At 53.1% G+C, this 102,156-nt stretch overlaps 5 protein-coding genes across 14 annotated transcripts; 3 read left to right on the plus strand and 2 right to left on the minus strand.

Annotated features, from left to right (window-relative positions):
• The first annotated feature begins 700 nt into the window (after positions 1 to 700).
• Positions 701 to 15,530, plus strand: PLXNB3 (plexin B3). Of its 5 annotated transcripts, none has more exons than XM_065915174.1 (36): positions 701 to 811; positions 1,928 to 2,041; positions 3,497 to 4,540; positions 5,181 to 5,360; positions 5,815 to 5,943; positions 6,024 to 6,124; positions 6,585 to 6,714; positions 6,841 to 6,997; positions 7,088 to 7,196; positions 7,276 to 7,390; positions 7,473 to 7,598; positions 7,671 to 7,787; positions 8,053 to 8,146; positions 8,231 to 8,400; positions 8,561 to 8,712; positions 8,946 to 9,051; positions 9,617 to 9,747; positions 9,925 to 10,101; positions 10,208 to 10,400; positions 10,501 to 10,743; positions 10,835 to 10,996; positions 11,084 to 11,235; positions 11,379 to 11,479; positions 11,566 to 11,789; positions 11,937 to 12,115; positions 12,288 to 12,354; positions 12,605 to 12,932; positions 13,041 to 13,144; positions 13,233 to 13,329; positions 13,577 to 13,755; positions 13,893 to 14,053; positions 14,279 to 14,426; positions 14,562 to 14,626; positions 14,696 to 14,771; positions 14,849 to 14,923; positions 15,179 to 15,530. In XM_065915174.1, the coding sequence occupies exons 2-36, from the start codon at positions 2,015 to 2,017 to the stop codon at positions 15,281 to 15,283; spliced, it is 5,724 nt and encodes a 1,907-aa protein (XP_065771246.1). In that variant the 5' UTR covers positions 701 to 811; positions 1,928 to 2,014; the 3' UTR covers positions 15,284 to 15,530. The 5 variants fall into 5 exon arrangements, with proteins under 5 accessions (XP_065771246.1, XP_065771247.1, XP_065771244.1 ...); XM_065915175.1 differs by having other exon boundaries at positions 745 to 811; positions 1,945 to 2,041; XM_065915172.1 differs by lacking the exon at positions 701 to 811 and having other exon boundaries at positions 1,698 to 2,041.
• Positions 15,531 to 16,403: 873 nt separating this feature from the next.
• SRPK3 (SRSF protein kinase 3) lies at positions 16,404 to 21,623 on the plus strand. The gene is made up of 15 exons (XM_065915106.1): positions 16,404 to 17,084; positions 17,156 to 17,286; positions 17,421 to 17,529; positions 17,671 to 17,758; positions 18,044 to 18,131; positions 18,686 to 18,792; positions 18,879 to 19,044; positions 19,147 to 19,172; positions 19,653 to 19,782; positions 19,866 to 20,105; positions 20,193 to 20,293; positions 20,644 to 20,751; positions 20,827 to 20,896; positions 20,979 to 21,071; positions 21,184 to 21,623. Exons 1-15 carry the CDS (start codon positions 16,960 to 16,962, stop codon positions 21,366 to 21,368), a joined length of 1,767 nt encoding a protein of 588 aa, XP_065771178.1. The 5' UTR covers positions 16,404 to 16,959; the 3' UTR covers positions 21,369 to 21,623.
• Positions 21,624 to 21,668: 45 nt separating this feature from the next.
• IDH3G (isocitrate dehydrogenase (NAD(+)) 3 non-catalytic subunit gamma) lies at positions 21,669 to 30,213 on the minus strand. 2 transcript variants are annotated; one of them, XM_065915331.1, is made up of 13 exons: positions 30,057 to 30,213; positions 26,619 to 26,657; positions 26,286 to 26,297; positions 25,913 to 26,010; positions 25,503 to 25,615; positions 24,502 to 24,562; positions 24,287 to 24,419; positions 24,028 to 24,161; positions 23,741 to 23,843; positions 23,503 to 23,649; positions 22,286 to 22,380; positions 22,149 to 22,209; positions 21,669 to 21,874 (listed from the first exon to the last, which is right to left on the minus strand). In XM_065915331.1, the coding sequence occupies exons 1-13, from the start codon at positions 30,135 to 30,137 to the stop codon at positions 21,773 to 21,775; spliced, it is 1,179 nt and encodes a 392-aa protein (XP_065771403.1). In that variant the 5' UTR covers positions 30,138 to 30,213; the 3' UTR covers positions 21,669 to 21,772. The 2 variants fall into 2 exon arrangements, with proteins under 2 accessions (XP_065771403.1, XP_065771404.1); XM_065915332.1 differs by lacking the exon at positions 26,286 to 26,297.
• Positions 30,214 to 30,403: 190 nt separating this feature from the next.
• On the plus strand, positions 30,404 to 34,242 carry SSR4 (signal sequence receptor subunit 4). Of its 3 annotated transcripts, none has more exons than XM_065915333.1 (6): positions 30,404 to 30,560; positions 32,373 to 32,491; positions 33,238 to 33,312; positions 33,478 to 33,567; positions 33,834 to 33,899; positions 34,081 to 34,242. In XM_065915333.1, exons 1-6 carry the CDS (start codon positions 30,494 to 30,496, stop codon positions 34,183 to 34,185), a joined length of 522 nt encoding a protein of 173 aa, XP_065771405.1. In that variant the 5' UTR covers positions 30,404 to 30,493; the 3' UTR covers positions 34,186 to 34,242. The 3 variants fall into 3 exon arrangements, with proteins under 3 accessions (XP_065771405.1, XP_065771407.1, XP_065771406.1); XM_065915334.1 differs by having other exon boundaries at positions 30,411 to 30,560; positions 32,376 to 32,491; XM_065915335.1 differs by lacking the exon at positions 33,834 to 33,899.
• A 3,471-nt stretch (positions 34,243 to 37,713) lies between these two features.
• PDZD4 (PDZ domain containing 4) lies at positions 37,714 to 63,732 on the minus strand. Of its 3 annotated transcripts, none has more exons than XM_065915329.1 (8): positions 63,673 to 63,732; positions 42,341 to 42,576; positions 41,314 to 41,404; positions 40,798 to 40,896; positions 40,344 to 40,406; positions 39,815 to 39,916; positions 39,515 to 39,625; positions 37,714 to 39,323 (listed from the first exon to the last, which is right to left on the minus strand). In XM_065915329.1, exons 1-8 carry the CDS (start codon positions 63,730 to 63,732, stop codon positions 37,758 to 37,760), a joined length of 2,328 nt encoding a protein of 775 aa, XP_065771401.1. In that variant the 3' UTR covers positions 37,714 to 37,757. The 3 variants fall into 3 exon arrangements, with proteins under 3 accessions (XP_065771401.1, XP_065771400.1, XP_065771402.1); XM_065915328.1 differs by having other exon boundaries at positions 42,323 to 42,576; XM_065915330.1 differs by lacking the exons at positions 41,314 to 41,404; positions 42,341 to 42,576.
• Between the last annotated feature and the right edge of the window lie 38,424 nt (positions 63,733 to 102,156).

Here is a 102,156-nt window from a genome sequence, read left to right on the forward strand (position 1 = left end):
ACATTAAATAAGCAGGGTGACAATATACAGCCTTGACGTACTCCTTTCCCAATTTGGAACCAGTCCGTTGTTCCATGTCCGGTTCTAACTGTTGCTTCTTGACCTGCATACAGATTTCTCAGGAGGCAGGTCAGGTGGTCTGGTATTCCCATCTTTTGAAGAATTTTCCAGTTTGTTGTGATTCACACAGTCAAAGGCTTTCATGTAGTCAATGCAGGAGAAGTAGATGTTTCTCTGGAATTCCCTTGCTCTCTCTGTGATCCAACAAATGTTGGCAATTTGATCCTCTGCCTTTTCTAAACCCAGTTTGTACATCTAGAGCACTCCTAGATGCTGAGCACCCCTAGACTTGAGTCCCCCTCCTTGGTGACCCACAGTGCTGTCCACAGATGAGCTGGGGTCTCATTTGCTGGTAGGTAGTTATGCCTCTTAGATCCGGGAGTGTCTTGAGACAGACAGCAGTGGGCTTTGTCTCTGAATGGTGCCAGTGCCGGGGTTGTGTCTGGCACTCAGTAGGCACTTCATGGCAGGCTATGGACTGCGTGCCTGCCAGTCCCGCCATGGGAGGTCACCATCTCCTCTGGTCAAGTGAGCAGCCGGCCCCTTTGCCATGCCCACTGAAGCCAGCAGAGGGCAGCAGTGCCCTGCCCTGAGGCGTCAGGCAAAGGGGCGGGAGCGGAGGGGCTGGACTGCCCAGGCCGGGCCACTGGGATGAGACGGGTTGGGCGCGATTGCATTGTGGGGAGGGAGGCCGGGACTCATTCCTGGCACTGCCAGCTTATCCTCGGCCCCGGCCAGGAGCCCCGCCCAGGTAGGCAGGAGCCAGGGCTGGCCAGGCACAGGGTTCAGGGGCCTCTGGGTCAAGGGTGGGGGAGTGGAGGGGATGGATCTCCTCACCCTGGCAAGCGGGGTGGCCCAGAAGCTGGGTAGTAAGACTCCCATTGTGGCCCCAAATGGGACAGCTGGCGCCTCTGGCCAGGGGGCAGGGCACGGGAGGCAGGGAAGCAGCCCGCCTCGCTACCCACCCCCACAGCCACCCAACCGGCCCAGCCAGGTGGCTGCCAGCCTTGCCACTGCCACTGGACCCTGGAGCTTGCTGCGGTTGCACACTATGGGCAAGAGGGGGACCCTGACCAGATCCTGCCCCACAGTCAGGGCCTGAGCGCTGTCAGCTCGGCGTGCAGACAGGGCCATGTGAGCCTGGCATGGGAAGCCGGCCGCCTGCTGGTAATCTCATCCCCACCCGAGGCTGAAGGCTGGCTGCCCATCTGCTCCTGTGCATCCTCTTGGCCACAGGCCCCTCCGCTGGCACCAGATTGTACCTGGCACGACTTTGCCAGTCCCTGGGGGTGGGGAGTTTGGAGTGTAGGGGGAGGTCTCCTGGCAGGGGGTGCTGCCTTGGCCGGCCTCTCCCCTGCCTCCGGCCTGGACAAAGGCAGTCATTGAGGGCCAAGGCTCGCCTCCAGCCAGGCGCCAAGGCTCCGGAGGGTGAGGCTGCCCATGCAGGGGCTGACCCTCGGGGGTGGGGGGTGCTCTGTGACCTCCTCCAGACCCTTCACAGGGATCCCTGGGGGCACACGGGGAGGAGCCTGGTGGCTGGCACCGGGTGGGCATCGGAGAACTGGCTGTGTGGGTCTCATTTTTTTCTGGCTGAAGGCAACTCTGCCCTCTTTGTCCCAAGATCCCCAGGGGGTGTCTCCTTGCGGGTGGGAAGTGACAGGGAGCCCCCGGGTCAGGGCAGCCTGGATGTGGGACTAGGAACACCAGAGACTGGGTCCCTGGCCTGGGCCTCCAGACAGAAGGGACATTGTTGGGGCAGAGACAAAGCTGCCAGCTGTGGGGGAGCCCGCCTGCCAGGCCCTGGCCCCCTCCTCCTGCGGGGTGAATGTGAATGGGGCCAAGCCTCGACTGTCTCCCTCCCACTCAGGACAATGCCCCTTACAGCCGTCCTGTGCCCGTCACCACTGCCCCAGAGCAGCTGAACCCAGGAGGTGTGTGCCACGCCGCCTGGGAGATGCCTCTGCTGCTGCCGTCCACCAGGGTAAGTGCCTGAATCCCCTGAGCACAGAGAAGCCTGGAGCCCGGGGATCCCCTGCCCTGTACCTCCAGCTGCAAGCCCTCTAGCCTCAGACCCACCCCAGACATGGCCACTGATACTGGGCTCCAGAGGAAATGGCCCAGTCCCCGAGGCAGGCCTGACCTTCCTGTCTGTGCCCCCAAGATAAGGGCCCAGGGACCTTCCTTTGGGGCTCTCCCGGCAGCTGGCATGCCCATGGGGGCTGGAGCTGCTGGCTATGGGATGCCCACAGGTGCCCTCCTGGCTGGCGCCTGCCCGCACCCCCAGCGGTGTGGGACCCTCGGTCAACAACTCAGGATCTGCTTTCTGCCCGTCTCTGGGGCTCTACCCCCGGGTTCAGGAGGAGGGAGGCTCGAGAGGTCATGTGCCCAGGTGCTTGTGATGAGTGTCCCTCACCTTGTCACCTGGGCACTGCACAAGGCGGCTAATTGCCCCTGGCCGGGAGGTGAGCTGGAAGGCGCAACAGGGACCCCACTCGGAGCCTTCTGCTTCAGGCTCAACCTTGGGCCCCTACAGGGCCGGGGCAGGGTGGGGGGTTGTGGTGGTTTCCCTCTGGTCTGGGCCCCAAATGACTGCAGGCCGGGGGGTGGGGATGCCTGACTCCTAGCTCGAACTTTCTTTCAAGCGCTCCTCTCACTCCCCTGGGCCCACTCTCTGCCTGTCTTCTCTATGCCCTGTCTTTTTTTAAGTTTTTATTTAATTATTTGACTGCACTGGGTCTTAGTTGTGGCATGTGGGATCAAGTTCCCTGACCAGGGATCAAACCCAGGGCCCCTACATTGGGAGCATGGAGTCTTAGCCACCAGACCACCAGGGAAGTCCCTGCCCTGTCTTTTCTCATACCCCATCCCCATAAACACTCTCCATACTGGACCCTGGTGGACCCCTGGCTGCCGGAGCCATGAGTCAAAGGACTGGCCTCCCCTGATCCCTGCACTCTGGGTGGTCTCTCGGTCCCTTGCACCTCCCCTTCCTCGGCACTGAGCACCCCCAGCTCAGTCTGGGCCACTCCTCTCCATCCCCCAAGCCCTCTGTTGTCTGCCTTGGCCCTGGCCACTGGCCCTTGCTGTCTGCAGGGCCTTTCAGGGGTCTCTCCTCTCTCTGTGACTCAGTCCTTCTGCGGGTATTCTCGTAGCCTTGTATGATCTGCATATACAGTGGAATATGAAGAAAGTTCTCCCTTTGCACACGCACGGGCACCCCACCGTCATCCCCTGGGGACTCTCCATCCCTCTTTCGGTCCCCCAGTTGCTCGGACTTTTTCTCTCTCCTCTGCCTTTGCTTCTGTCTGCCCCAGCTTTCTGCTTCTGTCTCTCCGCCCTTCTCTCCCTCACTTTCTGTCTGTCTGTCCCTCTTGCTCCCGGGCGCTCGGTTCCCACGGCCACCCTGACTTGCGCCCTCCTGCCCGGCCTCCCCCAGGGCCCAGAGATGGCACCCTGGTGTCTGCTGGGTGCCCGCCTGCTGCTCGTGATGCCGCTGCTGTGCCCGCCACCCGCCCTAACCAGGGCGCACCGCTTCTCGGTGCCCAACACCACCCTCCACCACTTGGCGCTGGCACCGGGCCAGGGGGCGCTCTACGTGGGTGCAGTGAATCGCCTCTTCCAACTTAGCCCCGAGCTGCAGCTGGAGTCAGTGGCCGTTACGGGTCCCGTCCTCGACAGCCCCGACTGCGTGCCCTTCCGGGACCCGGCCGAGTGCCCGCAGGCCCAGCTCATGGACAACACCAATCAGCTGCTGCTGGTCAGTGGGCGGGCCCGGGAGCTGGTGGCCTGCGGGCAGGTGCGGCAGGGCGTGTGCGAGAAGCGCCGGCTGGAGAACGTGGCAGAACTCCTCTACCGGGCCGAGGACCCGGGCGACGGGCAGTTCGTGGCCGCCAACACCCTGGGGGTGCCCACAGTTGGCCTGGTGGTGTCTGGACCTGACCAGGACCTCCTGCTGGTGGCCCGGGGCCTGGCGGGCAAGCTGTCAGCAGGGGTGCCACCCCTGACAGTGCGCCAGCTGGCCGGGCCACAGCCCTTCTCCAGCGAGGGCCTGGGCCGCCTGGTGGTGGGTGACCTCTCCGACTACAACAACAGCTATGTGGCGGCCCTCTCCGACGCCCAGTCGGCCTACTTTGTCTTTCGGCGCCGTGGGGACCGGGCACAGGCTGAGTATCGCTCGTACGTCGCCCGGGTCTGCCTGAAGGACGCCAACCTCTACTCCTATGTGGAGGTGCCCCTCAGCTGCCGGGGCCATGGGCTTGTCCAGGCTGCCACCCTTGCCCCAGGTGCCTTACTGGGCGCCTTTGCCGCCAGCCTGAGGGGAGTGCAGGCGGCCCTGTGTGCCTTTCCCCTGGCCGAGCTGGATGCCAGCATGGAGCGGGCCCGGCGCCTGTGCTACACGGCGGGCGGCCGGGGCCCCAGCGGCGCCGAGGAAGCCACCGTGGAATATGGTGTCACGTCGCACTGTGTCACCCTGCCGCCTGTGAGTGACTGGGCCCAGGCCTCACACCTGCCCTGTCCGCTGAGACTATGCCTGCTGGCAGCTGGCAACCTTATCTTATCCCAGCCGGCCTCCCTGGCCCTGGCCCTCTGTGGACCTGAAGCATCTCCCAGCCCAGAGCCGCGGCTGTCACAAGTCGTCCTGGCCAAGGGCAAAGTGAAGTCGCTCAGTCATGTCCGACTCTTTGCAACCCCATGGACTGTAGCCCACCAGGCTCCTCCATCCATGGGATTTTTCCAGGCAAGAATACTGGAATGGATAGCCATTTGCTTCTCCAGGGAATCTTCCCGACCCAGGGATCAACCCAGGTCTCCCACATTGTAGGCAGACGCTTTCACTGTCTGAGCCACCAGACTGTCTGAGCCATCCAGCCACTGTCTGGCCAAAGGTGGCTGGATGCTTTCCCCATCACCAGTGACCTCTGCTTTAGAGGATGACATGGAGGGCCAGCTTAGGCTAAGTCTCCTGGCTCTTCATCTCTCCCTCTTAGGTGCAACCTTGCACACGTCCTACCAGCTGCCTTGCCCTCCTCCACAGACTGCAGACCTGGGCCCAGGGAAGGCACCTCCGGCCTCCCTCTTCTGGGCACTAATTCCTCCCACCTTTGTCCTCACCTCTGCAGGACTCCCCGGAGTCATACCCCTGTGGTGATGAACACACGCCCAGCCCCATTGCAGGCCTCCAGCCCGTGGAGGCAGGGCCTCTGCTGCAGCTTGAACACTCCATCAGTGCTGTTGCGGCCCTCCAGGCAGATGGACACACAATAGCCTTCCTGGGGGATGTCCGAGGTCAGTTGCACAAGGTAAGGGCCTGAGGAAGGCAAGGCGGCCCTTGGCCAGACTCCCGATGCCCCACCTCTATGCTGCCAGGCTGGGCCTGGCCTCAGTGGCCCGACTGGATGCCCTCCTGCCCTGGGATAGCTCACAGAAGCATCCATCTCCTTCCACCTCTTGATGTGTAGCTTAGGGATGTCCCACAGGCAGCCACAGCCAATAACAGGGTACTCTTGCCTCTTTGTGGTCTGTGTGTCTCCCTTAGCTGGGTAAGGCTCAATCGAGAAGGCTACTTGGGCACGCTGGATGCCCAGGGGCCTGCCCCACCCTCCATGGCCTGACTCAGCTGTCCTATCTGGGGGGGAATGGGAGCTGACTCTGTGGGCCAGGAGGTTCCCCTGGAACCCCAACTGTGACAGCACCTGCCCCAAATGGTCGGTCTGTGGCCTTCTTGAGAGCAGGCCTTGTCCCCGACTCCCCCAGGTCTTTCTCAATGGCACCCAAGGCCAGGTGTACCACTCACAGCAAGTGGGGACCCCGGGCTCGGCCATCAGCCCCGACCTGCTCGTGGACAGCAGCGGCACCCACCTCTACGTGCTGACGTCCCAGCAGGTGAGGGCTGTCCCAGGGGCCCAGGCACATGAGGCCTGAGGCCCTGCACCTACCACTTCTGCCCTCTGCCTCCTGTCCAGGTGGCCCGGGTACCTGTGGCAGCCTGCCCACAGCTTCCGGACTGCAGCAGCTGCCTCCAGGCCCAGGACCCTCTGTGCGGCTGGTGCGTCCTGCAGGGCAGGTGAGTCGGGGCACTGCACCTGCAGTGCTTCTAGGTGGGCCAGGAGGTGAGTCCACCTCCCCCAGCCTGGTTGGTGTCCCTTTGCCAACACTGCCCCAGGCTGGGCAGGGCCTCTGTTGGCCTCTCTCGGGTGCCCCCTGGCCCACTCCAGCTCCCCTCCACCTGGCAGCCCCAGGAATCAATCCCTGATGGCGCCCCTCACTCAAGTCCATGTGCAAGTCTCCACCGCAGCAGCAGGCCTCGACTGATAGTCAAAGCCAAAGGCCATGCATCAGCCCCCAGGCCCTGCAGGGTCAACCCCTTCCTGTCTGAGCGGAGTCAACCCCTTCCTGTCTGAGCGGAGTCCCTTTCCCTGCCCCCCACTTGCTGTGCTCTGCCTGGACCACATCATGCCCCTTACTGCCCGTCACCCAGGGAGCCTGAGTCTCATGCAGGGACCCATTGGGCCCCTGCCCCGCAGGTGTACCCGCAAGAGCCAATGCAGGCGGGCAACCCAGCCCAACCAGTGGCTGTGGACGTACGAGAACAGCCTCTGTCTGCATATCCAGAGTGTGCTACCGGCCCACCACCCCCGCCAGGAGCAGGGCCAGGTGAGCCCCATTTTCCTTCTCTCATTCTGCCTCTGCCCACACCCTCCCTGCATGGACCCCTCTGCCTCAGCCCCGTGGCCCCCTCCAAAGGCCCCCACCTGCTGGGCTTCCTTTCACGTGCCCCAGGTCACCTTATTGGTACCCCGGCTGCCCACCCTGGCTGTGGATGAATACTTCCATTGCGCCTTTGGCAACTATGACAGCTTGGCTCATGTGGAAGGGCCCCAGTTGGCCTGCATCACCCCTCCCCAGGACCAGCTGCCACTGAACCCTCCAGGCACAGGTGAGGGGCCCCTGGGGCGAGGGGCAAGGGCGGGAACTGGAAGGGGCAGGAGCCACCTAACCTGCCCTGCCAATGCCATCCCCCTCCCAGACCACATCACCTTGCCCTTGGTCCTGATGTTCGAGGACGTGCCCGTGGCTGCCACCAACTTCTCCTTCTACGACTGTGGCGCAGTCGCAGCCCTGGAGGCAGCTGCCCCGTGAGTGCCCAGCCTGGCTGCGGGGTAGGGGTGGGGACCGCAGATAGTGCCTCGTCTCAGCAGCACCCTGCCCTCCCAGGTGCCATGCTTGTGTGGGCAGCCTCTGGCGCTGCCACTGGTGCCCCCAGAGCAGCCACTGTGTGTATGGAGAACACTGTCCAGAGGGTGAGAGGACCATCTACAGCACCCAAGAGGTGGGTGGATCTACCCTGCCCCACGCCCCCCTGCCCCCAGGCCCCTTGCCTTCCGAAGCGCTAAGCGGTCTCCTCCGGCCAGGCGGACGTCCAGGTGCGTGGCCCGCGGGCTTGTCCTCAGGTCGAGGGCCTGGTGGGCCCCCTCCTGGTGCCGGTGGGCTGGGAGAGCCGTTTGGCCCTCCGCGTGCAGAATCTTCAGCATTTCCAGGTGAGCATTCTGGCAGGTGGGGGCTGGGGGCAGCTAATGGCATTCAGGCTGCTGACGGCGTACACCCCCCAGGGCTTGCCTGCCTCCTACCACTGCTGGCTGGAGCTGCCCGGACAACTGCAGAGGCTGCCAGCGTCCCTGGAGGAGGTGGCTGGGGACTCAGGCCTCATTCATTGCCAGGCCCAGCAGGTGGGCAGGTGCCCGACCCCCACCAGTCTCATTTGCCGCTGGACATCTCCTGCTGCCTGGGCTTGTCCTGGGCCCTTGGGGGCTCGCTCGCCCCCTTTAGCCCACTGTCACTCACAAGGCCTGCTCTGGGCAGGCCATGGCTGGGAGATATGCCCTGCACGCGGGGGAGGGATCATCTATGCCGGGAAGAGCTTCCCGGAGGAGGCGGCGGGGGTCTTGAGAGGTTCTGAGTTGCGTCAGGCCTGACCCTTCCTTCCACCCACAGTTCCAGCCCTCCATGGTTCAGCGGGAGCTCCCAGTGCCCATCTACGTCACCCGGGGCGAGGGCCAGCGGCTGGACAATGCCCACACTCTTCATGGTCAGCTCGGGGGCAGTGGGGCGGGCAGGGCAGGATGTGCAGCTGGCGGGGGTGCCTCACCATGCTGCCTAAACCCCCCCCCAGTGACCCTGTACGACTGTGCCGTGGGCCACCCCGACTGCAGCCACTGCCAGGCAGCCAACAGGAGTCTGGGCTGCCTGTGGTGCAGCCATGGCCAGCCTGCCTGTCGCTATGGACCACTGTGCCCACCTAGAGCCGTGGAGATCCTGTGTCCCACACCCAGGATCGAGACTGTGAGCCCCTGAACCTGCACCCACCGCCCCCTCACGACCTAGCCACCCGCCTCCTCCCCTCAACCCCTAGCCCCCACTTTCTTGGCCCTAGCAGCCCTGCCCACTCCACCTTAGTGGGTGTGGGTCGAGGGCATTCCCTCACCATCCTTCCTGGTTACAGGTTGAGCCCCTGACTGGCCCCCCTGAGGGCGGATTGGTCCTCACCATCCAGGGCTCCAACCTGGGCAGGGACTTCGCTGACGTGCAGGACGCTGTGAGCGTGGCCGGCCGGCCCTGCAGGCCTGAGCCATCTCTCTACCGCATCTCGACCCGGTGAGGCATCCTGGCAGCCAGGAGTGAAGGGGTGCTCTCCAAGGGAGGCCCGCCAGAGACTGGCCACCCAGAAAGAAGGGAGGCTTGGAACCAAGACACATGGGCCCGGGGTCAGATGTGCCAAAGGATGATAAGCCAGAGGGAGGGGCCTGGGCCCTGGGCAGCAGCTGGCAAATGCCCTATGGCTCCCTCCGGGCAAGGGCCCCTGAGCAGCCATGGGTTTCCATCACCAGGATCGTGTGTGTCACATCACCTGCCCCCAACCGCACCATGGGGCCAATCCAAGTGGCCATCAAGGGGCGGCCCCCAGGCATCTCAACGCAGTACTTCACCTACCAGGTCAGTGCCTGCCCAGGCTGTGTGCCCACACCGGGGGATCGTAGCAAGAAGGGGCAGAAGGCTAGTGACATCTGGGTGAGCACTTCCAACTTGACCCGAGGGGAGCAAAAAGAGTTGCCTCTTGTCCAGGAAGGAAGCCACATAATCTGAGGGGTCACTCTGGCCACTGAGTGTGGGGGCCGAGGTGGGAGGGTGAGAAGGGCACAGGGATGCAGGAGAGCAGAGATGCCTCCAGGCGCCAGCCTGAGCCCTCCTGTCCTGCCCAGGGCCTTTTCCGGGGCCAGGAAGCCCAGGGCGGGAGCAATGGGGGGCAGGGCCGATTCACATCGGGGGTGTTGCTTGGCACAGACAGCACCCCGATGAACTGATGAGGAGATCCCCAAGGAGGTGATGGCATCTTAGGGCTTAGAGCTGGTGCTGAGGGCAAGGTGACACAGGGAGGGGACCAGAGCCCCACCCCCTGGTGGGGCATGGCAGCGGGGCACAGGACTTTAGGGACTAGAGCCAAGGTGAGGAAATGCCAGGCCAGATGGCTATGCCTGCCTTAGCTTGCCCTGTCTCCCAGGACCCTGTCCTGCTGAGCCTGAGTCCCCAGCGGGGCCCCCAGGCAGGGGGAACCCAGCTCACCATCCACGGACAGCGCCTCCAGACAGGAGGCAACATCAGCGCCTTTGTGGGCAGCCAACCCTGCCCTATGTAAGTGGCTCCTGCTTCCAGTTGGTCGCTGCCAGCTGGGAGTGCTCCTGACGGGCCCGAGTCCCCTGGCATACAGTGGTGGGGGGGGTCTCTGCCCTTGGTGGCAAAGTGGGTCTCTGGCAGGCTGGCCAGGCCGAGGCTCGAACCCAAGGTGCCAAACTGCTCCCCACCCTGCAGCCAGGAGCCGGTGTGTCCTGAGGCCATCGTGTGCCACACCATGCCCCAGGCTATCCCAGGAGACGCGGTGGTCCGAGTGGTCTTCGGCCAGGCCCAGCGCTTGCTACTCGCCAGCCCCTTCCACTATACTGCCAACCCCCAGCTTGTGGCAGCCGAGCCCAGTGTCAGCTTCCGGGGGTGAGGACCTGGTGCACTTGGGGCAACCCGTGCACCCTGGCAGCAGGATGGGATGGCAGGACGGGGCCAGACTGCTTGGGCCGCGCTGAGTCTCATCCCGGCACAGGGGCGGGCGGTTGATCCGAGTCAGGGGCACGAGCCTGGACGTGGTACAGCAGCCCCTGCTATCCGTGTGGCTGGAGACCTTGGAGGGGGCGGCTGTGAAGCTGCAGTCCCAGGACCCAACCCCAAGGAGCGGCTGCAAGGCTCCAGCTGCGGCCCCCCAGGCTTGTATCAAGCTGGAGCGGGGCTGGCTGCAGGTGAGCCTGCAGCGGCAGGCGAGGCTGTGCCCAGCAAGGGGTCGGGGCGGGACAGGAGCCCCCAGCTCACCCCACAGGGTCTCGGCCTGCCCCTTCCCAGTGCTCCAGCGTGTGCTCCATCAACTCATCCACCCTCCTTCTCTGCCGGAGCCCCGCGGTGCCCGACATGGCGAGCCCCCGGCGGGTCTTCTTCAGCCTGGACAACGTGCATGTGGATTTTGCAAGCGCCAGTGGGGGCCAGGACTTCCTGTACCAGCCCAACCCTCGGCTGGCCCCCCTCCACCGCGAGGGGGGGCCCACTGGCCCCTACCGCCTCAAGCCAGGCCACGTGCTGGATGTGGAGGTCAGGGTTTCGGCCAGCAGTGCTCAGGGGCAGGGGGCACCTGCGGACACAGGCTGGGCAACTCCACTCAGGCCTGCGATCGGTCTCCCAGGGAGAGGGCCTCAACCTGGCCATCAGCAAGGAGGAAGTCCGCGTGCACATCGGTGATGGCGAGTGCCTGGTGAAGACACTGACGCTCACCCACCTGTACTGTGAGCCACCCCCCCGGGTCCCACAGCCCAGCAATGGCTCGGGCACCCTGCTACAGTTCGTGGTGAGGCTGGGACCGCAGGCGTGGGCGTGGGCAGCCGGAACCATCAGAGTCGAAGCTCAGGAATCCTGTGCCTCCCACCACCCCCAGGTGCAAATGGGCAATGTGCGCCTGGCACTGGGCCCAGTCCAGTACGAGGTGGAACCCGTGCTGTCTGCCTTCCCCGTGGAGGCCCAGGTGGGCCTGGGCATAAGTGCAGCCCTGCTGATCGCTGCTGTGCTCCTCCTGACCCTCATGTACAGGTGAGGATCACACACACGCCAGTGTCCAGGCCAATCCCCTCTTCACTTCTGGCAAGGGTTCCCCACAGCCTGCCATCTAGGCTTGGGGGTCCCGGCCCAGGCAGGCCAGCTGGTGTGGCTAACACCCGGTCCCCCGGCGACAGGCACAAGAGCAAGCAAGCCCTGCGGGACTACCAGAAGGTTCTGGTGCAGCTGGAGAGCCTGGAGATCGGTGTGGGTGACCAGTGCCGCAAGGAGTTCACAGGTGGGGCGGGGGAGTGGGGCGGGGCGGGGGCAGGGAGTGCGCACAGCCGCTCCCGAGCTCAGACCCTGGTGGCTCCCGGCCTGCAGACCTGATGACAGAGATGACTGACCTCAGCAGCGACCTGGAGGCCAGCGGGATCCCCTTTGTGGACTACCACACCTACGCCGAGCGGGTCCTCTTCCCCGGGCGCGGTGGTGGCACCCTGCAGCTGGCCGTCGAGGGGCTGGGCGAAGAGGGTCGCCGCGCACCCGTGCACCAGGGCCTCATGCAGCTCTCCAACCTACTCAACAGCAAGCTCTTCCTCCTGACCGTGAGGGCCACGTGGGCAGGCTGGAGGGAGGGCTTGGGGCAAGGAGGGAGGCTGGGTGGTCAGCAGGCGTGGGCCGCATGGTGGGAGGCCACGCGGGCTGCCGGGCTCCCCAGAGTGAGCACCCGTGCCCCCCCCACTCCGGCTTAGCTCATCCACACCCTGGAGGGGCAACCCAGCTTCTCACAGCGGGACCGCTGCCACGTGGCCTCGCTGCTGTCCTTGGCACTGCACAGCAAGCTCGAGTACCTGACTGAGATCATGAGGACGCTGCTCAGTGACCTGGCCTCCCATTATGTGCGCAAGAACCCCAAGCTCATGCTACGCAGGTTGGCCCTGGATGGCTCTGGGCTGGGCGGGCCCGGGGAGTCCCAGGCAGCCAGCTGAGTCCCGAGCCACTGGTAGGGCAAGTCAGCCCTGCCTGACCTCCACCACTGGCCTTGGGTGGGGGACGAGACAGTCCTGCGGCAGCCTCTCTGACCTGGGGCCCGCTCCACGCAGGACGGAGACCATGGCGGAGAAGCTGCTCACCAATTGGGTGTCCATCTGCCTGTACACCTTCCTGAGGGTGAGAGCCCCTCTCCCCTCACCCCATGCTGGGGCTGCTGCCTTGGGCCTCCCTGACCTGTGACCCGATCCCTCCCAGGGGGCCTTGGACACAAGGGCAGGGTGCCGGTAAGGGACAGGTGGTGAACCTTTGCCCTGGCCGCGTGCGAAGCTGAGCCTGCTGGTATGGGCCGCCCTCTGCCCTGGCTCCGCACAGCCGGCTGCCCCTGTGAGCTCACGCAGCCAGCCGATCTCTGGGTTGATGCTTGCAGGAGGTGGCTGGTGAACCAATGTACATGCTCCTCCGGGCCATCCAGTACCAGGTGGACAAGGGCCCCGTGGACGCAGTGACAGGCAAGGCAAAACGGACCCTGAACGACAGCCGCCTACTGCGGGAGGACGTGGAATTCCGGGCCCTGACGCTGATGGTGCTGGCTGGCCCGGGGCCAGGCGGGCCATCAAGGAGCAACGTAGCGCTGCACATCCCCACCCGGGTGCTCGACACGGACACGATCACTCAAGTCAAGGAGAAGGTGTTGGATCAGATCTACAAGGGCACCCCGTTCTCCCAGAGGCCCTCGGCGCACACCCTGGATCTCGGTGAGGGCTCGCCCCAGGCTCTCATCGCCCCTGGCAGCTCAGCTCTGCCCAGCAGGAATGGGCTGTGGGCTCACTGGCTCCCCCGGGTCCCCCCCCCGGCACCCCCAGAGTGGCGCTCGGGCCTGGCGGGTCACCTCACCCTGTCAGATGAGGACGTGACGTCGGTGACTCAGAACCGCTGGAAGAGACTCAACACCCTGCAGCACTACAAGGTGCCCGGCAGGTGGGGTTCGGGGGGGCAGGCCCCCGCCTTGGGCTTGGCAAGGGAAGGAGCCCAGCCTTTGCCCCCCTCCCCGCCAGGTCCCAGATGGTGCCACGGTGAGGCTCATCCCCCAGCTGCACAACGGAGGAGGTGTCATCTCCCAGAGCCTGGCCCCCAGCTGCCCATCAGGGGAGAGTGAGTGTGGTCCCACTGGGACCACAGGCCCCCAGGAGCTCAAGGCCACACCATCGGTCCTTCCTGGGTCTCCCAACACCTTGTCAGCGGGGAAGCCAAGACTCCCTACTGGGCCCAGGCCTGCGGGTGGATAAGGGTGACAGTGCGTCACCATCGGGGAGCTCCTGGGTGCAAGCTGGAGCTCCCTGGCTGGTGGCATGGGTGCAGGGGGGGGCCAAGGACTGAGGTCCAGATTCTGCGCCCTCAGACACCCCCATGCTGGAGGATAGCGAGGAGGGTGGGATCCGTCTGTGGCACCTGGTGAAAACCCCCGAGGAGCCGGAGGTGGCCAAGGTACGGCGGAGCAGCCTGAGGGATCGGGACCGGGAGCGAGTGCGGGCTAAGGCCATCCCGGAGATCTACCTCACGCGCCTGCTGTCCATGAAGGTGGGGCCCCCGGGGAGGCTCAGCAAGGGCATCTGGACAGACCTGGGGAGACGCTGTGGGACGATGGGGCTGGCTGCAGCTTGAAGGGCCCCCCACCCTGATCTCCCCCCAAAACTGCCCCATCCCCTGCCTTCTAGGGCACGCTGCAGAAGTTTGTGGATGACACCTTCCAAGCCATCCTCAGCGTGAACCGACCCGTGCCCATTGCCGTCAAGTACTTGTTTGACTTCCTGGATGAGCTGGCCGAGAAATACAGCATTGAGGACCCAGAGACCTTGCACATCTGGAAGACGAACAGGTGCGTCGCCTGCCGGCCCTGGGCAGATGAGTCCCAGAGAGACCAGGACACTGCCAGTGCAGCTAGGACAGGAGCCCAGGCCTAGGGGCCATCACCCCGGGTGGCCAGTCATCCCCCCGCCCCAGTGTGGCCAGCTCCCGAGGCAGTTCAGGGCCGCCGGGGTCCAGGTGGAGGAGTTGAGCTGGACCGGCCAGGCCTCACTCTGCCGCCGGCCTGTGTCTCCAGTCTGTTGCTGCGGTTCTGGGTGAACACCTTGAAGAACCCGCAGCTCATCTTTGACGTGCGGGTGTCAGACAACGTGGACGCGGTCCTCGCCGTCATCGCCCAGACCTTCATGGACTCCTGCACAGTCTCGGAGCATAAAGTGGGCCGGGTGAGAGCCGAGGAGGGCAGGCTGGGGGGGTAGCCACAGGGGCTCCGTGCTGAGCCTTGGGTTGCGCTGGCCCCCCATGGGGCATGGAGCCAGGAGGGGGCACCTCCCCACTCATGCCCACACTGCCTGGAGCAGGATTCCCCGGTGAACAAACTGCTCTACGCCCGGGAGATCCCTCGCTACAAGCAGATGGTAGAGAGGTAGGTGTTGGGCAACATGGACGAGGGACCTCTGGGGCTGCCTGCCCCTAACTCTGTGCCCTTCTGCAGATACTACTCTGATATCCGCCAGAGCCCTCCAGCGAGCTACCAGGAGATGAACTCGGCTCTTACTGAGCTCTCGGGGGTGAGGACACAGGGGAAGGGGGAAGCTGGGGGCTCAAGGTCTGGGCTGGGGCCTCACCCACCATGTGCCGCCCCCAGAATTACACCTCGGCTCCCCACTGCCTGCAAGCTCTGCAAGAACTCTACACCCACATCCGCAGGTACTACGACCAGGTGAGACCTGGGGGCGCTCTGGGGAGAGGGACATGCCTCCGGAGCCCAGAGGGAGGCCCCAGGAGTCTCCCTTGGGGGCAGGAGTGTCCAGGTCCAGTGTAGGCAGAGGAGTGGAAGGGTCCGGGGCTGGGGAAGGGGCTCAGCTTCCTCACAGAGGAAGATTCCCTAGGAAGGTCTGGCTCCCAGCCTGCTACTGAGATGGAGGCAGGTCAGAGGCCGAGGCCTCAGGCAGGGCGGCCTCCTCTGCCCTGGCAGATCATCGGTGCCCTGGAGGAAGACCCTGTGGGCCAGAAGATGCAACTAGCCTGCCGCCTGCAGCAAATCGCTGCACTGGTAGAGAACAAGGTGACCGATCTGTGAGTCAGGCAGCAGCAGGACCCGCCATCTCCACGCCTTCCCACACTTGACCCAGGATGGAGCCCTGGATGGAGCCCGTGACCCAGGCGTGGTCTGCACAAAGTGGGAGGGCCTCCCCCTCTCCCTCCTTGCCGCGCTCCTGGGGGCTTCTTTCTAATTTATAGCAATCCTTCCCCCTCCCCCACTGTATTTAAATGCTTGCTGGAGGATCACATCTGGAAATAAAACACAAACATGTCTTTTTAGAAAACACCCAGTCCCCAGCCCCACCTTCCCCATGAGTCTCCTGGATGCCCTGGCCTAGCCCCCAACCCGCAGCTAGAAGTTCTGCCACATGCTGAAAAGAGGACCCCAAGGCCTTGCTCCCTCACATGACCCCTGCAAGAAAGGTGCCCCTGCCCTCCTGCCACCATCTATACCCACCTGCACCTTCCCAACTATTTCCTGGTACAGGGATGTAGAACCAAGTGTGTCCCATCTTGGGATCACCAGTTACTACCAAGCTCCCTCTACTCCGTTCTGACTCCATTCCCTCCCAGGAGCAATCAGCGTGTTCTCTCTAAAGAGCCAAAGTGCCCATGACCCTCTGCAGAAACCCCACACCCATGCCCACAGGCTCTGGTGGGCTCCTTGATCACCTAAGCACCACCCCCGCCCCACCTCGTCTTCCACACCCACAGCCGGTCTTCAGCCAAGACCAGCCACAGAGGTCTCCAGGGTGTCCTGCTCCCTCTTTGGAGGTTCCCCTGCCCACCCTGTTTTGGGGGACCAGATTCTTCAAAACCTGGTCCCTTGGCTACCACCCCATGGTCACAGGCTTTGGAGGGCTATGTGACCCAGACCACTAGAGTCATGGGCTCCTTTGCTTCCCACTTGAGGACTCCCTGAGGGCAGGGCCAGGGTGGACACCTCCCTGTGAGTCCCACGTGGACACATGCACTTGTTGGAGCCAGGGAGGAAGGGAGAGGTGGACCCAGGGAGCCACAGGGATGCTGTGTGGCGCTGGGGTCCCACGTGGGCAGCCCCCAGGCCTGCACCTCCAGTGGGAAGACCTCACGGCCCTGACCCACACCTGGCCAGGGCCCTTCAGGGATGCCACGTGGAGGGATGAGAGGAAACTGGGCTGCTGCGTCTTGGGGCTCCAGGACCCATCGGAAAAGTGGGAACCCAACTGAGAGTGGCCAGGGAGCGAGGTATCCATGAGAATGGCTGGGGTCGCCTCTGCGCAGGCTCGCACAAGCCAGAAGCTAGAGCATGTTTGCAGTTGTGGCTGCTGCCTGAGGGCATATGAGAGGGGGCACCGTGCCCACAGGGCCCTCAGCAGGCTCTGGAGTCCCGGGACTCCAGTTTGAGGACCAGTTCACCACCACGTGGCCACTCCACAGCGCCCTCTGCCAGTCCTGGGGTGCAGGAGCTTAGCCCGGGCTCCAGGTCACCACATCCCGGTGTGGTGGTCCTAGGGTGCCAGGGAGTTCCCCAGGGAGGCAGTGGCACACCGTGTCCCCGCGGCGGCGCCCTTGGTCAGCCCTGGGATGGGGGCAGGGGGCTTGTCCTGGGGGGTCGGGCCCTCAAGGGCCGCCGTCACTGCGCCGCCCCCTCCCCGCTGCATACCTTGCCCACAGCCGAGCAGCTGGGAGGCTATTTATAAAGGCGGGTGAGATCAGCGGCCGAGGCTATAAATGCGCGGGCTGTGGCCAGGCCCCAGAGGAGCGGCCGCCCGGGACACCGGAGCTGCGGGCAGCGCAGCCAGAATGAGCGCCAGCGCAAGCGGTGGCGGCGGTGGCGACAGCGACAGCAGCAGCAGGTAAGGCTGGGCCAGGCTGCCCAGGGCCCCTGGCGGCCCGCGCGCTCACTGCCTGCCCGCCCCACCCACAGCTCGCAGGCCTCCTGCGGGCCCGAGTCCTCTGGCTCCGAACTGGCCCCTGCCGCCCCCGCGCCGCAGATGCTGCAGGGGCTGCTGGGCTCCGATGACGAGGAGCAGGAAGACCCCAAGGACTACTGCAAGGGTGAGGCCCTTGGGAGGAGGAGGAGGGGGCCCGGAGCCCGCCCACGTGGCCCAGGGGGGCCCAGCAGGGCTGCGCTGTGCCAGGGCAGGGGCAAGGCACCACCCCCAGTGGCCTTTGTGGGCTCCCTTCCCCAGGCGGCTACTACCCTGTGAAAATCGGGGACCTGTTCAATGGGCGGTACCATGTGGTGCGCAAGCTGGGCTGGGGCCACTTCTCCACCGTCTGGCTCTGCTGGGACATCCAGTGAGTGTCTTCCCTCGCCCACCCACCCCCACCCCGGGCTCCATGCCAGCTGGGATCCTGCCCCTGGGCATGCCTGCGACTATGGTGAGGGCCCATGGGTCTGCCTGGTGCCCATGGCCGACGCGGGTCTCGGTGTTGCAGGCGCAAGCGCTTCGTGGCTCTCAAAGTGGTGAAGAGCGCGGGGCATTACACGGAGACAGCTGTAGATGAGATCAAGCTCCTGAAATGTGTGAGGCACCTCCCCTACCCACTCCCAGCTCCCTGGGAGCCGCCTGGGGCCTGGCAATGTGGGTGCGAGGGCTGCCGGGCTCCGCGGGCCGGGGCGGGGTGCCCACAGGGTCAGGCTCCAGCTGGCTCGGCTGAGGGGGAGGACCCGGAGGGCGGGCCTGAGGCTTTTATTCCAGTGAGGCCTAAGAACAGTGGGACAGGGGGGCCAAAGGGGCTGCCTGCCCCGGGGGAGCAGCCGGTGAGGGGCAAGTTGAAGCCATCTGTGGCCCCTTGGGTTTTAATGCAGGTTCGAGACAGTGACCCCAGTGACCCCAAAAGAGAAACCATTGTCCAGCTCATCGATGACTTCAGGATCTCAGGGGTTAATGGAGTCCGTATCCTTTGCAGGCTGAGCAAGCAAGTGTGGCATCTCAGCAGGAGCTAGCTGGCTGGTGCCTTCTGGCTCCAGGGGCCTCAGTTTGCTGATCTGTGTGATGGATGGTTTATCCCTTCCAACGACACTAGTCTATGAAATACCCCCACCACTTCAGGGGTTTGTGTCTGGGCCTGGGGGGTGGAACAGATTATCAGGTTAGCATTGGTAACACATGGCTAGGTTGCCTGCAAGTGGGAGGAACCCTCTCTGTGTGCCTTCCCTTTCAGAGGGGCTCTTGGGCAGACCTGGGCACAGGACTGGGGTTATTTTGAGAAACCTCTGTCTACTCCTCCAGTGCCCTGTCCCTAGGAAGACCACAGAAAGTGTGGTGCCAACTGGCACACCAGAGAGTGACAGGGCCACTAAGGCACCACTGGGACGGTGGTGATACAGGACCTCCCAGACCCAGCTCTATGCTGCCTGAGCCTCGGGGCACCCCCACCCCAGCTGAGGGTGGGCAGGACCTGGGCCCCAGCTGCACGCCCAGCAGCTGCCCTTCACTCCTGGCCCCAGATGTGTGCATGGTGTTGGAGGTCCTTGGCCACCAGCTGCTCAAGTGGATCATCAAGTCCAACTACCAGGGCCTGCCCGTGCCCTGTGTGAAGAGCATCGTGAGGCAGGTGAGCTCTTCCTGAGTCCGGCAGGAAGAGCCCTGTGGCAGGCAGCCAGGGCAGGGTGGGTGGACTTCAGGACTGGCTCTCTCCAGGTGCTGCACGGCCTGGATTACCTCCACACCAAGTGCAAGATCATCCACACAGACATCAAGCCTGAGAACATTCTGCTGTGTGTGGGGGATGCCTACATCCGGCGCCTGGCCGCTGAGGCCACAGAGTGGCAACAGTCAGGGGCACCACCCCCATCCCGCTCCACAGGTACCCAGATCCTGCATGGGGCTGGGGTGGGGCCTGTGGGCCTCAGCCCCAGCCTGAGTCTCGGTTCCTCTCTCTTCCTCCCTGCTCTGTCTGCTCCACCAGTCAGCACCGCTCCCCAGGAGGTCTTGGTAAGTTGGGCTGCCTTTTTCTAGGCCTCATTTTCCCATCTGCTCAGAGCTCACTTCTCAGCCTCTGGTTTCCTCTTCTCCATAACTCTCCCCGCTGCCCAATACTCCTGCAGGGGCATTTCCAAAAGGCCAGGTGGCCTGGATGAGGGTGATACAGAGGGGGCCACAAGCCCTAAACGACCCTGAGTGGCCACTGGGGCTCACCACCACCTCCGCAGAAGGACAATGTGTTTACGGCTGGCCCCAGGGGAGGCTGGTGCCCAGCCAGAGGCTTCTTGGTTCCTCCTTGGCCTCCAGCTCTGAGTGTGAAGGGCAGGAGGGGACCCAGGAGGTGGCTGAGGTGGCAGGACCATGTCCTGGTGGCCATGGAGTCCTGAGACCCACAGACCTTGTCCCCTGTGGGGGGCCCCATGGACAGGCTTGGGTTGCTCTGCGGCTGGTTGCCAGGCACCCCCAGGCTGACCCTGGCTCTCTCGGCAGACGGGGAAGCTGTCTAAAAACAAGAGGAAGAAGATGCGGCGCAAGCGGAAACAGCAGAAGCGGCTGCTGGAGGAGCGGCTGCGTGACCTGCAGAAGCTGGAGGCCATGGAGGCCGCGGCCCAGGCCGAGGGTGAGGATGGGAGCGAGGAGCGGGCCCTCTGGCGGCAGCCATGGGGCCAGCTGCCCACTCAGCACCTCTGCCTGTCTCCCCAGACTCAGGCTCCAGACTCGAGGCGGGCAGCGGCTCCACGTCCTCTTCCGGTTGCCACCCGGGTGGCGCAGGGGCTGACCCCTCACCGGCCTCTTTGTCCCCGGCCCCCGGGGGCAACCGAAGCCTCAGCCCAGGCTCCCAGACCTCAGGCTTCTCGGGCTCCCTCTTCTCCCCTGCCTCGTGCTCCATCCTCTCAGGCTCATCCAACCAGCGGGAGACCGGCGGCCTCCTCTCCCCCAGCAGTAAGTGGGACCAGGCCAGTGGGCAGTGGGCAGGGCCAGGCCGGTGTCTGACCAGCTCAGCCACTCTCCCTTCTCTTGCTTCCCCAGCACCATTTGGTGCCTCCAACCTCCTGGTGAACCCCCTAGAGCCCCAAAATGCAGACAAGATCAAGATCAAGATCGCAGACCTGGGCAACGCCTGCTGGGTGGTATGAGCAGGCACCCTGCTATGAACGAGGCCGGTCCCCAGGGCTTGACCAGACCCCCACGCCTGCCTCAGGCTGCAGTCCCAGGGCTGAACCCAAAACAGCACCTCTCTCACCCTGTTGGCAGGACTGGGCCCACAGGCAGGGGTGGACGGCCATGGTGCAGGGGCCAGCCTCAGTCTCAGGTCACCTTGCCAGGCCCTCTTAGGACAAGGGGGGCCCCTGATGCCCAGAGCAAACCCCAGATGCTCCTGGGGTGCATGGGCCCACAGGAGGTGGGAGACGCGTGGGGAGCCACTAAGGGCAGGCCAGCCCTGGCCCCAGCCCCTCCCTTGGGCTCGCCTTGCCTCCAGCACAAGCACTTCACTGAGGACATCCAGACGCGGCAGTACCGGGCTGTGGAGGTGCTGATCGGCGCCGAGTACGGGCCCCCAGCTGATATCTGGAGCACGGCGTGCATGGTATGTCTGCTTGCAGCTGTCCCCCACCCAGGCAGACTCACCGGGGCGAACCACCTTACCCTCTTCCCTTTCCAGGCCTTTGAGCTGGCCACTGGTGACTACCTGTTCGAACCACACTCGGGAGAAGACTACAGTCGTGATGAGGGTAGGAGGTGGCAAACCCTAGGGTCCAGCCTCGGGACCTCCCGGCCGCCTGGCCGACCTCCTGGCTCCCTTTCTGTCCACAGACCACATCGCCCACATCGTGGAGCTGCTAGGAGACATCCCCCCAGCCTTTGCCCTCTCGGGCCGCTATTCCCGGGAGTTCTTCAACCGGAGAGGTGGGGCCACCTGGATGGAGAGGCGGGGTGGGAACTTGGGGGCCAGCGAGGGGTCTCAGATGACAGGCCTCCCAGGTGGAGGCTGACCTGTGGCGTGCCGGCCTGCCCCCAGGGGAGCTGCGGCACATCCACAACCTCAAGCACTGGGGTCTGTACGAGGTGCTCATGGAGAAGTATGAGTGGCCCCTGGAACAGGCCACGCAGTTCAGCGCCTTCCTGCTGCCCATGATGGAATACATCCCTGAAAAGCGGGCCAGCGCAGCCGACTGCCTGCAGCACCCTTGGCTCAATCCCTAGGCCCCGCGGGCACTTTGGGCAGCTTGGGGCAGGCCCGGCTCCCTCCCAACCCCCTGGCCCCCAGTGCCTTCAGGGAAAGTAGGACAGTTTCTGCCCACCCTGCTGAGTGGGAGCTTTCTCATACCCACCTGGGCGGGGCAGGACAGAGGGATCTGCTGGGGCCAGGCCCTTTCAGAATGTGTTCTGCCCCCCAACCCTCACAGAGGAGCCCTCTGAATGGGAAGTGTGCTGTTTCTTTTCTTAATAAAGTGTGACCTGAAACACCCGCGTCCATAGTGACAAAAGCACGCTGCCAAGGGCTGGGGAGGAAGTGGGTTTATTCTGGGTCCGCCCAGTGAGCCAGCCAGGGTGATGGAAGCGCCAAGAAGGTCTGAAGAGTGGGCCTCCACAGTCCCGGGGACAGTCTAGGCCTCCACTGCCCGGCCATTGATGACGCGGATATGGCGGATGATGTCCTGGATGGCTTCTGACGTGGTGCCCTGGCCCCCGATGTCTGGGGTGTGCATCTACAGGAGACAGGCAAGCTTGGGCACACGCTAGGATCTGGCCAATCCCTGAGCCTTGGCCTGCAGGCAGCCCAGGGCTGCCCACTACACTCTGTGGCCTGCAGGAGCTGGAAGGGTCACCAGGCGGGCCGCGGTACCAGCTAAGGCCCAAAAGGCCCAGCCAACCTGGTGTCACCCTCCTCGTGGTGGCGCTAGGTCACCATTTCCAGCCCCTTGGGCATCCTATCAGCTCAACCTGGGCGGGAGTTGGGGTTTGGGGGGGGGGGGGGCTCACATTTTCATTGTCCATGGATGCCAGGACGGCCTTGCGGATGGAGGTGGCATAGGAGTGAAGCCTGAGGAGGAAGAACAGAGTTCAGTCCTCTGGACGCAGTCTGGGGGCTGATAGCCGGGCACTGAGAAGCCACTTACTTGAGGTGGTCGAGCATCATGCAACTCGCCAGCAGCGTAGCTGTGGGGTTGGCAATGTTCTTATTGGCAATACTCTTCCCTGTGTTCCTTGTAGCCTGGAAGAGGTGATATGAAAAAGGAGGGAACTGGTGAATGTAAGAATGTCGAGGGTACCCTGCATTGGTGTGAACTGTCCAGAACAGGCAAATCCAGAGACTGAGCAGATGAGATTGGTGCCAGGGGCTGGGGGGGAGGGGACAGAGAATGCTGGCCACAATTACCAGATTTCTTGTTTTGTTTTGTTTTGTAAGTAAGAAGTGGATTTATTCAGATTCAGAGAGAAGCACACTCTACAGAGTGGGCTATCGCAGAGGGCGAGGGCCTACAAGATTTCTCTCTATGGTGATGAAAATGTTCTAGAATTAGTGAGGATGTCTGCACAATTCTGAATATTCTAGAAACCACTAAATTGCTTACTTTCAATGACTGAACTAGAAAGTGTATGAACTAGTTTTTTGCTGATCTTTGTCGACAAAGGTCCGTCTAGTCAAAGCTATGGTTTTTTCAGTAGTTATGTATGTGGACTTCCCTGGTGGCCCAGATGGTAAAAAGTCTGCCTGCAATGACGGAGACCAGGTTCAATCCCTGGGTCAGGAAGATCCCCTGGAGAAGGAAATGGCAACCCACTCTAGTGTTCTTGCCTGGAGAATCCCATGGACAGAGGAGCCTGGCAGGCTACAGTCCATGGCGTCGCAAGGAATCAGACACAACAGAGCGATTCCACTTTAACTTTCACGTATGGGTGTGAGAGTTGGACCATAAAGAAATCTGAGAGCCAAAGAATGGATGCTTTTGAACTGTGGTGTTGGAGGAGAGGAGATCCAACCAGTCCATCATAAAGGAAATCAGTCCTGAATATTCAGTGGAAGAACTGATGTTGAAGCTGAAGCTACAATACTTTGGCCACCTAATGCAAAGAACTGACTCATTTGGGAAAGACCCTGATGCTGGGCGGGATTGGGGCCGGGAGGAGAAGGGGCAACAGAGGATGACATGGTTGGATGGCATCACTGACTCGATGGACATGAGTTTGAGCAAGCTCTGGGAGTTGGTGATGGACAGGGAGGTCTAGCATGCTTGTAGTCCATGGAGTCACAAAGAGTCAGACATGACTGAGCAACTGAACTGAGCTCTAGTTCACAAAGGCCCATAGCCTTGGCATCGCTGGTGGCACTCACCGTCTCAAACACGGCATACACATGGCCATAGTTGGCCCCAGCCACAAGGCCAGGGCCCCCAACTAGCCCGGCACAGACGTTGTTGACGATGTTGCCATAGAGATTGGGCATCACCATGACATCAAACTGCTGGGGCCGGGACACCAGCTGTGAGGCAGGGAGGAGCAGTCAGGAGTTGGAGCACCAGTAGGCCCATGCACCCAGGGCAGGGGCCCATGCAGCATGGCAGCCCAACTACCTGCATGGTGGTGTTGTCCACGATCATATTCTCAAAGGTGATCTCAGGGTAGCGGGCTGCCACTTCCTTGCAGCACTGGAGGAAGAGCCCATCGCCCAGTTTCCTAGGGGAATGCAGGACACCGGCTTGGTCACAGCCACTGCCCGCCAGAGGGAAGGGATTCACCGGTGCCACAGAACCACCAGTTCCGTCTGCAGAGTGGGCAGAATCCTGTTCCGCCTCCCTCCGACATGTGCACTGAGAGCAGGCCCAGGCCCCAGCGTGGAGGGGTGGCATGGGGGACATACATGATGTTGGCCTTGTGCACGGCTGTCACTTTCTTGCGCCCGCTCTCCTGGGCCAGTTGGAAGGCGTACTCAGCAATGCGCAGGGACTTGGCCTTGGTGATGATCTTCAGGCTCTCAACCACGCCTGCCACACTCTGGGAAGGTGAGGAGGGTCCGGAGACCCATACCCTGTCAGAACCTGCCCTCTGGCATGAGGTTCCCTCCAGGCATGGCCTTCCTGACCACAGGCCTAGCCAGGTGCCCCCCATGCCCCACTCACCTCATGTTCCAGGCTGCTGTACTCGCCCTCTGTGTTCTCCCGGACGATGAGGATGTCAATGTCCCGATGCCGGGTCACCACACCTGGTAGGCTCTTACAGTGGATGACGTTGGCATAGAGGTCCAGGCTGGTGCTGCAGGCGCACCATATCAGATCAGCTGGCCGCAGCCACCGCCATCCCCACCCAGCATCCATGCTGCACCCTTGGCTCTCACCGAAGGATGTTGTTTCGCGATTTGTGGGATGGGGGCAGGTTGTGGTTTGTTTCAATGTTGCCTGCAGGACAGAAACAAGACCAGCAGGCTGGAGAGGGGCCCTGGCTCTGGCGTACTCCCACATTTGAGCTGGTGGGAGCAGGGCTTCATAGAACACCCTAGCAGACTTGCAGTCAAAACACCATGAGGGCGGATGGATGTGTGCCTCTGTGTGTTGGGTTCACTGATAGCTTCCTGGCATGTCACAGACACTCGATAAATACTGATGAAGGAAGAGATGAAAACAGCTGACAGCTAGCCAGAAGGTCTTGCTAGACCCTGGGTGAGGCTTGGCAAGGCCAGGGTCAAGCTGCAAGGGCAGCTTGGCCAGGGTTCATGCCACGCCTTGTGTCAAGGTGCCACAAGAGCTCCAGCTTGGGGGCAGGCAGGAGTTGCCTGTAAAAGACCACGGCTTCACCTTGGCTGGAACCAGGGTACCCAGAAGGCCAGCTGCCCCTGAGAGAAGGCAGTCAGAGGATGCCAAGTTGAGGGGGCCCTTTTCAGGTCCCCCCAGGGCTGCCTCAGGCACCCTATCATTGGCATGTCAGCCCTTCCAGGCGTCAGCCAGGGCCTGCATCTCTACCTTCGTCTCAGCTCGCTCACTGCTCTTATAGAGCAGAGGTGATGGGCTCAAGTGTGCAAAATGAGTGATGGAAACAGTTTAAGGAGCTGGACCCAACCAAGGAACAGTCAGCAAGGGTCAAGCTCCCAGCTGTAACTTCCACAGCTGTGCCGACTGGAGTCAAGGCCACCCATGGGGGCTTAAACCTGCATCAGTGTGACACCCGGTGTGTGAAGGAAGACCCTGAGAGCCACAGCTGACTCCAGCAGAGAGGGCGGCCCCGGGCGGGAGGTAGCCCATGCCTGGGCAGGCTCCCGCAGCAGCCAGAGACACCAAGACCACCGAAGTGCAGCACCCATGGGTGCCCAGGGACAAGGGTCAGCTCACAAGGGAGTCTCACCCTTCAGGGCCACGCGGTTCCGACGGATGGCCATGATGGCATTGCGGATGTCCTCCTCGTCGGCGGTGGAGCTCACGTGCACCTCTTCGAAGTCCACAGGCACACATGCATGCCTGAGGCAGAGCGGGATCAGGATGGTGACCCCAGGCCCCTACCACAGAGTGCGGGGGTCTCTCCTCTGCTGCTGCCCACTCTGCCCGGGCTCTGGCCAAGGAGAGACTGAGCCAGCTGACAGGGGTGCCCTGACACTCCATGATGGCATGAGCCGCTCGGCTTCCACCCTTCCCCTCACCTGGCTTAGCCTGGCAGGAGGGCAGGCACCAGAACAAGGGGCTGCCCACCACTGGCTCGCTATCCTTGTGGTGCCCAGTTCTCAGGGTCCCCCTGGCTGGGTTCAGGGGGCTCTGTACCTGAACACCGACTTGACGTGCAGCATGAGCTCTGGCCCAATGCCATCTCCCGGGATCATGGTCACCGTGTGCCGCCCACCATACTTTGCCGACGGGGGCTGGAAGGGAGGGGGAGGGAGGGCAGGCCTTCAGTTCCCTTCCTCCTTCGAGCCCTGACCCAGTGGGCCAGCCAATTGGGAGGTGCCAGCTCAGGGTACCCCAACCATATGCCCTGCCCCACCCATGGTGCAGTGCTGCTCATGGGGGGTTGCAGCACCCCCACGTCAGGAGGGCAACCACAGATGCCAGTCCCACCTACGCCTGGACCTGGGTCAACCCCAAAGCCACTAAAAGCCCCCAACCTGACAAACAGGCAGACCGGAAGGATACTCACAATTGTTTGTTGCTAGAGGTGGGGGACAGGAAGGAAGAAGACACAGATCAGTCGAGGTTAGAAGAACAAGGCAGGGCCTGGAGAACCGGGCCTTGCCCCCAGGGTTCAGGGGAGGAGGAGAGGAGAGGAGGGAAGGAGGAGAGGTGGAGATTGCGCCTCAGGGGAGACATGGAGGGGATGGAGCCAAGAGGCGTGGCGCACACACGTGCCCACATACACATCCCTCTGCACCCCAGGTGCCCACAAACCCACCCGCACGTATCTGCACACCCACGCCTCTGCACCCATGTACAGACAGACACGTGCCCGTATGCACTAGGGCAGGTTACTTACTGAGAAGCTCCTCCGGGGGGCCTCGTGGGCACCTAGAACCTGCCAGAGAGAACCCAGATGCCAGTGGTTGTTGTCAAGTTGGCCAGGGTCAGTCGAGCTCCTGGCAGGGGAGGTGGGTACCCCCACCATGCCCAGACAGGCCCTGTGGTTCTGGAGCTTCCGCTGTCCAAAGACATTTACAGAAATGTTGATACTTCCCTCCTTGCCTTTTGCTGTTTCTGAGTTTTCTCAGAAAATTTTTCCTGCTCAGAGAGGTCTGTAGAGTGAGCAGAAATTGGCACACTCAACACAGTACAAAACGGAAACCATAATAGCAAACCACAAGGGTACCATGACCATCATCCACATCCTTTTTTTCCATTAGGTCTCCTTATTACAAAAGCAGCATACGGTCAAAACATGGCGATGATCTGGATCATGGAAACCAGAGGGGAAAAGATAGCACCCAGCCCTCTGCCCAGCCAGAGATGAGCCCTACTGGCCGCATGGGGAATAGCCCTCTAGGATCAGAAGAGCAGATGCTCATCCTTAATCAAGGCCTTCATAAAGGTTTGCAAAGCTGCTTCATGGCCTGCATGGATGACAGATGTCCCCAAACCCCCACTCGCAACGGCCACATGTGGTCATGTCAGTGCTACGCCTGAGAGCTTCAGAGCAACAGCCACTTGAGTCAAATGGACAGGTGCTCAGAGGGACCCATCTGGAGTCCCCACACTTCCCTGGAGGAAGAAGCCCAGTTCCCAGCTCTTGCCACAGGGGGCTATAGGCCCACACTTTCCTCCTTGGGGGCCCCACCTGCGTGCCCCTCAATGCAAAAAAGTGGGGACCGAGCCACAGTCCCTCCTTCTCACTCAGGGATGCCCTGCCACTTGCCTGCTGGGGGAGCAGCAGAGGATGCCAGCCAATGACAGAGTCACCGTGGCCATGTTTCAAAGAGCCTTGCCTTCCTGCTAGGAGTCTAGAAAGCTCAGGCAGAGGCTAACCATCCCATCTGGGTCTTTCCAGCTGGTATTCACAAGGTACCCGCTTGCACAAAGCTCTGTAGGCACAGGAGTTAGGAAGGGGGTGATGAACAGGACAAGATGCTCCTTGGGTTTCTACTGATCCACGGAGCCCCCGGATCAGGAGCCAGATACACACTTGGGGTTTTTCTGTTTGCCTTCTAGCAACTGTCAGTATCTAGATTCATCTGTCTATAGGCTCTCGACACAAACTTGCGCATGGTGGCTTAGATTGCCCTTCCTCCAGGAAGCCTTCCCTGATGCCCTAAGGCTGCTGAGCTGCTGGTTCCCCTGGGTTACAAAGCCCTACTCGTTCCCTTCCTCCCAATCCCCATCTCCCTAGGTTACAGCTGCCTCACTCCTTCTCCAACACTTGAGCCCCACATAGTGGACGCCATGTCTGTCTGATCTCCTGCTATCACCCCAGGACCCAGGAGAATGCCTAGTTCAGAGCTGGCAAGAAATGAAACGCATTTCTTGACTGAAATGAACACATTAGAAGATGAAGAAAGATAAGGCAGGTTCTGAGGCTAGGGAGACCTCAGTCCAAAGCCTCTGTCCACTGCTCCTGGAGGCAAATAGCTTAACCTTGCTAAGCTTCTTCCCCTTACCTGAAATCCATGGAACAGAGGTGCCTACTTTATCTGACCACTGGAAGCGTTAAGCAAAAAGAGGTATGCAAGCTGTTCAGTCCCAAGCTGAGGGATGAGGGCTCCCCTTCACCTCAGCAGCCCCTCAGGCCAGTGTGCAAGGCTGGTGACAAATGAGGAGATGCTGGGCTGGCCCCTATGGCTGCCAGCTAATTCCTCCTGGGTTCCAGTTCTGAGGCCCATGAGCACAGAGCAGGTATCCTGGCCATGATTGTAAGCCACCACTCACACTGGGCCTGGATCTATTTCAGTGCAAGGACACCCCACCAGACCATGGGTCCCATGACTACCACCAGGGCTGAACCTCTCCCTCACCTGGTCCCAATGCTACATGTTCCATCCAGCTTTGGCCAAAGACCCAGAGAGCTCTCGGGAGAGCGACTTCCCTGACCTTGCTCTGGACAGACTCAGGTCCCTTCCTTCAGGGAGTTACAAAGATTCTGTGAACCTACCCATCAAAGGACCCCAGGACGAGGCAAGATGTGATACACGCATTGGTCTCCAGCTTGTTCATCAAGCAGGAAGGTGGACTGTTACCCTTGTCCTTTGATAGTACCACAGAAAGCAGTACAGAACGGTATGTGGTTCAACCAAAGGGCTCCCGTGCTGCACTTTAGTGAAGTTTCTCTCTTCAGCATGTTTCTGTTGGATCAAGTACCAATGGTGTCTGCATGTTTTCCTATAAGGTCCCACTAATTGGGACCAAAAATCCGGGCTTCATCTCTAAAGGTTCCCATACCCAAGACAACCAGTCTCAGGGCAAGGCATTGCTCAGCTAGCAGCCTTTCAGTCTCCTCATCCCTGCCCCAATATGAACACAAGCACACACACAGGGGAAGTCAGCAAAGAGACAAATGTCCCCACCAAGATCCTGCAAGTGCCTAGCGGCCAGGGACCTTTGGAAAGCCTCTCGCCAGCAAGTGGGAGAAGTCAGCACTTTAAACAGAATTTAATTAGGCAGAAATTGTGACAGGCCAGCCTTCCCAAGGGCTCAGAGGGGGGAAGCATGCCAGGAGATGTGACCGCAAGGAGTGTCAGCAAAGTCACTGAGTTCTGGAAGGTCAGAGGTGGGTGGATCCTTTGACAGGAGAGGGAACTGGAGCCCAGAGAGGTAGGTCAGACCTCTCATCCCTCCGGGCCAGTCCCGACTTGATGACGCTTTGGACTTCCCACCCACCTAGGGACTATACTATCCTCATGGAAGTGTGTCACAAGAGGAATCAGACCCTAATAAGCAAGATCCTAAACGGAGAACGACGGAAGCAAAGCCCTCGCGGCCTCCCGACCCACCGCCAGCTTCAGGAATCCTAGCTCCTTTCCATTCCCAGCGCCTGCAGGGTGGGGAAAGCCCCTGGGGCACCGAAAAGTCCGATTGGCCACCTCCACTGGGAGAGGTTCATAAGAGGGAAACCCGAGGAGGACGGGCAGCTAGGAACGGATTCCCAAGAGGGCAAGAGCAAGGCGGGCTGGACACGCGACCGCCTCACGAGAGTTCCCACAAGGACACTGGAAAGTGACACTGCCCCTCGCTCTCCGGGAGCTCCCCTGCCACCATATGCAGACTCCTGGAGCGCCAGACCAGGGTCAACTTCAGCTAACCCCTTCACTGACAGCGGAGGTGGCCAATCAACCCCGGGCCGCGCACTCTCCCCTCCCCTCGCGAGGCCCGCAGCCAATCTGGCTCCAGAACTGTCCGAGCGCGGCGGCGACCCGCCTAACCCCGCCGAGGTGCGAACACCTCTTAGCGAGCGCGGCGGCTGTCCCCATGGGCCGCTCCTCCCTCTCACCTCCCAAGGACGCCAGAGGAGGGCCGGCCTGAGCGCTGCCTTCGCAGCGCCGACCGCGGCCGTCGCCACCTTCAGCGCCATGACAGAACGTTAAGACAGCCTCAGGTTCCGACACGCAGCTGCCGCTCTCGCGAGAGCTCGGCAGAACGCGACGTCTCGGGACGGGGCGTGGTCCCGGCAGTGCGCACGCACGCGGCCGCGCCGGTTTCCCACGCCTTTTTCCGGCGCCGGAGGCGCCGCCGCCGCCATCTTTGGGGGGCAGCCGGCTGGGCGTCTGGTCTGGGGAGGAGACACGTCAGTACCGCCGGTGACGTCACAGGCCCGCCCAGCCCGCCGGCGCCCGATTGGCTGCGGCGGCCGCTGACGCGTCGCGCTTCCTCGTCTGCTCCTCGTGTTCAGGCTAACTGCTCTCTTTTTCCCTTGGCAGAGAACAGGCGATGGCGGCGCTGGCATCTCTCGGCGCTCTGGCGCTACTGCTGCTGTCCGGCCTCTCCTGCTGCTCAGGTAGCGGCCTGGCCGGAGTTCTTTTCTGGCGAGCCTCTCACCAACGACTGGTGGTGCGTCGGGGGAGGACGGGTGCTAGCAGAGCGGGGGTCTGGGCCTTCTCCCTCCGAGAGGCAGGTGGTCTCTGGTCGCGGCGGCCGAGGCTACTACGCTTTCGTGCACTACACACGTTCACCCAGCAGCTGAGCTGCTGGAAGAAACAGCCTGATCTGTGCCCCTTCTGTTCCAGTGAGGAAGACTCCCAGAGCCTTTCTGTGCGCCTGGCCCCAGCTCCAGCAGGGAAAGTGACACTCGTCCCTGCCGCCACTCCTAGAGCCTCCGGTCTTGGCCTGGGCGGGGGGGGGGGGGGGGGGGCGGTCGGGCAGGAGCGAAGCTCTGCAGCGTAGGGTGATCAGAGCGAGAAACTGGGCAGGTGGAGAGGAACCACCTGACCCGATGTGGGGTCAGGCCTCCCTAGGAATGGGGCTATGAGTGAAGCGAGGATGCAGGGACGGTCCAGGCAGAGGGGCCCAGAGTGCAGGTGAGTTAGAAAAGACCTGAAGAGGGAAAGATGAGTGTCTAAATCAGACACTTGGTTTGTGTCCCCTAAGGCCTTGTTGGATCCGTGTAGGGCTTTTCAGCAGAGTCAGATGGCTTCACATTCTTGAGAGGTTGTTAACAGTGGCCTGGCTGAGTTCTGACACCGGAGTCCAGAAGTGTGTTTAGCAGGAGGTCCTTCCAGGAGCCCACATTGGGCCTGGGGGTCTGGACTGGGTTAGGGCCACTTTGAGCACTTTCACTTTACCTGCCCTACTTCAGGCCAGCGCCCTTGATGCCTGGAGTGTTTCATCAGCCTCAGTGGCCACACCACGCGCATCCTGGTCACTGGCTCCTCAGGAACTCCCCAGGCTGTAGGCAATGATGCCTGGACAGGACAAACCTGACCATGAAACTGTGCTTTCCTCTGTCTGGAGGAAGAATGTCAAACTTGGCAAAGTGTGGAAGCATCTGGGGAATGTGGCTCCTGAGAACCACTTCCCACCGTCTTTCCCAGGCATTTTCCTCCCACTGTTTAATCCCAAGCCTCAGCCCAAGTCATGGCCCTGCCCTGACACCGTGTTAGAGCAGTTGGCGCCTGGTGGTTTCAGTGACACCTTTCCTTCCCTGTGGCCTCTAGCAGTGTGGAGATGGTGAGGGTGTGTCCTTTCTCTGAGGGCAGCAGGGGGACAAGTTGTGCTTTTGGACCCAGATCGCCCATTTCCTTTCCTCGGGAACCACTGGGGCCAGTCTTAGTTTTCTATCAACTGTCTGGGGCAGAGACCCTTCATGTGGGAAGCCCACATAGTTTTTTGTGCTTTTGTGTCTGCAGATCATGCCTTCAGTCAACTAGCTAGGGCCTTGCGGCTCTGAATTGAGGTCAGCCTGGCCCTGGGCTTTTGGGGTGTTCCAGGGTAGGCTGCATCCCTAAACCATTGCATGGCTTTTCTGTCTAGGTCCAGGCACAGTCGAGTTGTGCAGTGAAGTCATGCAGTGCACTCCCCACCCCCCAACATGCTCACCTGTTTTTTTGCCCTGACATGGAGGTTCCACCTGCACAAAGTCTTCCCATCCCCTTCTCTGCCTTTCTTAAAGGCCACCCCACTCCTCTTGACCCCTGCACTTCCGATTCGTCATTTGGATCCATCTCCCAGACTCCACCTGGCAGGGTCCAAAGGGCCTGTTGTGTCTTTAGTAGATAAGCTCTGGGAAGTGGGGTAAGGTGGTCCCTTCTGCACCACAACTCAGTGAGTGAAAACCAGGCCTTATCCCTCCCTCTCTGCCCCCTTCCCGCAGCAGAGGCCTGTGTGGAGCCCCAGATCACCCCTTCCTACTATACCACCTCAGATGCTGTAATTTCTACTGAGACTGTCTTCATCGTGGAGATCTCCTTGACTTGCAAGAACAGGGTCCAGGTGAGGCAGCAGGGCTTCAGCCAAGAGGGTGAGGGCAGAGGTGGGCAGGGAGCCTGGGGCTCCACAAGGACAGAGCAAGCATCAGGGTTTCACTGCCAGGCTGAAGGTGAGATTGGGGCACAGGCAGGCCAGATTCTAACAGGTGATTAAAGAACATCCAGCTCACCGGCCAGGTCTACTTCTCCCCCACGCAGCAGTGTAGGTAGACACTTTGCTGTGTCTGGAAAGCGTGCTCGTGGGAAGGGACAGAGTCAGGCTCAGCCCCAGGGCTCCTGTATCCCCTTCCTGGTTGCTCTTGGCCAAAACGTGTGTCTGCATGGGTGTTTGGTGATTTAAAAACTGAGCAGCCCTGGCCTGGGCCCCTGCAACCTGAAGGCCCAAAGAAAGATGGAAGTTGGATCTTCTTAGGTACCACCTTCCTTAGGCAGCTCTTTAGGCACCCCTGATCCCAGTACCCGCTTTCAGACTCAGAGAAGAAAGGAGAACACTTCAGCCATCCCGCCCCTGTTCAGCTAACAGGCTTGTTGTGGATTAGGGAGGCCAGGCCAGTGGGGGGTGTGGTCCCCAAGGATCAAGACCAACATGGAGAGACTGGCCCCCAGGATTCTCATTTGGTTCCCCTACCAGACCCAGCTCAGTCCCTGACTCTGCCTGGCAGCCTGCCTACCCCAGGCCGTGGGCACAGCGGAACCTCACAGACCGCCTGAGAGGGGAGAAGGTGACTCTCTTTTTATCCGCTCCCCCAGAACATGGCTCTCTATGCTGATGTCAGTGGAAAACAATTTCCTGTCACCCGGGGCCAGGACGTGGGACGTTACCAGGTAAGGGAGGCTGTGGTCATCACTTCCAGGGGAGGCCACCTGTTCGCAGGCATAGCCTGAAGCCCTGGGCGGCTTGGCCAGCTGAGCTGAGGTTCTTGGACTCTGTGCGCTGATAGCAACACCATGTCCATTGTATCCACCCCTTACCAAATGTACCCCACCCAGGTTTCCTGGAGCCTAGATCACAAGAGCGCCCATGCGGGCACCTATGAGGTCCGGTTCTTTGATGAGGAGTCCTACAGCCTCCTGAGGAAGGTGAGTGTCCCCAAAGCCCCCCACCGCCAGGCCTCTTGGAGAGAGGGTACTGCCCACAGCCACAGCTGTCTCCCCCCTGCGGTCCCCGTCCCCTTCTCCAACTCAGCAGGATGGGTGGGTAGGCACCTTCCTACCTGACCACCCACCCCAGCTAGCCCCATGCCTTCTTTCCTTTGCCCACCTCTCTTCTCCCACGACTCTGGGCAGGGTTCTGCCTCGACCAGCCCACCCGGCAGAGCCCCCTGACCCCAGCACCTCCCTCGTAGGCTCAGAGAAACAACGAGGACGTTTCTGTCATCCCACCCCTATTCACGGTCAGCGTTGACCATCGGGTGAGCTGGAGGAGGGGACTGGCTCGGCCCAGGGAAGGGGTGGGGCACGTGGCCAGCCTTGCCTTTGAGGGGGCACTGGGGGCTGCGCCACGGTGGCCGGCATGTCTTTGTGCCCCCTGGAGTGGCTGGCCCCCTCCCCTGTCTGTCCTTGTGGGAACGACCGTGGTCTCCTTTCTTGCAGGGTACCTGGAACGGGCCCTGGGTCTCCACCGAAGTCCTGGCCGCAGCTATCGGCTTAGTGATCTACTACCTGGCCTTTAGCGCCAAGAGCCACATCCAGGCCTGAGGGTGGTGCCTGCCCCCACCCTTGCTTCTTTCAATAAACAGCTATTGGCTATCCCGAGCACTGGAGCTGGGTCATGCACATGGGCAGCGCTGGGTGCCCAGCATCTGTCCACCCAGGCGGACAGCACAGGTCTGGAGGTCCTCCTCCTCGTGTGTGTCTGCTTCATCCCTTGGCTGTCACTACCACTCCGTTCTTAGCCCCCAGATGGCTTTTGGGACCGAATGCCCAGTGCCCGGCATCTCTCAGGGTTGCCTTCGTGGTTTTCCAGCCGTCTTCTGGAAGAGCGTGGCCTTGTCCACCTGCCCTCACCCAGCCTGCCTGGGCCCGCCTAGAGAAGGGCCTTCTGACCACCTGCCAATATGAGGGCAGGGTCCCAGGGACAGTGGTGTGGGAAGCTTGCCTGGAACTCAGGAGTTAGCAGCACATGCAGGCACAGCCCTTCTGGCCTTCGGAAGGGTTCCTGGGCTTTGGAACTCGGGGCACAAGCCACACACCAGTACTTTATGTGTTTTTCCTGGGGGGTATTGCAGGCACCCCTATGGAGCTGATGCTGTTGAATCGAGTTCTAGTAGCTCTCTGAGGGATAAAACTTGCAGGCTCTCTGCTCCAGCCAGTTAACCCCAGGATGCTCCTATCTCGTGGCATTAGGTGGGGCCCAGAGAAAGGCAGAGACAGACCCCCGAGCTTCCAAGGAGCCCACAGTCAGCCCTTTCCAGTCTGGCCTTGCACCTTGCTTCCTAGCAAACCCTTCCCCCAAGCACCTGGCAGGCATTCCTGTGCAGGCTCCATGCTCTGAGTCAATCCACAGCCCTCTTGCCCAGTTTGATTTCCCTCCTGCCACCGGTGGGTGAGGGGGGAGTGCCTAGGGTCCTTCCCCGCTGCACACATTTGCTCAGCTGTGAACTGGCTGCCTCCCGGGCATCAGTGAGAGATTGTTTTGGGATCCGCCAGCAAAGCACCTGGCGCCCATCACCTGTTACCAGAGTGAATAACAAGCCTTCACGGAGGCTGCACCAAAAGGGAGGGTAGACTCAAAACCTACCTGAGCAGGTAGGGGATCTCCTCCAGGCTCTGTCCTCGGGAGCATGGAAGGACTTGTCTGGGGACCTCCTCTGGAATCTGGGATCCTAGCTGCTCCTTGCCCCCACCCTCAGGTGGGCAGGGGGTGACTGGCAGGAATGGGGAGGTTCCAGGGCACAGCTGAGTGCCCCTAAGACCAGAAGGGGCAAGGGCACCCTGGCTGAGGGGCTTTCTGTATTCCAGACAGAGGTGCCTGCTAGCTGAGCACTGCTCCTAAAAAGGCACGGTAGAGGTTGGCCACCCTGGGGCTCTTTTAAGATGCAGGCTCCATCACCACTCTGCCCGGAGAGGGTTAGACCCAAATGTGAAGTCACTGGTCCAGGCCATTGTGATGTCACATCTGCCAGAGCCAATAAGAGCTAAGCTCTCAAATGGCCAGGGGACCCAAGGTTACAGGCCTGTCCTGGACCCCATCCCGGGAGCCCTGGGTATCTGGCACCCCACCCCAGAGCAAGAATGAGGTGCCTCTAGAGCCATCAAAGTGAGTGCCCTTGATCACCTGCTCTAGCCAGTTTTCTGTGACGTGTTGGGTCTTGGGGACCTGTGTGGAGTATCCCCTCCCGAGGACACTCATGTCCCTAGAGTTGGCATGCCTAGCCCCCAGCTCCAGAGGCCTTGGGTGTCAGCTGTTTGCCCCTTTTCACAAAGAAGCCACTGGTGTTCCATGTGCCGTGCTGGGTCTTCCCTCCCCGCTGTTCTGACAGCAGGGCACTCTGCTATGGACTCAGATTTCTTGCTCACACCAATCTTGGCAAATTAGAGAAATTCAGAGGAAGTCTCTTGTTCTTCCAAGAAAATGTTTAAATGTATCCCCACCCACTTAAGGTGCTGGCAATGTCCTGTCCTGTGTCTGTTCAAGAGACCGAGCTCAAGGGCTCGCCACACACATGGTCCCTGGAATTGCTAGACTTGGCAGAGTTCCTGGCACTGATCAGGACTGCTATGCTGAATGGACCTTCTGGGAGTTCCCACAGCCATCTGGTACTCATCAGGTCAAAAGACACTGATTTACATCTCGTGAGTGCTAGATGTTGCCTTCCAAAAGACTGCAGCCCATTGCCCCATAGGGCTCTCCCTGAACCACTTCTCTAGGACCTGACCAGAGCTAGGGCGTTGACCTCAGGCACATGCCAGCGCCAGGCCATTGCCAGTCCTGAGCTCAGTCTCTGCCCTGCTTCCTACACCTGGGTACCATCCCTGTGACCAAGCCTGACCTCGGAAATGATCTTGGCGCTCTGTCCCTCCCGGCATTCTGGAGACTGACTGTGCAGGACACTTCCCTGTTTCTCAGCTTCGCTGTGACCCACCAAGCCCCAAACCAGCCCCCAGTGCTGGAGAATGAATACCAGGAGACCAGGAGTCACCCTCAAAAGGCAGCTTGCTTTATTCTTGTGACGCCGGCAGGGGGCAGGGATGGGCAGCTTGTCTGCCTCCCATCTGAGGCCCTCTGAACTGCATAAGGATCCTGAGGCCAGCTCTTACTGATACACAGGTTCCTGAGGGGGCCCCGTCCACACTGGCAAAGTGGGGTGCAAGGGCATCTGCTCCCCAGTCCGCCCAGCTGGCAGCACCTGCCTGTCACTCAGTGCCAGGGCGCTCCCTAGCTCCGCGTGGGTCTCATCACGAGGGTCTTCTGCTGCAATTCAGGGGACTTGGTTTCTGAACCCCTCCTGCACTCAGGAGAGAAGGCAAGCTCCAGGGGTGTCTGGCACAGCCTGGGCTTCCTGTCTTGGATGGAGACTGCCCCTTCTGTCCCCACAGCCACCAGGGAAGGAGGTGACCTCCAGGGTGAGCCTGGCAAGCTACACCTATGCTCCCTGTCCCCACACCTCGGAGGGGAGGCCCTCAGCAAAGCTGCTTCCCCTTCTTGCCTTCATCTCCCCACCTTCCCTCCCACCCCCAAACTTCCCCCGCCCCGGTCCCTTCTTCCCCCCACCCCCTCCTTTCCAGCCATAACTTGGGGATACCACCTTGGTCAGGCTGCCTGAAGGAGCTGCCAGGCTCCAGAGCAGGTCCACAAAACAAAAGAAACAAACCAAAACAATTAGCAAGCACAGAAAAGGGAAAGAGCCACAAAAAATCAGGGTTGCCTCTGTCTACAAATAATGGACATTCTCTTGTGCTTAGGACAGTCTTCTTTGCCTCTCCTTTTCAGCAGACTTCCCTGTCCCCAAGTAGCCACTCTAGAGGGAAGTACATGTGTGTGTGCATACATGTGCCTGGGTTCATGTCACACACACAAACACACACACACATCCTATGGCTGAAGGGAGGCAGATACAGGTCTGTCCCCAGGCCACCTGTGGATGTGGTCGTTCTCCCTGGGGAGAAGGAAGTTGCTGATGAGGAGAGGCATCCCTTCTCTGCAGGGGCTTCTATCTGGGTAGCAAAGTCCCACGCTGACACACAGACATACGCTAGATGCTAAGGGAGGGCGGGAGACGGGGGTCTGGTCAGATCGCTGGACCCACGCCCGGGAGCACAGAGGGTGTTCACACGGTGGTGACCGACAGCAAAGGGTTGTAGACCCGCTTGCCATCGGCCGAACGCGTACCATGGGCCAGCATCTCCTGGATGGTGATCCAGTTGTCCAGGATCTTCTTGTTTCGCTTCTTCATGGTCTTGCGGTGGCTCAGGGCGATGATGTTAAGCTCAGCCTTGCTGTCTCCATTCTGCTGCTCCCGCAGGCACTCCAGCCGGCTCTGCATCATGAACTCGCGCCGCTTCCGCTGCTCCCGGGCCCGGATCAGGTGCTGCTTCCGCTCTTCCTTGCTCCAGTAGCGGCCCATCTTCATCTCGCTCACTGCATCGTCATCTGTGGTCATGCCACTGCGCTCCTCACGGATCTTCAGGGCCCGGGCTTTCAGGAGGCGGTCACGCACGGGTCGCTTGGCCACGTAGCGGGTCCCATCGCTGCGCACCTTGACCTTCCACTCCGTGCGGGGCGCTTCAGGGGCCACAGCCGCGGCCCCCCCTCCCACCCGGGGGCCAGCAGCCACACTCAAGGGGCCGGGGCCCAGGTCTTCGAGGCCGCGTGGGGCTGCCAGCTGCAGGCAGCTGTGGTAGTGCTTGCCCTCCTGACCCGGGCTGCGGTGGCGCCGTGACAGGTAGGGGCTGCCTTCAGGGCCCACGCGCTCCAGGGCCACCCCCATTTTGGGGCCGTGGCGGACCCGCTCCTCGGCCGAGTGCTGTCTCCGGCCCACGTCGGGATCCCGGGAGAGGGATCGGAACTTGGTGGGGCTCCCCGGGAGAGGAGGGGCAGCAGCCTTGGGGTGGGCGGCGCCAGGGGCTCCCGAGGGGGTCCGGTTGAGGTTGGAGTTGCCCACCGCTGCGGCCGCCCGCCGCAGGGGGCTCTCGGGCAGGGGCTCGGCCAGCAGTGGGGTGCTGCGGCAGCTCTCGCCCGTGTTGTAGGCGCTGGTGCTGTCCTTGTCCGACTTCTCAGGCAGCTCAGAGATGTCAGACAGCTCGTGCTTCTTGGGCTCACCAGCCGCCAGGTCGTACAGGCTCTCCTCCTCCAGCAGCCAGGCCTTCATGCAGCGCTCCCGCAGCTGCTGCATCTTCTGAGCCCGCAGGATGTTGCGGCACTTGAACTCCAGGTGCCGCAGCTCCTCCTCCAGCACAGCCAGCTCGTGGCCCGCGCTTTCATTGCGGTTGACGTCCAGGGCGCCGTGGCCAGCCGCGGCCTGGGGGAAGGGCAGGCCCAGCGGATTGCCATTCTCCAGGTGACACTTGATCTCCAGCAGTTCGCGGTAGCGCTCATACTCCTCGTCTGTGAGGCCTGGCACGTCACTGCTGCCCAGCCCCGCGCCCTCGGCCAGCAGGGAGTCCATGCTGAAGTGGAAGTCACGGCTCTGCAGGGCGTCCCCTTGCAGGCCGAACTTGCGCAAGGGCCCAGGCGTGTTGGCAGTGCTCAGGGGCTCGTCCCCCAGCAGGTCGTGCTCGGAGCTCTCCTCGTTGCGGGTGCTCTCGTCTGTCCGGCCCACCCCACTGTCCAGCTCCTGGCTGTTGTGCAGGCCTGGGCCCGCCTCGGGGGCCCCTTTTTCCTCTTCATGTCCAAGCTGGGGCGGCAAGAGGAGTCCTGCTCAGTGGGGGCCCCATCGGGTGGGAGGGAGGGGTGGGGGGTTCATTGCCAGGGGGTGGGGATTGCAAGAGCTTCTTTTGGGTCTGCTCCATCTCCTACAGCCCCCCACTCCCTCCTCCTTCTGCTCTCTGGCACCCCGTTCCCCGCACATCCCGCCCCCTTCCTCACCTGCTGGGCCGGGGGGGATTTCAGCTTCCTCGCCTGCAGGTCGCCCTCATTCTCAGAGCCAAAGTCATCCAGGAAGTCGTCCCGGTCACTGTCCTTCCAGCGCTTTGCCAGCTGCAGAGACAGGCCTGTGCTGTCCCTGTGGCCTCAAGGACCACCCCAGAGCCCCCCCTCCTTTCATCAGAGGCCACAGAGGGCAATGGGCCCTGGAAACACACCCCCCCGCCCCCCATCAGTGCCAGAAAGCCCGAACCCTAACCCAGGGTTGGGGGGCCCAGGACATCTGAGTGAGCACACACCCACCTGGCTCTCGGGCCGGGCCACCAGTAGGGAGATGTTGGTGTTTTCTTCCTGACTCAGGATGGCCACCGCTTCCTCCCGGTTCTGGACATCCATGCCATTTATCTGCGGCAGGCCAGGGACCATCAACGGAGACCCCAGGGCTAGCGCGGGGGCAGGCCCCAGTTGAGCTACAGGGGTCCCCCTCCCCTGGAGTTACAAAGCAAGCACCCTGGGCCAGGATGGGTTCTTGGGGTCTGGCAAGATGGAGGCAAGTGGAAGATGCTATGGACAGAGACCGCCTGGCCCACCCAAGAGCACGTGTGCTCGGAGACACACGTGGAGTGGGAGACCTGCTCATGTTGGGGGCACGGAGGGAAAGGCTGGCAAGTGGCCTGCCATGCCAGCAGATCCCATGGGTACACAGGAGCTGGGGGTGTGGTTGTGTAGCAGAGAAATGAGTCCTAGCCCTGGTTTCAGGCACAGGGGTGTGGGGGGTTGCCCGGCCTCAGGTTAGGCTCTGAGCGGGAGAGAGCCTGTCCCCCAAGCTCACCTGGATGATACGGTCTCCCTCGCGGATCCGGCCATCTTTGGCTGCAATGCTGTTGGGATTCACCTGCAAGGCACGGGCATCAATGGGGCCTCGGCCCCCTCCACTAAGGTGCCCGTTTGGTAAGAAGAGGCAGTCTCAGGGCAGCCCCACAAGTGAACAGGGGGCTGACTTTCTGAGCATGGCAGACAGGTGAGGAGAAGGACCCCTGTGATCACTGGGAAGGGCTCTTCCACTACAAGCCCAGTGCCTGTGGGGAGGACCAGCTGACTGCACACACACACGGAAGCCATGGGCTACCCTGGCCTCGCTGACCAACAGCCTCCCTGTGGTGCTAAGTGGGCTCCTTCTGGGCAGCCTTAGAACCCTGGGGTGCCCTGGTCCCTCCTGGGTGCTGCTGCACAGGGAGGCTGCATGGAGCCCTCGAGAAGACCCCTGCTTCCTCCCAGCTTCATACCTCTCCCACGTAGATGCCCAGGTCCTCCTCCTCATCTGTGCGGTAGCAGACCATCAGGCCCAGCTTGTCCCGGTGGTTGCTTTTATACAGCTCCACCTCCTGCCAAGGGGGATGAAGAAACAGATGATGAGAAGCCGTGGGGGGCGGGTACAGCCTCAGCTCAGTCCTGACCCCAGGACTGTGTCACGTCAGCCGAGCTCCCAAGGCTCTCTCTTACCATCCAAAATGGTGTGCAGGTCCCGTGGTCTCCCCTAACGCAGGAAACACCCAGGACACACACACACAGGACACACGGGACTCATGGGATAGACAAAGGCACGGGACACAGACTCAGCAACACAGACCGAGCAAGGGATCTCACGCGTGCCCTCCCTGACTCAGCCCAACTTGGCCCTTGGGCCCGAGTAAAAAGCCACACACAGGACAGGGCCATGAGATCTGGCCACCTGAGGGTGGCAGGAGCCAGGCCCCAGCTGGGCGGCCAACAGCTATCCTAGGGCTGGCCGCCCGTCTCACCTCGTACTCCAGCTCGTCCATCCGGTCTGCCTCCTGCGGGCCGCCCTCCATGAACTCCGCCGGGTCATAATACTCATGACTGATGGGGGGGCTGCCCAGGAGAAGTGGGGCATCAGGTGGCAGCCCAGCTACCTCTTCCATACCCCTCCTCCTGCACTACACGCACCCAGGCAGACTGGGAATATGTCTTGAACGAGATTGCAAGGTCGTCCGCACCAAGGACCCAGGCATGCCTAAGCTCCTCACCCTGCCCTGCACCATCCCGTCCTGACCTCCAGCTCGATGCCTCTCACCATGCCAGCCAGCAGGCGCCCCTCCCAGCTGGCACTGGACCCACTCACGCAGTGCCCCCAGGAGTTATCCAGACCCTGGAGGATGGCTGGGCAGCGGAGCAGGACCCAGTCTCCATCCAGAGGCAGCCCTCCTGGCCCCTAGGCTAAGCCTGGACACTGCCAGCCCTGGGTCTGCCTCTCTGCAGAGGATGGGACCACGGGACCACCTCCCTGCTGCCTGGGAAACTAGTGAGACAAGTCAGTGCTCACACGGTCATGAGCCATCAGGCCCGGAGGAGAGGCCCTTCTTGCAACCGGGCCAAAGAAGAAAGTCAAAGGGATGGAGGAAGTTGAAAGCAGGAACAGGAATGGAACAGACAAAGATGCAAGAAGTTTCGAGAGGTGATGCTGGCAACGGAGAAGAGAGAATGGAAGAATAGCTGAGGACCCCAACCTTCCGGCAGCAAGGTCCCAGCACGGTCCTCCCATGGCCCTGGGGGTAGATACAATGGGGAGCCTGCGTGTCAGACCCCCCGGGCCCAAAACCAGCTGGCTTCCAGCCAGAGGCTAGAAGCCCGGAGATTCCTGAGCCCTGGGTTATGACAGTCAGTTCTGGAGGCCAAGGAGCCTACTTTCTGCCATAGAAGGCACCCAGTTGGGGTTTCCCCGCCATGCCCAGAGCTGCGACAATGCCCTCTCTGGAGGCAGGGTCCGGGGCCCTCCTGAGGGCGACTCACAGCTCAGATGGGACGAACGGCTCCAGGATGACCATGGGCGGGGTGGGTGGGCGCAGCTTGCCCAGCGCCATGATATGCTCGAAGGTGATGTCCGTTTGAGTGCCACTGTCCACCAGTTGCAGGTCGTGGCAGGAGCCATCCCCCCGGAGGCGGGGACTGCGTCTCAGCACCTGGATCACCAGGGGCTCCTTGGAGGCGCGCAGGGCCTCCAGGGTCTGCTCCTGAGACAGCTTGGAGAGCTCCTTCCCGTTCACCTGTGGCAGAGACACGCCCCAGTGAGGACGCATTGGGGCCCTGCTGACCCCGGCCCCCTCCACCACCACATGGAGCCATCTGGGGATGACAGGCCACACCTCAAGGGCTGGGGAGCCTCGCCTAGAGCCCTGCTGGGCCACCCTCCTCCTCCTTTGAGCATCCGAGTTGGGAGGGAGACCTTGACTGCCTTCTGCCAACAGAAGTCAATCCACAAACGGGCTCAGATGCAAGTGCCGCGAAGAGCAAAAAGCCTCAAAGGACTGGATCTCCATCCTCAAGGCAGCCAAGGCTTGCCACAGAGAAAAGGATGCCACACACCTGAGCCCAAGAGAGGGGCTGAGGAAGTGGCCCTGATAAGACCATGGTTGTCCCAGTCTTCAATTGTGACAGTGCTTCCCCAAGCTGGGCATCTCCAGGAATGAGGGTTTTCACCAAGATGGCCAGTATAGTTGCAAAATCGTGGTTTCCAGGCTGTCAAGAACAGGCCAGTCCCTGAGTGTCGTTCCAGGAAAGCACAGAGTCCTAAGGACCCCTGGACAGCTGGTGGCTCCTCTGAGTCATGGAACCCAGATAGTCATCTTGTGGCTACCTGGGTATGGCCTTTGTAGATAGCAATTTCAGGAAACTTTTTCCTCTCTCCCCAATCTTTCCATAGTTGGGAAAGATTTTTTAATCAGGTTCGTCTAATCAGCAAATAAAGAGTTTTACTGTAGAACATTTGAAAAAGTCAGAAAATCCTAAAGAAGAAGACAGAAATCACCCACCGTCTCAGGGATGCAAAAGCTGTGACTGTTGGCATATCTCCTCCTTGGTCATTTCTCACTTTGTGACTACAGGCAGCCTATGCATGGACCATCCACTCTGTGTTGGTTTGGTCTCTACTGTCTATCACTAGTGGTTCTCAGTCAGAAAGAAGGTTGCAGAGACACCTTTTTTTTGTACATTCTGTACCTATTATCTATGTATGTCTTTGTATAATCTAGGTGGTGATGGAGAACATTTCCAGAAGTGGAATTATTGGATCAAAAAGTATCAAGGAGACAGATATTAGTTGTAGAATGTGGTCAGCACAGCCCTAGAGGATCAAGAGAGCCAAGGAGGTTGCAGTTATAAAAGGAGGAGGGAAGGGAGGTGCGCGGGAGAAAAGGACCAGCTGCTATGTACATGAGGGGGTGTGTGATGGCTGGTCTGGTTAAGGCTGGGGGCCAAGGGAATGGGCGGACTGGTCTTGAAGCCCTTAGCAGAGCCAAAAGGGTCAGGGAATGTTTGAGGCATCCATTAATGCACATCCAGTATCGACCTTTCGATGGTACAAGTGTACAACTAAATGAATTATCTTAAAAACAAAGGCCATGAATCCTCCGAACTCATGGCTTTCTAACTACTACATTTCCAGTTATCTGGCCCCTTAGGGTTCCTTCAGTCTAGTGTGTGTGGAAGGACATGCCACAGGGTGGTGGGTGGCTGCGCGTTTCTTCCCAACCCGGCAATTGGTGATGCCAGGGTGGTGGTCATGGTGGGAATATTCACAACACAGAAATCGACAAACACACCCAACCAGGGTTTTTCAGGACATTAACTGATACCCCATTGCCCTTAAGTCCAGAAGGGGACGTGTGGAGCTGCTGCGCTCAGGATTTTTGGAAGGAGGCGCGTTTCACATTTTCATAGTATGCAGTGGGACGCTCAGGTGATGCTGAGAAACACAAGGATGTATTTCTCCCTGGAAACGGTACCCAGCCGCAGTGTTGCTATGGAAACCGGGCCCAGGCAGTGGGAGGGGAGAGCTGGGTGGGCTGGGATGTCAAGAGGGGGATGGGCACACACACGCAGATCCAGGCTACCCCTGTGACAACCCTGCAGCTATCCGATCCTTGACCTATGTGGCACTGGGCAGAAGCAGAGCTCTGGGTGCAGAGGCTTAGAGCTCCGGGGCCGCTCCTGCCACAAGCTCCTGGGGCACCTTCAACCTCCTCTCCTCCTCAGCCATCCCGTTGAATCCCCAGAGCTAATAAGGGGCAGGAACAGGGCAAGACAGGTAAGATGTGAGCCCCTCCCAGGGAGGGTGAGGGCTACCGACAAGATGGCGACATTCAGGGCAAGGATCAAAGCAGTATTCTGCACTTCTCATGCTCCCTCATCCTTCAACCACGAAGAAGAGAAAGACGTGCATGCACGGGCCAAGCCACCATTCAAATGTCCCTGCTCCTGTCTGGACAGGTGTGAACGCAAAACTAGCCCATCAGAGTCCCCCGCAGGGTAAGACCACAGCCTACACTCGCTGGAGGCACGCCCCACCTCCTTGGCCGGCTGCCACTGCTCCAAACCCACACCAAACCAATTCGAAATGGACCCAAGTCCTAAATGGATCAAGCTTTAAAACTAATTAGGAGGAGTGAGAAAAGTGTTTTTATGGTGCTGACATAGAGAAGCCATTTTTTCTATTTCTTTTGGCCGGGCCTCATAACTTGCAGAATGTTAGTTCCCTGACCAGGGATCAGACCAGGGACTGAATGTGGGCCATGGCAGCGAAAGCACCCAGGCCTAACCACCAAATGGCAAGGGAATTGCCTGAAGATAAAACATGGGCAAACAAGAATGGAAAAAGGAATCGCTCTGACTGTGTTAAACTATAAGACTTCTGGATAACAAAAGACATCATAACTACAGTTAGGACAGGCATAGAACAGACACAGGATTATCCAGAGTAAAGAACTCCTATAGAACAATTCCAACAAAGGTCCATCTAGTCAAGGCTATGGTTTTTCCAGTAGTCATGACTGGATGTGAGAGTTGGACTATAAAGAAAGCTGAGCGCTAAAGAATGGATGGTTTTGAACTGTGGTGTTGAAGAAGACTCTTGAGAGTCCCTTGGACTGCAAGGAGATCCAAGCAGTCAATCCTAAAGGAAATCAGTCCTGAATATTCATTGGAAGGACTGATGTTGAAGCTGAAACTCCAATACTTTGGCCACCTGATGCGAAGAGCTGACTCATTTGTAAAGACCCTGATGCTGGGGAAGATTGAAGGCGGGAGGAGAAGGGGACGACAGAGGATGAGATGGTTGGATGGCATCACCGACTTGATGGACATGAGTTTGGGTAAACTCCAGGAGTTGGTGATGGACAGGGAGGCCTGGTGTGCTACAGTCCATGGGATCGCAGACAATCGGACACGACTGAGCGACTGAACTGAACTGAACTGAACAGAACACTGGAAAAATCCAGAACTCAGTAGGAAAGCAGGGATTCCAGGAAAAGGGACCCCGAACCCTTTTGAGGAGGGTTGAGAAGATGCCCCTTCAGGACACTGGGATGTAAATACCAGAAAGAGTGCAGGTCTGCCATTGGTAGAATGGATTCAAAAATTGAGGTATATTCATACACATGGTTTGTGGCAATACACATGCTTATGAACATCACAGATAGGAGAAAATGTACCTCGGGGTGACAAACCTGAATCCCCCTAGACAAGGGAGGGGAGGAAAGGGTCAGGGATGGAAAGAACGCTGAGGCCCACAAGGCCCACCTTGAGGTTGGATGGCAGTACACGTGCAATACTCGAGAAACAATCCAGAACACGTCCATGTGGAGGGACAGCTGCTGTTACCTATTAGGATGTGGAAGGGGTGAGACTTGGGGCACAGAGGCTTCTGGCCCAGGCAATTTGTCATGGGTGAATCCTTTAGCCTCCCCCATTTCCTCATCTGTCAGGTGGATGTCTCTTAGTGCCTGTTTTCCAGGACCAGCCAAAAAGCACACAGAGCAGAACACGGCATGACTATCCATTCACCCAGACATGCCCATCATGGTTAGCATCTCCAGCTGGTGAGGGGCAGGGAGCAGACTATATATAGTAGGGGCTGGGGATGTGTGGATGGTGGGTACCCCTGGGTTGGGGGGAGAAAGTAGGGCTTTGGTTGAGTTGGAGGGGATTTTGGGGTGGCAGCTGTGGATGGGGTGGGGATGGTCTTGGCACTCCAGCCAAGCTTTTTCATTTGCTGGGCCCCTGTGGCGCCTTCTCCCCCTCCAATGCCCTTCTTTCTTGCTTTGAGGACACCTACACTCACTTAAGGCGAAGTGCCCTGGTGTGTCCCTTCCGAGCCCCCCCACCCCAGGGAGAATGCCAAGCAGGCGGTTTCAGGGTGACTCGCATTCCATCAGGTTCTGGAGGCTACCCATGGGCCTCGCCTCCCAGCGTGGGAGGTCAAAGGCTCAGGGTGCATGTCAGCAGGCCCAAGGACTGATGGCACAACCCTGGCTCGGAGAAGTGCTCCAAGTGGCCCTCAGCACTGTTACCCGCGTCTGTCTCCCAGGCAGAGCTGGGGCACCCAGTCCTGCTTAGACCCAGAAGCGATCCCCAGTCAGGTGCATTCTGTGTGGGCCTGGGCTCAGTTTCACCCCTGAACACAAGATGGTCAACTTGCTGGAGGAATCTTTTGATAACTAGAAAGAACCTTGCTAATATTCATCATATCCTTTTATCCAGTACATTTCTTATAAATAATAGATCCTAAAATAATCAGAATTTAGATTACATGAATGATAAGGATATTCAGAACAGAGCAGCATTCATTTTTTTTGTGTGTACGAAAATAGAGCAAACATCAAATTTACCATTTTAACTATTTCAGGTGTACAACTCAGTGGCATTTCATGCCTCCGAACAGTCATGCAACCATCACGTCTATTTAATTCCAGGACATTTTCAGCCCCCAAAAGGAGATGCCCTACCCATTCTCTCCAAATTCACCACCCCCCTCCGCCCCTGGCCGGCACTCACCAATCTTTCTTTCTTTCAACTGCCTCTAGACATTTCCTAAGTGGAATCCTACAACAGGTGGTCCAGTATGTCTGGCATTTTTCCACAAAATGTTTTCTAGCTCCATCCATATGACAGCAGGCATCAGTACTTCATTTTTTTATGGGTAACATTGCAACCTATTCCAGAAAACTGCACTGAGTGGACAAATAGGTCATCCCTCAACACACGTTGGTTTGTTTCTACATTTTGGCAATTATGAATCGCACTATGGTGAACATTTGTGTCCAAGGGTTCGAGACCCTGTTTTCAAATATTTGGGGCCATATGGTCATTCTATATTTAATGTATGGAGGTACCAGCATTATTTCTAATGCCAAAAACTTTACAGTAGTCTTTAGTACAAGTGTCTGCCTCATGGAAATGTACAGCTGCCCTACCAGAGTCTTCTAACAAGCGTTTCTCAAAAAAGATATAAAATGGCACATGAATTCTGATGACTATCATGTAAAATGTATGTTTACAGAAAAAGACTGCAAAAGAATATATAGAAACATTTGTTCCAGGGAAATGAAGATCTGAGAATTTGCTTTCTTCCCAACTTTATATACCATGGCTAAATTGTTTTTTGAAAAACTGTTTATGGACTTCAAAAAGACAGCATTGCTGGACTTCAAAAAGATAGCAAGTCTCATAATAAACTATCAAGCAAAAAGGACCTGCTGGGAGAGCTCAGTGTGAGCCCAGTTTCGAGAGCTGATGGGGTGCAGGTGCAAAGGGAGATATAAGCCCACAGGAGCATCATAGTGCCACAAGTGTGCAGCTTGGAGACTGCACGGGGCTGTGAAAACTATTTGGAATGGGCACGCCTGACATATATATATTCATTTGTACCTGCATCAGTATTATTACACAATCCTTTCTTTAAAGACTGGAAGGAAATTCATGAAAATGGAAGAATGTCAGCGGTGGTTGGGGCTTTACTCATAGCTCAGCTGGTAAAGAATCTGCCTGCAAGGCAGGAGACCTGGGTTTGATCCCTGGGTTGGGAAGATCCCCTGGAGGAGGGAAAGGCAACCCACTTCAGTATTCTTGGGCTTCCCTGGTGGCTCAACTGGTAAAGAATCTGCCTGCAGTGCAGGAGACCTGGGTTTGATCCCTGGGTTGGGAAGATCCCCGGGAGAAGGGAAAGGCTACCCACTCCAGTATTCTGGCCTGGAGAATTTCACAGAGGTCACAAAGAGTGGAACACAACTGAGCGACTCTCCCAGCAGTGGTTGGTTATCTCTGAGAATTAGTATTTCTAGGTGACTTTTGTCTTTTGTTCTTTACAGCGTTTTCTCCTGTAAACATTACTTGGCTACCTAGAGAAAACAGACAATCTAGCCTGTGCCCTGCTCTGAGTTTTTTCCCAAGGCCCCAGGCTCAGGGGAAGCTTTGTGTTCCTGGCCCCTGGGCAGCCCTGGCCCGGTAGGGGGATGGGGCATGGTGTGGCCTTTGGGCTCAGGCCCCTTGGGAGCAGTGGTGATAAAGTCACATCAGACTTCACATCCAGATCTGAGCTGGGGAAGCTCGGGGGAGGCACACTCTTGACCAGGTGTCCCTGAAACAGAAGGGGCAGCTCCCAGGATCTTGGATCCCCTGAGTGGATCGCAGTGCCCACCCTTAGGGGAAGTGGCCAGGAGGGTCCCAGGCCCACCCCAGGGAACACCAGGAAGCTGGTTCTGGAAGGCTCGAGAAGGGGCTTGTCATGGGGCTGTCAATTAGTCTCAGGCCTAGGGCAGGACCGAGCAGACTCCCTCCCACCCTCCATTTCCCCCATGTGCACCCCGCCACTGGCTCTAGGGCTGCATTTGCAGAAGGGGTTTTCTGTGGGTGGCCAAGGAGTGGGCCCTGAGCTCCCCCAGCCCCGTGTCTGAGCAGAAGGCAGCAGGAGGCCCCAGGGGTGGGGGCACACTGACCCACGAGGCACCAGTCAGGGGGAGAACACAGCAGGCCCCTAGGTCTGCCTTCAGAGGGGGCCCTGCTCACCCCAACCCCTCAAAGTAAGCCAGGCCCTGGGATGGGACCCCTCCAACAACTGGAGGGCAGGTGCCTGTGGAAGCTGGGAGAGGGGCGAGGGTGGGAGGAGTAGGGGAGAGGAGACACAGTTGGCACACACCTGGCACAGGGACCAGCTCAACCCAAGCTCCAAAGGCTAAGTGGGAGGCAGTTGTGGTGGGCAGGGGAAGACCCTTCTAACAATCCAGGGTGTTGGGGAGATGAGCAAGGAAGGGGAGGACCCCGGCATCAGAGGCTGAACTGGGGCAATGAGTCTGGGTTCCTGGGTCACTGTGCACTGCCCGTGCACTGAAGGGAACCCCAGGGGGTGAGAACAAGGATTCCAGGCACAAGGCCCTGCTATGCTATCTCCACAGGGCTTCTCCAGGATTCAGAGGGATTAGAAGGAGTGAAGTAAGAGAGGGCAAGAGGCTGCAGGAACGTCAATGGAGAACAGTGGATGTGGAAAACTCTAGAGCTGTCATACAATCCAGCATAACCATGAGAATGGAAAACAGGCACCCTAACAAAAGCCTGTACACAAATGCTCATATCGGCACTATTGTTTTTTTGGATTTTTCTTTTTGGCCTTGTGGCGCAGCTTGCAGGGATCTTAGTTCCATGACTAGGGATTGAACCTGGGCCCCAGCAGTGAAAGCACTGAGTCCTAACCACTGCACTGCTAGGGAAATTCCCAGCAGCATTTTTCTAAATAGGCAGAATTTGGAAGCCTCCTCCATGTCCACCAGCAGATGAACAAGCATAATGGGGGAACATCCACCCGGCAGATCATTCCACCATATAAAGGAGCGAAGTCCTGATACATGCTAATAATACAGCATGGATGAATACAGCTTGGCAGCCCGGCCAAGTGAGAGAAGGCAGGCACAGAAGGCCACATGCTGTATGATTCCAGAATAGGCAAATCCATTGGGACAGAAAGTCGAGGAGGGCCAAGAGAGTGGGGAGAGCCTGCATAATGGTAGGAAGTTCCCTTTGGGAGTGATCACCATGTTCTGGAACTAGGTGGTAGTGACAATGACACCACATTGAAAGTACTCAAATGTCACTAATGGGAAACTTTATGACATACCTCGTTGCCCACAATAAAAAATTAAAACTGCTCCCTGAACCCACAGAGACCACAGGCACCCTCACAAAGATGTGGGCCACTGGAAAAGACACAGAGGTGGGGGAGAGGCAGGACTTGGGGAACTGGTTTTACTCAATGAAGATTGTTTTTTAAAAAATAAGTTTTTAAATTTGTTAATTTTTGGCTGTGCTGGGTCTTTGTTGCTGAGAGGGCTTTTCTCCACGTGCAGCGAGCCAAGGGCTACTCTTGAGTTGTCGTGCACAGGCTTATTGCGGTGGCTTCTCTTGGCACATGGGCTCAGTTGCTGCGCAGCATGTGTGGACCAGGGCTCAAACCATGACTCCTGCACTGGCAGATTCTTCACCACTGAGCCCCCAGGGAAGCCCCAATGCAAACCTTGATCTCTGATTTGAAGTTCCTGAGACTTGCAAATATCCCCCACTCCATCTAAATGAGTCTCCAGCCAAGCCACCAAACCAAATGTCATATGACCATTATTGTTGAATTCAAGTGGGATTGACTGTTCTTGACTTAAAATGCTGAAGTGAAGTGAAGTGAAGTCACTCAGTCGTGTCCAACTCTTTGCGAAATCATGGACTGTAGCCTACCAGGCTCCTCTGTCCTTGGGATTTTCCAAGCAAGAGTACTGGAGTGGGTGGCCATTTCCTCCTCCAGGAGATCTTCCTGACTCAAGGATCGAACCTGGGTCTCCTGCATTGTAGGCAGACACTTTACCGTCTGAGCTACAAGGGAAGTATATACATGCTGAGATGGAGGTATATCAGCCAGGGATTGAGTGTAGGGTGAGATAAGAGGCCCAAGGAGGACCCGAAGGCACCTTGACATTGAGCAGTTGCAGAGACACAGAGCTTAGTCACCCAGAGAGAAGGAAAGTGAAGAAGGGAAGCTGGGCAAGACAGTGTACCAAGCAGGGGAGGTTGGACCGGATCAGGACGCAGAAGGGCCCTCTAGATTGGTTAAAAGAAGGCAGTCAGGGAGGGGGACGCCCAGCCGGCCTGTATAGACTCAGCCTTTGGGAACTTTTGCAGAGAATGGGGTGGAAGGGGCTTGGGGGTGTGGGAGAGCCCTAGGTTTGGTTTCTACCGGGACAGACGCGTGAGAGCATTTGAATGCTTGTTGGGAAAGGTAGGTTCAGAAGACGAAAAAAATTTCAATGCCAAAAAAGAGCGAGGGACAGACCTGGAAAAGGGGGTATATGTGGGGGGGTGGGGGATCCAGGGAAACACGTGGTGGGGGGGAGGGGGCAAGAGCGAGGCAAACGGCGGCGGAGCAGCAGAAGGGACAGCGGTGTCCGGTGGGACATGGTGGGGATATGAGGGCAACGAGAGGACACAGGTGCAAGGGGTCAGAAAACAGCAACGCAGATAGCTCGGCGGCGACGCAGTCGGGATCAGGCAGGTGCCTGATCAGCAAAGCCAGAGGCAAGGCTCCAACCCCCGCCCGCGGCGAGGCAGCGGCGGCCCCGGAGGGGGCGGGGCCGATACGGCTGTGGGCGGGGTCCGGGCGCGCTCGCCCCGCCCCTCCGGGCGTGAGGCCGCAGACAAAGAGCGCGCCGCGGCGGCGACGCGAGCGAGGCTGGGCCGCCCAGCCGGTCCGGTCCCCCGCGCGCTGGCCGGGTCTCTCCCGCGCTTCGCGGCCCGATCGACGGCCCCTACCCCTCCGGTCCCCCGGCCCCGTCCCCAGCCGTGGTGAATCTCCGGCCCCGGCCTTAGGAGGCCGGGGGCTCCAGGTGGAAGGCCCTCAGCATCAGTCCCAGATGCTCTGATTTGATAATCTCTGAGCGGGGCGAGGAGGGTAGTCTGAGAAAAGAGCCCTGGACCGGATGACTCAGGGTCCCACAGGCCCTGCGGCCCCCTGGAAGGTCTGGGGAACGCCCCTTTCACCCAGGGTCAGCAGAGGAGGAGGGGTTGACGCCATAATTCGAGGGGCGCCCACAGCTGGGTTGCCTCTCCCAACCCCACTCTGCGGATTGGGAAACAGAGGCCAGGCAGAACAGAAACCAAAGTTAGCCTCTGCCCTGGCGCCCAGTCCCACCGGCTAGCTCAGCTCTGCTATCGCCAGTGTCCAAGGAACACCTTGGACGCAGCTGGGTGTCTGGCTCCGCGGGACCCAGAAAGAAGATGCCCAGAGCAGGGCAGGCTCTTTTCAGGGGCCCAGAAAGAAGTCCTCATTCATGCCTACCCATCTCTGGAGCTGGAAAACTCAACCCACAGGGCCATCTGCCCAGGGACGTCTGCATTCCCCTCACCCAGATCCAACGCACGTGCTCCCTCCTATCTCAACACACACATTCCCAAGCAAAAAGTTAGCACCAAGCTTCCCCTCCCAGGAAATCCCAACACCCTTAATGTGCTCAGGGATTGAACACCGATGCAATCATCTCTCCAATTATACTGCTAATGCCCTTATAACTTTTTTTTCCCCCAGATCCAGAACCCAATCAAGGATTACACACTTGGTTCTTAGTTCTCTGAAAGTGAAAGTGTTAGTCGCTCAGTTCAGTTCAGTCACTCAGTGTGTCTGACTCTTTGAGACCCCATGGACTGGAACACACCAGGCCTCCCTGTCCATCACCAACACTCAAACTCCTGTCCATCAAGTCGGTGATGCCATCCAACCATCTCATCCTCTGTATTTCCCTTCTCCTCCTGCCTGCAATCTTTCCCAGCATCAGGGTCTTTTCCAATGAGTCCTCACATCAGGTGGCCAAAGTATTGGAGTTTCAGTTTCAGCATCAATCCTTCCAATGAATGGTCAGGGTTGATTTTCTTTACTGGTTTGATCTCCTTGCTGTCCAGCGAACTCTCAAGAGTTTTTTCCAACACCACAGTTCAAAACCACCAATTCTTCAGTGTGCTCAGCCTTCTTTATAGCATCAGTCCTTCCAATGAATATTCAGGATTGATTTCCTTTAGGATGGACTGGTTTGATCTCCTTGCAGTTCAAGGGACTCTCAAGAGTCTTCTCCAACATCATAGTTCAAAATAGTCTCTCACTGTTTTCATTGTTTCCCCATCTATTTGCCATGAAGTGATGATATCAGATACGATGATTTTCGTTTTTTGAATGTTGAGTTTTAAGCCAGCTTTTTCACTCGCCTCTTTCACTTTCATCGAGAGCCTGCTTAGTTCCTCTTCACTTTCTGCCATAAGGGTGGTGTCATCTGCATATCTGAGGTTATTGATATTTCTCCCTGCAATCTTGATTCCAGCTTGTGCTTTATCTAGCCCAGCATTTCTCATGATGAACTCTGCATATAAGTTAAATAAGCAGGGTGACAATATACAGCCTTGTCATACTCCTTTCCCAATTTGGAAACAGTCCGTTGTTCCATGTCCAGTTCTAACTGTTCCTTCTTCACCTGTGTACAGATTTCTCAGGAGTCAGGTAAGGTGGTCTGGTACTCCCATCTCTTGAGGAATTTTCTACAGTTTGTTGTGATCCACACAGTCAAAGGTTTTAGAGTAGTCAATGAAGCAGAAGTAGATGTTTTTATGGACCTCTCTTGCTTTTTCTATGATCCAACGGATATTGGCAATTTGTTCTCTGATTCCTCTGCCTTTTCTAAATCCAGCTTGAACATGTGGAATTTCATGGTTCACACACTGTTGAAGCCTGGCTTGGAGAATTTTGAACATCACTTTGCTAATGTGTGAGACAAGTGCAATTGTGCAGTAGTTTGAACATTCTTTGACATTGCCTTTCTTTGGGATTGGAATGAACAATGGACTAGTTCTGTGGCCACTGATGAGTGTTCCAAATTTGCTGGCATGTTGAGTGCAGTGCTTTCACAGCATCATCTTTTAGGATTTGAAATAGCTCAGCTGGAGTTTCACCACCTCCATTAGCTTTGTTCTTAATGATGCTTCCTAAGGCCCACTTGACCTCTCACTCCAGAATGTCTGACTCTAGGTGAGTGATCACACCATTGTGGTTATCTGGGTCATTAAGATCTTTTTTGTATAGTTCTTCTGTGTATTCTTGCCACCTCTTCTTAATCTCTTCTGCTTCTATTAGGTCCTTCCCTCATAGCTCAGTTGGTAAAGAATCCACCTGCAAGGCAAGAGACTCCAGTTTGATGCCAGGGTCAGGAAGATCTGCTGGAGAAGGGATAGGCTACCCACTCCAGTATTCTTGGGCTTCCCTTGTGGCTCAACTGGTAAAGAATCTGCCTGCAATGCAGGAGACCTGGGTTGGGAAGATCCCCTGGAGAAGGGAAAGTCTACCCACTCCAGTATTCTGGCCTGAAGAATTCCGTGGACTATAGTCCATGGGGTCACAAAGAGTCGGACACAACTGAGCGACTTTCACTTTCCACTTTCTGTTAGGTCCATACCATGTCTGTCTTTTATCATGCCCATCTTTGCATGAAATGTTCCCTTGGTATCTCTAATTTTCATAGAGATTTCTAGTCTTTCTCATTCTATTGTTTTCCTCTATTTCTTTGCATTGATCACTGAGGAAGGCTTTCTTATCTCTCCTTGCTATTCTTTGGAACTCTGCATTCAGGTGGGTATATCTTTCCTTTTCTCCTTGGCCATTTGCTTCTCTTCTTTTCTCAGCTATTTGTAAGACCTCCTAAGACAACCATTTTGCCTTTTTGCATTTCTTTTTCTTGGGGATGGTTTTGACCACTGCCTCCTGTACGATGTTACAAACCTCTCTCCATAGTTCTTCAGGCACTCTGTCCATCAGATCTAATCCCTTTAATCTATTTGTCACTTCCACTGCTCAATTGTGTCTGACTCTTTGCCAACCCATGGACTGTAGCCCATCAAGCTCCTCTGTCCATGGGATTTCCCAAGCAAGAATACTGGAGTGGGTTGCCATGCTCTTCTCTAAGGGATCGTCCTGACCCAGGGATCAAACCCATGTCTCTTATGTCTGCTGCCCTGGCAGGTAGATTCTTTTACCACTAGTGCCACCTGGGAATTCTCTTAGGTCTCTGTGAAGTGAGTGAAGTCGCTAAGTCGAGTCCGACTCTTTGCAACCCCGTGAACTGTAGCCCACCAGGCTCCTCGATCCATGGGATTCTCCAGGCAAGAATACTGGAGTGGGTTGCCAGTTCCTTCTCCCTCTTTAGTCTCCTGTAATCTACAACAATCTATGCACTGAAAAACAACTTTCATGACACTGACCTCTTGGAAGAGTCCAGGGCACTGGCCTCATAGCAAGTCCCAGGGTCTGGATTCGCCTCCTTCCTTCCTGGTTAGATTCAGCTTAGGCTTTCTGAGGAGAGCGGCCACCCAGGGCAGGCTGTGTCCCTCTGCACACAGTGTGAGGGAGGCTGTTTGATCACTCAGTCTCTCCCTGGTAAAGCTGCCTTCTCCCTTCCTAATGCACAAGTCATCTGGGTGATACCTTGAGACCCAGGGACTCTCTTTTCCACAACAACTTTCATCTCATGGTTTGACCACCCAAGGATGCTCCCCAGCTGGATCAGTTCAACTGGATGAACTGCACGGGTGGCTGCAAAATGCCTTCATTTGTTAGAATTCTAGCATGGAAACCTCACTACATGCCAACAACATGCGACTGACCCAGTGAATGGTGTGCTCCCAGTTGAGGCTGCCTGGACAAACTATACCATCCACCCCTAAAAATCTACCCACCCTTTCTGCCCAGGGGCAGGATCGGAGAGAATGAAGCACTCAGGAAGCCTTCATCTCAACAGATCCTTTAATATGGGGGTGGTATGTGTGTCTGGGTTCCCATGTGAGCTACCTGTGGGTTATTGGTAAGGATGTGGGTGACGTGAAGAGGCTCAGTTAGCTGCACGTGGCCTGGAAGAGCAGATTATGTCCCTTGGGGGCCCCACATGGACAATCATCCCTGGAAATTGATTTGACAGATATGAGCTGAGGCCTCCTCCCTTTTATTTGTAATAAACTTACTTGCTAGGTGATACTGATGGAATTTGTGGGTTCATGGATTGATCCAAAGTCCCGCTCGAGGTCCTCACTGCTCAGAGTGTAGGCTAAGACCAGCAGCGTGGACATCCATCCCCTGGGAGCATGTGAGTAATCCCAGGCCCCACCCTGGACCTGCTGAAGCAGATTCTGCATTTTAACAAGGGCCTCAGTATAGTCGTGTTGGCCCAGAGCGCCCCCTTGAGGATCCGGGACTTGCAGGCACCTGGAAGGGATTCAGACCACAGGCAAGGGTTTCACAGGGTCTCTCCTCCCCACAAACCCTCCCCAAAGGGTAGGTGGTGCCCACCCAGGGGCAAGCTGAAATCCGACCCAGCAACCCTGAACTTCCTGCCTTTCCAGGGATGAGCAGGCCTCTCAGGCATCTCTCAAGTCCTGCCTGGAGAGAGACGGAGTGAGGGATGCCCCCACTGAAGCCACGATGGACAAACAAAGCAAACCACTTCCTGAGGTCATCCTTGGTTGTGTGCTCACAGCTTCCCAGGCACCCGTGGATGACAAAGGAAAACCTCCTTCCACCTACGTACCTCTGGGCTAACCTGGTTGGCCCAAAGGCAAAGGCCATGTCTTGCAGTAATCCAAATGATATTCTCCATAAAGACTGAAATATTCTTTTCATTCAAATGAAGCCTTCCTCAGTGATCAATGCAAATGAAAATATTCCTTTTATTTCCACTGCTCAAAGCAAGCCTGAGAAGAGACAGACTGCACTTACAAAGAGAGGCAATGCCTTGTGACACCCGAAGCCAGCTATGAACCCCAGCTTCTCAGTCTTTCTTCTTTTGGCATGGCTCCTATGTAGAAGGACTCAGTGTGCCGCCATCTTGGTATCTGTCCAGTGCCTGACTTATCTCGTATGTTTTACTTCACAACTCAGGCCCCATCTGGTTTTGTACCCCACCCTGTGGGATCTTAGTTCCTGGACCAGGGACCAAACACACTGCCTTGGAAGGGCAGCGTCTTAACTGCCAGAGGGCCAGGTAAGTCCCTCCCCCTTCTTTCCTGTTAGGAAAACCCTCACAATAATATCGGACATTTTTCTGTCACTGGACATTGTGACAGGTTCATGAGGAAGGACTTCTCCATCCACTTTCCACTCCTTAGTGTCTGATCAGATGGCCACAACTCCTCGCCCACCCAGATGAGATTTCAGGGGACCAAATGCCCTGCTGATTTCTCAACGGCAATGATGCTAGGAGGCAGGCCCTCTGTATTCCCATGTGGCACGTGTAGAAGCTGAGGAACTGAGACAGGGAGCCATTCAGTACCTCCACACATTGTATTCCCTGGCAGGGGCCCTGAAGGAGAAGGAAAGAAAGACTTACTTGGCCCTACCAGGGGCCCCAGCTGAGCTAAATGCATTCACATGCTTTTGGTAAGGGTAGTGCTTTTGGTAAGTGTATGTGTTGATCAGTTGCTAAGTCGTGTCCGACTCTTTCGACCCTATGGACTGCAGCCTGCCAGGCTTGTCTGTCCTCCACTATCTCCTGGAGTTGGCTCAAACTCATGTTAAATTGAGTCAGTGATGCCATCCAGCCATCTCATCCCCTGCCACCCCCTTCTCCTTTTGCCTTCTTGCTTTTAAAGCTTTACCGGAGTATAATTGCCATATGATCAGCTGCACGTATTTAGAGCATACAGTTTGAAAAGTTTTGATACCAGGGGTATGTGCACATCTGTAAAGCCATCACCACAATCAACAGAGAGACCATTTCCATCATCCCGGAAAGGGTCCTCCCACCCCTTCCACCATCCCTGCAAATACTGATCTGCATGTTCCCCACCTGCTTTTTTTTTTTTTTTTTTTTTTTGAGGCCGGCTTGTAGCATTTCAGTTCCCTGACCAGGGACTGAACCTGGGCCACTGCAGTCAAAGCTCCAAATCCTAACCAAACTAGGCCTTCCCTACTGGCTGCAATGCAGGAGACCCAGGTTCAGTCCCTGGGTCAGGAAGATCCCCTGGAGAAGGAGATGGCAACCCACTCCCAGTATTCTTACCTGGAGGATCCCATGGACAGAGGACCTTGCGGGGCTACAGTCCATGGGGTCTCAAAGAATAAGACACAACTGAGTGACTTAACACTTTCCCTTTCAGGCCACCAGGACCCCCACACACACTACCAGTATCTGCTTTCTGTCACTATAGTTTGCCTTTCTAGAATTTTTTATCAATGACTCAGATAGATCCAGGACAAGGGGTCGTGGTGTCAGACAGAGAGAATGACACAGGCCCAACAAACAGGGACACCAGGAATGGCTCTCGAAGGCGCTTTGGTGTCTCAGTGTACGATGACCAGACTATCGCCCTTTCTACCCTTTGTGACCTAGCCTCTTCTCTTCCTAACAACCTGCATAACCTGGCCCCCCCACTAAGGGTCATTTCCAGATTTTCCAAGCTCTCCTTGTGCCCCCCAGGCTCCTAGCACCCACACTTGGTTAAATATCATTGGAGGACAAGACTGGGACAACAGAAATGGAACTGGGGTTCTGACAGGCTGCACTTCTGACATGTCTGTGATAGACTACATCAGAAGAACCCAGGGCCAAAAAAAACACAGGATCATCTCAATGGCCACAGAAAAACCATTCAACAAAATCTAACAACCCTGCATGATAAAAACTCTCAAACTAGGAATAGAAGGGAATTTCCTCCACCTGATAAAGAGCATCTATGACAAACCCACAGCTAACTTCATACTCACAGGACAAAGGCTGGAAGCCTCCTTACTTAAATCAGGAACAAGGCAAGGATGTCCACTGACTACTTCCATTCAACATTACACTGGAGGTGCTAGCCAGAGCAAGTAGGCAAGTAAAAGAAAGGCAAGAGATGGGACTTCCTTGGCCGTCCAGTGGTTAAGACTCATCCAGTGGTTAAGACTTGGTGCTTCCACTCCACAGGGTAGGGGTTTGATCCCTAGTTGATCCAGGAACCACAAGGCTCCAGCAAAAAAAGAAATGAAAGGCATCCAGATTGGAAAGGAAAGAAAACTATCTCTACTTATATATAGGAAATCCTGAGGAATCCACTCAAAACAACTATTCCAGCTAATAAATGGGTTTAATAAAGTTGCAAGATACATGACCAATACAAAAAACTGAATTGTATTTCTATACAGTGGCAACAAGAAAAATGAAAAGGAAATTAAGAAAACAACTCTTACAATAACATCATAAAGAATAAAGTGCTCAGGAATACATTTAACGAAAGTACAAAACATTGGCAAAAGTAATTGAAGACCCGGGGACTTTCCCCCATGGTCCAGTGGTTTGGACTCTGCTTTCACTGACAAGGGCCCAGGTTCAATCCCTAGTCAGGGAAGTAAGATTTCACAAGTGGGATAAAAAGACATCCCATGTTCATGGGTAATACTCCCCCAAATTCAATGTAATATTCAATACAATTTCAATATCTATTCAATGCAATATTCAATATGAATTCAACTCAATTCTCACAAAATCACAGCTGGCTTTTCAGAAACTGACAAACTGATTCAAAAATTCATATGGAAATGCAGGTGACCCGGAACAGACACAACAATCTTGAAGAGTACAAAGTTGGAAGACCCACACTTCAAAATTTATTTACAAAGCTCTAGTAAAAGCTACGGTGAAGGCATAAAGATAGACATTTCTCCAGAAAAGATAAGCAAATAGTCAATAGTACAGGAAGGATACTCATCAGGAAATGCATTTGGAAAACACAATGAGACAGATACCACCTCAAACAATAGGTTGGCTGTAATCTAAAACGTGTGTTTTAGAGAGGCTGTGAAGAAATTAGGATCCTCTTACACTGCTGGTGGGAATGTAAAATGTAAAATGATGTAGGCTTTGTGGAAAAGAGTTTGGGCAGCTCTCAAAATGCTAACCAAAATTACCATATGATCCAGCAAATCCATTTCTGGGTATTTACCTGAAAGAATTGCAAGCAGGGACTCAAACAGGTATTTGTACACTCATGTGCACAGGCTGATTGTTCACACTAGCCAAAAGGTGGCAATAAATCAAATGTCCATCACCGGATGATGACAAATATTATGTGGTATATAGCCACACAATGGAATATTATTCAGTAGTAATAAGAAATTTCGTACCGAGAACATTCTACAATGTAGAAGAACCTTAAAAACATGATAAAGAAGCCGGACAACAAAAGATCAGGTATCATATGGTTCCTGAAATGAAACTGGTTCCATTAAAATGAAATGTCTGGAACAGGCAAGTCCATAAAGACAAGTAAACTAGTGGTTACCAGAGCCTCGGAGCTACTGGGACGAATGGGCATGTGACTGCTAATGGGTATGAGGTTTCTTTTTAAGGTGATGAAAATGGTCTGGAATTGGTGATGGTTGCACAATTCTGAATATACTAAAAACCACTCAACTGTACATGTTGCAAGGGTATGTGGATTATGCATCAGTACAGCTCTGTGTGTGTGCATTTTTTTTTAATAACTGTGAATCATCTGGAGAAAAGGGTCTGGAATCAAGGCTAGAATAGAGACTTCAGACTTCTTAACCTGGGGGTCAGAGGCCTCTGGGGACCTAGGAAAGAGCCTCAGGGCATAAGGAAGCCACATGGCAAGTGGTATAGGTGTCCTTGTGCATGTCTCTGGGCTGCACTGTGTCCTGGTGGGGTTCCTTATTTTGGTAAGATGTTGGGGCCACAGGCATGTATGGACAAGCCATGGAGAAGCATCTCTGAAACCGGGAAGCACCAGAATTTAAGTGGTGGGTAGGCAAAGGTCCTGGAAGCTGGTCTTCTGGACAAAAACTTTCTTCCCTCTGAAAAGAGGTTCAAGCCGGGAGAAGCTCCCTGCTAGCCCCGGGACCTGGAGTCATCTGGGATCGTTAATGGCTTTCCCTCCTCTCTAGATTTTTACAATTCAATTCTCTTTTATTTTCCCTTAAAGGACAGCTTCTTTTCTTAAAAACTGCACCCATACTGTGTAACACAGGGCACTCCACTCTGTACTCTGTAATGATCTATATGGAAATAGAATCCAAGAAAGAGTAGACATAAGTATAAATAATTCACTTTGCTATACAGCAGAAACACAATAATATAAATCAACTATAGTGCAGTAAAAATTAAAAGATCAATGTAAAGATGTAAAAGGTAAAATCAAACCACATCCAGTCTCCGATTCTGTCCAAACTTCTGTGGGAACTTTAAAAGGGAGCAACGTCCCCAGGGCCTGGTCGGTGAGGGCTGGCAAAGACCAGGAAAGGCAAAGGACCCATCTCCTGGGGGAGCTGCTCACCTAGGGCTTGGGGGTCTCCCTCCAGGAGAAAACCCTGGCCCAGGACTTCCCTGTCCAGGTTCACCTCAAGCGTTCCTCCAACAGGGAGCCTCCCTGAAGGTCGACCCAGCCAGACCTGAGGACCCCCACTCCTGCCCTGGGGAATCCGGAGGATCACAGCAGCATCCTCTCCCAAGCCTGGTTGACTCAACTCAGGCCTGAAGCATGGGGCAGATTGCTTTCCACTTTATCCCCACGGGGTTGGCCCTTAATGAAGTTCTACCATCAAGAGCCAACTCAAGAGCTTTGGATTTGCTTTCCGTTTGATGGAATGATTGCAAGAAAAGGCAGCCGTGAGGATGGGATCGCATGGCCTTATCGACCAACCAGGGCAACCCACCTACTCCCCCCCCCTGCCCCCGGCCACCTCCCTCCCCGGAGCCTTGGTGCTGACCACTGGGATTCCACCCAACCGCCTGGTCTAGTGACCCCAACCTGAGTCATTCCCCAACCCGATTGCAGGAGAAGGAAATAGAAATAACCAGGCCAAGATTTCCAAACAGCTGGAAGGAGAGATGAAACCAAGCACGGGGCTGGGGTGGGGGTGGAGTCGGGAGGGTAGGGGGTACTGAGGCAGAAAGAAGGCAGAGAGCCACCAGCCAGGAAAGCAGAAGGCCTGCGTGTCCACTGAGACCTGCCTGGGACAGGCGGGGAGGAGCGCCACCAGGCTGGGGCAAGATTCCGCATCCGGCCCGCCGCCGGCTTCTGCCCGGGTGGGTCCAAGGACCTACACTCCCACCACGCACCCAATGCTTCCACGTCCTCCCCCGTCTCCCCCGCGCCACCGCCAATGCCTGCAGGAGATTCCCCGATTTTTCTAAGGAGACCCCTTTCTCCCAACCAGCACCTCTTCGACCTACACCTGCGCCCGGTGCGGACCAACAAAACCAGAGTAGAAACGGATACCTGGGTGCGCCCGGTTTGCCCCTGGGTCCCGATCCCCCCCCCCACCTCTGACCTTGAACTCCCTCCACAGAGCCTGGGGAACGTCTCAGGCCAAGCCACCGGGACACGTCTCTAGACGGTTCTCAGGGCGCACAGAGAAAGTACACACACGCGGGGTAGCAGGAGCCTCCGCTCACACACAGACGGGGCACAAGCACGCACTCACGAAGTCATGCCACGCACAGGCAAAGGAGCCCTGCTCCGGGTCCGACAGCGCGACCTGGAGTCTCCCATCTCTCTGGGCGTCGAGCACTGCCCGGTCCACGACCCCACCCACTGCCCAAAGGCCCTGCGGGGCACAGGGCGGACCGGGCACCGACTGCCGCGGCTGCCCTTCTAGCAGACCCAGCGACGGCCGCTCACTCGAGGCCCCGAAGGCCTGGGAGCCCACCGTTGACTTGGGCAGGGCCAGAGCAGAGAGGGGTTGCTGGGGGAGGTACCTGATCGCTCCATCCGGGCGTCGGTGGGGTCCCGGGGCGCAGCCCGCGGGCCCCCGTACCCCTGGCCCGAGGGGACCGCGATTTGCCCCCGCCTCCCGGCGCTCCGCGAGCGCCCACCTCCCTTCCCCAGCCCCGGGGCCAGCGGGGCCAGCGAGATTGGGGAAACACAGGCCGTTGCTATGCAACCCCCGTCCCGCGCCGGCGCCGGTGGCAACGGGTTTCGGGCAACGGGTTTCAGGCTCCGGGTCCCAGGGTGCTCGCGCAGCGGACCCGGGCTCAGCCCAACTTCCCGACCCGGACCGATCGGGATCCAGGGCTTGCCTCGCAATCAATCGGGCACCCCAGGGATGCGCCCCGTACCCGGATCTCCACGCAGGGACTCCCACCCACTCCCTCATCTGTGCCTGGTTCCCACGCACACCAACACCCAGCCGCCCCAGAGACGGAGGATGAAAATGCATCCGTAACCTTCTCCGCTCAGGGCCCTCCGGCCCCTCCATCGTGCCCTCCGCCCCAGGTGACGCCCCCCAGCCCCTCGCCCCCGCGGCCGGGCCGCCCTACCTGCAGCATCACTTTGTACTGCTCCTCCGGCTTCTGGACCACGCACATATTACATCCCATGGTGCCGGCCGCCGAGGGGAGGAGGGCGGCCAGTGGAAAACGCCTTTCACTGGCCCGATCGCGGGACCTCGGGCCCCGGGCCGGGGCCGGGGGCCATATCCTAGCTCGGGGGCGGGCCGCCTAGCGGGGGAGGGGGGGACGCCCCCGAGATGGGGGCAGCTCCACGCCCCTCCGGTTAACCCTTAGCCGTCCGCGGCCCGGCGCGGGCAAGCTCCCTCGCACCCCGCCAGGGGGGAAAAAAAAGGGCAGCGGGGGATGGGCGGGCGCACCGGGCGTTGCTTGGCTACCGTCCCCCCCGCCCCGGAGGCGCGGGGGGCGCGCCAGGCCGCTGGGGGCCGTCAGGGGCCGCGGGCCGAAACCCTCCCAGCCCGCGGGCTCCGCGGCTCCCGCTGCCGCCTCCGGCTCCCACCCATGGCCACCGGCCCCAGGAGCCCGGCCCTCGCGCTTGGCGCAGCGTCCGGGCCCGCCGACTGGGGGGAGCGGCGGCCACCCCGCTCGCAGCCAGGGCTCCCCGCCCCGCCCCGCCCCGCGCTCCCGCCTGGCCGGGCCGCGCTCCCGGCGCTCTGGGCGCCCGCTCTCCGGCCCGCCGCCCAACCCGCAGTCTTCGGCTCCCGCCTGGGACGACGGGCACAGCGCGCGCGCGCCCGCGGCGGCAGCGGAGGAGGGGCGCGGGGAGCGGGCGCACGCGCGCGGGAGAGAGGGGAGCGGGGCTGGGTGGGCGAGCGCGAGGCTGGAGGCAGCGGGAGCAGGCGCTGGAAGTCAGGGGCGGGGCCTTGCCCCGAGTCCCGGGGGGGGGGGCGGGGGGGTGTCTCTGGTTCCATGGTTCTCCGCGATCACCAGCGTCCGGTCCGGAGCACCTGGCCCTGGATATGCCGACTGCGCGGGGCCAGCCCGGGTTACCAGGGTCCGGGGTGGAGGAGCGCCTCCCGGGATCCCCCAACGAGCTCGCGGCCTCGGGACTAGAGGAGGGGGTCACGATTTCAGCCTCTTTCCCACATCCTCCGCGCAGCATCCGTATCTCCGGCTTCCCTTTAACGATCGCTTCTCTCGTTCAACTCAACAGTTCTCTCTCTGTCGTTGTAAACGTACACCTTTGTTAAAATTTTAAAAACAAAAACTTTTTTTAATAAGAGAGAAAAGCGTGAGGTTGGGTGGGTCTCCGGGAAAGCCAACCGAGCGGTCTGGGATGCCTGGGCCCGGGGCGCACCAGATCGGCTACCTACCTGCGTCTCTCTCTGCCCCCACCTGCGCCCAGCGTGCCGCTTTCACGTTCCCTCCATCTCTTCCCTCATCTCTCCCACAACCTGCCCTGGCTTCCTTGAACTAGCCTGGAGAGGGAAGGCCTTGGTCTGGAAAGCGACCTCGGATGGAGGGCCGGGTTCCCATGGGGTGCCAGGGAGAGCCGCAGAGTCCAAGCCCTCTGGCTGCAGAGATGACTTGATTCAATTGTTGCCTGCTTCATTGCCAGGTCTTGGCAAGTGATGGAATCCTGTTAACCACATAGGGCTGTTTAATTATACCGCAGCTGTTGGTGGAGGCCCCTCCATAGCCCTCGTTTCCTCCCTGACTCCTGGTTTAGAGAACAGAAATCAGGAATATGCTGGGCCTGCCTGGAGTCTGGAAATGGGATGTAGATGTACATGCCCCTGGAGACAGGACTGGTGTGTAGGTTGCATGTGTCAGAAAGTGGTCTCAGGGGAATGAGAACTGATGTCAGGGTATGTCCTCAAGCTGGTTGGCACTTGAAGCTGCTGGGACTTGGCCCTGCTAGGGGCAGGCTGGATATAACTGTCTACCCCAAACCCGGAGAGGAGACTGGTGAAGGTGAAGGTGAAAATCACTCAGTCCTGTCTGACTCTTCGCGACCCCGTGGACTTAGTCTATGGAATTCTCCAGACCAGAATACTGGAGTGGGTAGCCTTTCTCTTCTCCAAGGGATCTTCCCAATCCAGGGATCGAACCCAGTCTCCTGCATTGCAGGCAAATTCTTTACCAGCTGAGCCACCAGGGAAGCCCAAGTATACTGGAGTGGGTAGCCTATCCCTTCTCCAGGGGATCTTCCCGAACCAGGAATCGAACCGGGGTCTCCTGCCTTGCAGGTGGATTCTTTACCACCTGAGCCACCAAGGAAGCCCCAAGAGGAGACTGCCATACCACAAAGGACCATGAGTTTGGTGGCTTCAAACAACAGAAACAGAAATGTATTTTCTCCATAGTTCTAGAAGCTCCAAGTCCAAAATGAAGGTGTTGACCAGGTCCGTGCTCCCTCCGAAGGCTCTGGGGGGGGGGTGTCCTCCTTTGCCTCTTCTTAGCTGCTTGGGGGCTCTTAGCCATCCTTGCTCTTCCTTGCCTTATAGCTGCATGGCTCCAGGTTTTGCTTCTGTCTTCCCATGACCTTCTTCCCCATTTGTCTCCTCTGTGTCTGGGCCCAACTTTCCTTCTTTCTAAGGACGCCCTGGCAGTCCTGTGGTTGGGACTCTGCACTTTCACCGCTGAGCAACAAAATAAATCAGTACAAATTCAGGACCCCAGTCTTTGGACTTAAAGTGAAAGTGAAGTCGCTCAGTCGTGTCCGACTCTTTGCGACCCCATGGACTATATAGCCCACTACGCTCCTCCATCCATGGAATTTTCTAGGCAAGAGTACTGGAGTGGGTTGCCATTTCCTTCTCCAGGGGATCTTCCCAACCTGGGGATCGAACCCAGGTCTCCCGCATTGTGGGCAGACACTTTACTGTCTGAGCCACCAGGAAATCCTTTTGGAATTAGGGCCCACCCAAATCCAGTGTGACCCCCTCTTAACTCAGTCACATCTGCAAAGACTAATTCCAAAGAAGGACATGTTCACAGGTACCAGGGACTGGAACTTAAACTTTTTTTTTTTAATATCTGTACATTGTTTTTAATTTTTTTTAAGGAACTTGAACTTTTTTGGAGGATGTAGCTCTACCCACTCACTACACATCGGCAAGTCCAGCTTCTCAGCCTGCCAAAATGAACTCTGCTTCTTGGTGGGAGGAGAGACAAAAGTCACAGTCGATAGGACCGTGAGTGTCTCGAACGTGAGTGCAGACTCCAATGTGTCCTTTTTCCATCTACCGTACCCTCCTCCATCACCCATTCTAGATATTTCTCCCCCTCAGAAAGGATCTCCACTGGTCTAGGTGATTCTTCTGGGGGACTGAACCAGACCTTTACCCACCACAGCTCTGAGTGTTTAATTGTTTTCTCTTCATTAGGCCACCATTGTGCAGTTGCTTATTTTGTTTATCAATCAAGTTTATTAAATTGCTTATCTATTAATATTTTTTAAAGATTTATTTATTTGGCTGTGCCAGGTGTGTGTTACCAGCTTGCAGGATCTTCATTGCCATGTGTGGGATCTTTCGTTATGGCCTGCAAACTCAGTTGCCCCATGCAGAATCTAGTTCCCTGACCAGGGCTTGAACCCCTAGTGAATCTGTGTGTCACAAACATACTTCTTACTGTCATTGGAGAGCAGCAATGCTAGCTCCTGAAGTTCTCAGGGTCAACTCCCCTGCCAATACAGAGGTCTTTTCTTGGCTGGGTGATCCCTGACTATGAGGAGTCCACGTTAGCCAGATGGCAGGTTTCTACAGAGCCCTTTCCATGAGCTCTGATGGAAGAAATGCCCTGGACCCAGAAATTAGGACCTCTAGCCTGAGTGGGCCTAAGCTTTCTTCAATAATGCCTGTGTGAGGAAGCCTTCATAAAAAGCCACCAGGATGGGGTTTCAAGAGCATCTGTGTTGGTGAACACAACGGACGTGCTGGGAGAGTGGCGCCTGGTGCATCACATCCATCTGCCAGGTCCTCTGTTATATCCTTTTATAAGAAGCTGGTGGTCTAGTAAGGGAAATGTTGCTTTGAGTCCTGGGAGTCCTTCTAACAAATTAATGGAACCCTCAGAAGGGGTTGAGGGAACTTCTCATCTATGTAGCTGGTTGGTCAGAAGCACAGATGACAACTTGGCTTGTGCTTGGCATCTGAAGTGGTGAGGGGCAGTCTCGTGGGACTGAGCCCTTAACCTGTGGGATCTGATGCTATCTCCAGGGAGACTCAAAATGTGTTGCTGTTGCGTTGAATTAGACCAGCCGATGTGTGAGAATTGCTTGGTGCTGGGGAAGACGTAGTCAAGGCTATGGTTTTTCCAGCAGTCATGTATGGATGTAAGAGTTGGACTATAAAGAAAGTTGAGTGCCAGAGAATGGATGCTTTTGAACTGTGGTGTTGGAGAAGACTCTTGAGAGTCCCTTGGACTGCAAGGAGATCCAACCAGTCCATCCTAAAGGAGATCAGTCCAGAATATTCACTGGAAGGACTGATGTTATAGCTGAAATGCCAATCCTTTGGCCACCTGATGTGAAGAGCTGACTCATTGGAAAATACCCTGATGCTGGGAAAGATTGAGGGCAGGAGGAGAAGGGGACGACAGAGGATGAGATGGTTGGATGGCATTACTGACTTGATGGACATGAGTTTGAGTAAAGTCCAGGAGTTGGTGATGAACAGGGAGGCCTGGAGTGCTGCAGTCCATGGGGTGGCAAAGAGTCGGACACAACTGAGTGACTGAATTGAACTGATCTGAACTGGGGAAGACCTCCATACCACACATTGGAACTGGGTGCAAAACCCTTTCTATTGACCAAGTCTTATTCTTCCTGGGTCCCAGACCAATCAGTCAACTTGTTTTCCATGACGTCTTTATCTCAGGCCATAGCTCTCTACCAAGGGGACAGCCAAGTGTCCTGCCCACCGGGAGTACTCACCTTACCACGGTGACACACCCAGGAGCCAGGTCTGAGTGTTTCCCCTGCATGGGTCCATCATAGGGAACCTCTGCCCAGAAGCCCACAGGTGTGAGCTGGGAGAGGGTACTGTATAATGCAGGCAGGTGACCTGGGGTCTTGACTACCTGTCCGTGTACCCGACTTGGACCTTGGGCCCCATTTGGGCCTGGTCAGGAAGGTGCCCTCTCTGCTGGATTGCTGTTGTGCCCTCCTGGCTGCAGAACTCAGCGGGTCTGCCAATATTTAGGTCATGATGGGCATCACCAGTCACATAGGCACTTGATATCCTGGGATCAGGCTCGAAGTCTGAACCACAGCCCAGTAGCATGACAGCAGCTGCTTTTTGAGTGGTGAATAGCTCTGCCATGAAAGATATGTCCTTGCTCCAAACCTTTATGGATCTGTACTGGAATCCTTCTACTGAAGCTTTCCCCAAGACTCTGTCCCAGCATCACTATCTACCATGGACAGATCCCCTTGAGATTTTAGACTGGCTGTGTCTTCTAGCTCTAGTGGCCTAGCAGCTTGATCTGCAGCCCTGACCTTCTGCAGGGCCTTTCATACTCTGGACCACTCTCTAAACAAATGATAGCTGCGCATCTCGAGACTTGCTTAAGATGAGAAATCCTGCTCATTGGGTGATCTACCCAGCCTCATGCCAAATAAATCCCTTTTCTTGCTGAAGATCGAGTCCATGTCTTCCAGCGATCAAAAAACAATCCGAACGTACAAAACGTGAGAGTGTGGGAGAGGAAGATGGAAGGCAGACTATGGATCCAGGATCAGGGGCTTTGATCTGAGCTCAGCAAAGAGGAGGACGGGGAGGACCACCCAGCAGAGCAGGAGGGTGACAGGTATGGCAGGCAACCAGGCTGAAAGAGACAAGAGACAGACAAGGTGGGTTTATCACCACTGTAATCCCCATGGATCGAATACCAAGGTGACCCTGGCCCAGGTTCTGATCTGGACTGGTTCTTTTGTGACTGTATTTCCTCACCCCTGCCCTGCCAGGTGCCCCACTGAGGAGTCCTGTTTCCCAGTAGTCATTCATGACTTTACCCACTGGCATCCCCAGAAGGGAGCTCCCAGGGAAGCAGGGGCCAGAGCACAACCCAGAAACTGTCCAGCTTCTCATCTCTTGAGAGCCTGGTCTCTTTGTCATCCGTTATCCTGATCTCAGGTGGGTGGCCTTGGCCTGTGACGGTTTGGAGTGAAACTTGGGTTCCAAACCAGAGACTGAAGCTGTGTCGAGGTGGTAAAAGCACCAGATCCTAGCCACTAGACCAGTGGTCAGTGACAAAAGCCCTGGCCCTTTGGCTTTGCAGGAAAGAATTCCCACAGGGACTTCCCTGGTGGTTCAGTGGTTAAGAATATGCCTTCCAATGCAGGAGACATGAGTTCAATTCCTGCTCAGGGAACTAAGATCCCACATGCCACAAGGCAACTAAGTCTGCACACTACAACTAAAGAAGCCTGTGCACCACAACAAAACCCAGCACAGCCTATATATATATATATTAAAAAAGAATTCCCACAAAGACAGACAGTATTGAAGTAAAGTGTTTAGTGAGAGGAAAAGAGGACAATAATATGTGTGGGTAGACACATGAGCAGACTCAGAGGGAGACTCCCTGAGTCACTCCCTGGTGGTAGTTTAAAATCACTTGTATGGGGCATCCCTTTGGCCAATCATTTTGATTTGCCTGGTTCACAGTCCATATTTGGTATAGCTCGGGATATTCCCATGTGTGCACACACATTTCTTAGCCCAGAAGGATTCTATCCCAGAGGACTGTGGGTAGAGCATCCTTGATATCACTCCCCCACTTTGACCTCCAAGGAGCCTTTCTGCACATGTGTGGTCGAGAGATCTCCTGACTTCTAGAATGAGAAATGTGGTCTGGACAGGGCCTAGCCTCCTCCCTTAATTGTCCTGCTCTTCTCATCTTGGAGTTTTGGTTCACAGGAAATGAATCTCCAATTGGTTTACAGGAGGTGGGACGTGGGGGCATCTACCTCCTGCCTGAATCCTAGAATGAAGAGGTTGTACTCTTCTAATTCTTTAGGTTTGCCTCTGTGTTTTTCATGGCTCATGCCTTTGGTGGTATAGCCAAAGAAGTCATCACCAAATGTAAAGTCACCTAGATTTTCCTCTAGGTCATCATCTTTCAGATTTTTTAGTTTCACATTATTCCAGTGAATTCCACGTTATTCATTTTGAGTTAATTGTTTTGAAAGACATAAAGTCTGTGTCTAGATTAATTTTTTTCTGGCATATGGACATCCAGTTGTTCCAGCACCATTTGTTGAAAAAATTATTGTCTATTGAATTGCCTTTGTTCTTTTGTCAAAGATCACTTGACAGTAGTTGTCAGGGACTATTCCTGCTATTCCATGTAGTGAAACTGAACACCCTGTTGATGACATAAAGGAAGCAAATGGTGGACCCAAGGGGCTTCTCGTGTTCATTTTGAGAACAAGTCCTGGATCATGGGAACATGGGTATTTGCTTTTCTAGCTTTTTTTTTTTTTTTAATGCAGATGCAGAGAATCAGATCACTCACTATCTGACGGGCCCACTCAAGGCCCATTTTCATTTTGTTTATATAAGAATAAAGCTCATTAACACCTATGAAGCCACCACCCAACCCTGGCACAAGGCCATATACCATCCTGACCCCACTGCTCCAATGCCCCATGGTGACAATAGGCCACAGGTGGATTTATCATTCTCTTGCTTTTTAAAATTAGGAAAAAAATATGTATAACACAAAATTTGCCTTTTAACCACTGGGTATTTTCAGACTTCATGTCTGCCAGGCTGGTGGGTGGAAATGGTCTCTCACTATGATCCTGCATTTCTCTGATTACTGATTATGGTAGAAATGTTCACGCACTGAGGTCTGGGGAAGGCATTCTGGCTTATGTGTGACTTAACTTGAATTTTAGCCTATTTGTGGCCTATTGAACATAGACTGTACATCTGCTTTAATTATGAAAGAAAAGAACACATTGACCAGAAGTAAAGAATGTCCATGATAAAAATAAAAACGAAATGCCCCCCTTCCTGGGGCTGCTTGGATGAAAAGACTCCCTTCCCAAGTGCCAAGGCCTTGCTGACTCGTCATATACATGCTGGTCTGTTTTTATTTTTGTTTTTTAAACTTAAAGGAATGTATCCTTGACTTGTTTGATGTTCTTTGTTCTGACAAGTTATGGAACTTCTCTGAACACCATGCCTCTCCAGAGCACTTCTTCAGGCTCTGACTGGCTCTGAGAGGCTGTCTTCCAGGCTAGAGGCTGTCGTGATCTGGTCTTGGGTTGGAAAAGAATTTCCAGACGTGCGGCAGAAGGAGAGAGAAATACAGTTTATCAGAGTGGGAGATGCTGTTAGAACAGCAGACCAGCTCAAGGGAGAACTGACGTTGAGCAGGGGTCCTTCAGTTCAGTTCAGTCGCTCAGTTGTGTCCGACTCTTTGCAACCCCATGGACTGCAGCACACCAGGCCTATCTGTCCATCACCAACTCCCAGAGTTTACTCAAACTTATGTCCATCGAGTCAGTGACGCCATCAACCATCTCATCCTCTGTCGTCCCCTTCTCCTCCCACCTTCAATCTTTCCCAGCATCAGGCAGGGTCTTTTCCAATGGGTCATCTCTTCACATCAGGTGGCCAAAGTACTGGAGTTTCAGCTTCAGCATCAGTCTCTCCAATGAACACTCAGGGCTGATCTCCTTTAGGATGGACTGGTTGGATCTCCTTGCAGTCCAAGGGACTCTCAAGAGTCTTCTCCAACACCACAGTTCAAAAGCATTCATTCTTCGGCACTCTGCTTTCTTTATAGTTCAACTCTCACATTTTTATACCTGGGGTACAAGGAGTAGGATAGGGGTTTTGTGGGTCCTTCACTGATTGTATGAGGCATGTATACTGGGTGGAGGGAAGTGAAGTGAAGTGAAAGTCACTCAGTTGTATCTGACTCTTTGCAACCCCATGGATTGTAATCTATGGAATTCTCCAGGCCAGAATACTGGAGTGGGTAGACTTTCCCTTCTCCCGGGGATCTTCCCAACCCAGGGATAGAACCCAGGTCTCCCACATTGCAGGCAGATTCTTTACCAGCTGAGCCACAATGGAAGGGTGGAGGAAAGAGTAAGGCAAATACCTTCTCCCTATGGGGTAGGAGGGAGACAGGTTATCCTGCTCAGGAGGACCTGAAATTACATGGGGGAGGGAAGGACAATAAGGGTGTAGTTTTTCTGTTCCTGGATTCCAAGGCCTCCTTGGTTTTATCCACATTTTCATCCTTGGGTCACCACAGAGTCCTCACTTTGGCTCAGTTAAAACTCTTTTCTATTCTATTATAGATTGCTTATTGATTATTTTCATTGACACTGGTGAGGCAAATCTTTCCTTCCCAGGTTTCTTGGCCATTTGAATTTTCTCTTTTATGTTGCACCTGGTTTTGATTTTTGCCCTTTTTTTGTAGTGTTTTTTTTTTCCATTGGCCTACTGTTTTGTTGTTGTTCAGTTACTCAGTCGCGTCTGACTCTTTGCGATCCCATGGATGGCAGCACGCCAGGCCTCCCTGTCCATCACCAACACCTGGAGCTTGCTCAAACTCATGTCCTTCAAGTCGGTGATGCCATCCAGCCATCTTGTCCTCTGTCATCCCCTTCTCCTCCTGCCTTCAATCTTTCCCAGCATCAGGGTCTTTTCTAACGAGTCAGTTCTTCACATCAGGTGGCCAAAGTATTGGAGCTTCAGCTTCAGCATCAGTCCTTCAAATGAGTATTCATGATTGATTTTATTTAGGACTGACTAGTTTGATCTCCTTACAGTCCAAGGGACTCTCAAGAGTCTTCTCCAACACCACAGTTCAAAAGCATCAATTATTCAGCACTCAGCTTTCTTTATAGTCCAACTCTCACAACCATACATGACTACTGAGAAAGCCATAGCTTTGACTAGATGGACATTTGTCAAAAAAGTAATAACTCTGCTTTTTAATATACTGTCTAGATTGGTCATAACTTTTCTTCCAAGTAAAGGAGGAAACAGACAGAACAGGCTCCATCTTGAAAGCAGGACTCCATCTTGAGCTGGACTGTGGACTTCGAGCTATACACCCAGTATCTATGGAAACAACATACCAACTGGAAAACCAGGACCCCAGAAGGAAGAGCCCCTGGGCTCGTACCTAGACTCTCCCTAAAAGAATACCCTAATTATCTGTGTAACCAAATGGCATCATAATTCTCTTATGCTTATTGGGGTATGACCACAGGCCTATTGATAATTGTCCACTCTTAACTACCTAGGCTTAAGGCAAATGAATCACGGGTTAACTTCGATTGTTTCTTTCTTTTCCTTTGTTCAGACTAGTCTCAGGGAATTTGGGGATGTGGGTTTGGGCACATACACTTAGGGTATATAAGGTTTTCACAAAAACTGGTCAGGATCCTTGGCTAAGAGGAGACCCTCCCTTGGGCCTGCGGGTGTAATAAACTGCACTCCACTATCTGCATTGTCCTTCTGAGTGAGTTTGTTTCCTGGAACATGTGGCTACAACACAAGGAGCAAGTGTCTTTTAATTTCATGGCTGCAGTCACCATCTGCAGTGATTTTGGAGCCCAAGGAAATGAAGTCAGTTGCTGTTTCCCTTGTTTACCCATCCACTAATTTGTAAGAATTGTTTCTATGTTCTAGATACTAATCTTTTGTCGGTTACAAATGTTACACATATTTTCTCAGTCTGTGGCCTGCTTTTTCACTTTCTTGAGTCTTTGCTAAACAGAAGTCTCCAATTCTAACATAGTTAAATATACCAAAAATTTTAAAGGATTAATGCCTTTTATGCTTGGTTTAAGAAGTCCTTCCCTACCCTGAAGTCAAAAAGATACTTGCCTATATTTTTTTATAAGCAAACAGAAAAAATAACTGTGTGGATTCCCTCAATGTAACAAAAGATCAGGATATTATGTATGACCAAGTAGGGTCTAGTCCAAAAATACAAAGGTAATTCAACGTGAGAAAATCTTTTCATAGAAATTATTCCTCAGCAAGTTAGAGGAACCAGCTTGATCACATCAGTAGGTGCTAATAACTCATTTGATCAAACTCATTCCTTTAAAAAAGAATATGAACCAGCGATGACGTGGTGACAGACGAGTAGGACCCTGTGTAGAAGAGCACAGCTGGCCCAAGTGTCTCCTGAAGTTGACCGCCCAGCAGCCATTTCCCAGACATTCAGAGAATTGTTTATTTGATTTTACCTTCTGCCCCAACAGGCCTGATTTCCCAGTTAGTTGGGTAAACCACAAAAATAAGCTAAAAAGAAATCCTTATGCCCCTGGGAGAACAAACATGGTGGACTGGCTGAGATTGTCAGGGCAGAGAGTTGAAGAGAGGAGAAGTGAGTCAAAAAGGACAGTGACAAAAAAAAAAAAAAAAGGACAGTGACTATGGAACTCTCAGTGGTAAAAATATTTCTTCTGTGGCCTTTGCCATGGTTGTGAGAAGGTCTCTGTACACAGCTGGTAAAATACTTGCCCTGGCTTTGGTGGGCTGTATCTTAATTAATTTCATCTGCTTCTCTCAGAGCTTCCCAAGCAGGTATGCAGAGCACTGCTGGAATGAGAGCTGACTTAGGAGAATCCTGTTAGATGGCTGAAACACGTGAAGCAGCAAATAGTTGCTCTAAGTTAAAATGAGCCACTGAGCTTGGCTCACCTTATAGGAATATTTTCCTTAAGAAAAATAGACTTAAGAAAAGATTGGCCTGGGAACTTGCTTGGTGGTCCAGTGGCTTAAGACTCCACGTTCCCAATGTGTGGGACCCAGGTTCCATCACTGATCAGGGAATTAGATCCCACATGCCTCAACTGGAAAAAAAAAAGTTCCTGCATGCTACAATGAAGATGGAAGATACCATGTCCAAATAAATATTTTAAAAATAACTAAATAAAATAGCCTGGACAACTCTTAAAAAAAAAAAAAAAGAATATGAGGTAGGGATTATTATACTAGTGAAGTAAGTCACAAGAAGGCAAACAAATACCACATGATATCACTGATATGTGGAATCTAAAATATGACACAAACATCTAAGAAACAGACTGACAGACATAGAGATCAGACCTGTGATTGCCAAGGGGGATAGGGGATGGGGGAGGGAAGGATTGGAAGTTTGGGATTCTCAGAGGCAAACTATTTTATATAGGATGGCTAAGAAACAAGGTCCTACTACATAGTACATGGAGCTATGTGCAATATCTTGTGATAAACCATAATGGAAAACAATATCAGAAAGAACATACATGTGTATAATTGAGTCACTTTGCTGTACAGTGGCAATTAACACAATTGGTATCAGTATCAGTTCAGTCTCTCAGTCGTGTCCAACTCAGCGAACCCATGGACTGCAGCACCCCAGGCCTCCCTGTCCATCACCAACTCCCAGAGTTTACCCAAACACATGTCCATTGAGTTGGTGATGCCATCCAACCGTCTCCTCCTCTGTCATCCCCTTCTCCTCCCGCCTTCAATCTTTCCCAACATCAGGGTCTTTTCCAATGAGTCAGCTCTTCGCATCAGGTTGACAATCACAGAGAAGGGAAAGAACACAATATTGTACATCAACTATATTTCAATAAAATAATTTTTTGAGAAAGTGCAAGGAAATGAGACAGTGTTTTTGTTAGGGGAAGCACACTGACTGAAACCGCCCACCCTGGCCAGGCACCATAGTAACCATTTGCATGAGTTGTTTTATGGCAGGAGATCCTGATAAGGAATACGGAACTAATAAGCCACCACCAGCCGGAAGAGTTCGGGAAAGATCGAAAGGAGACACTACCTGTCCGTCCACTTCCCAGAATCCCTCTTGCTAGCATCCACCTTGGCTGAGTGCTGCGTGCGCCACCAGGAAAGACTCTGAATTAGAATGATTGGCCAAAGACCACCCGGAAATGAATCCCATCACCATAAAACCCAAGACTGCGAGCCACGCGGCAGAGCAGTTCTCCTGGGTTCCCTTACCCTCCTGCTCTCCACCCGGGTGCCCTTTCCCAATAAAATCTCTTGCTTTGTCAGCATGTGTCTCCTCGGACAATTCATTTCCGAGTGTTAGACAAGAGCCCAGTTTCAGGCCCTGGAAGGCGTCCCCCTTCCTGCAACAAATGGCGACCACGAAGGGACATCTTCTTCGCTGAGACTGACATCCTGACCACTCGGGGTACTCAGGCGCCAGCTTGCCTGCCAATGGACCAGACCCAGCGGCCGCGACTGGGACCCTTTTGTCCCTGGTCTCCTCCTGACGCGGACAACTGGCCAGAGTGCCCCGACCGGTAAGGAACAAGAGATTTTATTGACCTGCCTCCCCTTCCCTCTCTCTTTCCTCTCCTTAGCCCTTCCTATCCTTCCCGTTTTTCTAGTCCCCCGGTCCTGGACGCAGGAATCTGGTCGAAGGGCCTCAGCCTGAGCTGTGGATTGGAGACTGATCACCTCCTCTTGGCAGAGAACTCGAATTCTGGTCTTGTTTCTGGTAGGGCCGAGTTCCAGTCCTCCCTTCTCTGGAAGCCCAGGGAAAAGTCCCGTAACGCCTGGGTGTCTGCAGGTGACAGGAGACGTCTGTAAGGCCACCCCTTTTGCCCCCCTTTCCCGCCTCCTCCTCCTCCTTCTTTCAACCTGGCTTCCTTTCCTCCTTTTGAAATCTTTGAAGACATCTGAAGTTCTGTGTCTCTATGGAAGGTTTTCTGAGAGACTGCATTCTTGTATTTAAGGGAGTGTCTGATGAGGACTGCCAGGTTTATATGTGTGTGTTTTAACTCTGTTCTGTGTTGTGATTTGTGACGGCCATTTTGCTTTGTCTGGCCACCATTTAGACCTGCCGCCATTTTGTTAAAACTTGATTTTCTTTCCCTGTGCCTTGAGACCAGGGCTCTCAGGAACACTTATGTAGACCATCTCTAACACCTGAGACTGAGAGAAAAAGGAAAAAAGCCTTTTAAAATGTTATTTAAATTTTATATTATAATATCTAGTTCATGACCAAACTTCGAAAATGAAGCTAGATCTTGCAGTGTGTCTGTCTAAATATGTCTTGGTATGTTTTTGTCTCTGGGTAATATTTTTTAGGTTAATTTGTAAATGAGCTCTATTTAATTGGCTTAAAAAAGGTAAGCACTTACAAATCAAATAATTCTAAATTAAACAATAAATTCCAGGTTCAGGTGAACTGGAAAATATTCAGTATTAAATATCTGATATTAATGTTTGTTTGTTGACCTATCTAATATAGACATGTCTTAGAGTAATTAACATCAAGAAGAAGATTAAACCTAGGTTTAATATAAGTTATATATTATATCTGTTACAAGTTTGTCAACAAGGAAATTACCTCGAGTGAAAAAACTTCTAAAAAATGTAAATGAGATATGAGTTTGTATTCTTTAAAAATATCTGTCTACAATAGTCTCCCCAGATTGGCGTAACTTGAATTTCTAAGGGTTGTGCTAAACCAAGTATTGAAAGTCTATTAAATAATTAGGTCATTTCCAAATAAAATAAGATTTTGAAACATTTACTACTAAACACTGATTTCCTTTTACAGAAAAACTAAAGAGATTTGGGACCATAAATGAATAATGTTTGATGCCATCCTAAAATGTTTTAAAAAAGCAAGGGTTTTAGAATTTATCACTGGTATTTATGCTCACCAATCTATAAAATGCTAATATAAAAATTAGCTCTTGGTTGCTAAAAGAAAGCAGGAAGTGTGCTTTCAGTAAAAAGTATGAAAAAAGTATTAAAAAGAGTTATGCATAATCAGGATTTTCTAAAATTGGATTACAATTAATTAGATAAGTAGATTTTGTTAAGAATGACATGGTTGTAAGAAAACTGCTTAGAGCCAATTAGGTCCAAGATGGCGGAGCTGACTTTCACTAGACCTTGAGCCTTGGTATTTACCCCCATTGTGACATATCAACAAGCTAAATGATACAGCCATCAACATTGACTAAATCTGACCAAATGTTCTAAACGCTTTTAATTGATCTTTTCGATAAAAATTCCTAAATCAAATTCTTTTAAAGTTCCTTTGACCTCTAGCTAACTTTGGGGTGCTTCAGAGGGCCCCTGAAACATCCCAAAGAGAGATATTAAACTGTGTTTATTTGGTTGGTTAAATTACATGAAAAAGATTATCAAATGAGCAAAAAATCTGCTCATGTTATAATGTATGGTAAAATTACTAATACAGATATCCTAAAAATTATATAGAGTTCTTAACATTTTGATATGTCTTGGTGTTCTAATGAGAAACCTGATGACTTCACAAAAGTTAACAAGAGACTAAATGAACCAGCAAATATGTTTATAGTTTTTATGGTTTCTATCTAAAAAATTACAGGTTTAAATCTTGTGTTTTCCGGGAGTAAGAAAAACATTCCTCTCAAACTAATTATGAAAATAATTTGGTAAAATTATATGTTATGAACAAAACAATTATATTTTCTCTCTATCTGACTCCTCCAGAAATTTGAAACTCTTAAGTTTCCAGTAAGTTTATCAAATGAGCTAAAAATGTTATCTCACTAACAGGTACAAAAATCTCAAGGAATTTTTGAGACCTTAAAAAGAAAAGAGTTCACCTAGATTTGTTATTCAAAATCTGTGATAAGCCTTTGGTGTGAGTTTCCCAGCCCTGTTTTATATTAAAAGTTCAGTCTGAGATTCTATAGGTGTTTCAGCAAAATAAAAAGTCTATAATCAATTATGGTTATATAAATCATCAGACCAAAATTAGTGAGAACAGACCTATTTTGCAAACAAAATAGCCTTAATTTGGTTATATTTGTTAAAAATGAGGGTAACTTTGGAAAAAAAGATATTTCAAAAAATGTTAAATCCCAGTTTGTTCATGGAGGTCTGCATGTAGTAAGACTCATTTCTTAGATAGTTCTTTGCTGTTATGTGATATTAATGCAAAATTTAATTAAATTCTTAAAGAACACCCTAAGTTTGTTTCTGAAGCTTACCTCAACAATCTATCTTTAGATAAAGATTAGATGCCTCATGACCTGCAACCAGGACTGGAAAAAGACATAATTTAAGGGACTGTCTCCAACCTGGATAGAAGGACTTTTTATCAGGTACTCTTAACTAGCTCTTGCACAATGAAACTAAAAAAAATTAACTCTTAGATTAATTCCCACTTCCAAAGGCCCCTACACTGGATTGGTCTATAGAGAAGACAGCTGACCTGATCTCACCTTAAAATGATGCTCAAACAAGAGACACTACAGTACACCAGGATGAGACGACAACGACATCAGAGGTAGACAGCTTGTCCAAGATGCTGGACCTGATTCATATGATCATTTATAATGTTTTCTTGACTTCTTAGACCTTTGCATATAAATCAAATGCTTTTCTATCATAGGCCTGATCCTATGCTAGTTTTAAAAATCAATCCAATTGGTGGGTTTGTGGCCAATTACCTGTATCTAGTTCTGGGTTACCTTGGTAAATTTCTCTACTACAAGACTCTAACTGGTTGGCCCTGAGGAAATTTACTTAAAAAAAAAAATTATAGTCATATTCAGGTCACTGTGATACTACCAGACGAGATCCCCTCACTGGGCCAATTAATAATGCCTACTCTGACTCTGGCCATAAATTTGAGCCTTTTTCTATTCCTCAAGCTCAATCAGAGCAACAAAAAAAAGTTTTAGCAAAGGAGAAAAAAGTCTCCCACAATTATGAGATAGATTTATATAGATAACACTAAGCTATAGTAATTTAGGTTTAAAGTCTCCTCTGTGTTAAAAACAATTAAATCATACTAAGGATAATCAGTCTAGTAACACTAAAAAAACTGGGCTATGTGCGTTATAGATGGTGGTGCCAATGTATAATTTCCCTGAAAGATAAAGATTCGTACAGAGTAGACTAAGTCAGACGACCTGGGATATACTGGGCTACATATAATGAAAGCTCTTAAGTCTTACTCGTGACTTTACTAATACTGCTGGCTATGTTCTTTGTATTTCACCTGTTTTACAAAATTGCTGTTTCTTACACTGCCAAATGTGTGACTGAGGCCTCTGATAAAATAATATATAGTTCCTTATGAAATCGATGATATGACAGTGTAACTCTAGATATGAAAAAAAGCAACAAGAGGGAATGTTTTCCTGGACCAAGAGGCTAGTAAGACAGGTGGTCTAGAAAATTTTAGATACTGTTTTATGGCCTAATCCAGTAACAGCACATTGAGAAGCCGGTCGACAAAATCTTTGCCAAACCTGAGAATGGACATTCTCAGCACCATGAGATAAAATGGTCATAAAATGCCCCCCTCAAAGTCGTCGTCAAGTTTGTGAGCAAAAAGGGGCTTTGCCAATTAAAGATTGACACTTGCCATCTACATCTACAGTGATTATATCATGGCCACTGCAACTGCTGACTTTCAACGGCCCTGAAAGGAGTTCAGGGTGAAGATAAGAAATGAGGCGCTCCGTGCTCTGGGAAAAACTGGCAGAACAGGCCTTCAGATAGTTAGATCTTTTCAAGAGATTTTATGAGTCCCAATTCTTGCATCTTCTCATACCTGGAGAAACACTGACATCATTAATGGTGCCATCTGCTTTGGCTATTAAAAAAAAATTTTACAATTAAAAGTCAAAATAGAGTACTCAGCTATGGTTCAGACATCCTGAAAAATAACCAGGTGTTACTATGGGTATAATTTCAGATTAGACATTGTATTGCTAGACACTTGAGTTTTCTGAGTCGTGTCAGGCTTAGATGCTACCATTCTCAAAAGTGTCTGCTGGAAGCTAGTAACTTCTATCTTACTTTTTATAAAACTAGGCAACTGGCCACCTGGCTACAAGTCTCCCTGAAGTGCCAGGTCCGGACTGGATTTCAGGCCTATTCTTCTAAAAGAAAGAGATTTACTTTGTCTATTAAAACTCCAGTTATCCCTTCTTCAGCTACTACTAACTGGGTATGTTACAACAAAATGGCAGACCAAGAGATTGAAATTTTAATCATACAAGACTCAGATCTAAGACTTAGAACTCAAAAATACTTCCAATTCAGTGTCTCTTCTCCAAGCTGAGGCGATCCTATGCCCCATTTTAACAAAAAGTTATCACAGTCATAGTTGCCCTGTTCCCTAAATAAAACTGAACAGGACTCTGCGGGGTGGCGACTCTAGAGTACAGATCTGCTGTACTGTAAAATATAGGCTTTATTCAGCCTCCTTGACCTTCCCTGAGTTCCAAAGAGTAGATTCAAACAATTGCCAATCAGAAAAAAAAAATATAGAAACAGAGGGAAAACAATCAAATGGTGGTACAGCCTTGAGACAGGTCCTGGTTCCTACTCAAAAAAAAAAAAAAAAATGCATAACAATGTCTTTTGAGTTCTTCTACAAAACTAGAGCCCCCACCCAGGTGGAAGATGGTAACTTCAGACTAAACATAAGATTCTTAAAACACAGCTCTGTCGCTTGACCACCAGCCAATCATCCCAGCGGTGCCTCCTGTTTCTGGGGACCAATGATGACCATCCTGTTAGGTCTCCTGTTTGGCCCCTGTCTATTTTACCTCTGAGAGGCGCTAACAGTTTCAAACTAAGTCGCTGTTATTACAAGAGTAAAAACTGGTTTCAAATATAAAACACCCCAACTTAGATCAGGTAGAGAGAGACTTCTGCTCTGCTAGGCAGGCCTACGCCCAGGCACAGCAGAAAAAAGTTACAAAAGAAAGAGACCTCCGCCCCAATTCCCAAGAAGCATCTTGAGTGTGAAGTCTCTCAGGGGGGAGTTGTTAGGGGAAGCACACTGACTGAAACCGCCCACCCTGGCCAGGCACCATAGTAACCATTTGCATGAGTTGTTTTATGGCAGGAGATCCTGATAAGGAATACGGAACTAATAAGCCACCACCAGCCGGAAGAGTTCGGAAAAGATCGAAAGGAGACACACTACCTGTCCGTCCACTTCCCAGAATCCCTCTTGCTAGCATCCACCTTGGCTGAGCGCTGCGTGCACCACCAGGAAAGACTCTGAATTAGAATGATTGGCCAAAGACCACCCGGAAATGAATCCCATCACCATAAAACCCAAGACTGCGAGCCACGCGGCAGAGCAGTTCTCCTGGGTTCCCTTACCCTCCTGCTCTCCACCCGGGTGCCCTTTCCCAATAAAATCTCTTGCTTTGTCAGCATGTGTCTCCTCGGACAATTCATTTCCGAGTGTTAGACAAGAGCCCAGTTTCAGGCCCTGGAAGGCGTCCCCCTTCCTGCAACATTTTGACTCTTCTGGTGATGTCACAAAGGCAATAAGTTGCATGGAACTCCCCCTCCCCCCAAAAAATTTTTTTTCAGCAAAACTAAGAGACAAAAACAATGCATAAATTGGGGAAAGATTTTAAAATTAAATTGCCATAAAACCCCTAAGAGACAGATCTCAACCCCAAGGCAGTTAGCATTGGCATGCAGAGTCCACAGTGAGGCCGTCCCATCCTGAGATCAGAGCACTTTATCCAAGTCTGGAGCTGACTCTGTGATGATAACCCAATGTCCCTACCGACAGCAAGAGCTATAGGATCTGGGGGACTTCGGGAGGAGCCGAATGGAGGCCATGCAGGGGATACATGTCATTAAAGGATGAAGAGCATGACAAAGCAGCCAAGGGCAGGACATCTCAGAAAACACCCGAAACAAAGTGCACTTCTCTAGCAGAGGGCCTCATCCTCTCGGGGTAATCCTACCTGTCCCCCATAAAGCAGGAGCTTGGAGGTGGGGGCAACAGAAAGGAGAGGGCAGGAGCCACTCTGCAAAGAGACGGGGGCAGGGTGGGGGAGCGCGGAACAGAGAATATCAAGCTGTTAGGTAGTTAGCATAGAAAATAGGAGCCCAAAATGGCGGTGGCTAAAAGACAAGAAAGGGAAAAGCCCGCGAAAATAGAACAAAGGAAGGTCAAAGAAAGGTCTGAGGACCTGACTGGAGTGAGGACTTCAGGTCAAGCCCAATTTGCATAGGGCAGGCCAAGGGGGAAGGAAAAAACATATAAAAAGAGGAGCCAAAGGGTTCTTTTTCCCACATGTGTGTGCTCTCTCTCTCTCTCTCTCTCCCTCCCTCCCTCCCCTCCCCCTCCCCCCTCCCCTCCCCCTCCCCCTCCCCCTCTCCCTCTCCCTCCCTCCCTCCCTCTCTCTCTCTCTCTCTCTCTCTCTCTCTCTCTCTCACAAAGAGGCCAAACACAGCAGAAGCTCCCACGGTAGAAGCAGAACGCGAAGAAAACCCAGTGCAGGGGGAGGCCCATCGTGCTGGAAACTGGGACAGCGAGAAACGAACTCAGCAGAAAGCTCATGCGGCTCAGCCTCAGATTCCAGAAGACCTCCGGTTGAGGTAGGAGGTCCTCACTCCTATGGCTGAAGGGACATGCCTAACAAAATCTTAATTCCTTTACAATCTCTCATTTCTCATTTCCTTGAACCCCCCGCGAACTGGCGGGAGGCAGTGGGCGCAATTGAGGGACTCTGGAGAGACTACTCTCTGGTATGTCCCAAAGGCACTATCTGCTGGTCCCCAGTAGCTGTTACCCAAGCTGGTGGGGGTTCTTCTGTCCTTACTCTTCTCTGTGCCAAGGATCAGACCAATGAAAACTGTGAGCACAGGTCAGGAATTTAGCAGATTTTCCAGCAGGCTATGAAGGGGATTCCTTGGCTCGTTTTTCCCACTGCTTTTTCCTCCTGTCCTTCCGCTCTCTCATGGGACTCGAGCCCAACCAAAACCCAGAATGTCTGCCTCAGGACCTAATAAAGCTCAGGCTGTGAGGTCTTATTGAAAAAATTCAGTGACAGACAAAGCCATAGGTAAGAAGTGGATTTTTTAGGATTCAGAGAGAATCTTCAGGGTGTGGGCCATTGCCAAGGGCAAGGGCTCAGGCCAGGGAATGTGGTATGGATAGGTTTTGAGGGGCGAATTCATATGCTAATGAGTGGGAGGATCATCCCAACCATTGGGGAACCAGTCACTCCTCTGTCTTTTGACAGTGACTTAGAGCTGTTCTGCCACCTCTGGGTGTGTCTTTTGGCTTACTATTGGGGATTAAGGTTTACTTGAATTTAACTTGTCATCTTTGACCCAGTTGATTTTAATTGGTTTACGTTATACCCTAGTGCTATGTCATTCTTTCAAAGGTTGTGCTCTGCCTCCTTCCCTCCTGTTTCAAGCTCTTTTCCTCAGCCCCATCTGGGTCCACAATGTTGCCTCTACAATCTTCTGGAGGGACAACCAGAAAATAGCTGGCCTTGAGAGGGAAATACTGTATAATATCCAACCCCTTAATCCTACCCAGCACTGGTCATGCTGGAGACCTTGGGGACACCCAAACTCCAGTCTGGGGGTCCCAGAAGGTCAACCTGCCTTGACCTGCCTAGGGATCTGGTCCTTGAAAGGTTGTTATGCCTCAACCTGCTTGGGGATCCGCCAGTGCCCAGGGGTCCCAGGAGGTCATCACGCCTCGATCTGCCTGGGGATTTGATCTCTAGGAGGCTGTCATGCCTCAGCCTGCCTGGGGATCTGCACCCTGACCCAGGGATGCCTGGCTCTCAGGTTGCAATAGTACTGGGTAGAATAAGCTTCAGACTCACCCCTAAGAAAGTCCACCCATGAAAATAGAAGGAAGTCTATTACTTGTGGGACTGTGCCCAGTCTCAGCAATAACCCAGGAGCCCAATGAGAACCCCATTGCCTTTCTAAAAAGGCTAAAAGAGGCCCTCCAAAAGTTTACCAACCTGGACTTAGAATCTTATGAGGGACAGGTGATTTTAAAGGACAAATTCCTGTCCCAATGTGCATCAGATATCAGAATTAAGTTACAACAGCTACAGCAGCAGGACCCTGCTTCCTCTTTAGATGAGATGGTCCAGACAGCCACCAATACCTTTTATAACAGAGAACAGGAGGAGGCCAAGGCCCAGGAAAGGGAGAGAAGGAAAGAGACAAGGCATGCCCAGATGCTGGCCGCCCTCCAGAGAAGCCATATGGCAAACCCCAAGTCCTTGAAGGACAAGGCACTAGGCAAATGCCTAATGCGGGGCATCTGTAGACAGGCGGGGCATTGGGCCAAAGAGTGTCCAAACCGTGACAAGTCTCCTAAAATGGCTTGCTACAAATGCCATAAACTGGGGCATTGGTCAGCACTCTGCCCTCGGGACCCAAGAGCCTCAAGGTCAAGCGCCAAGCCTTCCCTCACTATGGTTCAAGAGGACTGAAGCGGCCCGCTCCAGCCAGCCCGCCTGTCACAGATAAGCATCACGGGGCTGGAGCCAAGGGTGCAACTGGATGTGGCAGGTAAGTCCGAGAATTTCTTGGTTGACACAGGGTCTACCTACTCTGTCTTGATCTCCTACTCCGGAGCCTTCTCCCAAACCTGTACCATTTTGGGTGTTACAGGAAAAGCAACTACTAAAAGATTCACCCAAGCACTTCTTTGTTGCTGGGATGGACAAGTATTTTCTCACCAGTTTCTGGTGGTCCCCGAGTGTCCTACTCTCTTAATGGGAAGAGACATAGTCACTAAATTGGGGACAACCCTTGGGATGGGAAGATTTTCAGCCCCTAGAACTCTACAGCTCCTGGTTACTACTGAAGAACCCATTACACCTTCTCCAATAGAGAGGGACCAAAAACTATGGGAGGACAAAATTAACCCCAGGTATGGGACCAGGGAATTCCTGGACAAGCCCACCAAGCTGAACCGGTCATCACTGTCCTCCGAGACGCCACTCGCTTTCTCAACCAGAAACAGTATCCCCTCAAAAGAGAGGCTCGGGAGGGATTACAGCCTTTAATAAATAAATTCCTTGCTTGTGGGCTATTGGTCCCCACCAGTTCACCATGTAACACCCCAATCCCCTCAGTAAAGAAAAAGGACGGAACCTGGTGAATGGTTCAAGATCTCCAGATCATAAATGAAGCTGTAGTCCCCCTCCATCCCACAGCACCCAATACCTGTGTAATCTTGGGGAAAATCCCACCCAGTGCCAAGTGGTTTACAGTCTTGGATCTCAAAGATGCATTTTTTTTTTGCATACCACTGGCTAAAGAATCCCAATATCTTTTTGCCTTTGAGTGGGAGGCTTCAGGAGAAAAACACCAACAGATGACTTGGACAGTATTACCTCAGGGGTTCAGAGATGGCCCCCAATTGTTTGGACAGGCCTTTAGCCAGGATCTCCTAGATCTGTACCTGGGACCTAATGGGAAAATATTACAATATGTAGATGACCTACTAATTTGCTCTCCAGATGAGAAAAATGCTCAACAACATGCAATTCAGGTTCTAAACTTTTTGGCAGAAAGGGGATATAAAGTCTTCCATGCTAAGGCACAAATTGTCAAGACAAAAGTCACTTACCTGGGAGTTCAGATTACACACGGGTCCAGGAAGCTGTCCTCTGATCGGGTACAAGGAACCCTCCAGTTTCCCTCTCCCATGACTCAAAAACAATTGTGAGCTTTCCTGGGGCTAACTGGGTATTGTAGAATCTGGATACCCAACTATGGTCAAATCACCCAGCCCCTATATGAAAGCTTAAAGGGACAGGATGATTCAATCCCACTGATGTGGGGAACTCCTCAAAAGAAAGCAGAGGCTACATTGAGTTCAGTTCAGTTGCTTGGTCATGTCCGACTCTTTGCAACCCCATGGACTGCAGCACACCAGGCCTCCCTGTCCATCACCAACTCCCAGAGTTTACTCAAACTCATGTCCATTGAGTCAGTGATGCCATCCAGCCATCTCATCCTCTGTCGTCCCCTTCTCCTCATGCCCTCAATCTTTCCCAACATCATGGTCTTTTCCAATGAGTCAACACTTCGCATGAGGTGACCAAAATACTGGAGCTTTAGCTTCAGCATCAGTCTGTCCAATGAACAGCCAGGATTGATCTCCTTTAGGATGGACTGGTTGGATCTCTTTGCAGTCCAAGAGACTCTCAAGAGTCTTCTCCAACACCACAGTTCAAATGCATTGATTTTTTGGTGCTCAGCTTTCTTCACAGTCCAACTCTCACATCTATACATGACCACTGGAAAACCATAGCCTTGACTAGATGGATGTTTGTTGGCAAAGTAATGTCTCTGCTTTTTAATATGCTATCTAGGTTGGTCATAACTTTCCTTCCAAGGAGTAAGCATCTTTTAATTTCATGGCTGCAATCACCATCTGCAGTGATTTTGGAGCCCAAAAAAATAAAGTCTGACACTGTTTCCACTGTTTCCATATCTATTTCCCATGAAGTGATGGAACCAGATGCCATGATCTTAGTTTTCTGGATGTTGAACTTTAAGCCAACTTTTTCACTCCCCTCTTTTACTTACTTTTTTTTTAAATTTTTTTAAATTTTTTTATTAGTTGGAGGCTAATTACTTCACAACATTTCAGTGGGTTTTGTCATACATTGATATGAATCAGCCATAGAGTTACACATATTCCCCATCCCGATCCCCCCTCCCACCTCCCTCTCCCCCCGACTCCTCTGGGTCCTCCCAGTGCACCAGGCCCGAGCACTTGTCTCATGCATCCCACCTGGGCTGGTGATCTGTTTCACCATAGATAATATACATGCTGTTCTTTCGAAACATCCCACCCTCACCTTCTCCCACAGAGTTCAAAAGTCTGTTCTGTACTTCTGTCTCTTTTTCTGTTTTGCATATAGGGTTATGGTTACCACCTTTCTAAATTCCATATATATGTGTTAGTATGCTGTAATGTTCTTTATCTTTCTGGTTTACTTCACTCTGTCTAATGGGCTCCAGTTTCATCCATCTCATTAGAACTGATTCAAATGAATTCTTTTTAACAGCCGAGTAATATTCCATGGTGTATATGTACCACAGCTTCCTTATCCATTCATCTGCTGATGGGCATCTAGGTTGCTTCCATGTCCTGGCTATTATAAACAGTGCTGCGATGAACATTGGGGTGCACGTGTCTCTTTCAGATCTGGTTTTCTCAGTGTGTATGCCCAGTAGTGGTATTGCTGGGTCATATGGCAGTTCCCCTCTTTTACTTTCATCAAGAGGCTTTTTAGTTCATCTTCACTTTCTGCCATGAGGGTGGTGTAACCTGCATATCTGAGGTTATTGATATTTCTCCCGGCAACCTTGATTCCAGCTTGTGCTTCTTCCAGCCCAGCGTTTCTCATGATGTACTCTGCATATAAGTTAAATAAGCAGAGTGACAATATATAGCCTTGACGTGCTCGTTTTCCTATTTGGAACCAATCTGTTGTTCCATGTCCAGTTCTAACTGTTGCTTCCTGACCTGCATACAGGTTTCTCAAGAGGCAGGTCAGGTGCTCTGGTATTCCCATCTCTTTCAGAATTTTCCACAGTTTATTGTGATCCACACAGTCAAAGACTTTGGCGCAGTCAATAAAGCAGAGGTAGATGTTTTTCTGCAACTCTCTCGCTTTTTCAATGATCCAGCGGATGTTGGCAATTTGATCTCTGGTTCCTCTGCCTTTTCTAAAACCAGCTTGGACATCTGGAAGTTCACGGTTCACGTATTGCTGATGCCTGGTATGGAGAATTTTGAGCATTACTTTACTAGCATGTGAGATGAGTGCAATTGTGCAGCAGTTTGAGCATTCTTTGGCATTGCCTTTCTTAGGGATTGGAATGAAAACTGAACTTTTCCAGTCCTGTGGCCACTGCCGAGTTTTCCAAATTTGCTGGCATATTGAGTGCAGCACTTTCACAGCATCATCTTTCAGGATTTGAAATAGCTCAACTGGAATTCCATCACATCCACAGCCAATTCCAAATTCACATTGCCAGGATGGCTCAAGTCCTTCCTTGTTCAGGGATCAGAAGATCTATCTCCTGTCTGTTTTGGAGTACAATCTCTACCAAGTTGTGTTGGCTCTTTAGAGATATCCTGAGAAATCTTGTCCCCAGAAACCAGATTTTGGGGGTGTTCATTAGAATGGCACTCATTTGTAGTTCTGAATAGGTATCTGAGATCTCCCAGGGGCTCACAGGTGTACTGAGTGTCCTCTTCTGTTTTCTTCCATGGCTTGACTTGCAAGTAGTGAATCCAGGAGTCATGTCCTGGTACCTTGACTGCTGTGGGGGTACAAAGTATTACAGGGTAGGGGCCCTTCCATGTGGGCTGGAGTTGAGCCTTTGGGGACCCAACTTTCCAGACTTTAATTACTACTTGTGTCCCTGGAGCATATAGTGGTGACTCCTTAGAGTCTTTTGGGTCCTGGTTCATACCCCACAAGCATATATTGTGCTGGAATTGCCCAATGGCCATGGTATAAGACAGGAGGATCTGAGCCTCTGGATCTAGGAAAAAGTCATTGACAAACAAAAGGTCTCCCATATAGCATCGTAAACCTGCTCCTTAGGGGCAATATAAGTGTGGAGGAGAGCTATTGGAAAAGCCTCCTTCCATTCCAAGGAGGTCTCCTGGGTTATCTTTTTTATTGCTGATTTTAAGAATTGGTTTGTTCTTTCTACTTTTCGTGAAGACTGAGGCCTCCAGGTACAATGGAGATAATAAGTAATGCCCAATGCTTTAGAGATCCCTTGGGTGACCTTAGAAGTAAATGATGTCCCATTGTCACTTTGTAATGACCTGGGCAGACCAAATCTTGGAATGATTTCATGGGGTAGTTTTTTTACTACCTCCTCAGCCTTCTCAGTCTGGGTGGGAAAGCCTTCAACCCATCCTGTGAATGTATCTGTCATGATTAATAGGTATTTATACCCTTGAGAAACTGGCATCTGGGTGAAGTCCATCTGCCAGTCCTCTCCTGGACAGGTCCCACGTCTTGGACAGGCTGGGCCAGCTGAGGTCTTTGAGCTCCTTGGGGTTTGTTTAATTGGTAAGTGGGACAAGAGGAGACCACTTGCCTTATAGTTGTTTGGAGGCCTGTTCCTCTGAAGGACCTTTCTAGTAATCTTTGAAGGGCCTTTTGCCCTAAATGAGTGGTGGCATGTAAGGAGTTAACCAACTTCCACTGGAGGTTCCCAAGCAGAAAAAGGAGTCCCTCCTTTTGAAACCACCCCATATGATCTTGAAAGCCCTCACTCTTAGCTTTAAGAGTCTCACCTTCAGTATATGAAGGAGTTTCTTGAAAATTAGTCTGTGGAACTAAGGTGGCAATCCCTATTATGTCATTGTTCTGTAACGCTGCTTTCTTAGCTGTCTGATCAGCTGCTTGCTTCCCTTGTGCCACTTCCACGCTCCCTTTTTGGTGTCCTTTACAGTGGGAGACTGAAACCTCAGTGGGCAGATGGACTGCCTCCAAGAGTCTAAGAATTTGATTACCATATTTGATTGGTGACCCTTGATGGTCAAGCGGCCCCTTTCTTTCCAAATAGCAGCATGTGCATGTAGCACCAGAAAGGCATACTTTGAGTCAGTGTAAATGGCTATTTTTTCCCTTTTCCCAGCTCTAGAGTTCGAGTTAGGGCTATGAGCTCAGCTAATTGAGCTGAAGTACCTGGTGGCAGAGGCTTAGCCTCTATGGTCTCAAAATTGGAGATGACTGCATATCCGGCTCTTCTTTTTCCATCTAAGACAAAGCTGCTTCCATCAGTGTACCAGATTTCCTCAAGAGTGTTCAGAGGATCTTCTGACAATCCTTCTCGGTGTTTTGTCCAGTGGTCCAAGGTTTCTAGACAAGAATGAAAGGGGAAGAGAGCCCTCAGGGGTAGGCAGGAGGGTGGCTGGGTTAAGAACCTCACAAGGGGATATAGTGAGGCCTGGATTTTCCATGAGCATTACTTGATATCTGAGGATTCTTTGATCAGAGATCCATAAATGGCCTCTCCCATTTAGGGGTTGTTATACTTGGTGGCTGGTAAAAAGTTTGCCCCCAAAGGAGAGTTTTAAAGCATCTTCTATAATGATTGCAATAGCTGCAAGATTTCAAAGGCAGGAGGGTTGGCCTTGGATCAAGTCTCTTGGATAAGTAAGTTACAGGCTGGGGCTCAGATCCCAACCTTTGAGTTAACACTCCCAAGGCTATTCCCTCTCTTTCATGGACAAAAAGTTGGAGTGCTTTTTCTGGGTCTGGCAACCTCAAGGCAGGTGCCTGAGTTAAGACCTGTACTGCACATTACACTCATCTCACACGCTAGTAAAGTAATGCTCAAAATTCTCCAAGCTAGACTTCAGCAATTCGTGAACCGTGAACTTCCAGATGTTCAAGTGGGTTTTAGAAAAGGCAGAGGAACCAGAGATCAAATTGCCAACATCCGCTGGATCATTGAAAAAGCAAGAGAGTTGCAGAAAAACATCTACCTCTGCTTTATTGACTACGCCAAAGTCTTTGACTGTGTGGATCACAATAAACTGTGGAAAATTCTGAAAGAGATGGGAACACCAGTCCACCTGACCTGCCTCTTGAGAAACCTGTATGCAGGTCAGGAAGCAACAGTTAGAACTGGACATGGAACAACAGACTGGTTCCAAATAGGAAAACGAGCACGTCAAGGCTATATATTGTCACTCTGCTTATTTAACTTATATGCCGAGTACATCATGAGAAACGCTGGGCTGGAAGAAGCACAAGCTGGAATCAAGATTGCCGGGAGAAATATCAATAACCTCAGATATGCAGGTTACACCACCCTCATGGCAGAAAGTGAAGATGAACTAAAAAGCCTCTTGATGAAAGTAAAAGAGGGGAGTGAAAAAGTTGGCTTAAAGCTCAGTATTCAGAAAACTAAGATCATGGCATCTGGTCCCATCACCTCATGGGAAATAGATGGGTAGACAGTGGAAACAGTGTCAGACTTTTATTTTTTTGGGCTCCAAAATCACTGCAGATGGTGATTGCAGCCATGAAATTAAAAGACGTTTACTCCTTGGAAGGAAAGTTATGACCAACCTAGACAGCATATTAAAAAGCAGAGACATTACTCTGCCAACAAATTTCCATCTAGTCAAGGCTATGGTTTTTCCAGTGGTCATGTGTGGAAATGAGAGTTGGACTGTAAAGAAAGCTGAGCACCAAAAAATCAATGCATTTGAACTGTGGTGTTGGAGAAGACTCTTGAGAGTCTCTTGGACTGCAAGGAGATCCAACCAGTCCATCCTAAAGGAGTCCTGGCTGTTCATTGGACGGACTGATGCTGAAGCTGAAACTCCAATACTTTGGCCACCTCATGCAAAGAGTTGACTCACTGGAAAAGACCCTGATGCTGGGAGCGATTGGGGGCAGGAGAAGAAGGGGACGACAGAGGATGAGGTGGCTGGATGGCATCACCGACTCGGTGGGCATGAGTTTGAGTAAATGGACAGGGAGGCCTGGCATACTGCAATTCATGGGTTGCAAAGAGTCGGACATGACTGAGCAACTGAACTGACTGAACTGAATGCCCCTACTAGTCCCTGTTACACCATACTGATGCTGCTTATGATTGTTCCGTACATTGTCAATTGTCTAACCTGTTTTGTCTCTGCTCAGGTCAACATGCGGTGCCAGTTCAACAAAGATACAAAACTACAGCCGACCATGGAAAATATCACTCACCCTTAGACGGACACTGCTATGAGGTAAAAAGAGGAGCCAAAGGGCTCTCTCCCCTCCACGCGTGCGTGCACAGTTTCTCTCTCTTGAGATGGGGTGATGGGGTGCTCCTCTCTTTGGATCGACATGCCCTCATGCCTCGAAGATGGATTTTCCTGCTATCTTCTAAATAAAATTGAGCTGTAACACTGATTTGTCTAAGAGCTATAACACGGTCCGTTGGAGACCTGAGAGCTGTGACACGCCTAGGGGGCTTTACTGTCCATCACTCCAAATCTTTGTTGTGACGAGACAAAAACTGAGGAGCATACACTCGCCTGACAAAACTAACCCAGTGCTCCCGGAGCTCAGAAAACACTCATTTATCAACATTTCTTACGGTTAGTACTTTTTGTATCCAACTTAAGAAAGTCTTTCTCAACTGCAAACATCATGAAATTGTTCTCCTGTTGTCTTCTACAAGTTTTGCTATTTTGCCTTTTGCTTTTAGATTTCCAGTACAACTGGAATTGATTTTTGTCCATGGTGTCTGGCAGGAGTCAAGATCTATTTTTTTTCTTAAAAGAGGAAAAAAAAGACTTCCAGTTTGCAGATGTTCTGTAAGGTCTAATCCTGAGATCCAGGTTGGTTTTCAAGATCTTTGTTTTGAAGAACTCCAGGAAGCTGGCCAATGTCCTTTTTTTCCTTTCAAAGGACACAGCATTGAGATGCAAGTCCCTCTGCTGGCAGGACATTTGCTTCTCCAAGCTTGGGTCTTGGGGCACTTTTAAGTTTTAAGGGAAGTCCTGGGAAATTCATCAGGTCTGCTCACATGGCCTCCAGGAATAAAGGCCTCTCCAGTGGGGAGGGGCCATTGTGGGTTCACACACTTGGAAGGCTCTCCGTGCCTCTAGGAACTCAAGGGCATTGAAATGCAAGTCCTTCTGAGGGAGGAGGCGTTGACTTATCCCTATCTGGGCTTGACCATTTTTAAATTGTAAGGGGGCCGGTGGAAATTCTCCGGGCCTGATCACCATTGCTTCCTGGAGGAAATGCACCTTTTGAGTTCCTGGGGGAGGGGCTGGTGTGGGGTCTCTCGCTCGGGCCCTTCTCCAATTGCCCATTTCTCTCCTTTCTTCCTCGGGCCCCCCCTTCTTTCCAAGTCCCTTCAGTACCCCCCCTTTCCCACCACTGCTGGAGAAGCCTTTGAACATGCATCTCTGTTTGGGGGAAGCAGGGGTGACCCAAAGGGACATGGAGGGTAAATGTTCCTTTACCATATTTGGGTCACTGGCTGGGTCCAGAAATGAAACTAACACAAGACACATTCACAAGAGAAATGCAAACACTTGATTAACATTTTACGTGAACCTGGCCACCTTCACAAGACAGGAAGACCCCAAGAAGTGACCAGAACCGGAAGCTCTTCTACCTTTTAGACAAAGGCCTGTTGGATTTGTGAAGCACTGATAAGACACAGAGGTTTGGGCTCAGATGACAGGTGGCATAGGAACCACTTGGCATGCCACAGTGAGACTTAAGGTTGATGCAGTCTTCCAGCCCCCGCGCCCGGCCCTGGCGCAGGGAAGCACTTTCACAGCGGAAAAAGATTCAGCGCGTTGAAGACTTTTCCCTTTTCTGCCTGATGGTGACACTTAAGGAAAGAAGTGTTGTTGTTTTTTTTTTTTTTTTTTTTTCCCCTTTAGATGGATATTTAATGAACACATCTCCACTGAAGAAGATGTGTCCTTTCTCCATGGCTGTGAAGTGTGTTGGAGACACAGAACTGAAAACAAAGTCTCCCAACCGGGAATACCTGGCCACAAAGGCAGAAAAGATAAAAATCAGAATAATCTGTGCAAACCCAGGCGCCCCACCTGAGGGATGCGGATGCCAGGAGCTTCTCCAAAGGGGTGGGGGACACCCCTTGTCCCTGCGCCCCTAACTGGTAGCTTTGGCCATTTGGAGTCCAGTTGGCTATAGTGAGACCTCTCCCAGGAAGCTAGGAGGTCTGTGGGGGCTGCAGCTTGATTACAATGCAAAACGATGCTCCCTGACCCTGGAGGGGGGGGAACATTCCTGAGCCGTGAGAAGATTTGCATGTATTTAAAAGGAATGAGGAGGAAATTCTGAAAGAAAAGGTACAGGAGGGGGAGTCTCTCACCTTATTTTCTCCAGGGAGAAGGAAGGCTCCTACTCTTCATTTGAATATTTCCAAGGACTACCTCCTTGTGTTCTTAAGAATTCGTCACATTACAATACTTCATTATCTCCACTGTCCTTTTAACTTTTTCTGGGTGAGGGGCAAATTGAAGAGGCCTGAAGAGCCAACAAGGAAAATGCAAAGCAAAACAATGATCAGAATTACAATAGAATGAATTTCACAATGCAGTCTGATATTTGCCTTGGAAGAGAAGAAACTTTAAATATACCAATGGGGAAGAGTTAAAACAGATTCTTGGGAAGCAATGCACATTTTTTCCTGTCTTCTATTAATTTTGCTAGCTGTTGAGACCTCTCTATTACCTGAGGTTTCAAATAGTTAACTATTTGAGTGTTATTTTGAAGTTCCTTACAAAGTCTTCTCCAATCCAAGTCTAGAGTAGCTTAACTCTGGGGTTGGATAAGAGTGTTCTTGTAAAGTCCAATACATTTCTCCCAAATTTTCATCAAATATATAAGTAACATCACATTTACATGATAACTGAGGCTCTTCTGTAATTGTTCTATCTTCTCAAATACCATGTCTCAGATATGAAATACAAACACACTCATGGCCATCATCTAGCATCCAAGTCTTAGGAGGCACCAATTCAAGGGCACAGATGGAACTTCCAGTGTTTGAAATCCATGGCCAGATTTGTTTCCAGTCTTAGGACAAACCAGTCCCTTGAGCCATTTTCTTGCATCAGTCCAAATCAATAATCATAGTGAACTAGGACATAGATGCCCCCCCACCCCCAGGGTGAGCAATTTGACTTCATTCCCTGTGGACAGAAACTCTAAAATATCAATAACAGGATAATTAAGAGAGGAGGCTGAGCCTTGCCCAGATAAGGGAGAAGAGACCACACATTTCTCAGTCTCAAAGTCAAGGACACCTTCCCAACTAGAAAGCCCCTTGGAGGTCAAAAGGGGAGTGATGCTAGGGCTATTTGCAGTCCTCTTTGCTGGATTCCATCGTGGTTGAAAGATGCACGCACATGTGGGAGGATCTTGAGATAAGCCAAATGCAGACTCAGAACCAGGCAAATCAAGATGATCAGCGAAAGGAAATCCAGAAGAAATAATCCATAAAGGTGATCTAAACTACCACGAAGGCAAGACTGAGTGCACCGTGTTGTGAAACCAGTACTTGAGAAACCAAGCACCACACTCAGAGTTGGAGAATTCAGGTTTATTATGCCAGCGGGCCCAGAGGAGTTAGCACTCCAAGCTCTGAGCCCCCAACCAAAGGGGTTACAGAGTTTTTATAGACAGACTGTAGTGGGCAACACTGGCTGTTAATAGGCTGGTTTAAGCTAAGGGGTTTCATGCATGAGGGAACAGCAGTCAAGATGGGGAGGGGGATGTCTGACCTTTACACAGACAGGCATGATTAAGCAGGTTTGCAGGGGCCTGGCAGTTGCAAAGAGCAGGACAAAGGTGAGTGAGATAATCTCCATTTCCTACTATTTTAAGTCCCCACTTTCTGAGACTGCATGACCTATGTGATCTAGACTTTGCAAGGAGCAAGTTGAGTTACAGAGGCAGACAAGAAGGAGGTTATGTAAAATTTTAACTCTTCCTCTTCAGTGTGTCGGTCTACATGTATTATACTCTCTTCCTCGTAATAAACTCTTTACTTGTTTCACTGCTTTCCATCTTTGTGGGAATTCTTTTCTGCAAAGTCAAAGGGCCAGGGCCTTGTCGCTGATCACTGGTCTGTTGTGGTTGTTGTTCAGTCAGTCAGTTGTGTGCGACTCTTTGCGAACCCATGGACTGCAGCACACCAGGCTTCTGTGTACTTCACTATCTCCCAGTGTTTGCTCAAATTCATGTCCATTGACTCAATTATGCTATCTCACCATCTCATCCTCTCCCACTCCCTCCTCCCTTTTCCCTCAATCTTTCCCAGCACCAGGGTCTTTACCAGTGAATCAGCTCTTCGCATCAAGTGGCCAAAGGATTGGCACTTCAGCTTCAGCATCAGTCTTTCCAATGAATATTCAGGGTTGATTTCCTTTAGGATGGACTGGTTTGATCTGCTTGCAGTCCAAGGGACTCTTAAGAGTCTTCTCCAAAAAAAAAAATAAGTCTTCTCCAGCACCACAGTTCAAAAGCATGAATTCTTTGGTCCTCAGCCTTCTTTACGGTCCAACTCTCACATCCATACAGGACTACTGGAAAAACCATAGCTTTGACTAGACAGACCTTTGTCAGCAAAATGAAAATACAGCATAGCAAAATGTGTGGGACACAGCTAAAGCAGTGCTGTGAGGGAAATTTATAGCACTAAATACATACCTCAGAGAAGAGAAGTCTCAAATCAATAACCTGAACTCCCACCTCCAGAAAGTAGAAAAAGAAACACAAAATGAACCTAAAGCAAGTCAAAGGCAGGAAACAATACATGTGGGACCAGAAATCAAGGACAGAGGAAGCAGAAAAACCAATTAAAAAGTTAATGGAAGAAAAGTAAATTATACCAACAAACCTTTAGAAGATTGACAGAAAAAAGGGAGAAGAAACATGATGAGTATCAGGAATGAAATAAGGGATATCACCCCAGACCCTTCAGGCATCAAAAGAATCATAAGGAATTCTACCAGTAACTTACATGAATGTGACAATTTAAATGGAAATGGACAGGGAGTTCCCTGGTGGTCCAGTGGTTAGGACTCTGCACCTCCACCAGGGGGCCCTGGTTTGATTCCTGGTCAGGGAACTAAGATCGTCTGAGATGTGCTGCAAGGCCAAAAGTTAAAATCAAAAAAAGAAATGGAAATGGACCAATTCTTCAAAAAACACGACCTCCTGGGACTCACCTGGTGGTCCAATAGCCAAGACTCTATATCCACCATCCCGGTTCATGGACCGGGGTTCTATCCCTGGTTGGGGAACTAGACCCCACGTGCCACAACTAAGACCTGGCTCAGCAAAACAAAATCAAACCCACGAACTAACAAGGCTCACCCAGTATAAAATAAATACTTTGGATAATTCTGTAACTATTAAGGAATTGAATTGATGATTTAAAATCTCCCCTGGTGGTCCAGTGGCTAAGATTCTGTGCTCCCAATGCAGCAGGCTCAAGTTCAATCCTTGATCATGGAACTCGATCCCACATGCCACAAATAAAGATCGTACGTGTTGCAGTGAAGACCCAGTATAGCCAAATAAATATGAATAAATATATAAATAAATAAATAAATAAATAAATATAAATAAATAAATAAAAGCAAAAAAAAAAAAAAAAAAAACCCTCTAACAGCCCCATACCCCAGGGCTGCTCTCACCTGAGAGGGACCTCTTTCAAAAAAAAAATTCCTCCAGATAGAAACTTCTAGTCACAGATGTTCTCAGTGGAGAATTCCAGCAAACATTTAAAGAAGAATTAATATCTATTCACAATCTCTTTCAGAAAATAGAAGAAGAGGAAGTATTTCTTAATTTATTTTATGAGACTAGTATTACCTTGACACCAAAACAAGGCAAAGAAAATTTTAAAAGAGAAAACTATAAACCCATATTCCTCAAGAACCTAGACACAAAAAAAGCTTCACAAAATATTGGTGAATGGAATTCAGCAAAATATAGAAAGACATATATCATGGCCAAGGAGAATCTTATTCTGGAGATGCAGGCTGGTCCAATATTTGAGAATTAGTCAGTGCAGTTCATATTAACAGCCTAAAGAAGAAAAAGTCACATGATTATGTTAGTGGATACAAAAAAAGCATTTGGCAAAATTCAGCACCTATTCATGATTCAGAACTCTCAGAAAAATAGGGATAGAGGAGGAATTTCTTGAATTTGATTAAGAGCATCTATAAAAATCACCTCCAGTAGATGGTGAAGGACAGGGAAGCCTGGCGTGCTGCAGTCCATGGAGTCGCAAAGAGTCGGACATTACTGAGCAACTGAACAACAACAAAAATCCTACAGTTAACATTATACTTAAAGATGAAACACTGTTTTTCCCTTAAGATCTAGAGGGAACAAAGCATGGATGTCTGCTCTCACTACCCTTATTCAAGATAGTGCTAGAAGTTCTAGCTGGTGCATTAAGGTAAGAAAAGGAAATAAAAGGCATACAGATCAGAAAGGAAGAAATACAGTCGTCCCAATTTATAGGTGACATAGTTGTCTATGTGAAAAATCTCAAAGAGTGTACCAAGAAGCTCCTAGAATTAATACAGGAAATTTAACGAGGCTGTAGAATACAGCAAAAATCAGTTGTATTTCTATATACAAAATATAAACATGTGGACACCAAAATTTACAATGCAATATCATTTAGGGACTTTCCTGGCAGTCCAGTGGTTACGACTCTCTGCTTCCACTGCAGGGGACACAGGTTTGATCCCTGGTCAGGGAACTAAGATCCCACATGCCACTGGGCAACTAAGCCCAAACACCACAACTAGGGAGTCCGTGTGATGCAATGAAAGATCCCACATGATGCAACCAAGACCCAACACAGCCAAAACAAACAAACAAAACTTAAAAGTTCAGAGTAGTTTAAAAAAATAAACCTTGACCTAAGTCTCTAAGCTTCACACTATATTCTCAAAATTAACTCAAAATGGATCATGGACATAAGTGTAAAACTTTCAAGGGGAAAAAAAAGAGAAAACCTTTGGGACTTAGGGCTAGGCTAAGAGTTCTTAATTTGACACCAAAAGAATGATCCGTGCACCTGGGAAGCCCATCCATATAAGAAAACAGGCTTCATTAGAATTTAAAAGCTTTTGCTTTCTGAAAGACTATTAAGTGAGAGCATGAAAAGACCAACTACCGACTGAGAGAACTTACTTACAAACCACATATCTGAGAAAGGATTAGTATCTTAAATATATTTAGAACTCAAAACCCAACAGTAAATCAATCCAATTAGAAAATGAGCAAAAGACATGAAAAGATCTTTCACCAGAGAGGGTACACTGATGGCCACTAAGGGCATGAAAAGATGCTCAACATCATTGTCCACTAGGAGAAGGCAAACTAAAATCATAATGAGATTATCACTACATGCCTGTCAGAATAGCAAAATAAAAAATCGCGACAACACCAAATGTCAGTGAGGGTACAGAGAACTGAATCACTCCTATGTGCTGATGGGAATGCAAAATGGTACAGCCTCTATGGAGAACAGTTTGGCAGTTTTCTTATAAAAGTAAACATGCAACTACTGTATGACCTAGCAATTGTAGTCCTGGGCATTTATCCTAGAGAACATAGATTTACTTTCACACAAAAATCTGTACATGAATGTTTATAGCAGTATGTAGCTCCTTTGTAATAGCCCAGAATTTGAAGAACTCCAATGTCTTTCAATAACGGATGGTTAAAGAACTGTGGTCCATCTACACTATGAAGCCCTCAGCAATACAAAGAAAGGAACTAGTGGTACGCTCAATAATTTGCAAGAATCTCCAGAGAATTGTGCTCAGTGTTGAAAAGCAATCCCGGGACTTCCCTGGCAGGCCACTGGTTAAGATTCCTGGCATCTACTGCAGTAAGCATGGGGTCCTAGTTAAAGAAATAAGATTCTGCGTGCTGCACAGCTAAATACAAAACCAAACAGATCTTGATTACCAAGGAATATGGAAGGGCTGGAGGAAAAGGAAATGGGGTGTGATTATAAAAGGGCGGAGGGAATCTCGAGGTGATGGGAAGGTAGTGTTGTAGCCACGCATTCCGGGAAACAAACTCACTCAGAAGGACAACGCAGATAGTGGAGTGCAGCTTATTACACCCGTGGGCCCAAGGCAGAGTCTCCTCTTAGCCAAGGACCCCGACCAGTTTTTGTGAAAACCTTATATACCCTAAGTGTTTGTGCTCAAACCCACCTCCCCAAATTCCCTGAAAGTAATCTGAACAAAGGAAAAGAAAGGTACAAAGTTAACCTGTGATTCGTATGCCTTAAGCCTAGGTAGTTAACAGTGGACAATTATCAAAAGGCCTGTGGTCATGCCCCAATAAGCATAATAGAATGTATGATTCTATTTGGTTACACAGATAATTAAGGTATTCTTTTAGGCAATGGAGAGTTTAGGTATGAGCCCTGCGGCTCTTCCTTTCAGGGACCTGGTTTTCCAGTTGGTATGTTGTTTCCATGGATCCTGGGCATATAGCTCAAAGTCCACAGTCCAGTCCAAGACTGAGTCCTGATTTCAAGATGGAGCCTGTTCTGTCTGTTTCCTCCTTCAGTATCTTGACTGGATCAATGTCACTACCTATTTGTGAAATCACAATATAAGAAACAGACAAAATATTTAAATGGACAGTTTACCAAAGAAAACATACAAGCAGATAATAAACATATGAAAAACAGTGCATCTTATTTATCCCTTAGGCAACCCAATTTTTATTTCTTTGGCTGCCCTGGGTCTTAGTTGTGGCATGCAGAGTCTTTAGCTGCAGCATATGGGATATAGTTCCCCAACCAGGGACTAAACCCAGATCCCTTGCATTGAGAGTGTAGAGTAACTTAGCCACTGGACCACCAGGGAAGTCCCAGGAAACACCACTGAAAACCAGAATGAGATGTCACTTTACACTTACCAGAATGGCCAGGATAAAAACAATTGTTGGAGAGGCTGTGGAGAGATTGGAGCTCTCATCTATTGTTGGTGGCTCTGATGGTTAATTTTCTGTGCCCAGCAGAGCACAAAGTCAAGGGATTAGGAAGCAAAGCCACTCCCATTTCCAGCCCCTGATGCCCACACCCTCAAATCCTGGCTGCAAGAGAAACAGCTCCGTACACCAAACGTTGAATCAGAGAATACACAGCCTTGTGTACACAGCCTTCTGGAGACTCTGGCCCTGCCTCAGAGGTGTCGCCACCCAGCTGG

This window comes from Muntiacus reevesi, chromosome X (genome assembly GCF_963930625.1).
Source record: "Muntiacus reevesi chromosome X, mMunRee1.1, whole genome shotgun sequence".
Taxonomy (NCBI): domain Eukaryota; kingdom Metazoa; phylum Chordata; class Mammalia; order Artiodactyla; family Cervidae; genus Muntiacus; species Muntiacus reevesi.

Bases quoted from the DNA above. Each gene is read 5' to 3' on its own strand.
- SSR4 (XM_065915333.1), top strand. From the start codon at position 30,494: ATGGCGGCGCTGGCATCTCTCGGCGCTCTGGCGCTACTGCTGCTGTCC. The intron at 33,313-33,477 runs GTAAGGGAGGCT...TACCCCACCCAG, and splicing joins AGGACGTGGGACGTTACCAG to GTTTCCTGGAGCCTAGATCA. The intron at 33,568-33,833 runs GTGAGTGTCCCC...CCTCCCTCGTAG, and splicing joins CCTACAGCCTCCTGAGGAAG to GCTCAGAGAAACAACGAGGA.
- IDH3G (XM_065915331.1), bottom strand. From the start codon at position 30,137: ATGGCGCTGAAGGTGGCGACGGCCGCGGTCGGCGCTGCGAAGGCAGCG. The intron at 23,844-24,027 runs GTATGTCCCCCA...GCATTCCCCTAG, and splicing joins GTGCACAAGGCCAACATCAT to GAAACTGGGCGATGGGCTCT. The intron at 21,875-22,148 runs GTGAGCCCCCCC...TGTCTCCTGTAG, and splicing joins CATCCATGGACAATGAAAAT to ATGCACACCCCAGACATCGG.
- PDZD4 (XM_065915328.1), bottom strand. From the start codon at position 63,732: ATGGGATGTAATATGTGCGTGGTCCAGAAGCCGGAGGAGCAGTACAAA. The intron at 40,897-41,313 runs GTGAGACGGGCG...CCCCCTTGGCAG, and splicing joins TGGACGAGCTGGAGTACGAG to GAGGTGGAGCTGTATAAAAG. The intron at 39,626-39,814 runs GTGGGTGTGTGC...CTGTCTCTGCAG, and splicing joins TGGCCCGGCCCGAGAGCCAG to CTGGCAAAGCGCTGGAAGGA.
- SRPK3 (XM_065915106.1), top strand. From the start codon at position 16,960: ATGCGCGGGCTGTGGCCAGGCCCCAGAGGAGCGGCCGCCCGGGACACC. The intron at 17,287-17,420 runs GTGAGGCCCTTG...TCCCTTCCCCAG, and splicing joins CCCCAAGGACTACTGCAAGG to GCGGCTACTACCCTGTGAAA. The intron at 21,072-21,183 runs GTGGGGCCACCT...GCCTGCCCCCAG, and splicing joins GGAGTTCTTCAACCGGAGAG to GGGAGCTGCGGCACATCCAC.
- PLXNB3 (XM_065915172.1), top strand. From the start codon at position 1,892: ATGGGGCCAAGCCTCGACTGTCTCCCTCCCACTCAGGACAATGCCCCT. The intron at 4,541-5,180 runs GTGAGTGACTGG...TCACCTCTGCAG, and splicing joins ACTGTGTCACCCTGCCGCCT to GACTCCCCGGAGTCATACCC. The intron at 10,744-10,834 runs GTCAGGGTTTCG...TCGGTCTCCCAG, and splicing joins GCCACGTGCTGGATGTGGAG to GGAGAGGGCCTCAACCTGGC.